At 45.2% G+C, this 133,951-nt stretch overlaps 1 protein-coding gene and 1 long non-coding RNA gene across 4 annotated transcripts; one reads left to right on the top strand and one right to left on the bottom strand.

The window, feature by feature from the left end:
* The first annotated feature begins 20,963 nt into the window (after positions 1-20,963).
* LOC143769302 (uncharacterized) lies at positions 20,964-25,715 on the top strand. The gene is made up of 3 exons (XR_013214335.1): positions 20,964-21,508; positions 25,307-25,392; positions 25,550-25,715. It is a non-coding gene; the product is annotated as an uncharacterized LOC143769302 (long non-coding RNA).
* A 1,918-nt stretch (positions 25,716-27,633) lies between these two features.
* Positions 27,634-125,067, bottom strand: LOC143767636 (uncharacterized). 3 transcript variants are annotated; one of them, XM_077256079.1, is made up of 13 exons: positions 125,010-125,067; positions 83,040-83,189; positions 82,731-82,910; positions 82,525-82,648; positions 82,349-82,446; positions 82,064-82,154; positions 69,154-69,308; positions 58,066-58,215; positions 57,757-57,936; positions 57,560-57,683; positions 57,387-57,484; positions 57,102-57,192; positions 27,634-29,495 (listed from the first exon to the last, which is right to left on the bottom strand). In XM_077256079.1, the coding sequence occupies exons 2-13, from the start codon at positions 83,115-83,117 to the stop codon at positions 28,267-28,269; spliced, it is 2,598 nt and encodes an 865-aa protein (XP_077112194.1). In that variant the 5' UTR covers positions 83,118-83,189; positions 125,010-125,067; the 3' UTR covers positions 27,634-28,266. The 3 variants fall into 3 exon arrangements, with proteins under 3 accessions (XP_077112194.1, XP_077112192.1, XP_077112193.1); XM_077256077.1 differs by lacking the exon at positions 125,010-125,067 and adding an exon at positions 124,570-124,900; XM_077256078.1 differs by lacking the exon at positions 125,010-125,067 and adding an exon at positions 103,028-103,118.
* Positions 125,068-133,951: the final 8,884 nt, after the last annotated feature.

The following is a 133,951-nucleotide window of genomic DNA, read 5'->3' as shown; positions in this document are numbered from 1 at the left end:
ATGATGCTCCATACTGTATAATGACCGCACATGATGCTCCATACTGTATATTGGCTGTACATGATGCTCCATACTGTATAATGACCGCACATGATGCTCCATACTGTATAATGACTGCACATGATGCTCCATACCGTATAATGGCCACACATGATGCTCCATACTGTATAATGGCCACACATGATGCTCCATACTATATAATGACCGCACATGATGCTCCCTACTGTATAATGACCGCACATGATGCTGCATACTGTATAATGACTGCACATGATGCTCCATACTGTATAATGGCTGCACATGATGCTCCATACTGTATACTGGCTGCACATGATGCTCCATACTGTATAATGGCCACTCATGATGCTCCATACTGTATAATGACCGCACATGATGCTCCATACTGTATAATGACCGCACATGATGCTCCATACTGTATAATGACTGCACATGATGCTCCATACTGTATAATGACCACAGTTCTCCATACTGTATAATGACATACAGGCACGCAGCTCACACACAGACATGCAGCTCACACACACAGCTCACACACACGCAGCACACACACAGCTCACACACGCACGCAGCTCACACACATGCAGCATCACACACTCACACGCAGTATCACACACACACACGCAGTATCACAAACGCAGCTCACAAACACATGCAGCTTTGACACAAATGCATCACACACGCAGCCATCACACACACACGTAGCCATCACACACACACACGCAGCCATCACACACACACGCAGCCATCACACACACACGCAGCCATCATACACACACCTAGCCATCACACACACACCCAGCCATCACACACACACACCCAGCCATCACACACACACACCCAGCCATCACACACACACGCAGCCAACACACACACACGCAGCCAACACACACACACGCAGCCAACACACACACACGCAGCCATCACACACGCAGCCATCACATACACACCAGATACCTCATACACACATGACACACATGCAGCATCTCACACACACACACATGCAGCATCTCACACACACACATGCAGCATTACACACACACATGCAGCATCACACACACACACACACACACACATGCAGCATCTCACACACACACACACACATGCAGCATCACACACACATGCAGCATCACACACACACATGCAGCATCTCACACACACACATGCAGCATCACACACACACACATGCAGCATCACACACAAACACACGCAGCATCACACACACACATGCAGCATCACACACACATGCAGCATCACACACATGCAGCATCACACACACACATGCAGCATCTCACACACACATGCAGCATCTCACACACACATGCAGCATCACACACACACGCAGCATCTCTCACACACACACACACATGCAGCATCCGACACACAAACATGCAGCATCACACACACACATGCAGCATCACACACACACGCAGCATCTCACACACATGCAGCATCACACACATGCAGCATCACACACACACATGCATCACACACACATGCAGCATCACACACACATGCAGCATCACACACACACATGCAGCATCACACACACATGCAGCATCACACACACACATGCAGCATCACACACACACACATGCAGCATCACACACACATGCAGCATCACACACACACATGCAGCATCACACACACATGCAGCATCACACACACACACACACATGCAGCATCACACACACACACATGCAGCATCACACACACACATGCAGCATCACACACACACATGCAGCATCTCACACACATGCATCACACACATGCAGCATCACACACATGCAGCATCACACACACACATGCAGCATCACAAACACACATGCAACATCACACACACATGCAGCATCACACACACACACACACACACATGCAGCATCACACACACACACACACACATGCAGCATCACACACACACATGCAGCATCACACACATGCAGCATCACACACATGCAGCATCACACACACACATGCAGCATCACACACATACATGCAGCATCACACACACATGCAGCATCACACACACACATGCAACATCACACACACACATGCAGCATCACACACACACGCAGCATCACACACACATGCAGCATCACACACACACATGCAGCATCACACACACACACACACACATGCAGCATCACACACACACATGCAGCATCACACACACACATGCAGCATCACACACATGCAGCATCACACACATGCAGCATCACACACACATGCAGCATCACACACACACACATGCAGCATCACACACATGTAGCATCACACACATGCAGCATCACACACATGCAGCATCACACACACATGCAGCATCACACACACACATGCAGCATCACACACACATGCAGCATCACACACACACACACACTCTCTCCTCTGTGGTGCAGGGGCGGCTGATCTGTCCATGTGCAGCTCTTTAGTTTCTGCTGCTCACAGCTCTGCACTGTCCCGGCACCTCCCCGTCTCTCCTTCTCTGCCGGGATACCAGATAAGAGCAGGAGACGCCGGAGCTCCGTGCACACACAGGCCGGTAAGCTGAGTCGCTGTCGCTGACCTTTCATCTTGATTGCTGGCTTGCTGCTGGCTCTCTCCCTCAGCGTGGCAGCGCCGCACAGGGGGCGGGGGGGCGGGGTTTTTCGGGAGGAGACCCAGCTTTTATTAAAAAAAAAAAAAAAAAAAAAAAACAGCCACAAACCTAAGTTACTCAGGTGCCGCCCCCTGAATTGTCCCCGCCCTAGGCACGTAGTGCAGGACAACTAATGTCCCTCCCGGGATCCCGGGGCTGACTGTCAAAATCAGGACAGTCCCGCGGGTTCCGGGACGGTTGGGAGGTATGGAATTATCACCAGTTACCGGACGTCTACTATATGGCGACATATGATTGTGCTATCAACTCCACACCAGGAGCTAAAATGCAGAAATCTCATTCATTTAACCCCTTCAAGAGTCTGGCTAAGGCTCATATACGACCATCCACTTCTCCAGTCGCTGTGGGGGGGTTTTATTAAAAGGATGGAGGGCTGCGTCTGTGCTTGGATTTTAGAGAGATTAATAAAATCATGGTGCCCAATCCCTATCCTTTACCCCTTATACCTGAGCTGTTTAACCAATTATATGGAAGCCAAGTGGTTTTACAAACTTAACACAAGAGGGGCATATAACCTTACACATGTATGTCAGGGTGATGAGTGGAAGACAGCATTCAATACACCTGAGGGTCATATTGAAAATTTGGTGATGCCTTTCGGGTTCAACAATGCTTCAGCAGTCTTTGAAAATGTCATGAATTACTTTTTTTCTCACCGATTGGTAGATTTGTGGTAATTTACCCTAATGACATATTGAGTTACTCACGTACTCTGGAGGAGCATTGTGAGCATGTCAGATAGGTTCTACATGACAACTATTTGTTAAACTGGAGAAATGTCAATTTGTGGTACAGCAGGCCCAATTTTCAGGACATTTGACTTCTGCATTGGGGTTTCAGATGGGCCCTATTAGCGTCCAAGCTGTCCTTGATTGGTTTTAACTGAGTAACCTGAAAGCGTTACAGTGATTTCTTGTAATCGAGATACTGGGGAGCAAAGAAGCGAAAAATAGGGTACAGATACAATGAAAATAGGGGAATATTACACTCACCTGATGGAGTGGCATCTTTGCAACATGTTCAATGCATAAAACAGCTGCTACAGGACACAGGTCCAAAGACTGAGCAGAATAGTTGATCCAGGTATAATGACAAAGCATGATATGTCAAGGTTCATGAAAAAGTCCGACAAACAAAGATAAATTATAGTTCGTAAAAAAAAACACACTTACATACATTATATTAAAAAGTACCTACGAATTAAATGAGGTTACCTAAAAGAATAAATAAAAATGTACCATATTTTTCGGACTATAAGACGCACCGGACCATAAGACGCATTACAAATTTTCTGAAGGAAAATAGGGAAAAAATTAATGTATCAAATGGGTGTCCATCTTACAGTCTGAATTCAACTTAAAAGGGGGGATTGGCAGCACTGGTGAAGCCAGGTCACAAGAGGTGTTCTGTGGTCCTGCAATGATCTGACTCTCATTCCAGGCTGGTGCGGCAGGTTTGGTGGTGCGGGGGCTCCGCCGACATTTTGTGAAAGCCTGGAGCACGTGCACATCTATTGCTGCAATTCGTTGGCCTCTGGGGAAATGGCCACCAGAGGCGGCGCATGCATTGAATGAGATCTTGCCACCGAGATCTCTTCAACTGAAGATCTCAATCTGCACCTGCGCCGCTTCCTGTGGCCACTTTCCCGGAGGCCACAGCATTGCAGCAATGGAAGTAAAGGGGCTTAGGGCTTTCACAAAATGTTGGTGGAGCACCCGCAGCACTGAGCACCACCGAACCTGCCGCACCAGCCTAGGATGGGAGTCAGATCATCGCTATGCAGCATCGGACCACCGAACACCCCCTCCTTCCACTCCAGGGCCAGCAGAATCACCCGACTCCTGCTGGTGCGCCACATTCCGGGTAAGAACATCCGGACTATAAGAAGCACCCCCATTTTCCCCAAACATTTTTTAAGGAAAAAAGTGCATCTTATAGTCCAAAAAATACGGTATGTGAAATGAATGAAAAAGTTCTTCCCATTATAGAAATCATTTATAAATGGTTTTATTTAGTTGTGTCAGTAGTTTCCTATACGAGATGCGAACTGGTGTTCAGTAAGTTTCTGAAGTCACACGTAAAGTGGTGTAAAGCTGTGCACCACTAGTGAACTTGATGGATCAGCATCGGACTGAAAAAATAGGATTATTGGAAAATAATCCATAGAACCAGAAGAGGAATACGTAACCCAATGGTTGATAAGTAATAAGAATGAATGTCAGCCTGGGGTGTTACATACTGAGAAATAGAAGTGCTGAGAAAACAAGAATGTGATTGAATCTTGTATGTGACGGCTGTCTATTCGAAAAACACGTGTTGTTTCCTGATTGTGGCTGTTCTGGTAACTGGAGGCATAAACCTAGTGAGCATGTATTGGGATCAAGCTACGATGGTGGAAGCTGATAGAATGTGTAGTGAATGGGAGTGAGGGAAAATGACGGAGGTGTTGTAGATGAGGTGAATAATGCGATACAAAGAGCACAGCGCCTATCCACAGCGGCAGCTGCATATCCTAGACGCGCTGTGTTATGGACCTGGTGGTTAGGAGCACCCGGAATGACCTGATGAGTAAACTAGAAATCGGGACTAGCTCTGGGGAAGTGGGAACTCTGCTGACCGCAAACCCTACTCCTATCGCACACACTAGAAATAGCCGTGGAGCGTACCTAACTCTCCCTAGATGCCTCTTCACAGCCTAAGAGCTAACTACCCCTAAAGATAGAAATAGAAGCCTTACCTTGCCTCAGAGAAATTCCCCAAAGGTAAAGGCAGCCCCCCACATATATTAACTGTGAGTTAAGAGGAAAGTCACAAACACAGGAATGAAACAGGTTTTAGCAAAAGAGGCCAGACTTCACTAAATAGTCAGAGGATAGAAAAGGGAACTATGCGGTCAGCACAAAAAACTACAAAAACCACGCAGAGTATGCAAAAGACCTCCACACCGACTCACGGTGTGGAGGTGCCACTCTGCACCCCCAGAGCTTCCAGCTAGCAAGGAAATATCATGATAGCAAGCTGGACTGAATTTAGCAGTACTAAGAAATATATTCAGGAAGCAGTAACAACAAATAAACTAGCAAGGACTTAGCTTCTGCTGGAGTAGACAGGTTCTCAGAGAAGTCCAAGAGAGATCTGAACCAATACTGAGACATTGACAGCTGGCATGAAGTAACGATCTGAGTGGAGTTAAATAGGGAAGCCAGCATAGCAATAAACAAGAGCAGCTGAGAAAACCAACCTCAGTGACCAGCAGTTCCACTCAAAGCCACCAGAGGGAGTCCAAGAGCAGAACTAACCAAAGTACCATTCATGACCACAGGAGGGAGTCCGAGAACGGAATTCACAACAGCGCTGCTCTATGCAGATTCACTCTCATCATTCAGGTATCCTATGTTATTGAAGTGTTAACTACATAAAGCGGAATGTAGAACCTTCCCTTGAATCTCTCCCTGAACCAGTTCTGATGAAGGTCCATTCACCATTCAGGGGCCGAAAACGTTCAACCTATCTGTTTTCTGGATGCCAATAAATGAACTTTCTTCTGCATAATCTTTTGAGCACCGATATCTCATTTTTGTAAGAGTGCCGTGTTTTGTTGTACTGTACGATACAAAGAGCGTCGGCTGATCACTCAGGCTACAGAACGGAGGATCCATTGGAGGAGCGCTCTGGATGCCAGAGACAACTAAAAATACTGGGGAACAAACTACACAGACAGGAATTGGTGGCAGCTGTGTAGTATATAATATAGTATATATATATATATATATGTATATATATAAAAAGAATAATTACCCGATATGATATAAACAAACTATGTGTTATTATAGTTGAAATGTATTAAAATTACTGGAGCGCCCGTAAGGGCCGTGGGGTACTTGGTACCGGGCTGCTACCTAAAGGGATGTGTCACAGTGGCAGTGACCCGGTCCGTGGCCCTGGGCATCCAAGTAAGAGGGAAAGGTGTTTAAAGAGATTGTTGAATAAAGAATAAAGTTTGTTTATGACGCTACCTGTGGTATTCAGTCAGGGATCACCGACGCTGCTTAAAGGGGTCCATTGGAAATGATGGTATTGCAGCAGGGATGATATGGCTTCCCACAGGTGAAGCTGGATCCCCAGGGCTCCCGGTGTAGTAGGGACAGGTGGTAGGTGGTATAGAAGGAACCAGAGGACACAATGTTGCAGTCTCTTTACCTTTTTACTTGTATAAGGCATCCACAGTCCAGGGTGTGGATCATAGGTGCTGGTGTGGTCCAGCCGGTTTGGAAATGATTCAGGAATCCCCCTAACCAGGTTATGTTGGAAGCCTTCCACTATGCACTGTATTGTAGTCCCTTGCTGCCTTAGGCCTCACACAAGGTCCTCACTCTCTTTCTCTGTCCCTTTGGTAGGACACTACCTGCATGGCAGGCAACTCGAGCCTTTTTACAGGGGTCTCTCAGATGACTCTGGGCTCTATGCGCTGCTGTGCCTTTGGGTGTTAATGGTGGACAGGCGACTAGCAATCTGCTGTTCGACGGTTTCTTCTGTGGGGCATAAAGCTACCCCCACTACCTCAGTCTTCTGATCACCGGTTTCTGCGCTTCAGCGTGGAGGAAGCTCAGTCGCAGATTCTCTCCAGCTCTTCACTCTCCTTTGCTTCTCTTCCCCTTTCAACCTCCTGCAGACTACTCTTTTTCTCTTTCCTCGTTCCAGGAGCTGCAGCACCAATTGTCTGCACGGCCCCAGCTTTCCTCTCTCAGACTCTCTCTTTCTGCTTCCTCTCTCCTCTGTCCCTCTGACAGACTACTCTCTCAGACTCCTCCTCCAGCCAGAAAATATAGGGAAGTTTCCCTGAATCCGGGTCTCGAGCTCCCCCTTCTGGCCTGGAGTCAGAGCAGAGTTGCATGTACTGTTTACCAGTTAAAGGGATCCTTCCTAGCTTCCAAGCATGGCATCACCCTCCCTGTGAGGAGGGCAATACCACTGTAACAGCCGGTTACCTGGGGTGTTGCACTACAGCTCTAGCAAAAACTAAGAGACCTCTGCAAAATGTTATGGTTGTCTGATTTTTCTCTTTATAGGTATATTTTTGAGTAAAATGTAAATTGTTAATTTATTCTATAAACTTCTGACAATATGTTTCCGAATTTCCAAGCAATAAATTTTGTACTTTTTTTCTGAAAAGGAGAAATGGTCAAAATTAAAAAAAAAACCAGTGCTTTCAGACCTCAAATAATGCAAAGAAAACTAGTTCATTATCATTTAGAAACAACAGTACTAATGTTTTAACTCAGGAAGAGTTCAGAAATCAATATTTTGTGGATTATCCATGATTTGTAATCACAGCTTTCATGCATCTTGGCATGCTGTACCCCAGTCTTTCACACTGCTCCTGGAGCAAAAATGTAAGCTCTTCTTTGATGGCTTGTGACTATCCATCATCCTCTTGATTACATTCCAGAGGTTTTTAATGGGCTTCAGGTTTGGAGATTGGGTTGCCCATGACAGGGTTTTGATGTGATGGTCTCTGAATTTTTGCCAGAGCGCTATATTATAAATAAGGGTGATAAAAAATATGACAATGACACATATGAATGTATTCGAAGTATGTTAAAAATATTAAAATAATTAAAATCCCCAATGAAAAGAACAATACAATTTATGCTAAATATTACAATAAACTGTTATAATAAATAATAAAATTTATGAAGTCAAAAAGGTCAGGGGCGTGGCCAAGGCATTCAGCAGGACGGATGTGTTCCATTGCAGCTCCTGCTTGTAGGCTATAATTTTTATATATTTTGACCATATAAAGTGGTTAAAGTGACATTAGAAGAGGGCCTACCGACTGCAGTACATCTCTATCCCTTGGATAGTGTCGCTGGATGAAGCAGCTTAGACCGGACCCCCAGATGCTGCGACAGAGGCCAGAACCCCAGGAGCCATTAGCTGAGCCAACCCGGATTGGCAGGCTCTGGAGAGGCTGCAGATCACCGCCTTCTCCGCATGCAATGGAAGATCCTGACCACCTGGAGAGGCGACCGGAGAGAGGAGACAGGAGGGACAAGAGAGGTGAGGGGAATTCCCAGGTGTGCAGTCTCTGAGCAGTGCAGCTGCAGCGCTAGGTTTTCTTTCCTCCCCCTCTGGTGTACGCAATGGCACCACTTACCCTGTGGCCTCGGCCAATGTACACCAGGTGACGGTGGGTTTCTGTAGAGGAGGTGTGGGTGCGGCGAGTCTGGAGGCCTCTGGGAACAGAGCACGTGGAGCAGTGGTTGGCGGCCTAAACCTGGAAGATAAGAGCCCCGGTGGCCATCTTTGGTAGTGAGAGTGGTGAATACCGAACCTAGTGGGTGGTCTCCCTGGTGGATCACAGATCCCGCACGTGGCTGCAGACCCTGGTCGCCGAGCCTGACTGGCAGAAAGAGAAGAAGGGGGTGATAGGAGAGGTCAAGTGGAACCCTGGAGTGTTGTCCCTTTGAGGAATAGCTGGTGCGTGCTGGGCCCTCTCTCCCTCCACTTCTATCAGGATACAGCTACAATCAGCCCACCCACTCTCCTCTAATATAAAGAACATTACATGGACTTTTAATTAAAGGTCTACAGAGTAAGATTGGAGACAAATAATTAACAGATCATTGAAAACTTTTTTAAGTGTTTTATAAGCCACGAACATTGTTTTTTCTTTGAACTGGAGAGACAATCTATTGCCACCTTCTTACCATTAGCTAACTCTACAGCTAACTCTACTCAAACTTTTCAAAAGTTCCTCTATAAATCATCTAAAGTGACTATGTAATTTCAAAATTCATGTACAAGTGATGATATGCTAGAGCATGCTTACAGTCAAAAATGGTGAAATCAAATAAAGAGCGTGCAAAAAACCTTACAGAACATCAAACCTCTCAAAAACAAGGAGAATTAGATAAGTTCCTCAGGAAGAAACATGCGACTCACCAAACTCCCTCTAAAAACCCTTCGGCACATTCCCTCTTCTCAACCCAGATGGAAGATTCAGATTTGAGCCATGAGGATACAGACTGTGACTCAAGGAACATTTACTTGGCACCAATCTCTAAATTCTTTCTAAACGTTTCTGGCCCAGACCATGAAACCACTACTCCAGGAAATCTCTGGTTTGCGTGCTGATCTAAAACATGTAGGCTAAAGAGTTGAGTTTTTAGATGCCTCACATGCAAATTTGGTGGAGACCTCTACCATTTTAAGAGAACAAATGATCCAACATCACCATCAGATTAATACAGCATTATTGGCCCTGGAAGATCAAGAGAATAGAAGCAATAAAAAAGAATGTCCATTTCAAGGGAATTCCAGAGACCTTTGCCCCTGAGTCCCTGGGAAAGGTTACCAAAGAAATTTTTGCTTCAATACTAGGACAAAAACGTGCAGATACTATCATCACTGAGAGAGTGCACAGAGCCCTTAGACCCCGTTCGAAACCATCGGATCCTCCCAGAGATGTCATATGCAGTTTGCTGAGTTTTGTAGATACGTAAGCGATTCTGACTGGATATAATCCCTTAAAACTTTACTTTTATTTATATTCAATATAAAACCCAGACCCAATATAAAAAGGAAATAAAGATACCAAAAATATGAGTCACCAAATTCAATAACCTATTATGGTCCTAGATATACCTACTGCTCACACCTGCCTTGCTGTGGGGGTTGGCACCCTAAGAAATGATTTTTTGGCGCCCCCACTCAACGTAGGCTATCCCTCTCTCCCCTACAATATCCCTCTCAATGCAGGTGGGAAAACAATATAGCCTTACATCTATTGAGCATCCGGCATCATGAATATCACTTCCTCCTGATGAACCGTGAGAGCGGGGAAACGTGTCGGGGAGATACCGACACGCTAAGTTACCCTGATTATGTATTAAGAGATATCTTTTTCTGGCATATATTGCTGCTGTCTGGTTATGGATTTGAGTTAATTTACTATGTACTGCTGATGGGTACAGGATCATGATAGCTGCTACCTTATTGCAATACCTTTTGACATTACAGGGTATTATATGTGCACTATGTGCGTTGTCTTGGAAACGTTGTTAGATCATATGGAGGTACCTATATAGGTCCAAATGATGGTAGATTTGTTTATTTATTTATTTGTCTGTTTTTCACCACTGCTCTTAAGCTATATTGTTTTCCCACCTGCATTGATAGGGATATTGTAGGGGAGAGAGGGATAGCCTACGTTGAGTGGGGGCGCCAAAAAATCGTTTCCTAGGGTGCCAACCCCCACAGCAAGGCAGGCGTGAGCAGTAGGTATATCTAGGACCATAATAGGTTATTGAATTTGGTGACTCATATTTTTGGTATCTTTATTTCCTTTTTATATTGGGTCTGGGTTTTATATTGAATATAAATAAAAGTAAAGTTTTAAGGGATTATATGTGCGCACACTAGAGTTTTTGATTCCTACATATTTTGTTTTTGAGTACGATTCTGACTGGAGCCAGAGAAAAAGCAGCTCTCAGCTATGGTGACTCCCCCATTCTCTTGTTCCAGGACATCTCTCCAAGTACTCTAGCTAAAAGAAGATAGATGAAGCCATTTTTATACATCCTAAGGTCCAATAAGCTCAATTATAGATGGCGTTTCCCTTCGGTCTGGGAGTATTTAAAGATGGCAAGGAAATTACCATATGAACCCCTGAAGACCTGGACAAAGCAACAAAGACCCTGAAGGTACCACCTATTGAGATACCTTCGTGGATGCCAATGGACACCGGCTGGGAAATCTCACAATTACTGAAACCGGAATAGTAGTCGACCTTGAGGAAAACAACTTCCCCGAAAGTTAGAAAATGTGGACTAAGACATCAGCCCTCTTAAACACTGAATCTTCGGGGTGAGTGTTACCGAGTCTTCCCATTCTCTGGTTTGCAGGAACCAAATTTTGATCCCCTCCCTCACCTTCCTATAATCCAACCTTGAATAAGGACAACTTCAATGGCGAAGGGTAAACCTTGGCTCATTGTTTCTTCATGAGAAATGAACTAAGAGTTGATTGTTCCTTTGTCTAATCATAAAATCAGATCATCACTCAAACTGTCTCATCTGAATAATTGGGATGCATTGCCCCTTGCCCCCCTCCCGAAGATGAGATCTCCTTTGTTTATAGTTGTTTGTTTGACTTAACTGTTCTTTTTTACAGGTGAAAAATGAGACCCCCGCATAAATCCAATTACATTCTAAATGAATGATAGGACTCTTCTGGACCTGGTCACGGTGACATCATTCAATGTTAAAGGTATAAACGCACCTAATAAACGTAATTAAATCTTCTTGACACAATTAAAAAAATAAATCACACTTAATTTTCTTGCAAGAGACCATTACAAATAAAGGACACATCGCCAGACCTCTCACATTCAATACACCCTATGTGGTTTAATAGTTCCACTAGGTCTGCCTCCAAAGGTCTAAGCATAGCAATACGAAAGGGATTTCCATTTAACCTAAAGAATAGCCTCTCAGATCCAGATGGTAAGTACACACACTGCTCAAAAAAATAAAGGGAACACTCAAACAAAAGAATATAACTCCAAGTAAATCAAACTTCTGTGAAATCAAACTGTTCACAGAATCATACAACGATAGAGTTGGAAGTGACCTCCTGGGTCATCTGGTCCAACCCCCTGCTCAAAGCAGGATTCACTAAATCATCCCAGACAGATGTCTGTCCAGCCTCTGTATGAAAACTTCCATGGAAGGAGAACTCACCACCTTTCGTGGCAGCCTGCTCCACTCATTGATCACCCTAACTGACAAAAAGTTTTTTCTAATATCTAATCTGTGTCTCCTCCCATTCAGTTTCATCCCATTGCTTCTAGTCTTTCCTTGTGCAAATGAGAATAAAGATGATCCGTCTACAATGTGACAGCTGTTGAGATATTTGTAGACAGCTATTAAGTCTCCTCTCAGTCTTCTTTTCTGCAAGCTAAACATTCCCAAATCCTGCAACCGTTCCTCATAGGACATGGTTTGCAGACCGGTCACCATTCTGGTCGCTCTTCTCTGAACTTGCTCTAGTTTGTTGATGTCTTTTTTAAAATGTGGTTCCCAAAACTGAACACAGTATTCCAGGTGAGGTCTGACCAAAGAGGAGTAGAGGACAATAATTACTTTGCGTGATCTGGACTGTATGCTTCTGTTAATACATCCCAGAATTGCATTTGCCTTTTTTGCTGCTGCATCACACTGTTGACTCATGTTCAGTTTATGGTCTATTACAGGGGTCAGGAACCTTGGCCCTCCAGCTGTGGGAGAACTACAATTCCCAGCATGCCTCAACTGCTGCAAGTTGCTAGGGCATGCTGGGAGTTGTAGTTTTATAACAGCTGGAGAGCCGAGGTTCCCCACCCCTGGTCTATTAGTATACCCAAGTCTTTTTCACACGTGCTGTTGCTTAGCCCTATGTCTCCCATTCTGTAAACGCTTTTTTCATTTTTATTGCCCAGATGTAGTACTTTGCATTTTTCCTTGTTAAAAAAAAATTCTGTTAGTTGCTGCCCACTGCTCTAGTTTACTTATATCTTTTTGAATCCTCTCTCTCTTCTCTAGTATCAGCTATCCCTCCTAGCTTTGTGTCATCAGCAAATTTAATTAATGTACCCTCAATTTCTTCATCGAAATCATTGATAAAGATGTTTAACAATACAGGACCCAGGACTGAACCCTGTGGTACCCCATTTGAGACATTCTTCCAACTGGATGTGCAACCATTTACGACCACTCTTTGGGTCCAATCACTAAGCCAGTTATGAATCCACCTAACAGTTTCCTTGTCCTTTCCATACTTAGTCATTTTTTCAATAAGGATGGTGTGAGATACTTTGTCAAATGCTTTGCTGAAGTCAAGATATTGTCACGCTGTTCTGTCTGTATCTGGTTTTTGGCTTGACAATGCATGTCTTTGCTTTAACCCTTTGCTCCTTTCCCCCTAATTGAGCTGGGATGCTGTTGGCTGTTACCTTTATGGAGCCTGCTTAGTTCCCTGCTCTGCTGCGTAGCCGTACATTGGTGGTTAGGTCTTTGCTCTGCTGTATGACCATCCCCATGTACGTCCCTGGTTGCAGCTGTGGAAGCTGTCCGCAGGTTACGTGGTCATTTGAAGCTGGTGCATGACTTTCCACGTGTGTCTGGGTGTGCAGTTGATGCCAGGTTCCATGAGCCGCAGTTCCTGCACTGATTGTGCTGTAATGGTTTCTGTTTGTGCTTAGGATGTGCATGGCCACACCTCCCCTGCTTTTATCAGGGTTAGTGTGTGTACTTGAAATGCTGTCCCCAGTGTTATGATGACCTGGTGGTTAGGAGCACTAGGAATGACCTGATGAGCAAACTAGTAATACAGGACAAGCTCTGGGAAGTGGGAGCTTTGCTGACCGCAACCCCTAAACCTATCACAACAACTAGAAATAGCCGTGGAGCGTACCTGACTCTGCCTAGACGCCTCTTCACAGCCTAAGAGCTAACTACCCCTAAGATAGAAAATAAGGCCTAACTTGCCTCAGAGAAATTCCCCAAAGAAATAGGCAGCCCCCACACGTATTGACTGTGAGTTAAGATGGAAGTCACAAACACAGGAATGAAATAGGTTTCAGCAAAGGAGGCCAGACTTAACTAAACAGACTTGAGGATAGAAAAGTTATCTTTGCGGTCAGCATAAAAAACTACCAAAAAACCACGCAGAGTGTGCAAAAGAGACCCCACACCGACTCACGGCGTGGAGGTTCCACTCTGCATCCCAGAGCTTCCAGCTTAGCCAGGCAGAATCATGAAAGCAAGCTGGACAAGAAAACAGTGGTAAACAAATAAGCTAGCAGGGACTTAGCTTTTGCTGGAGTAGACAGGTCATCTGAAAGATCCAAGAGCAAACTGAACCAGTACTAGGACATTGACAGCTGGCATCAAGTAATGATCTAAGTGGAGTTAAATAGAGCAGCAGCCTAGAACTAAATGAGGTCAGCTGAGGACAGAACCTCAGAACCAGCAGCTCCACTCACAGCCACCAGGGGGAGTCCATGGACAGAACTCGCCGAAGTACCATTCATAACCACCGGAGGGAGTTCGAGAACAGAATTCACAACACCCCAGCCAATTGCTGAGGGGTAGCTCCTATATAAAGTTCCCCTGCCCTATGGGTGGGGACTGAGCTACTCACAAAGTTCTTGAACTTTGCTATGTGTGTTTTGTGTTCCTGCACCTCGCCTGTGTATGTTTTGGTACCAAAGTCCTTGCCTTGATTCCTGTTATGTCCTGTTCTGGTGCCTGTCCTGGAGGTGGTATATCCAGGCCTGAATCCTTGATCCTGAATCCTGTCTTGTACCTGACCCTGTCTGAACTGTGCTGCATTATGTTCCTGGAATCGCTCTGCGTCTGGAGCCTTGCACCCAGTGACTTTGAGTCTCTTGTAACCGGTGTTTTTTCTGAGCATCTACTACTCTGAGCTCTGACTACCATGCGGTGCTAGCTCCTGGCAGGTCCAGCAATCCTGCGGTTCTAGCACCATCCTGCTTGGGTTCCTTCCTAGGTCCGAAGCCTGGAGCCTGATGACCACAGTCTGGAACCTGAGGACTGCTGCTTGGAGCCTGATGACTGTGGTGGTGGCTGTAGGTCGTGTTGGATGTCCGGAACTGAATGACTCCTGTCTGATGTCTGCCGGTGACTGTGTCCAGATTCACTGATGTCCCCGTGTATTCTGATGTCCAGCCTATGTCCTGATTTCCAGCCTATGTCCTGATGTCCAGCCTGTGTCCTGATGTCTTGCCTGTGTCCTAATGTCCTGCCGATGTGTGCCTCAGTGATCCATTGGTGCCTTGGGGTCCACTGGGTGGTACCCTTCTGGGAGGTGTGGAATCGGGAGCCTGGCATCGTCATGTTTGGTTTATGTACTGTGTGACTTTACTTTAGTAAACTTTACTTTCTCTATACCTGAAGTTGTGCGGTGTAATCAAGTCCTACGTGTCTCTTTCCTTGTCCACATGCTCTGCTGCCACAGAACTCCAGTCTCTGCTCTCCCCTAGTTCGGGTAGATCCGGGTCCCCCTCTGCGGTACAAAGGGTCCGTATTGTGTCCACGGGGGATGCGCGCCCCACGTGGTCAGCGTGGGGGCGCTATTGGGCTGGGCTGCATCGGTGGCTGCAGCTGACCATGACAGATATTATTATTATTTATTATAGCGACATTTATTCCATGGCGCTTTACATGTGAGGAGGGGTATACATAATAAAAACAGGTACAATAATCTTGAACAATACAAGTCGCAACTGGTACAGGAGGAGAGAGGACCCTGCCCGTGAGGGCTCACAATCTACAAGGGATGAGTGAGGATACAGTAGGTGAGGATATACTATATCTACAACATTTCCCTGATCCACCCAGTCAGTGATTCTGTCATAGAAGGAAATTAAGTTAGTCTGACATGACTTATTAGTTAAAAACCCATGCTGACTCTGGTTAATCAGTCCATTCTTATCCAGGTACTTACATACACGTTGTTTAATAATTTGTTCAAAGATCTTTCCTGGTATGGAAGTCAGACTTACCGGCCTATAGTTCCCAGGGACCACCTTCTTCCCCTTTTTAAAGATAGGAACAACATTTGCTCTTCTTCAGTCTTCTGGCACTTCTCCTGTTCTCCAAGAATTTTCAAAGATTATGGAGAGTGGTTCAAAAATTTCTTCTGCTATCTCCTTCAGTACTCTGGGGTGTAATTCATCTGGACATGGAGTCTTGAATTCATTTATGTTAGCTAAGTGTTTCCTCACTATCTTTCTGTTTATAGATATCCTAGATTCTTCTACTCCTTTAATAGGACAGTGAAGATCAGTTGATGTTACATTTCCTTTCTAAGAGAAAACAGATGCAAAATAGGAATTTAAAAGTTCGGCCTTCACAACATCCTTTCTTACCATTTCATCATTTTCATCCTGTAAAAATCCTATAGCATCTTTGACTTTTCTTTTACTCTTGACATATCCCACAAATTCTTTTTTACTGCTTTTAACATCTCTTGCAAGACTTAATTCATTGTCAGCTTTATATAATCTGATTTGTGCCCTGCAGGTTCTGCAGACAACATTATATTCTTCTTTAGATATGCCTCCCTCTTTCCATTTGATAAACATTTCTTTCTTCCTTTTTAGCATGTGTTAAAGTTCTTTGTTCATCCATCCTGTTTCCTTAAATGCTTTGTATTCTTCCCTCTTTTTGGAATTGTTAACGATTGTGCTTTGAGAATCTAATTTTTCAAGATTTCAGAACCTTCCTGGACATTTTTGTCCTTAATGATATCCAACCATTGGATCCCTCCGATTCTCTTTCGGAGGCCCTTAAAATCTGCCTTTCTGAAATCTAACCTTGACGTCTGAGTCTTCACAGGTCTTCCTCCTCTAATTATCCAAAATTCTAAAATAGCATAGTCGCTACCTCCTAGGGTCCCAGCAACTCTTAAGGTACCGTTACACTAAACGACTTACCAATGATCACGACCAGCGATACGACCTGGCCGTGATCGTTGGTAAGTCGTTGTGTGGTCGCTGGGGAGCTGTCACACAGACAGCTCTCTCCAGCGACCAACGATCAGGGGAACGACTTCGGCATCGTTGAAACTGTCTTGAACGATGCCGAAGTCCCCCTGCAGCACCCGGGTAACCAGGGTAAACATCGGGTTACTAAGTGCAGGGCCGCGCTTAGTAACCCGATATTTACCCTGGTTACCATTGTAAAAGTAAAAAAAAAAACAGTACATACTCACATTCTGATGTCTGTCACGTCCCCCGGTGTCCACAGGGTTACGCGCTGCTGCTCAGAGCTTCCTGCACTGAATGTGTCAGTGCCGGCAGTAAAGCAGAGCACAGCGGTGACGTCATTACTGTGTCTGGGAAGGTAAGCTTTCCTTCTAAAGTGACCCTGAAGTACTAATTCGTTCTGTAGTACACACCACTGCAGTTCCCTTGTGTGGAACTGAGCCCATTTTACTGTTGGTATACAGGCGGTTAGAGACCCCAACAGTGAAATCGCTTTCCTGAGTGTCATTTATGGCTTCTTTATTGACGTCAAGACTAACTGCTTGATCTTTTCCTCTTTCTCCTCTGGGAACCGACACTCTTGTGCCACCGAGTCTATTACTAGCCCTAAGAAAATCTGTACTGTTGCTACTCTGGACTTTTTTTGATTTAACTGCCATCCGAGAGTCTGTAAGGTCTCCATATCTATCCTGACTTGATCCTGACTGTGAAGAAAACTTCTCCCTACAATCAGGAAGTAGTCCAGATATGGAATTATTAGAATGTCCTTCTCTCTGAGATGGGCCGTGACCTCTGAAATCAGTTTGACTGCAAATGGGCTATTTGAGACTTTATTTCTACTGCTACTCTGAGGAATGTTCGATCCTGCTACATGGTAGTATGCGTCCTTGAAGTCTAGGACCACCATGTAACACTGTGGGAAGAGAAGTTTTGCCCGCTGATCTTACTGTCTCCATCTTGAATGAAGGAACTATCAGATAGCTGTTCAGACGTTTTAGGTTTGTGATGGTTCTCCAGGAGTCATCCGTTTTTTTGTGTTTTTTTAATCAGAAATAGGGGGGCATAAAACCCCCTCTTTGCCTCCTCCACAGGAGCCTCCTCCAGTTTGTGTTTCTTTAATAGTGATATTACTTCTTATTCCAGAGCCTGTTGTTTCTCTTGAGAGGGCTGTACTGGGGTTTGAACGTATCTTTGAGGTGGCAGACTGTGGAAATTCAATTTTAGGCCTGACCTCACAATCTGCCGAATCCAGGCGCTGGATGAAATTTCTTCCCAGGTGGGGAGGAAGTGAGAGCCTCCCTCTTACCGAAGTCACTGAGATGGCTTCTTGGTGTCCTGGAGGGTTTGCCGAAATAAAAGCCTCTCCCTCGTCTGGACCGCTTATCAGCTCTGTCTCAGTCTCTGTATGACTGGCCCCTGGATCTGCAACCCCTTTGAAAGGAGCGCCGAAAGGTTGGCTGCTTTCTTATTATCTCCTGCCTTCTCCAGCACTTCATCTAGCGCTGGCCCAAATAAGAAGTTAACTTCACAAGGCACGGAGCAGAGTTTTACCTTTGCCTGTATATCTCCTGGCCAGAATTTAAGCCACACTGTGCAACGTCCTGCATTGGCCAGAGCTGCTGACTTGGTCACCAGCCTTGCCAAGTCCGCCGAGGTTCCCGCTAAAAACATTGGTGCTGCTCTGATGGTAGGAACCGCCTCTAAGATGGTTTCTCTGGAGACTTGCTGTTCCAGCTGATATTCTAGGTTGTCTATCCAAACCTTCAAATATCTAACCACACAAGTGGCTGCAATGGCTGGCCTTAATGCCCCAGCCGAGGACTCCCAAGTGTCATGGTTGTGGACAGGGTTCCTTCCCTGTCCTTTCGCGGTTAATATGTATAGCCTCCTTTTGGTTTGGGGAGGGCTATATTTACCCGCCTTCATCTGGGGATCCTTATCAGTGATACTTCTGTCTTGGCTGTGTGTTTGACCCCCTGCTGTACTTGCATACTGTTTAGTCCATTCTCTTTCTTGTGTATGACTCGGCCTGTTTTCTCGTTCAGTGCTTTGCCTTGTGACTCAGTGCTTATTGTGTTTCGGGCTCTGACCTTCGGCTTGATACTCTAACTTTCCTCCTGTCTGCCCCATTTGTACTGCACCACTATCTTCGGCTCCCCGACCTTTTTGCTACATCTTGACAACGCTTTCGTCTCACCCTTCTGGCACTTCATCTACCTCCCGGCTTGACATCGGCACGTTCAGACAATTCTCCGGCTTCGCCGGTCACCGTCGATACTCAGCGTCTGGCCCCGCCTCCGTCCACTTCCCCGGAGGTTACGTGCTTCAGGTCCTGCGCTCCGGCAGGTAAGCTCACCGCAGAACTCCTTACTCTCTCTCTGTCCTTCTGTAACACGTGCACTGACTCCTGCTGTAAGTCTGCAGCAGGTCTCTTGACATTAAGCTGTCTTAAGATAACTGTCCGTCTTCCTATCCAACGGCTCCTTCAGGGACCCCAAGTCTTCAAACAGGAGGGAAGACTTGCTAGAGATTTTTGAGATAGCCACATCCAGCCTCGGTGCCTTATCCCAGGATGAAGAAGCTTCTTCATCAAATGGATACTTCTTTAATGAAAAAATTGTTTGCATTTTCCTTTCCGATTTCTCCCACTCCCTTTTAATGAGACTTTGTAACTGCTCATTAATGGGGAAGGCTCTTTGCTTTTTTCTCTAAACCCCCAAACATGAGTTCCTGCACAGATCTTTTGGCTTTCTCATCTACCAAACCCATTGTTGATCGGACCGCTTTTATTAGATTGTCCTTGTCTTCTACCGGGAAACTAACATCCTCCTCTGAACTACTCCCAGAGTACTGCGATTGATCTGAGTCCTCTGGCTCTGAACACGAGGAGTCCTCTTGTGATACAAAAGAGGTGCCGAATCTACCCTCCACTTACTGTCAGTGTCCGTTGGGGCTTGTAACGCACTAACTGACCTACAGACCTCCAACTGTATCAGGGTTCTTAAATTTGCTGAAAACGTGGGCGTTTCTTCCGCAATGGTTTTGTCAATACAGTCCTGACATAACTTTTTATTCCAGGAAGCCCCTAACTGGCGTCTGCATAGGGAACAGTCCTTATTCTTAAGCTTGGTCTTGCTTTTTCTAGGGACCCCCTACACTCCACCCCGCCAATGTATAGAAAACAGGGAGAGGGTAGGAAAGAGTGAAAGAAAACAGACATAAGTGTACTGTACTTCCTGGGAGATCACTCACCACTCGGACGCTTCAAATGGGTACCAGATCCAGAGGTTGGTGTTCTCAATGTCTCCTCCAGAGACTATGGACCCCTCCTTCCTAGAGCCACGGAGATCTTGAGTTTTTTTCTCCTGTGAGCACGACCGGTGACCGTCTGGCCCTGCTGCTGATGAGGCTGCATGTGCTCAGGCGAAAAGGCTTCCATGGTTGCCACTGCCCCTTTAAATACCTTAGGCTCCACCTCGTGCACAGCTGGCTCATCATTCCCTGTGCTGCTGTCTTTTTATTTTAGGACACGCACATGCTTTCCTCCGTGCGCACCTAGTCCCCTTCCCGGTGCACGGCAGGTTACTTCCGGTATGCTCTCCCAGCAGCTTCAGACCCCACCCACATGCACCCGGCATTCTCCTTCCGGTGTGAGCTGGGGACAGTTCTGGTGCGCGCTCTTCCTCTGACCACTCTGACACCCTGCAGCGCCCTCACCATATGGACCCAATAATCGAACGTAAGGAGCCAATGCCTGTCTGAACCTACCCAGGGAAGGCAGGGAATCCCTGGTCTTGGAAGCACCACTGTAGCACGTACTCCCCGGATTTGCCCAGACACCGATGTGTCTTACGGGCCACACGGCCTGACATAATGTCTACCCATGCTTCGCTCAGAGAGGGCACGGCAAGATGTGGCCTCCGTGGCTCTACCAGCACCTGGTGACAGATGCAGCAGCCAGGCTGTCAAAACACCATCTGACCCAGGCACCAATGTGTCTCACAGGCTGCGTGGCCTAACAATGTCTACCCATGCTTTGCTCAGGGAGGGCACGGCGAGACATGGCCTCCGAGGTGCTACCGGCACCTGGTGATGGATGCAGCAGCCAGGCTGCCAAAACACCATACGACCCAGGCATCCTCTTGAATCTTAAGAAGACAGTATCTTGAGGATTCCCCATCAAGGACAGGAAGCAAACTGCTGCGGAGAGAGGAGCCGCCCTTTTTATCTTGAAGATTTCCTCTCCTTGAATAGTGGATCCCTCTCTCGTGGTGCCATAATGGGTAACTGAAAAATATCATTCACATATGATGCATTTATTTCCTCAGACTTAACAAATTGCACTGCCAGGTTAGAGAAAATCCCTGTCTAGAAGAGAATACCTACTGAATGGTATGACATACCTATATCTATGACTCTGTGCTTCTTCTTATATGGATCTAAGTGTATCCTATGTTTCTTATATGATTCTGTGTTTCTTCTATTCTTCTTTTACAATGTCTCAGATACTCTATAAAACTTCTCTCCAAAACTACAAATCTCTCTTGCTTTCAAGCTTTTGACAGTACATTTTGGTTGATGCTCTGAGATATGTTCTGTATGTAATTAAGCAAGTAACATTTAGACACTTGCTGTGGTATTATCTTGTTGTATTGTATATATTCAAGACAAAAAGAGTCCTTAAATAATTAATAAGACCACATCCAAGGGACAACACTTCAATCTTTCGAAAGACTACACAACTATATTCTTTGTACACCAGGTTCACAGAGATAGGTGCCAAAGAAAAATTTGAAGTGACAACAGATCAATTTTTAAAACTATATTAGTTTTTATTCAATTAAATAAAAAAAACACATAAAAAGATATTCAGGAACACGAGATAACTGGAAAGAATGGAGATTACAAAAAGGAAATTACATCAGATATAAAATTGGCAGTTTTCTAAATACAGCAATGTTACACAGCAAAAAAACTTGAACAATATTTAAATATGATAAAGTGCATTGTGCAAAAAAATCATTGATATACATATAATATAATAAAGTGCTTTCACTAATTAACCAATTCAATATTTCAGATTGCCACTAGAGGGTAGTATTGCTCACTAGGAGTCAAGCATCGCTATATTTATATATCATTAATATATTTTACTAGATGGTAGCCCGATTCTAACGCATTGGGTATTCTAGAGTATGTATGTCGTTTATTTATGAAGATTTTAGAATAATACATTGAATACACAGGATTCGGCCGGCCGCAACCCGTCGCTGATTGTTCGCAGCCGGTCACGTAGTATATAGCACAGCCACGTAGTATATAACAGCCCACGTAGTAAATAGCACAGCCATGTAGTATACAGCACAGCCCACGGAGTATATAACAGCCCACGTAGTATATAGCACAGCCACATAGTATGTAGCACAGCCCACGGAGTGTATAACAGCCCACGCACGCAGTATATAACACAGCCCAGGTAGTGTATAACAGCCCACATAGTGTATAACACAGCCCACGTAGTATATAGCACAGCCATGTAGTATATTGCACACCCACATAGTATATAGCACAGCCACGTAGTATATTGCACAGCCCACCTAGTATATTGCACAGCCCACGTAGTATATTGCACAGTCCATGTAGTATATTGCACAGCCCACGTAGTATACAGTATTGCACAGCCCACGTAGTATATTGCACAGCCCACGTAGTATATAGCAATGTGGGCATCATATCCCTGTTAAAAAAGAGAATTAAAATAAAAAATAGTTATATACTCACCTTCCGTTGGCCCCCGGTTCCAGGCGAAGCGTTTACCGATGCTCCTCGCGTGCTCCGGTCCCAAGAGTGCATTGCGGTCTCACGAGATGACGTAGCGGTCTCGCGAGACTGCTACGTCATCATCTCGCGAGATCGCAATGTATGGAGCAGTCACCGAGGCGTCGCAAGGAGCGGGAAAGGCCTGTTTTGGATGCGGGGGCCGACGGACGGTGAGTATATAACTATTTTTTATTTTTTTTAATTATTTTTAACATTAGATCTTTTTACTATTGATGCTGCATAGGCAGCATCAATAGTAAAAAGTTGGTCACACAGTTAATAGCAGCGTTAACGGACTGTGTTACACCGCGGCATAACGCGGTCCGTTAACGCTGCCATTAACCCTGTGTGAGTGCTGACTGGAGGGGAGAATGGAGCGGGCACTGACTGCGGGGAGTAAGGTGCCCGTTGCTGATTGGTCGTGGCTGTTTTGCCACGACCAATCAGCGACTTGGGATCTCCGTGACAGACAGAAAGACGGAAGTGACCCTTAGACAATTATATAGTAGATTCTCTGCCATTAGAGCCAGTTAAATTAGTGTAAATCCCCATCTTTATTCATGTGCCAAATAAATAATCTAGCCAGATATACTTAAAGAAGATCAATCACCCGAAGGTATATAGATCCCAGTATTCAATAGCCAAAGAAAAAAAAAATAAAATGGCAGGTAAAAATGAAATAATTTAAGGAAACATCACATAAAAATAAGAACACTGCAGTTCATTATTACCTGGATGTCACAATGTTCGCTAGCTCAGCCGCTGTAAAGACCTCAACCTCCCTCCCCGACGCGCACGTTTCGCCGCCCTGCTTCTTCGGGAAGTAGGAAAAGGTGTGTGTTTAAATATAGATGCCTAGCCAGTAGGAAAATCCCTATACAGTGACGTCACCAGTTGCTAGGGAGTATTGTACAAATACCTAGCCACTAGGAAAATCCCTATACAGTGACATCATCAGTTGCTGGAAGTATTTTACAAATGCCCAGCCAATAGGAAAATCCTATTACAGTGACATCACCAGTTGCTGGGGAGTATTTTACAAATGCCCAACCAATAGGAAAATCCCTATACAGTGACATCACCAGTTGCTGGAAGATATTTTATAGCTGTAAATGGAGGAAATCACTCGATTGAAACAGTGCATATTTAATCACATCCCTATTACCCGCTCTCATGGCGCAAGTGCACAGGGCGGAAAAAAGAGTCATCGGTTGCTTAAAGAATAAGGAATCAATAATCAAAGAGAAAATGTAAATGCAGTGACGCGGCTCTTATCAGGTATAATTGCGCAGATGCAAAAAACACGTCACCCTTTACTAAGTTATTAAAGAAGGAGTGAACTTAGTCGCGCCGCTGTTACCAGGTCTCATTGCCTAAATACAAACAAGAGAAGGTGACCAGTTGTAAAAAAGACTTTGCGAATGCAAAAGTGGAAAATTTATCACATTAAAAAGAAATATAAACTCGATACCACCATGCTATCAAATTCTCATTGCACAAGTGCAATTGTTACAGATCATACCAGGGTTTTTTGGCGCAAAAATAAGAAGTGCCTTACATTGTAATAACCAAGTCTCATGGTAGTGATCCCGCGGAACACAATCATAACTCCGTACCCCCTATTGGGGCAGGAGACGATGGTGGCCACTTTATGATCCTCTAACCAATAAGGCTAATGTATGCACTTCTCCATCGTGTGCACTATCAGGCATGGATCCAAGAGGACATCCCTCAAAAGGCAATAATATACATAACCTTCTGGAGACCAATATTACCAAAGAGAAATTATAAGCATAATAAATATAGTGTCAAAAGTGACTATAAAATAACTGGTGCATTTTGATGAAAATATGTGAAAAAACTCCTGCCAGTGAATCATTATTACCAATATATAATATACATAATAAATATAGGTGTCAAAAGGTGACTATAGATAGCTTGTGCATTTTAATAAAAGTAATAAGTATATATGGGAAAAAATAACTGGAAAATAACCAGTGCATCATTATTATCCATTTATAATATACAGGCAAGGGCCTGAATTTTTTTTTTATTATACACATATACATACATACATACATATATACATACACTTCTGTTAGTTGACACACTGAACAAACGTGCATAATTAATATAGACATAGAGTGTATAAGCTTCACAATAATTCCTTCATGATCCATAGATCTTCCATCCATATTATTAGGGTAATCTTTTTATTTTATTTAAATCTTCCATAATGTTATCTGTCTTTATCTTTATAGATTCAGATAGGATTCTTCGGATAGACACCAGCCCGACCAAAGACCACAAAGCAACAACCGCCAAGACATCTCCTCATCGGCATCAGGTAAGTAAACACAAAGTAACATTTAGACCCTTGCTGTGGTATTATCTTGTTGTATTGTATATATATCTATAAACCAAGCACATGCAGATGTACCACAAATACATGCAACACCATTGTATATACTTATGTTATGTCTTATTTGTATTTAATTTTTTAGCAACGGTCGTGAAAAAAGGCCTGTTTGGTCGAAACGCGTTGACACGCAAAAGATTGCTCTTATGTCTTGAACTTTAATAAAATAAATCTTGTTTCCATTGAAAAGGAGTGTGCAATTGATATTTATTCTATATGTGCTATTATTTGGTCACTATGTGGTGGTAGTATGTGGTGTGGACAAGGTGCGGTGGTATTTGTCCCTTGTATGTAATATTATTCGGTCACTGTGGTGGTAATATGTGGCCTGGACATGGTGTGGCGGTGTTTGTTCCTTGTATGTGGTATTATAGGTCACTATGTGGTGGTAATATGGTGCCTGGTCATGGTGTGGTGGTATTTGTCCCCTGTATGTGATATTATTGGTCATTTAAAAAATTTAAAAATACAAATATACCTAAATTATATTGGATATTTTAACAAATGATTAATAGGATAGAGTAGAGTAGGGCCTGACTAAAAGAGTCTCCCTTGTCGTGGTGGGGGCTTAAAAAATCTTTTGACTGTGGACAGTTCGAGAGGTGGAGGTGGGGCAGGAGTGGAGCCTGGGCTGGGTCACAAGAGGGCCCCAAAAATTTTGCCAATATGGGGCCCCAAAATTCCTAGTGACTGCCCTGGACACTTCCTCACTGCCACCAGGAATTTGATTCCCAGATTTTGGAAACTAGATAAATCTCCTTTGTTGTTGTTGTAGAACTTAATGACATTTTCAGAATGGAACAAATGATAGGCCAAGTAATGGGAGATAAAACATACAATACTTGGGCTCACTGGATCTAACTTAGGGACTCTCCAGAATTAGACCTCTGGTTGTCGGGATCTTAACTCACTCACGATTGTATTAACAGTGCTTATGCTGTGGACAATATATTTACTGCCTGTCCTTTCTGTCTAGAACTCAGAATCATCAAATTAGATCTTCGCCCCCTCTTCCTCCATCTGATTGGGAGGTACGAGCCTGCTCGATGGAGAGTGTAGTGAAATATGTATAAGTATATATGTGTGTAGTGAATATGTATAGGTTTATATGTGTAACCAGCAGTAGTTTAACATCTGCCCTGAAACTACAGGTCTCACAAAGGTCACAACATATGTATCTTGAGAAGGCAAGTCTACTGTCTCCAATCTCGACAGGCCGTCATGTGGGAACCAGGAAGAAGGGGAAACATTTCACACCTTCTAGCTCTTTTGAAGAGAGATGTCAATTTCAGCCTGATGCTATCTATCTGTGAGAACCTTTAGGCAAAGAGTGTTCAGAGGAAAATAATATATTCATTTGGGGAGCAGCCGTGGTCCAATAAAAAACAAGCAATTATATTAACCTGAGAGGCTGGTTTATAAATTTGACCTCCAGAGTAACTCTATAAATTAGGCTTGTACGCGTACAAAGTTGTTCATAGATTGAGGGCAGCCAAGCTGATGTGATCCAGTCCATCCATTCCCCCCTCAGGGAGCAGAAAGCAGACTACAAAGTTAGCTATTTCTGTAAGTTTTATCCTGTTTATTTTTATAACTGTTTTGCATATTTGTATGTCTTTTTATAACAATATTTTTATACCTTTTTCTTTATTGTAAGCACTGTACCTTTTGGATTAAAGCATAAAACTTTAACAAGTTGAACCTTGTATGTTCTAAAGAATCCATAGCCTTAAACTGTTTGATCCCTATGATTGGCAGACAGTAGTAGTAATATTTCCGGGACTCATCGCCCGTGTGTTCGGTGAGAGGTGGCAGCATGTATGAGCAGGTGTGTGGCCTGGGTAGGTGTGTGATTTATGCTCTCATTACAGCATAGGACAGAGGTTGAATGCTGGACTGAGACAGAGTAGATAGATTAACCCTTGCAGGCGCAACCCCCAAGTCACGTGCTGAGAGCGGGTACGTGACAAATTGGTGGCAGCACGGTGGGATCTATGACAGAGATTTGAAATTCCAGTTCCCTTTCCCACATAATCCATTCCCTCACCCTGCCCTTGCTCCCCCTTCTTTCTTTCTCCCTCTTTATTCTCATTAGCTTTCTTTTTCCTATCTGGACTCTACTTTCTATCCTTTTTTTGCATAATGAAAACAGTATAGCTGTTATTATCTTTGTATAAACCTCTTCATTAATTTTATTGCCATTAGAAGTCAACATAACAAGTGGAAGTAGTGATGACTTTTGTTATTACATACAAATTTAATGAACAAGTGATACCAATAATTGCAAGATGGCGATCAAGTAACAATTTTATGTTCTCGTTTATTACAAATGATTGTATTTTTGCATGTTCTATTCAATAATAAACTTAATTTATACAAACAATAAGAGTAAGTCAGAGAGCAGCCGCAGCCCTAGCTTCCTGTTGATTTTCAATACATCCGAAGGCAGGAACAGTTAAGCAAGTGCTGATTGGTCGCAGAGCTCATGTTCTGTAACAACCTCACATGATCCCCAGGAACGTGAGTGCCAAGACCACGGTAACGGCACTGGCATTGAAAGTGTGTATGAGTATTTTTGTTTGAAATAGGCCAAACATGAGAAATGACAAGGGGTTGTCCTAGTAATGGGCAACCTCTTTAAGAAATACAAATTTTGGTTAAAACATTTCCAACATTCAGAAGATGAAAAAGGCTTCACCCATTTGTGACTTCTCTGATGTTAAAGAGTTGATTTTAGCGTAAAAAATGTCATTACATTATAAATAAGATAAAGGCTTCTCCGATATGTGAATTCTTTGGTGACTAAGAAGATGTGATTTCTTTACAAAACATTTCCCGCACTCCGAACATGAATAAAGGCTTCTTCCCCGAGTGGGTTCTCTGGTGCCTTTTTAAACCTGATTTCTGATTAAAACATTTCATACATTCTGAACATGGAAAAGGCTTCTCTCCTGTGTGAATTCTCTGGTGCTTAACCAAACCTGATTTCTCATTAAAACATTTCTCACATTCTGAACATGAAAAAGACTTCTCCCCTGTATGAGTTCTCTGGTGCTTAACCAAACCTGATTTCTCATTAAAACATTTCTCACATTCTGAACATGAAAAAGGCTTCTCCCCTGTATGAGTTCTCTGGTGCCTAACCAAACCTGATTTCGCATTAAAACATTTCCCACATTCTGAACATGAAAACATCCTCTCTCCTGTGTGGTTTCTTTCATGTATAACAAGATTCAATTTCTTGTTAAAACATTTCCCACATTCTGAACATGAAAACGGCTTTACCCCTGTGTGAGTTCTCTGGTGCTTAACTAAAGCATATTTCTCGATAAAGCATTTCTCACATTCTGAACATGAAAAAGGCTTCTCCCCTGTGTGAATTTTATGGTGCTTATTTAAATCTGATTTCTGTGTAAAACATTTTCCACATTCTGAACATGAAAAAGGCTTCTTCACTGTGTGGGTTCTCTGGTGATTAACCAAATGCGATTTATCGTGAAAATATTTCCCACATTCTGAACATGAAAAAGGCTTCTCCCCTGTGTGGGTTCTTTGGTGTATAACAAGATTCCATTTCTGGATAAAACATTTTTCACATTCTGAACATGAATATGGCTTCTCCCCTGTGTGACTTCTTTGGTGTCTAACAAGTTGTGATTTGTACTTAAAACATTTAACACACCGAGAACAAGAAAATCTTTTCTCCACTGTGTGAATTTTTGGATGTTTAAGAAAGGACTCTTCTATGGGAAAACTGTTTTCATATTCTGAACATGAAAATGGCTTCTTTGACTTCGGATTATTTCTGTTTTTAATGCTTATTTTGGGACTGTGATTTTCCTTAGTTGTCTCTAATGAATCAGAAGACAGGACCTGTTTCAAAGGATCAGATGAGAGATCTTTGCTGTGAATGGATGATGGTATATCTGTAGTAATGACATTCGCTTCAGTTGTATCCTGTGGGATCTCAAGATCATCTGATTTAAAAATTGAAGATGTCAGCTGTTCCTTTGATCTCCTGGTACAGTAATCTGCCAAGATATAAACCAATTACTATTTTTGAATAAAATATATTTGAATGTCAGTTAACATTTCTAGTTAACCTGTTGGTAAAAATGGCAAGTTACGTAAAAATATTGAATTTTTTTACCAAGACGACGACAGTTCACATTCTAATAGAAAATCTCATTGGATGAATCCGTGGATTGTGGTGTTCAAATGTTTGTTCATTCTGCCTCCCAAATTTGGAATAAAAAGCCACAAATAAGCATTATGTTGATGAACATAATACCAATAAAAACTTCTACTCATATCACAAAAAACAAGTCCCCACTCAGGTCCATCATCTGGCAGTGGAAAAACAGAGGCTTCCACATTATTAGTGGCTCAAAGGCTCTTGAAAAACAACCTGGCTACCATAAACCAATCCACCAATAACCACTCTCCCAAAGTGAAAATTCCCCCTTGTTTCTAAGCCTTTCAGTGAGCCCAAACCACATTTAGAAAAACCCACTTAAATTAATGTGTGCATTTCCTGGAGCACAATCTGGGCACTATGTATTGGGTAATAAAATGGCATATTTGCAATTTTTTTTTCTCCCACATTCACTGCGTGCCAATTTCCGGAAAGTGCATGTGGAATCACAAATGGTCACTACTCCAATAGATTAATTCTCTGTGGGTTATAATTTCTAAAATGGAGTCACTTTATGGGGATTTCTACTGCTCTGGATTTCTGAAATGTCATATTAGGGCTTCTGCAGATGGTGTGTCACATCTCTTCTGGGATCTGCTCCTACGACGTCACCAGGCGTGTCCTTATTCATATGATAGGCGGCGCTGGTAATGAAGTAGACTTGTAAACCATTGTTCTTCTCATTTCACACCACCGAACAGCAGGCAACACTATGGCCCAAGCCTGAGGGGTCTCTATGTAAGTCCAATTCCATGTAGAGGTGTTAGGCCAGGTTCACATTAGCGTTTGAGTCGGCAGAGTGGTGCTGTGGACTTTTCCTTACGCTCCTGTATGTCCCTGTATACAGGGACATGCGGATGCGGCCACATGCATCATTTTGACGTGCCCACTGAATGCAACATATTGCATTTTCTTGCGTTCGGCGGGCATGTCTAAACGACACATGCTGACGCATCCGCATACAACGCATGTCCCTGCGTACACAATGTTAAAGATAGGCATGCAGGACGCATGCGGAAGTAGGCGGAGCTTAAGCAAAGAAGTCTGCAGCGCCACGCTGCGGACTCAAATGCTAATGTGAACTTAGCTTTAATGGGTGATGAGCAAGACAATCCCTCGGCTCAGGAAAATGAAGTAGATAGTGCCAAGCCTGTTCGTGGTGGCCATTGAGCTGCCAGGTGGTCACAAACACTGCTCCCAATGTATTGTGTCTGCAAACTATTACAGTAAGATCTGGATTCAAATAGCTAAATGGCGCTCCTTCACCTCTCAACCCTGGAATGTGCCCAGACAGTAGTGCACACCCGTATATGGAGTATTGTCGGATTCAAGAGAAGTTGTAAAAAAAATTGAGAGAGATCCATTTGTTTGGTATTACCTTTTGTGAAAGTAAAAAAAAAATTGAGTTCTTCACAAAATATAAGTGACACACATCAGATTTGAATAATGGGTCCTGATTAGGAACACAAATCTGGCTGCTGTAAGTGGTTAAACCAGAGTAGAGACTATAGAAAATAACACATTTACTGAAATGATCAAACTCAACAGTCTTCGTCATTAAAAAAAAATAAAAAATCAGTAACTAGTGGAGAAACCTCTCTGGAGTAATTACAGTATGGGGCTTGGTGGTTCTTGGCAATCTAAACTATCGTATTCTGTGTGTTTTTCATGAAGAGATATTAGACAGTCAAAGATAAGAGTAGATAAATTATTAGGGCTCCCCATTTCAGGAGAGATTGTGCAATAATCTAAATTCAAAAAAGAAAAAAAATGTCCAGCTTCACCGAGTCTGTGAATAAAGAAAACTCTTTTTTTTTAACGAACTTTAAACATGGAGGATACAGACTTCAGCACGAACCATATGGGTAAGAATCTCAACGCGTTTGTGGAGACTAAGCTCCCTTAATCATGATTAATCTTGTCATAATTAAGGGAGCTTAGTCTCCAGAAACGCATTGAGATTCTTACCCATATGGTTCGTGCTGAAGTCTGTATCCTCTATGTTTAATATTTGTGAATAAAGAAAACTCTTTTTTATGGACTGGGTGAAGCTGGACATTTTTTTCTTTTTTGGACTTTATACGCCTTGTAGGGGTTCACTCGCTCAGGTGCGATGGCTGACACGCAGGAGACATGTTCCATCAAAAGTTCAAAGGTTTATTGCTCCATAAACCATACAGCAAATCAGAAAAACAAATGGCCTTTAGCTCAGGAAAGGAAAATATAAGAGTCCAGTCCTTCAGGCTCAGTCCTGGAGCCTTAACACACTGTGGGGCTTTCTCCACACACACAGACTCCTGTCTGTAGTGTCCCGCCTGAACACAGGGATCTCCATCCACACTGACGGACTCCCAAACACTCACCGCCATGTGCCAAACACACCTCCATTATGTAGCCTGAAACCACACCCAGGTACCTGTCACATGATTAGACATGTGGTTCTGACATCACCACAGGTCCTGAAATAAACATAGATAGGCATGGTTATGCCCCTTACCCAGGGGTGAAGTATATGGGTAGCCAGACCCTCCCATCTCTCATAGCTACCCGTAACCTGGACCCAAATATACCAAACAATGCCTTATTGCTTTATGTGCATTAAAGAAAACACTCCGGATTACATCACAGCAACAAGCCTTCTCTGTGATACATACCTCCCGTCGACTATTCAACCTTTAGCAATGCTACAGCCTGGACACAGTGGGTCCGTGCTCCCAAGGTTTGGTTAATGCATCATGGGTGAGCTGGTTTATATTCCTTCTTTCTAAATAATCTAAATTCCTTAGGAGTGAAAACATAATGAAATTTATGACGTGGAGTGAATTAATGAAACCAAGGCTTGAGCCATGCCAACACATCTCCTGCAGGCTTGAATAAATGTATATTACAGCCATCAGCCCAGCACAGCTTAGAGATATATCCTGGCACAGTTGTAATGTTTTTTATGTAGTATATCATAATCCTGTTTGAAGTTAGTTGGTTTAAAAAAACGGGAGGCCGGGCAAAAAGAAACTCTGTTGTTACTGTACAGAAATTCACACTTGACCTCACTGCACATTTAGACTATATGCACATGTTGCGTATTTGCTTGCTTAAATTTCTGCAAGGTTTCTGCATCTTTTGGCAGAAAAGCGCAGCTGAAAATATGAGCTTTTTTGATGCATTTTTCATGCATTTTTGTAAATCCATAGAGCGAAACACGGGTATTACTTACCTGGTAATGTGTTTTTTGTAACCCATGACGGCACCACGAGAGAGGAGAGCCGCCCTTCAAGAACAGGAAACCTTCAAGATAAAAAGGGCGTCTCCTCTCTCAGCATCAGTTGTTCTCTACAGAGCATAAGAGGAATTCCACGGATTAGTGCACACTGAAATAATACATCCATTTATACCTTTAGTTTCTATTTACCAACTCCTAAGGGAGTGCTTAATCATGATAATGCACCAAACAAAAGACGTGATCAATCAATAGGGAGGGAATATAAGGGTGCCATCATCGGTTATGAAAAAACACATTACCAGGTAAGTAATACCAGTGTTTGTCAGTTACCCATGATGGCACCAAGAGAGAATTACTGAGACTTGTAGTATTTTCTAGGGAGGGATCACAGCCTTCAGCATCCGTCTCCCGAATGTGAGGTCAGAGGAAGCAGACAGATCCAGCCTATAGTGCCTGAAGAAAGTAGAAAGAGAGGACCAAGTGGCCGCCTTACAAATTTGGTTGATGGAAGCATCTGCTCTCTCCGCCCAGGATGTCGCCATGGCTCTCATGGAATGGGCCTTCAGTGTTATGACCCCAGTGGACAGGGTCTCAGAGGAACGTGTAAGTCTGCAAGATACAAAAATCCAGCTCATAGGGCTGTGGTAACTGGGTTGACCAAATAGCTACTCCTAACGCCAACACTAGAAGTAGCCGGGGATCATGCCTACGGTGATCGCTAGATGACACGCGCCAGCCGGAGAATCTAACTACCCCTAGGAGAAGAAAACAAAGACCTCTCTTGCCTCCAGAGAAAGGGACCCCAAAGCAAGATACAAGCCCCCCACAAATAATAACGGTGAGGTAAGAGGAAATGACAAACACAGAAATGAACTAGGTTCAGCAAAGAGAGGCCAGCTTACTAATAGCAGAATATAGCAAGATAACTTATCTGGTCAACAAAAACCCTATAAAAATCCACGCTGGAGATTCAAGAACCCCCGAACCGTCTAACGGTCCGGGGGGAGAACACCAGCCCCCTAGAGCTTCCAGCAAAGGTCAGGATACAGATAGGAACAAGCTGGACAAAAATACCAAACAAAACAAAAGCAAAAAGCAAAGAAGCAGACTTAGCTTGGAAAACAGGAACCAGGATCAGAGGACAAGAGCACAACAGATTAGCTCTGATTTCAACGATGCCAGGCATTGAACTGAAGGTCCAGGGAGCTTATATAGCAACGCCCCTGAACTAACGGCCCAGGTGAGGATATAGAAAAAGACAGACGCTCCAGAGTCAAATCACTAATGACCACTAGAGGGAGCAAAAAGCAAAATCACAACAGTACCCCCCCCCCTTAGTGAGGGGTCACCGAACCCTCACCACGACCACCAGGGCGATCAGGATGAGCGGCGTGAAAGGCACGAACTAAATCGGCCGCATGAACATCAGAGGCGACCACCCAGGAATTATCTTCCTGACCATAGCCCTTCCACTTGACCAGGTACTGAAGCCTCCGCCTGGAGAGACGAGAATCCAAGATCTTCTCCACCACGTACTCCAACTCGCCCTCAACCAACACCGGAGCAGGAGGCTCAGCAGAAGGAACCACAGGCACAACGTACCGCCGCAACAAGGACCTATGAAACACGTTGTGGATAGCAAACGACACAGGAAGATCCAGGCGAAAGGATACAGGATTAAGAATTTCCAATATCTTGTAAGGACCAATAAAACGAGGTTTAAATTTGGGAGAGGAAACCTTCATAGGAACAAAGCGGGAAGAAAGCCACACCAAATCCCCAACACGTAGTCGGGGACCCACACCGCGGCGGCGGTTGGCAAAGCGCTGAGCCCTCTCCTGTGACAACTTCAAGTTGTCCACCACAAGGTTCCAGATCCGCTGCAACCTATCCACCACAGAATCCACCCCAGGGCAGTCAGAAGGTTCCACATGACCCGAAGAAAAACGAGGGTGGAAACCAGAGTTGCAGAAAAACGGCGAAACCAAGGTGGCGGAACTAGCCCGATTATTAAGGGCAAACTCAGCCAACGGCAAGAAGGTCACCCAATCGTCCTGATCAGCAGAGACAAAACACCTCAAATAAGCCTCCAAAGTCTGATTAGTTCGCTCCGTCTGTCCATTAGTCTGAGGATGGAAAGCAGACGAAAACGACAAGTCAATGCCCATCCTACTCCAAAAGGATCGCCAGAATCTGGAAACGAACTGGGATCCTCTGTCTGACACAATATTCTCAGGGATGCCGTGCAAACGAACCACGTTCTGGAAAAACACAGGAACCAGATCGGAAGAGGAAGGCAGCTTAGGCAAAGGAACCAAATGGACCATCTTGGAGAAGCGATCACATATCACCCAGATAACAGACATGCCCTGAGACACCGGAAGATCAGAAATGAAATCCATGGAGATATGTGTCCAAGGTCTCTTAGGGACAGGCAAGGGCAAGAGCAACCCGCTGGCACGAGAACAGCAAGGCTTAGCTCGAGCACAAGTCCCACAGGACTGTACAAATGACCGCACATCCCTAGACAAGGAAGGCCACCAAAAGGATCTGGCCACCAGATCTCTGGTGCCAAAAATTCCTGGGTGACCTGCCAACACCGAGGAATGAACCTCGGAAATGACTCTGCTGGTCCACTTATCAGGCACAAACAGTCTGTCAGGTGGACAAGAATCAGGCCTATCAGCCTGAAATCTCTGCAACACACGTCGCAGATCTGGAGAAATAGCTGACAAGATAATACCATCCTTAAGAATACCAACAGGTTCAGCGACTCCAGGAGCATCAGGCACAAAGCTCCTGGAAAGAGCATCGGCCTTCACATTCTTTGAACCTGGTAAATACGAGACAACAAAGTCAAAACGGGAGAAAAACAATGACCAGCGGGCCTGTCTAGGATTCAGGCGTTTAGCAGACTCGAGATACATCAGATTTTTGTGATCAGTCAAGACCACCACACGATGCTTAGCACCCTCGAGCCAATGACGCCACTCCTCAAATGCCCATTTCATGGCCAACAACTCCCGATTGCCCACATCATAATTTCGCTCCGCAGGCGAAAACTTCCTAGAGAAAAAGGCGCAAGGTCTCATAACAGAGCAACCAGTGCCTCTCTGCGACAAAACGGCCCCTGCTCCAATCTCTGAAGCATCCACCTCAACTTGAAAGGGAAGCGAGACATCAGGCTGGCACAAAACAGGCGCCGAAGTAAACCGACGTTTCAACTCCTGGAAAGCCTCCACGGCAGCAGGAGCCCAATTAACCACATCGGAGCCCTTCTTGGTCATATCCGTCAAAGGTTTCACAATGCTAGAAAAGTTAGCGATAAAACGACGGTAGAAGTTAGCGAAACCCAAGAACTTCTGAAGACTCATAACTGACGAGGGCTGAGTCCAATCAAGAATAGCTCGGACCTTGACTGGGTCCATCTCCACAGCAGAAGGGGAAAAAATGAACCCAAAAAAGGGAACCTTCTGTACACCAAAAAGACACTTTGAGCCCTTGACAAACAAAGAATTTTCACGCAAAATTTTAAAGACCATCCTGACCTGCTCCACATGCGAGTCCCAATTATCAGAAAAAAACAGAATATCATCCAGATAAACGATCAGAAATGTATCCAGATAGTTCCGGAAAATGTCATGCATAAAGGACTGAAAAACTGAAGGGGCATTAGAGAGCCCAAAAGGCATCACCAAGTACTCAAAATGACCTTCAGGCGTATTGAATGCGGTTTTCCATTCATCCCCTTGCTTAATGCGCACAAGGTTGTACGCACCACGAAGGTCTATCTTGGTAAACCACTTGGCACCTTTAATCCGGGCAAACAAGTCAGACAACAGCGGCAAAGGATACTGAAATTTGACAGTGATCTTATTTAAAAGCCGATAGTCAATACAAGGCCTCAAAGATCCGTCCTTTTTAGCCACAAAAAAGAATCCCGCACCAAGAGGGGAAGAAGACGGACGGATGTGTCCTTTCTCCAGAGACTCCTTGATATATGAACGCATAGCGGTATGTTCAGGTATCGACAGATTAAACAGTCTTCCCTTAGGAAACTTACTGCCTGGAATCAAATCTATTGCACAGTCACAGTCCCTATGAGGAGGCAATGCACTGGACCTGGACTCGCTAAAGACATCCTGATAATCAGACAAGTACTCCGGAACTTCCGAAGGCGTAGAAGAAGCAATAGACACAGGCAGGGAATCCTCATGAATACCACGACAGCCCCAACTAGACACTGACATAGCCTTCCAGTCAAGGACTGGATTATGGGTCTGTAACCATGGCAGCCCCAAAACAACCAAATCATGCATTTTATGTAGAACGAGAAAACGTATCACCTCGCGGTGTTCAGGAGTCATGCACATGGTAACCTGTGTCCAATACTGCGGCTTATTTTCTGCCAATGGCGTAGCATCAATACCCCTAAGAGGGATAGGATTTTCTAATGGTTCAAGAATAAAACCACAGCGCTTAGCAAATGAGAGATCCATAAGACTCAGGGCAGCACCTGAATCTACAAACGCCATGACAGGATAAGATGACAGTGAACAAATCAAAGTTACAGACAGAATAAACTTAGGATGCAAATTACCAACGGTGACAGGACTAACAACCTTAGATATACGTTTAGAGCATGCTGAGATAACATGTGTAGAATCACCACAGTAGTAGCACAAGCCATTCCGGCGTCTATGAATTTTCCTCTCATTTCTAGTCAGGATTCTATCACATTGCATCAAATCAGGTGTCCGTTCAGACAACACCATGAGGGAATTTGCGGTTTTTCTATCACATTGCATCACATCAGGTGTCTGTTCAGACAACAACATGAGGGAATTTGCGGTTTTGCGCTCCCGCAACCGCCGGTCAATTTGAATAGCCAGGGACATGGTATCATTCAGACCTGTGGGAATGGGAAAACCCACCATAACATTCTTAATGGCCTCAGAAAGGCCATTTCTAAAATTAGCGGCCAGTGCACACTCGTTCCAATGTGTCAGCACGGACCATTTGCGAAATTTTTGGCAATACACCTCAGCCTCGTCCTGGCCCTGAGACATAGCCAGCAAGGCTTTCTCTGCCTGAATCTCAAGATTGGGTTCCTCATAAAGTAAACCGAGCGCCAGAAAAAACGCATCAATATCAGCCAATGCCGGATCTCCTGGCGCCAACGAAAAAGCCCAATCCTGAGGGTCACCCCGTAAGAATGAAATAACAATTTTTACTTGTTGAGCAGAGTCTCCAGACGAACAAGGTTTCAGGGACAAAAATAATTTACAATTATTCCTGAAATTCCTAAACTTAAATCGGTCTCCTGAAAACAGTTCAGGAATCGGAATCTTGGGTTCAGACCTAGGATTTCTGGTAACATAATCTTGTATACCCTGCACACGAGCGGCAAGCTGGTCCACACTTGTAATCAAGGTCTGGACATTCATGTCTGCAGCAAGCTTAAGCCACTCTGAGGTAAAGGGGAAAAGAAAAAAAAAAAATGAGAGAGGGAAAAAAAAAACTCAAAATTTTCTTTCTTATAATCCCACTTCTGCAATGCATTAAACATTTAATACTGGCCTGGCATACTGTTATGACCCCAGTGGACAGGGTCTCAGAGGAACGTGTAAGTCTGCAAGATACAAAAATCCAGCTCATAGGGCTGTGGTAACTGGGTTGACCAAATAGCTACTCCTAACGCCAACACTAGAAGTAGCCGGGGATCATGCCTACGGTGATCGCTAGATGACACGCGCCAGCCGGAGAATCTAACTACCCCTAGGAGAAGAAAACAAAGACCTCTCTTGCCTCCAGAGAAAGGGACCCCAAAGCAAGATACAAGCCCCCCACAAATAATAACGGTGAGGTAAGAGGAAATGACAAACACAGAAATGAACTAGGTTCAGCAAAGAGAGGCCAGCTTACTAATAGCAGAATATAGCAAGATAACTTATCTGGTCAACAAAAACCCTATAAAAATCCACGCTGGAGATTCAAGAACCCCCGAACCGTCTAACGGTCCGGGGGGAGAACACCAGCCCCCTAGAGCTTCCAGCAAAGGTCAGGATACAGATAGGAACAAGCTGGACAAAAATACCAAACAAAACAAAAGCAAAAAGCAAAGAAGCAGACTTAGCTTGGAAAACAGGAACCAGGATCAGAGGACAAGAGCACAACAGATTAGCTCTGATTTCAACGATGCCAGGCATTGAACTGAAGGTCCAGGGAGCTTATATAGCAACGCCCCTGAACTAACGGCCCAGGTGAGGATATAGAAAAAGACAGACGCTCCAGAGTCAAATCACTAATGACCACTAGAGGGAGCAAAAAGCAAAATCACAACACTTCAGACTTTCAGGAATAGCCCTGCCTGCACTAACATAAGCTAGCTTAATGGCCTCTCTCACCGATCTAGCTATAGTTCGCTTAGACACCCTAAGGCCCTTCCTCGACCCCTGAAAAGAGACAAACCGGGCCCTCTTCTTCCTGCAGGGCTCTATTACCTCTAAATAACGTAGGAGACACCTCCTAACATCCAATCAATGAAGCCTCTCTTCCTTCTGGTTGCTTGGGTTAGGACTATTTCCTGAGCCTTATGGAACCTTGACACTACTTTGGGGAGGTAAGCTGGGTCTAACCTTAACACTATTCTATCGTCCATGACTTGAGTATACGGAGGATCTGCCGATAACGCCTGCAAGTCAAGTGAGTGCCACTAATAAGGCTGTTTTTAACGAACCTACTTTCTGAAGCCTTGTCTAATGGCTCAAAGGGACTCTCTACTAAGGCTGACAACACTAAATTTAGATCCCAAGGAGGAGGAGTAGGAGATGGGACCGAGTTTGCTCTACTACAGGCCCTGATGAACCTGGCCACCCATCTATCATTCGCCAGGTCACAATTGTATAAAGGCAGCCAAAGCTGAAACCTGCACCTTGAGGGTACTAGCTTCCAATCCCAGCTTTAGCCCCTTCTGCAGAAAGTATGCCCTAGTATGGGCACTATCGGGACCTCCCCCTCCTACACTGGCCAAGAGGATAAGAATTTATTCCAGATTCTCCCATAAATTCTAGTGGTTATTGGCTTTCTGCTAGTATGCAGTGTAGAGACTAACCCTGTCGAGAAGCCTTACCCCTCTAGAAGCAACCTTTCTAATTCCAGGCTGTTAAATGCAGCCCGGACATTTGAGGATGAAGGAAGGGTCCCTGTGTTAGAAGATCCTGGTCCTCTGGAAGGACCCACAGATTCGTCATGGACATTATCCACAGCCAGTAAAACCATGGCCTTTTTGGCCAAAATGGGGCTATTTGAATTATTCTGGCTCTGTCTTCTCTGGTTTTTCTCAAGACCGCAGGTATCAGGGATATTGGAGGGAAGGCATATGAGTCCTGGTGTCCACTCTATGCTGAAGGCAACTACTGCATACGGACTGTCTGCTGGACTTAAGGAACAGAACCTCTGGACTCTCCTGTTGCTTCTTGAAGCAAAAAGGTCTATCGTGGGCCGACCCCACATGTCCACAATCTGATTGAAAACTGATCTCTTCAGGGACCATTCTCCTTGTCTTAACTGATTGCGACTTAGGAAGTCCGCCTTCAGGTTGTCCACTCCTCGGATATGCAGGGCCAATAATGAGAGGAAATGATGCTCTGCCAGACATAAAATCCTCTCTGTTATTTGCATTAGTGGCCAAGAATGAGTGCCTCTTTGGTGATTTATGTATGTTAATGTTGCTTGATTGTCCGACAGGATTCATACATGCTGCTTTGGTAAATGTGATAGCAGCCCGTTCAGTGCCCTTTCAATAGCCAGAAGCTCCAATTCATTTGATGATAGGCCCTTTACCTTTTGGATCCAGGCATTCTGGAGCCACAGGGTGTCTAGGTGGGCTCCCTACCCCCAGGAACTGGGGTCCGTTGTTACTATTCTGGATGCCCAGCATACCCAGGGTACCCCTCTTGGGATTGATTCAATCTGTAACCACCAACTGAGTGATCGGACTTCTGTGTCTGGGAGGGTAAGCTTCCCTTCTAAATGACTCTGCAGGATTAGCTCGTTCCGTAGTACACATGACTGCAGTTCCCTTGCGTGGAACTGAGCCCACTTCACCGCTGGTATATATGCAGTTAGAGACCCTAACAGTGATATTGCTTTAATGAGGGTCATCTCTGGCTTTCTTATTGATGACAAGACTAACTGCTTGATTCTTTCCTCTTTTTCCTCTGGAAGTCCGCACTCTTGTGCCACAGAGTCTATTACTAGTCCCAGGAAAATCTGCACTGTCGCTGGTTCCAATCTGGACTTTTGTAGATTTATCTGCCACCCCAGAGTTTGTAAGGTCTCCATGACCGTCCTGACATGTTTGTGACAGTGAAGATAGCTTTTCCCCACAATCAAAAAATTGTCCAGATGCGGTATTATTAAAATGTCCTTTTCTCGAAGGTCGGCAGTGACCTCTGAAATCAATTTGGTGAATACCCGAGGGGCTATTGCTAACCCGAAGGGTAGAGCTCAGTACTGGAAATGGCTTATCTTCGATCTTATTTGCACCACTACCATGAGAAACCAGCGATCCCGTTCGCAGATAGGGACGTGGTAGTATGAGTTTTTGAGGTTGAGGACCGCCATGTAACACTGTGGGAAGAGGAGTTTCACCGCCAATCTTACGGTTTCCATTTTGAATGAAGGAACTATTAGATAGCTGGTCAGACCTTTCAGACTTATAATGGGTCTCCAAGAGCCATCTGTTTTTTTAAAATCAGAAATAGGGGGGAATCAAATCCCCTTTTTCTTTCCTCCTCAGAAACCTCCTCCAGTATGTGTTTGTCTAATAGTGATATTACTTTTTCTTCCAGGCCCCGCTGTTTCTCTTGAGAAGGCTGTAAAGGTGTCTGTATGTATCTACAAGGCGGGACACTGTGGAGTTTTAATTTTAGGCCTGACCTCACAATTTGCCCAAGCCAAGTACTGGATGAAATTCCCTCCCAGGCCAGGAGGAAGTGAGAGCCTCCATCCTATCCGGGAGAAGAAGTCAGTGGGCGGGCTTCTTGGTGTCTCTAGATGGTCTGCCAAAATCAAAGCCTTTTCCTCCTCTGGACTGCTTACAAGTCCGGTCCCGGCCTCTATATGGCTGCCCCCTGGATCTGCGACCCCTCCGCAAGGAGCGCCGAAAGGATGGAAATGGCTGATTCGGAAAACCTTTCTTCTTATCTCCTGCTTCTCCAGCACTTCATCTAGTGCTGGTCCAAATAAGAATTTTCCTTCACAAGGCAGGGAGCAGAGTTTAACTTTTGCTTGTACAGTATATCTCCCGGCCAGCATTTAAGTCACACTGCGGGATGCCCCGCATTGGTAAGAGCCGCTGACTTGGTTGCCAATCTTGCCGAATCTGCTAAGGCATCTGATAAAAACTCTACTACTGCTTTAATGGTAGGAACTGCCTATAAGGTAGCTTCTCTCGCGACTAGCTGTTCTACCTGATCTTCTAGATTGTCCAGCCAAACCTTTAAAGATCTAGCTACACAAGTGGCTGCAATAGCCAGCCTTAATGCCCCCGCTGAGGACTCCCAAGCTGTTTTAAGGAAGCTGTCCGTCTTTCTATCCAATGGTTACATCAGTGACCCCAAGTCCTTGAACGAGAGAGAAGACCTTCTTGAGACCTTCGAGATTGCTCCATGCAGTCTCGGTGCCTTATCCCAGGAAGAAGACGCCTCCTCATCAAATGGATATTTCCTCTTTAAAGAACTAAGTGTTTGCATCTTTTTGTCTGGCTTCTCCCATTCTTTTTTAATGAGACTTTGTAACTGCTCATTAATAGGGAAGGCTCTACGCTTTTTCCTCTGCAAGATGCCTAACATGAGATCCTGGGCTGATCTTTTAGCCTTCTCCTCCACTAATCCCATAATGGATTGGACAGCCTTTATTAGTTTTGTCCATAGCCTCCACTGGGAAACTACCATCTTCCTCTGAACAACTGTCAGAGTACTGTGATTGATCAGAGACCTCAGGCTCTGAACATGTCAGGTCCTCTTGTGATACCAAAGAGGGGCTGGATCTGTCTCTCCCCTTACTGTCAGAGTATGTTGGGATCCGCAATGCACTAACAGATGTGCAGACTTCCTATTATATTAGGGACCTTAAATTTGCAGAAAATGTGGGAGTTTATTCTGCAATGGTCTTGTCAATACAATCCTGTCATAGCTTTTTCTCCCAAGAAGCCACTAGATGCTGTCTACAAAGGGGACACTCCTTGTTCTTCGGTTTGGCCTTACTCTTCCTAGGGACCCCTTAAACTCCACCCCCACCAACACATGAAAAAATGGAGCGGGTAAGAGATAGGAGAGAAAGTAAGAAAAACAGACATTAGTGTACTGTACTTTCTCGGAGATCACTCACCACTCGGACGGCTCAAAACGGGTACCGGATCCGGAGGTTGAGCCGTAATGTCTCCTCCAGAGACTATGGACCCCTCCTTCTTAGAGCCACAGAGATCCGCCCGTGCACTGCCCGAGTGGCACCCACTGCTGCTACGGCGTGATTGCTTTTTTTCCTGCGAAGGCAGCCACTGTATTTCTGGCTTCTAAAAAGGGGCGGTCCCACTCGCCCTCCAGTTTGTGTTCCAGAGTATCAAGGGATACCGCCAATGAATCAGTACATGATAATAATATCTTAAACAATACTAAGTACTATTACCTCTATAGAGTGATCTCTAAAGGCACACCTTCCAAAGAATGCAAGAATAAGTAATTGTATACAGGGGGAATGTATGGGTGCTGTCGTGGACTCTGTAAAATCCTATTACCGGTAAGTAAAAACCGGTTTTCCTATTGCCACGACAGCACCCCACGAGAGACTTTCAAAGACTATTTAACTGGGAGGGACCACAGCACTAAGTACTGATCGGCCAAAGTGTAAGCTGGAATTAGCAGATAGATCAAGGCGATAGTACTTATAAAAGGTGGAAGGTGATGACCAAGTTGCCGCCTTACATATCATATCAATGGAGACATCTGCCTTCTCCGCCCAGGATGATGCCATAGCCCGAGTGGAGTGCGCTTTGATGCCCTCTGGCGGTGTCTCCCCTTTGGCGATATAAGCAAGACATATCGCATCCCTAATCCATCTAGCGATAGAACTCTTTGTGACATTCGAACCATTCCTTCGATCCTGGAAAGACACAAACAAAGCCCTACTCTGTTTCCAGCTTTGTGTCCTATTTAAATACTCTAATACTGCTCTTTTAACATCTAAAGTATGATATTTTTTCTCCTGTTCTGAAGCTGGATTTTCATAAAAGGATGGTAGGTATATCTTCTGGCTTCTTTGAAACCTAGATGCTACCTTTGGCAGGTATGCAGGATCTGGTTTTAAGACAATTTTATCCTGGAGAATTATTAGATAGGGAGGATCAACTGATAACGCTTGGATATCACTAACCCTCCTAGCAGATGTTGGTGCTAAAAGTAGAGCTGTCTTTAAGGTCAAAATTTTAATTGGAATAGAATCCAATGGTTCGAAAGGAGGTTCAGTTAACGCCTCGAGCACTAAATTTAGATCCCAAGGGGGCAATCTTGCAATATGGACCGGGTTACTATGCCGACATGCTTTGATAAACCTAGCAACCCATCTATTCCCTGCTACATCACTGTTATATAAGGCCCTAAGGCTGAAACGTGGGAATTCCAGAATGGCCGGAATTGGAACTTTATCTGCTAGGGGTTATTGATGGAATGTAAGGAATTTTTTCCAGACCCTAGAATAAATCCTTGTAGTGACCTCTTTCCGGCTTCTTAAAAAGGTAGAAATCGAAGGCAAGGAAAAACCTCTTTCCCTCAGAAGCTCCCTCTCAAGTTCCACGCCGTCAAATGAAGCGTCTCCAAATTGGGATGATGAAATGGACCTTGAGAAAGTAGCTCCGGAACCACTGGCAACACCCAAGGATCGGTCACTGACATTGCCCCGAGGAGAGAGAACCAAGGCCTCCTGGGCCAGAAGGGGGCAATTAGAATTACTCTTGCTCTCTCTTCCCCGATCTTCCTGAGAACTAGAGGAATCAAGCACATTAGGGGAAATGCATATGCTAGCGGAAAGTTCCAACGGACCCGAAGGGAATCTACTAAGCACGGTTGGTCTGTTATCTGGAGAGATGCAAACTCCCTGACCTTTCTGTTTTCTTTCGTAGCAAACAGATCTATGACTGGTAACCCCCAGAGCCTGACTATCTGTTTGAATATCTGTTTGTCTAAAGACCATCCACCCTGCCAAAGGGAATGGCGACTGAGACAGTCTGCCTCCATATTGAGCTCTCCTTTTATGTGAATTGCCGATAGGGAATGAATGTGACTCTCAGCCAAGGACAGTATCTGTGCTGTTGTGGACATCAGAGATTGTGATCTTGTCCCTCCTTGATGGTTGAGGTAGGCTACTACAGTCATATTGTCGGTCTGTACCCGTACATGCGAACTCTTCAGGTATGGTAGCAAGTGAAGGAGAGCATGTTTGACTGCCGAGAGTTCTTTTAAATTTGACGAGCTTTGGGACTCAAGACCCGACCACCGCCCTTGGGTCAGAACCTCCCCCATGTGGGCTCCCCAAACAAATGGACTGGCATCGGTTGTAACTATCCTGTCTGGTGTGATGCTCCCCTGAACTCCTCTTGACACATGAAGCAGACTGAGCCACCATTTTAGATCGTGAAGAGTGGCTGGTGATAGCCTGAGTTTCCCATTTAGAGAACCCTGAAGTTCTTTTTCTGCCTGGAGGATTTCGAACTGTAGCATACGAGTATGAGCTTGAGCCCATCTCATGGCTGGTATACACGCTGTCAGTGACCCTAGCAGGGACATTGCGTCTCTCAATTTTAAATTCAGATCCTTTCTTACAGCCGTAACTTTGCGAATAATCTTCTGCTTTTTTTCCTTTGGTAGAAAAGATGATTGATCTTCTGAATTTAGAAGAATCCCTAGAAAAATCTGACACCTGGCAGGTTCTAGTCTTGATTTTTCTAAGTTGATCATCCAACCGAGCTCCTGTAAGGACGATATTATGGCGTTTACTCGGGCCTTACATTGGCAAATCGAATTTCAGATTATCAAAAAATCATCTAAATAGGGTATCACAAGGGTATCCTTCTCCCTTACATGGGCCACTACTTCTGAAATAATTTTAGTAAATATCCTAGGTGGCATGGATAGGCCGAAGGGAATGGCCAGAAATTGAAAATGCCTAACCTGATGGTTTATCCGCACTGCCATCCTGAGGAACTGTTGGTGATCTTTGAAAACTGGCAGATGGTTGTATGCTGTTATGGACCTGGTGGTTAGGTGCACCTGGAATGACCTGATGGTTAAACTAAAAGACAGGACAAGCTCTGGGAAGTGGGAACTCTGCTGACCGCAATCCTGATCCTATAACACACACACTAGAAATAGCTGTGGAGCGTACCTAACTCTCCCTAGATGCCTCTTCACAGCCTAAGAGCCAACTACCCCTAAAGATAGGAAAATAAGCCTTACCTTGCCTCAGAGAAATTTCCCCAAAGGTATAGGCAGCCCCCCACATATATTAACCGTGAGTTAAGAGGAAAGTCACAAACACAGGGATGAATCAGGTTTCAGCAAAGGAGGCCAGACTTACTAGATAGACTGAGGATAGGAAAGGGATCTATGCGGTCAGCACAAAAAACTACAAAAAGCCACGCAGAGTGTGCAAAAAGACCCCCGCACCGACTCACGGTGCGGACGTGCCACTCTGCAACCCAGAGCTTCCAGCTAGCAAGGCAATATCATGTTAGCAAGCTGGACTAGAACTTAGCAAGCACTAAGAAACATATTCAGTACAAAATGAACAACAAATGAACTAGCAGGGACTTAGCTTTTGCTGGAGTAGACAGGTAATCAGAAAGATCAGAGAGAGATCTGAACCAGTACTAATACATTGACAGCTGGCATGGAGTAACGATCTGAGTGGAGTTAAATAGAGAAGCCAGCCTAGCCGCAAACGAGGGCAGCTGAGGAGGCAACCTCAGAACCAGCAGTTCCACTCACAGCTACCAGAGGGAGTCCACGGACAGAACTCGCCGAAGTACCATTCATGACCACAGGAGGGAGTTTGAGAACGGAATTCACAACAGTATGCATCTTTTAGATCCAGTACCGACATGTAGCACCTGGGAAACAAAAGTTTAGTTGTTGATTTAATGGATTCCATCTTAAAAGCGCGATATTGAAGAAATTTATTTAATTTACGCAAATTTATGATAGTCCTAAAGGACCCATCGGGTTTGGAAATCAAAAATAGCGGAGAATAAAATCCTGTCTTCTCCTGGTGTTTTGGAACCTCTTCAATAACCCACTTCATAAGTAACTGTTGAATCTCTACTTCTAGGGCCTGTTGTTGAGCTGGAGAAACAAGCGAAGTTAATACAAAATGATCCGGGGGAATCTTCAGAAATTCCAATCTCAACCATGACGCAACTACCCCCAATATCCATTTACTAGAAGTTATTTTAATCCATTTATTGAGGAAAAATTTCAATCTACCCCCCACTGGTAGATCTCTATCTATTGTTGAGTCTACATCTTGAAGAAGATGAGGGGTTTCCATAGTATCCACCTTTCTTCTTTTGCTCCACCGGTTCCCTATCGTGACTATATCCTTGCTGGTCCGATTGAAATCTTCTGAAAGGCGTTCCTAAAAGTGGGATTAAACACTTTAGGAAATCCCTTCTTCCTATCCTCTGCCTTTGCAAGGATATCATCCAGCACCGGGCCAAATAGGTGCTCACCCCTACATGGAATGATGCACAACTTGGCTCTAGCCTGAGCATCTCCCTTCCAGGTCTTAAGCCAAAGTGCCCGCCGGGCCGCATTTGAAAGACCAGCTGATCTTGCCACTAATTTAAAAGAGTCTATTGAAGCATCCGCCAAATAGGCTACTCCCTCTCGGATCTGGGACAAGGAATCCAACAACTTTTCTCTAGGAACTTTCGCTTAAGTTGCTCCTCCTGAGTTACCCAGACCATAACGGATCTGGCAGTACAGGTACCAGCGATCGCGGGTTTGAAGGCTCCCGAAGACGATTCCCACACTTTTTTCAGGAACATGTCCGCCTTTCAATCTGACGGATCTTTAAAGAGACCCACATCTTCCAGTGGTAACGAGGCTGATTTTTAGGTGGAAGCCACTGCTGCGTCTACCTTAGGGATCTTTATCCATTGAGATAAGAGGTCATCATCAAAGCGGTATCTTCTCTTTGCAGCGGATGATAAGAACCCTTTATCCTGCTTATCCCACTCCCGTCTGACCAGATCTTTGATTGTTTCCACCACCGGGAATGTTTTACAATTTCTTTGGCACAGTCCGGCAAACAAAATGTCCTGGGTAGACCTAGCTTCCTTATTTTCTGTAACACCCATAGTTGCCCGAACTGCTTTGACTACGGTTTCCAAATTTTCCATAGAAAAACAAAGCCTTCCCTCCTCCGAGGAGGATGGCGAGGAACTCTCTGAACATTCTCCTTCCTGTTGGGAAGGACTTGAATCAGACATCACATCCATCCTGATTTTTTCATGCCGTTTTGATTTAAGGGAACATCTTATTTCTTCTCTAATGACCTCCCTCAAATTCGATGTATGGAGAGGGGCTTCTTCTTCCAGAGTACGGCAGATACAAGCCTGACACAGTTTCTTTATATAACTGTCTGGCAATGGTTCCGTGCACAAAGCACACTGTTTATGCTTTGACTTTGTAACCTTTTTACCCTATAAACAAAGCATAGCACAAAACATAATCAGGTACTGGGCTGGAATTAAACACTCACCCACTGCTGATAAAGGAGTACCGGTCTCTGAAGAGGTGAGGTGCCATCTGACGTCGGGTTGCCAGACTCCTGCTGCCCACGTACCACGTCACTGCTTTGTGACCGACTGCTGCTTTTCCTTTGTTGCTCTGTCAGCTGCAAGTGCTCGGCGTCCCCAATCGAGGACATGTTGCCACGCACACTCTGCATTTTGTATTTGCCGCGCTCCTCCTCCCGACCTCCCCCGGAAGTAGAATAACTACTTCCGGGTCACAAGCGCCGACATCTGCTCAGAAGCGTCGCGCGTCTGCGACCCAGGGTGGCATTCCCCGGCCCCTGGGAACGCATTCACTCCAGTCAGACGAGGGGGGGTCTGCGAGCAGTACACCCCCGACGCTGCTTCCAGTGCCCCCGATTCTGCCGTTCTCTCCAGAAACCACGCAGAGGCTTGGTGGACCCGGGTGAGTTGACCTGCAGGCTCCCGCCATCTGGACAGGAACCTAAACTGGAGGGCGAGGGGGACCGCCCCATTTTAAACTGTAGGTTCCTGTCCGGATGGTGGGTGGATCCCTGTTGTGAATTCTGCTCTTGGGCTCCCGCCTGTGGTTTTGAGTGGTATAGCTGCTTCTTGGATTTAGCATTAGCAGCTGCTTCCACTGATCGTCTTTCTGGCTCGGCTATTTTAGTCTGGCCTTAGCCCTCAATCAATGCCAGTTGTCAATTGTTCCTGCTTGGAGTCACTGCTCTTTTGGATTTCCCTGACACTCTGTCCAGTTCAGCAAAGATAAGTCCTTGCTTGTCCTTTTGCAGTCCATTTGTTGTGGACTTTATTGTTCAGCACATTCTATGTTTTGCTCATTTGTCCAGCTTATCAGTATGGATCTATTTAGCCAAGCTGGAAGCTCTGGGCTGCAGATTTTGCCCTCCACACCTTTAGTCAGGTGTGGAGATTTCTGCATATCTCTGCGGTGGACTTTTTCTAGTTTTTATTACTGACCGCACAGTGTTCTTTCCTTACTATGTATATAGCTAGAAGTGGCCTCCTTTGCTAAATCTTGTTTCATACTACGTATGTCATTTCCTTCTCCTCTCACAGTCAATATTTGTGGGGAGCTATCCTATCCTTTGGGGATTTTCTCTGAGGCAAGATAGCTTTCCTGTTTCTACCTTTAGGGGTAGCTAGTTCTCCGGCTGTGACGAGGTGTCCAGGGAGTGACAGGAACATTCCACGGCTACTTCTAGTGTTGTGTTAAGATCAGGAACTGCGGTCTGTATAGTTACCACCTGCTCAGAGCTAGTCGCATGTTGCTCCTAAATTACCAGTCCATAACAGTACAACTGGCCAAAAAGGAGTTGAATGCATCTCAAAAGAAGGAAAAGAAAAAGAGTTCTGAGCCATTTTTTTTTTTCTTTAGTCTGTTTTGTCTTTTTCCTTCCTCTTAATCTCTGGGTGGATTTGGGCGTGGACATGGATGTTCAGGGTTTGTTTTCTCGTGTGGATCAGCTTGCTGCAATAGTTCAGAGTATCCAAGATTATGTTGTTCAGACTCCAGCCTTAGAGCCTAGAATTCCTACTCCAGATTTGTTTTACGGGGATAGATCTAAGTTTTTGAACTTTAAAAATAACTGCAAATTGTTTTTTGCTCTGAAACCCCGTTCCTCTGGTGACCCCACTCAGCAAGTTAAAATAGTTATTTCTCTGCTGCGTGGTGACCCTCAGGACTGGGCATTCTCCCTTGAATCAGGGGATCTGGCATTGCTTAATGTAGATGCATTTTTTCAATCGCTCGGATTATTGTATGACGAACCTAACTCTGTGGATCATGCGGAAGAAACCTTGTTGGCTCTGTGCCAGGGTCAGGAAGCGGCAGAATTATACTGCCAGAAATTTAGAAAATGGTCTGTGCTCACTAAATGGAATGAGGATGCTCTGGCAGCAATTTTCAGAAAGGGTCTTTCTGAAGCCCTTAAAGATGTTATGGTGGGGTTCCCCACGCCTGTTAGTCTGAGCGAATCTATGTCTCTAGCCATTCAGATCGATCGGCGCCTGCGTGAGCGCAAAGTGGTGCACCATATGGCAGCATCCTCTGAGCGGAGTCCTGAGCCTATGCAATGTGATAGGATTGTGACTAGAGCGGAACAGAGGGGATACAGACGTCAGAATGGGCTGTGTTTTTACTGTGGTGATTCAGCTCATACTATCTCTGATTGCCCTAAGCGTATTAAGAGGGTCGCTAGATCTGTTACCATTAGTACTGTACAGCCTAAGTTTCTCCTGTCTGTGACCCTGATTTGCTCATTGTCATCTTTCTCTGTCATGGCATTTGTGGATTCAGGCGCTGCCCTGAACTTAATGGACTTAGAATTTGCCAGGCGCTGTGGTTTTTCTTTGCAACCTTTGCAGAGCCCTATTCCTTTGAGGGGTATTGATGCTACACCGTTGGCCAAGAATAAACCTCAGTATTGGACTCAGTTGACTATGTGCATGGCTCCAGCACATCAGGAAGATTGTCGTTTTCTGGTGTTGCATAATTTACATGATGTTGTTGTACTGGGTTTTCCATGGTTACAAGTACACAATCCAGTGTTGGATTGGAAATCGATGTCTGTGACTAGTTGGGGTTGTCAAGGGGTACATAGGGACGTTCCTTTAATGTCAATTTCCTCTTCCCCCTCTTCTGATGTTCCTGAATTTTTGTCAGATTTCCAGGATGTATTCGATGAGCCCAAGTCCAGTTCCCTTCCTCCACATAGGGACTGTGATTGTGCTATTGACTTGATTCCAGGCTCTAAGTTCCCTAAGGGCCGACTTTTCAACCTGTCTGTGCCAGAACATACCGCTATGCGGAGCTATGTTAAGGAGTCCTTGGAGAAGGGGCGTATTCGGCCGTCTTCGTCACCATTGGGAGCGGGATTCTTTTTTGTTGCCAAGAAGGATGGCTCCTTGAGACCCTGTATTGATTATCGCCTTCTTAATAAGATCACGGTCAAATTCCAATAGCCTTTACCTTTGCTCTCTGATTTGTTTGCTCGGATTAAGGGGGCTAGTTGGTTTACCAAGATTGACCTTCGAGGGGCATATAATCTTGTTCGTATTAAACAGGGTGATGAATGGAAAACTGCATTTAATACGCCCGAAGGCCATTTTGAATACCTGGTGATGCCTTTTGGGCTTTCTAATGCTCCTTCTGTATTTCAGTCCTTCATGCATGACATTTTACGCAATTATCTTGATAAATTCTTGATTGTGTATTTGGATGATATTTTGATTTTTTCCAATGATTGGGAGTCTCATGTGAAGTAGGTCAGGATGGTATTCCAGATCCTTCGTGATAATGCTCTATTTGTGAAGGGGTCTAAGTGCCTATTTGGAGTTCAGAAGGTCTCTTTTTTGGGGTTTATTTTTTCTCCTTCGTCTATAGAAATGGATCCTGTTAAGGTCCAAGCCATTCATGACTGGATTCAACCCACATCTGTAAAGAGCCTTCAGAAATTTTTGGGCTTTGCTAATTTTTATCGCCGTTTCATTGCCAACTTCTCTAGTGTGGTTAAGCCCCTGACCGATTTGACGAAGAAAGGCGCTGATGTGACAAATTGGTCCTCTGAGGCTGTTGAGGCCTTTCAGGAGCTTAAGCGCCGATTTACTTCTGCCTCTGTCTTGCGTCAACCGGATGTGTCTCTTCCTTTTCAGGTTGAGGTTGACGCTTCTGAGATTGGGGCAGGGGCCGTTTTGTCACAGAGGAATTCTGATGGTTCCTTGATGAAACCATGTGCCTTCTTTTCCCGAAAGTTTTCGCCTGCGGAACGTAATTATGATGTCGGCAATCGGGAGTTGTTGGCTATGAAGTGGGCATTTGAGGAGTGGCGACATTGGCTTGAGGGGGCCAAGCACTGTATTGTGGTCTTGACCGATCATAAGAATCTGATTTACCTCGAGTCGGCCAAGCGGCTGAACCCTAGACAGGCTCGATGGTCCCTGTTTTTCTCCCGTTTCAATTTTGTGGTTTCATATCTTCCGGGATCTAAGAATGTTAAAGCGGATGCCCTCTCTAGGAGTTTTTTGCCTGATTCTCCTGGAGTTCTTGAGCCGGTTGGCATTCTTAAAGAAGGGGTGATTCTTTCTGCCATCTCCCCTGATTTACGGCGGGTGCTTCAGGAATTTCAGGCTGATAAACCTGACCGCTGTCCTGTGGGGAAGCTGTTTGTTCCTGATAGATGGACAAGTAAGGTAATTTCTGTGGTCCATTGTTCGGTGTTGGCCGGTCATCCTGGGATTTTTGGTACCAGAGATTTGGTGGCTAGGTCCTTTTGGTGGCCTTCCTTGTCGCGGGATGTGCGTTCTTTTGTGCAGTCCTGTGGGACTTGTGCCTGGGCTAAGCCTTGCTGTTCCCGCGCTAGTGGGTTGCTTTTGCCTTTGCCTGTCCCTGAGAGGCCCTGGACGCATATTTCCATGGATTTTATTTCGGATCTTCCTGTGTCCCAGAGGATGTCTGTTATCTGGGTGGTTTGTGACCGGTTCTCTAAAATGGTCCATTTGGTACCTTTGCCTAAATTGCCTTCCTCCTCTGATTTGGTTCCATTGTTTTTTCAGCATGTGGTTCGTTTGCATGGCATTCCGGAAAATATTGTGTCTGACAGAGGTTCCAAGTTTGTTTCCAGGTTTTGGTGGGCCTTTTGTGCTAGGATGGGCATTAATTTGTCTTTTTCTTTGGCGTTCCATCCTCAGACAAATGGCCAAACTGAGCGAACTAATCAAACCTTGGAAACCTATTTGAGATGCTTTGTGTCTGCTGATCAGGATGATTGGGTGGCTTTCTTGCCGTTGGCTGAGTTTGCCCTTAATAATCGGGCCAGTTCGGCTACTTTGGTTTCGCCTTTTTTTTGTAATTTTGGTTTCCATCCTCGTTTTTCTTCAGGGCAGGTTGAGCCTTCTGATTGTCCTGGTGTAGATTCTGTGATGGACAGGTTACAGCAGATTTGGACTCATGTGGTAGACAATTTGACGTTGTCTCAGGAAAAGGCTCAGCGTTTTGCTAACCGCCGTCGGTGTGTTGGTCCTCGGCTTCGTGTGGGGGATTTAGTCTGGTTATCTTCTCGTCTTGTTCCTATGAAGGTTTCTTCCCCTAAGTTCAAGCCTCGGTTTATTGGTCCTTATAAGATCTCTGAGATTATCAATCCAGTGTCTTTTCGTTTGGCCCTTCCAGCCTCTTTTGCCATCCACAATGTTTTCCATAGATCTTTGTTGCGGAGATATGTGGTGCCCGTTGTTCCCTCTGTTGATCCTCCTGCCCCGGTGTTAGTTGAGGGGGAGTTGGAATATGTGGTTGAGAAAATTTTGGATTCTCGTTTTTTGAGGCGGAGGCTTCAGTATCTTGTTAAGTGGAAGGGTTATGGCCAGGAGGATAATTCTTGGGTGGTTGCCTCCGATGTCCATGCTGCCGATTTGGTTTGTGCTTTTCACTTGGCTCGTCCTGATCGGCCTGGGGGCTCTGGTGAGGGTTCGGTGACCCCTCCTCAAGGGGGGGTACTGTTGTGAATTCTGCTCTCGGGCTCCCTCCTGTGGTTTTGAGTGGTATAGCTGCTTCTTGGATTTAGCATTAGCAGGTGCTTCCACTGATCGTCTTTCTGGCTCGGCTATTTTAGTCTGGCCTTAGCCCTCAATCAATGCCAGTTGTCAATTGTTCCTGCTTGGAGTCACTGCTCTTTTGGATTTCCCTGACACTCTGTCCAGTTCAGCAAAGATAAGTCCTTGCTTGTCCTTTTGCAGTCCATTTGTTGTGGACTTTATTGTTCAGCACATTCTATGTTTTGCTCATTTGTCCAGCTTATCAGTATGGATCTATTTAGCTAAGCTGGAAGCTCTGGGCTGCAGATTTTGCCCTCCACACCTTTAGTCAGGTGTGGAGATTTTTGTATATCTCTGCGGTGGACTTTTTCTAGTTTTTATTACTGACCGCACAGTGTTCTTTCCTTACTATGTATATAGCTAGAAGTGGCCTCCTTTGCTAAATCTTGTTTCATACTACGTATGTCATTTCCTTCTCCTCTCACAGTCAATATTTGTGGGGAGCTATCCTATCCTTTGGGGATTTTCTCTGAGGCAAGATAGCTTTCCTGTTTCTACCTTTAGGGGTAGCTAGTTCTCCGGCTGTGACGAGGTGTCCAGGGAGTGACAGGAACATTCCACGGCTACTTCTAGTGTTTTGTTAAGATCAGGAACTGCGGTCTGTATAGTTACCACCTGCTCAGAGCTAGTCGCATGTCGCTCCTAAATTACCAGTCCATAACAGATCCCCTCTCGTGGGGTGCTGTCGTGGTGATAGGAAAAGTGTCCATGGCTGCAGCCTCTCTAAATATCCTAGACATCACTGAATCAGGAAGGCTGCCACCCCTTGATTAGACCCCATGCGCAACTGGCCTATTACTCCAGGTGTGCACTAGATACCTTTCCAGTGCACCTGACTTTACACAGCCTGCTCGTTCCTAGGGGCACATGCCCACACCCACAACCCTGCACGCACTACCTGCACTTCCGGTAAACACACACAGGTCACCTCAGACCCTGCACGCATCTGGCATTCTACTTCCGGTGGGCGCTGGGCTCACTTCCGGAGCGCGCTCCCCTTCACTGGCCCTGGACGTTTTCGGGCATCTGCGGTCACCGACATCTTCTCCACCGCCAAGCACCAGAGTCCACGCTGCTGATGTAAGCATACTCTATGCCATCTTATATATGCAATAACAAGCCCGAGGTTCAGTAATGAACAGTTGTCAGCCAGGACTAAGAACTATTGTTCGAAACAAGTCTGCCCATACTACTATTCACACATGGGGGTTGTGACTTTTTTTATAATGCGTGAAGATTTCTAATGGAAAATTTTTCCTTCAATAAAAATTTCAATGAAATAATTTTTAAAAAAATGGACCTATTTGAACTGGATTTCTACTTGGATGATAAAGAAAAAAATTATAAACCAACATATAAATCACCTTTTCGCCGAAGTCCATTTAATACCGAGTGTCCCACGGCGATATCACCTGTAGAACAGTCACATTGGGAGAGGTGACCGCTATACCCGGCCGCCGGCGATACAATGCCAGGAGGTAATCGCTGTGAGAGTTCACCGGAGTTCATCAGCTGATCAGCTCTGGCGCTCTCACTTAAGGCACTACTGCTGCATGGGAAAGTTCTCACGCAGTGGTGCCGTAACGCGGGCATCAGGAATTAGGCGTTCGGTGAGTATGTATTTTGTATGTGAATATGTACAGTATGTAAATATTTAGATTTTTTTTTTACAATGGAACACAGGTACCGGATGATGAGACTATTCTCCCATCATCGGCTCATGCTCTTTCTGTTATATGTGACAGCAGACTTAGCCGGATGGGAGTAGTAGTCCCATCAGACGACGCCTAAGTACAATCACTATGGGCTGTTCGTCGCATGGTCAGACACCCGCAAACAGACGCAGACAGATGCAGACACCCGCAGACAGACACAGAAACACATTCTCCGTTCCCACACATTCTCCGCACAAATACACACACATTCTCCGCCCACACACACATACATTCTCCACCCACACACACATTCTTCCTCCTTCTAACATCGTTTCCTTTGACAATTTGCAGCGTTTTTGGCAGCAAATACATAAACCTTTTTACACGTGCATTTTTGCTGCAGATTTGACTGACTTTGCAGTGTTTTTGACTCATTGACTTCAATTGAAACGCAAAAAGAATTGACATGCTGCAGAAAATAAAATGCTGCAAATACGGACAAATATTTACTGATCATGTGCACAACACTTCAGGATTGTCATTGCATTACCTTGCATAAGTATGCCATTGCGTTTTTGGACCATTTACGCGCGTATAAAAATTCTGCGAAAACACATCGTGTGCACATAGCCTAATGTTGTCGATCATAAAAGCAAAGTTTAGCCAGAAAGACTGGACCTGGTCTTGTATGGACAATATGACCACATTCAGCAGCACAGAAGGGAAAGAAGGTAGAGTCTTCCAATAGGATAGCAGAGATCTAGGAAGCCAACAGCATCATCACCAACCCCTTTCTCTTACAGGCCCATCATAATAGTTTTCTTCAAGTGATTTTCTAACTTGTCAGCACATTCTCCGTATGATGTTATTTACCTTTGTAGTTTACAGATCTGGGCAGGTTACTGTCAGCGTCCCCTAATTTCAGGGGGTAGGTGGATTCTCCAGGCTATACGTTCTACAGAAAAGGGCTTTTAATGCCCAAAGTCATTTGAACAGTTTTGGTTTGAGGAGAATGTTGTGGTCTAGTGGCAAAATGGTGATCACACAATTGTGAAACGGCCGGACTCCACCACCGATAAAGCAGCCACAGCCGGTGACTGAGAAGAGTCTGTGACTTCTCTGCATTTAGTGGTTACTACTCACCTGGGTAGTCATATGTAGGAATCTCCTCTTTACACCACTCATCTCCCCTCACATATGTCTCTTTAGTATTAATATGGGTCACATCTTCACCCTGAAACAAATATTGTAAAAGTCACAGACTGATAGAGAAGTCACATCTATGATCAGCTCTAAGCCTGCCATCTCCACCGATCTCATAACACAAGTATGAAACATATAATACTGGTGAATAAAACATGACTGAGCAAAGACCTTCACAGCCATCTACATATAGGGGAGATCTCAGGACACCTTCTCTCCATCTACCTGATGATCCTGAGGAACATTGGGATCTTCTGGTTTACAGTGCTGTGGAAGAAGGGGACGGGGACATCTCCCTGGTGTGGTCCTCTTACTAGACAGATCTGGAAGAAACACATATTGGGATTGAACTCATTCTTTACACACATAATTATAGACAGTATGTTTAGTCCTATTACCTGGTGATGTGAGGGGCTGGTAAACCTCCATTATGACATCCTGGTACAGTTCTTTGTGTCCTTCTAAATACTCCCACTCCTCCATGGAGAAATAAATGGCGACATCCTGACATCTTATAGGAACCTGATACATACAATGATACAGTCATCCCCCGATCCCTTCATAGTTTTACTGTATAATGTCCCAGCATTCTCACCTCTCCAGGCAGCAGCTCAATTATCTTGTAGGTGAGTTCTAGGATCTTCTGGTCATTGATGCCCTCATGCATCAGGGGGTGAGGTTGAGGCCCCGTGATTGGGCTCAAGGGTCTTCCCCATCCCTCAGACACAGGGTTCTGAGAGCGCTCACTAGAGGTCTTCTTCACTACTGTGTAATCCTGGTTATGGAGAGACACATTAATAAATCTTACTACAGACATTTCCAGAGTCCTCACCTCTCCAGTTCTGTCCATCTGTTATTCCCATAGATAAGAATGATGTAATGTGACATCATCAGAATCTCTCACCTCTCCAGTAAGCCAGAAGAGGATCTCTAGGGTGAGGTGTAATATCCTCTCTGCCATCTTGTCTCTGTCCATGTCCATCTTTGATGGGTAAATCAGGAAAATTCTCTTATACAGAAGATCGTCACTGAGAGGATCTGATATTGTAGGGATCTGAATAGGAAGAAGATGAGCCCATGTATCATAGAAAATCCTGTGTAATAATACAATTACTGTAGACAATAAGGGGAAACAAATCAGGAGATAGAATGTGTAGATGTTGTATTCTCTAGTCTTGTATGGACTGGGACATAAGTTGAATTGCTAACTAAGACATCACCTGTATGCTCCCATTTACTGGCTATGTTGGCTGTAAGAATCACAAGATCGTTGGGACAGAGCAAGAAATACAGATACTGGTTAGGACCCAAACAGCAGTCGTATTTTTTACTATTTTACCGTATAAAATTTTCTTCTTTACATCCACTAGTAAAACCTATATGTTTTAGGCCACAGACAACAAGCAGTTTCTTCCTCGGAGTCGGCAGCTGAATACGTTTCTCAGACTCATCTTCCAGAACGCTAATTCTCCTCTCATTTACTGACACTGGAATCGGCATTAGCAATTGGAGCGCCCCGTCAGGGTAAGGGGGTACTCGGTACCGGGTCCAGTCTTCACAGGGGGATGTCATGGTGGCTGACCCGGTCCGTGGCCCTGGAACGTCCGTGTAAAAGGGGAAGGTCTTTAACCCCTTCCCGACCTTTGACGCATACGCTGCGTCATGAAAGTCTGTGCCTTCCCGACCTGTGACGCAGCGTATGCGTCATGGAGGGATCGCGTCCCTGCAGATCGGGTGAAGGGGTTAACTCCCATTTTACCCGATCTGCAGAGACAGGGGGAGTGGTGCTTCAGCCCAGGGGGGGTGGCTTCACCCCCCCGTGGCTACGATCGCTCTGATTGGCTGTTGAAAGTGAAACTGCCAATCAGAGCGATTTGTAATATTTCACCTAAAAAACTGGTGAAATATTACAATCCAGCCATGGCCGATGCTGCAATATCATCGGCCATGGCTGGAAATACTAAAGTCACCCCCCCCACACCCACCGATCGCCCCCCCAGCCCTCCGTTAGTCCTCCGGTCCCCTCCGTCCGCCTGCCGGCTCCCCCGTCCTCCTGTCCGCTCCCTCCTTGCTCAGATCCCCCCCCCCTGTGCTCCGATCCACCCCCCCACCACCCCTTCATACTTACCGATCCTCCCGGTGTCCGGCCGTCTCCTCGCTGGGCGCCGCCATCATGGAAAATGGCGGGCGCATGCTCAGTGCGCCCGCCGAATCTGCCAGTCGGCAGATTCCTTACAGGTACATTTTGATCGCTGTGGTAGGTTCTATCACAGCGATCAAAATAAAAAAAATAATAAATAACCCCCCCCCTTTATCACCCCCATAGGGACAATAATAAAATAAATATATATTTTTTTTTTTTTTTTCCACTAGGGTTAGGGTTAGAACTAGGGTTAGAACTAGGGTTAGAACTAGGGGTAGGGTTAGGGGTAGGGTTAGGGTTACGGGTAGGGTTATGGCATGTGCACACAGAGCGGATCGGCCGCGGATCCGCAGTGGATCGGCCGCGGATCCGCAGCGGATCGGCCGCGGATCCGCAGCGGATCGGCCGCGGATCCGCAGCGGATCGGCCGCGGATCCGCAGCGGATTGGCAGCGGATTGGCAGCGTATCCGCAGCGGATTGGCCGCGGATCGGTAGCGGATCGGCCACGGATCGGCCACGGATCGGCAGCGGATCGGCAGCGGATTGGCCGCGGATCCGCAGCGGATTGGCAGCGTATCCGCAGCGGATTGGCCGCGGATCGGTAGCGGATCGGCAGCGGATCGGCCACGGATCGGCAGCGGATCCGCAGCGGATTGGCCGCTGTGAATTCGAAGCAGTTTTCCATCAGGTTTACAGTACCATGTACACCTAAGGAAAACCAAATCCGCTGTGCCCATGGTGCGGAAAATTCCGTGCAGAAACGCTGCGTTGTATTTTCCGCAGCATGTCAATTCTTTGTGCGGATTCCGCAGCGTTTTACACCTGTTCCTCAATAGGAATCCGCAGGTGAAATCCGCACAAAAAAACACTGGAAATCTGCTGTAAATCCGCAGGTAAAACGCAGTGCCTTTTACCTGCAGATTTTTCAAAAATCGTGCGGAAAAATCTCACACGAATCCGCAACGTGGGCACATAGCCTTAGGGTTAGGGTTGGAATTAGAGTTAGGGTTGGAATTAGGGCTAGGGTTTGAAATAGGGTTAAGATTAGGCTTGTGGTTAGGGTTACGGATAGGGTTAGGAGTGTGTTGGGGTTACAGTTGTGGTTAGGGTTGGGATTAGGGTTACGGTTGGGATTAGGGTTAGGATTAGGGTTGGAATTAGGGTTACGGGTGTGTTGCGGTTAGGGTTGTGGTTAGGGGTGTGTTGGGGTTAGGGTTGTGATTAGGGTTATGGCTACAGTTGGGATTAGGATTAGGGGTGTGTTGGGGTTAGTGTTGAAGTTAGAATTGAGGGGTTTACACTGTTTAGGCACATCAGGGGTCTCCAAACGCAACATGGCGCCACCATTGATTCCAGCCAATCTTGCGTTCAAAAAGTCAAATGGTGCTCCCGCCCTTCCAAGCCCCGACGTGCGCCCAAACAGTGGTTTACCCCCACATTTGGGGTACCAGCGTACTCAGGACAAACTGGGCAACAACTGTTGGGGTCCAATTTCTCCTGTTACCCTTGCAAAAATAAAAAATTACTTGCTAAAACATAATTTTTGAGGAAAGAAAAATGATTTTTTATTTTCATGGCTCTGCGTTGTAAACTTCTGTGAAGCACTTGGGGGTTGAACGTGCTCACCACACATCTAGATAAGTTCCTTGGGGGGTCTAGTTTCCAAAATGGGGTCACTTGTGGGGGGTTTCTACTGTTTAGGCACATCAGGGGCTCTGCAAATGCAATGTGACGCCCGCAGACCATTCCATCAAAGTCTGCATTTCAAATGTCACTACTTCCCTTCCGAGCCCTGACGTGCGCCCAAACAGTGGTTTACCCCCACATATGGGGTATCAGCGTACTCACAACAAACTGGGCAACAAATATTGGGGTCCAAATTCTCCTGTTACCCTTGTGAAAATAAAAAATTGCTTGCTAAAACATCTTTTTTGAGGAAAGAAAAATGATTTTTTATTTTCACGGCTCTGCGTTGTAAACTTCTGTGAAGCACTTGGGGGTTGAACGTGCTCACCACACATCTAGATAAGTTCCTTGGGGGGTCTAGTTTCCAAAATGGGGTCACTTGTGGGGGGTTTCTACTGTTTAGGCATATCAGGGGCTCTGCAAACGTAACATGATGCCCGCAGACCATTCCATCAAAGTCTGCATTCCAAAACGTCACTACTTCCCTTCCGAGCCCCGGCATGTGCCCAAACAGTGGTTTACCCCCACATATGGGGTATCAGCGTACTCAGGAGAAACTGGACAACAACTTTTGGGGTCCAATTTCTCCTGTTACTCTTGCAAAAAATAAAAAATTCTGGGCTAAAAAAATATTTTTGAGGAAAGGAAACACATTTATTATTTTCACGGCTCTGCGTTATAAACTTCTGTGAAGCACTTGGGGGTTCAAAGTGCTCACCACACATCTAGATAAGTTCCCTTGGGGGTCTAGTTTCCAAAATGGAGTCACTTGTGGGGAGTTCCTACTGTTTAGGCACATCAGGGGCTCTGCAAACGCAACCTGATGCCCGCAGAGCATTCCATCAAAGTCTGCATTTCAAAACGTCACTACTTCCCTTCCGAACCCCGACGTGTGCCAAAACAGTGGTTTACCCCCACATATGGGGTATCAGCGTACTCAGGAGAAACTGGACAACAACTTTTGGGGTCCAATTTCTCCTGTTACTCTTGCAAAAATAAAAAAATTCTGGGCTAAAAAAATATTTTTGAGGAAAGGAAACACATTTTTTATTTTCACGGCTCTGCGTTATAAACTTCTGTGAAGCACTTGGGGGTTCAAAGTGCTCACCACACATCTAGATTAGTTCCTTGGGAGGTCTAGTTTCCAAAATGGGGTCACTTGTGCGGGAGCTCCAATGTTTAGGCACACAGGGGCTCTCCAAACGCTACATGGTGTCCGCTAATGATTGGAGCTAATTTTCCATTCAAAAAGCCAAATGGCGTGCCTTCCCTTCCGAGCCCTGCCGTGCGCCCAAACAGTGGTTTACCCCCACATATGGGGTATCTTCGTACTCAGGACAAACTGGACAACAACATTTGGGATCCAATTTCTCCTATTACCCTTGGGAAAATAAAAAATTCTGGGCTAAAAATCATTTTTGAGGAAAGAAAAATTATTTTTTTATTTTCACGGCTCTGCGTTATAAACTTCTGTGAAGCACCTGGGGGTTATAAGTGCTCACTATGCATCTAGATAAGTTCCTTGGGGGGTCTAGTTTCCAAAATGTGGTCACTTGTAGGGGAGCTCCAATGTTTAGGCACACAGGGGCTCTCCAAACGCGACATGGTGTCCGCTAACGATTGGAGCTAATTTTCCATTCAAAAAGTCAAATGGCACGCCTCCCCTTCCGAGCCTTGCCGTGCACCCAAACAGTGGTTTACCCCCACATATGAGGTATCGGCATACTCAGGAGAAATTGCCCAACAAATTTTAGGATCCATTTTATCCCGTTGCCCATGTGAAAATGAAAGAATTGAGGCTAAAAGAAATTTTGTGTGAAAAAAAAGTACTTTTTCATATTTGCGAATCAATTTGTGAAGCACCTGGGGGTTTAAAGTGCTCACTATGCCTCTAGATGAGTTCCTTGGGGGGTCTAGTTTCCAAAATGGGGTCACTTGTGGAGGAGCTCCAATGTTTAGGCACACAGGGGCTTTCCAAACGCGACATGGTGTCCGCTAACGATGGAGATAATTTTTCATTCAAAAAGTCAAATGGCGCTCCTTCCCTTCCGAGCCTTACCATGTGCCCAAACAGTGGTTTACCCCCACATGTGAGGTATTGGTGTACTCAGGAGAAATTGCCCAACAAAATTTAGGATCCATTTTATCCTGTTGCCCATGTGAAAATGAAAAAATTGAGGCTAAAATAATTTTTTTGTGAAAAAAAAGTACTTTTTCATTTTTACGGATCAATTTGTGAAGCACCTGGGGGTTTAAAGTGCTCACTATGCTTCTAGATAAGTTCCTTGGGGGGTCTAGTTTCCAAAATGGGGTCACTTGTGGGGGAGCTCCAATGTTTAGGCACACGGGGGCTCTCCAAACGTGACATGGTGTCCGCTAAAGATTGGAGCCAATTTTTCATTCAAAAAGTCAAATGGCGCTCCTTCCCTTCCGAGCCCTGCCGTTCTCCCAAACAGTGGTTTACCCCCACATATGAGGTATCAGCGTACTCAGGACAAATTGGACAACAACGTCCGTGGTCCAGTTTCTCCTTTTACCGCTGGGAAAATAAAAAAATTGTTGCTAAAAGATCATTTTTGTGACTAAAAAGTTAAATGTTCATTTTTTCACCTGAAGGGTTAATAAACTTCTTGAATGTGGTTGTGAGCACCTTGAGGGGTGCAGTTTTTAGAATGGTGTCACTTTTGGGTATTTTCAGCCATATAGAACCCTCAAACTGACTTCAAATGTGAGGTGGTCCCTAAAAAAAATGGTTTTGTAAATTTTGTTGTAAAAATGAGAAATCACTGGTCAAATTTTAACCCTTATAACTTCCTAGCAAAAAAAAAATTTGTTTCCAAAATTGTGCTGATGTAAAGTAGACATGTGGGAAATGTTATTTATTAACTATTTTGTGTCACATAACTCTCTGGTTTAACAGAATAAAAATTAAAAATGTGAAAATTGCAAAATTTTCAAAATTTTCGCCAAATTTCCGTTTTTTTTCACAAATAAACTCAGAAATTATCGACCTAAATTTACCACTAACATGAAGCCCAATATGTCACGAAAAAACAATCTCAGAACCGCAAGGATCCGTTGAAGCGTTCCTGAGTTATTACCTCATAAAGGGACACTGGTCAGAATTGCAAAAAACGGCAAGGTCATTAAGGCCAAAATAGGCTGGGTCATGAAGGGGTTAAAAGGGATAAAGTTTATGTTCGTGACGCCACCTGTGGTACTCGGTCAGGGTGACCGACGCTGCTTTAAGGGGTCTGCTGGGGTGATGTTATGGCAGCTAGATGGTATACCTTCCCACAGGTGAAGTATATCCCCAGGGCTTCCCAGTGTGTAGATGGTGAATGGTGAGTGGTGCAGAGAAGAACGAGGACACAAGGTTGCAGTCTCTTTACCTTTACTGAAGACTTCAGCATCCACAGTCCAGAGCACCAGACCACAGGGCACGCAGGGTCTGGCCGGTTTGGAGGCAAGTCCAGAGTCCCCTTGTCCAGGTTGAGAATTAAAGCTTTCCTTTGCGCTGTAGTGGTGTAGTCCCTTACTGCTAAGCTTCACATAAGGTCCTCACAGATGTTACCTCTCTCTTGCTGTGTTCCCCGGATAGGACAAAACCCGTATGACTGGTGAATTGAGCCTGTTTATAAGATCTCTTATATGACCCGGCTCTGTGGGGTGTCACCGTGCCTCCTGGGTGTGGGTGCGGACAGGTAACGTGCAATTAGATGTCCTGCCAGTCTCTGATGTAAAGCGTGGAGGTCCTCACACCCTCGGTGTTCCAGCTACCGGTGTTTCTGCGCCTCAGAAGGAGGCAGCCTGCTTGGGGCTGGTCCCCTTCTGGTATCCTCTCCTGCACACTCGCTGCAATCAATTCTGCCTTCAATGTCTCTTTCTGGGAGCTGCAGCTCTGAGGGCATGCACAGCTCCGTTGACCCTCTGTCCTCCTCAGACTACTGTCTGGAACTAACTTTCCCTACAGACTACCAGTTATCTATATATGGGGAGTCACCTAGTAAATAGGATCAGAAGCTCCCCCTGGTGGCCTGGAGTGTGAAGTGTTGCATGTTTGTGGTACCTGGATGCAGTTATCCTTCCTTGCCTCCAAACGTAGTATCACTCTTCCCTGGAGGAAAGGGACACTACTGCGACGACCAGGACCCTGGGGCGCCGCACAGTACTGCAGGAGATATTCATTACACGTGACAGGAGAAATAACTACTTCATGATGAGGACGACAACTTCATCTTCTACTATGACTCTAGAAACATATTTGGCCAGAGTCCATCACTGACTCCATCACCACCGGCCGTCTATATGAAGGTTTCGTGTCTTCCCCGCACTGTAATGTTCTAACACGTTAGATCTCATGTCTGATTCACACACAGACGTTTGAGGCTTTTATAAAAGCTTGTGATGGTGGTACTGTGTGAGCATTATACTGTGTGTGAGAACCAAGATTGAGCACCGTGCTGCATCAAGAATGGGGATAGTGAGAAATCATTATATAGTGGTTTGGGTTATAGCATATTGTGTGGGGAAACTTGAACTATCATAATGTGTTTGGAGGTTGGCGGTACTGAGAAAACATTATACTGTATGTTAAGGATGGCGAAACTGTGGGAACATTATAATATGTGTGGGGCTAAGAAAGAGACACTGCACTATCAGAGTAAGGCTGGAGACACATTAGCAATCGGTCCAATTTTGATGCAGGTGAGTCGGACGAGGGTAATGCAAGTGTCATACACCAGCCCGACCAAAGACCACAAAGCAACAACCGCCAAGACATCTCCTCATCGGCATCAGGTAAGTAAACACAAGTAACATTTAGACCCTTGCTGTGGTATTATCTTGTTGTATTGTATATAGGTCTATAAACCAATCACATGCAGATGTACCACAAATACATGCGACACCATTGTATATACTTATGTTATGTCTTATTTGTATTTAATTTTTTAGCAACTGTCATGAAAAAGGCCTGTTTGGTCGAAACACGTTGACACTCTAAGGTTGCTCTTATGTCTTGAACTTTAATAAAATAAATCTTGTTTGCATTGAAAAGGAGAGTGCAATTGATATTTATTCTATATGTGCTATTATTTGGTCACTATGTGGTGGTAATATGTGGTGTGGACATGGTGCAGTGGTATTTGTCCCTTGTATGTGATTTTATTCGGTCACTGTGGTGGTAATATGTGGTCTGGACATGGTGTGGTGGTATTTGTTCCTTGTATGTGGTATTATAGGTCACTATGTGGTGGCAATATGGTGCCTGGACATGCTGTGGTGGTATTTGTCCCCTGTATGTGATATTGGTCATTTTTTAAAAATTGAAAAATACAAATATATCTAAATTATAATGGATATTTTAACAAACGATTAATAGAATAGAGTAGGGCCTGGCCAAAAGAGTCTCCCTTGTCGTGGTGGAGGCTTAAAAAATCTTTTGACTGTGGACAGTTCGAGTGGTGGAGGTGGGGCTGGAGTGGAGCCTGGGCCGAGTCACAAGAGGGCCCGAAAAATTTTGCCAGTATGAGGCCCCGAAATTCATAGTGACTGCCCTGGACACTTCCTCACTGCCACCAGGAATTTGATTCCCAGATTTTGGAAATTAGATAAATCTCCTTTGTTGTAGAACTTAATGACATTTTCAGAATGGAACAAATGATAGGCCAAGTAATGGGAGATAAAACATACAATACTTGGGCTCCCTGGATCGTACTTAGGGACGCTGCAGAATTAGACCTCTGGTTGTCGTGATCTTAACTCACACTCACGATTGTATTAACAGTGCTTATGCTGTGGACAATATACTTACGGCCTGTCCTTTCTGTCTAGAACTCAGAATCATCAAATTAGATCTTCGCCCCCTCTTCCTCCATCTGGTTGGGAGGTACGAGCCTGCTCAATGGAGAGTGTAGTGTAATATGTATAGGTATATATGTGTGTAGTGAATATGTATAGGTTTATATGTGTATCCAGCAGTAGTTTAACATCTGCCCTGAAACTACAGGTCTCACAAAGGTCACAACATATGTGTCTTGAGAAGGCAGTCTACTGTCTCCAATCTCGACAGGGGGTCATGTGGGAACCAGGAAGAAGGGGAAACATTTCACACCTTCTAGCTCTTTTGAAGAGAGATGTCAATTTCAGCCTGATGCTATCTATCTGTGAGAACCTTTAGGCAAAGAGTGTTCAGAGGAAAATAATATATTCATTCGAAGAGAGCAGCCGTGGTCCAATCAAAAGCAAGCAATTATAATATAAACCTGAGAGACTGGTTTATAAATTTGACCTCCAGAGAAACGCTATAAATTAGGCTTGTACGCATGCAAAGTTGTTCACAGATTGAGGGCAGCCAAGATAATGTGATCCAGTCCATCCATTCCCCCACAGGGAGCAGAAAGCAGACTACAAAGTTAGCTATTTCTGTAAGTTTTATCCTGTTTATTTTTATAACTGTTTTACATATTTGTATGTCTTTTTATAACAATATTTTTATACCTTTTTCTTTATTGTAAGCACTGTACCTTTTGGATTAAAGCATAAAACTTTAACAAGTTGAACCTTGTATGTTCTAAAGAATCCATAGCCTTAAACTGTTTGATCCCTATGATTGGCAGACAGTAGTAGTAATATTTCCGGGACTCATCGCCCGTGTGTTCGTGGAGTGGTGGCAGCATGTATGAGTGGGTGTGTGGTCTGGGTAGGTTTGTGATTTATGCTCTCATTACAGCATAGGACAGAGGTTGAATGCTGGACTGAGACAGGTGAGATAGATTAACCCTTGAAGGCGCAACCCCCAAGTCACGTTCTGAGAGTGGGTACGTGACAAATTGGTGGCAGCACGGTGGGATCCGTGACAGAGAGATTTGAAATTCCCGTTCCCTTTCCCACATAATCCATTCCCTCACACTGAAGCCAGTGCTGATTGTTACAAAACATGAGCCCTGTGAACAACCTCACATGATCCCCGGGAACGTGAGTGCCAAGACTACTTTAACAGCACTGGCATAGAAAGTGTGTATGAGTAATTTTGTTTGAAATAGGTCAAACATAAGAAATGACAAGGGGTTGTCCTAGTAATGGAGAACCTCTTTAAGACATACAAATTTTGGTTAAAACATTTCCAACATTCAGAAGATGAAAAAGGCTTCACCCCTTTGTGACTTCTCTGATGGTAAAGAGTTGATTTTAGCGTAAAAAAATTCCTACATTATAAACAAGATAAAGGCTTCTCCGATACGTGAATTCTTTGGTGACTAAGAAGATATGATTTCTTTACAAAACATTTCCGGCACTCCAAACATGAATAAGGCTTCTTCCCCCGAGTGGGTTCTCTGGTGCCTTTTTAAACCTGATTTCTGATTAAAACATTTCATACATTCTGAACATGGAAAAGGCTTCTCCCCTGTGTGAGTTCTCTGGTGCTTAACCAAATCTGATTTCTCACAAAAACATTTCTCACATTCTGAACATGAAAAAGGCTTCTCTCCTGTATGAGTTCTCTGGTGCTTAACCAAACCTGATTTCTCATTAAAACATTTCCCACATTCTGAACATGAAAACGGCTTTACCCCTGTGTGAGTTCTCTGGTGCTTAACTAAAGCATATTTCTCGATAAAGCATTTCTCACATTCTGAACATGAAAAAGGCTTCTCCCCTGTGTGAATTTTATGGTGCTTATTTAAATCTGATTTCTGTGTAAAACATTTTCCACATTCTGAACATGAAAAAGGCTTCTTCACTGTGTGGGTTCTCTGGTGATTAACCAAATGCGATTTATCGTGAAAATATTTCCCACATTCTGAACATGAAAAAGGCTTCTCTCCTGTGTGGGTTCTTTGGTGTATAACAAGATTCCATTTCTGGTTAAAACATTTTTCACATTCTGAACATGAATATGGCTTCTCCCCTGTGTGACTTCGTTGGTGTCTAGCAAGATGTGATTTGTACTTAAAACATTTGACACACCGAGAACAAGAAAATCTTTTCTCCACTGTGTGAATTTTTGGATGTTTAAGAAAGGACTCTTCTATGGGAAAACTGTTTTCATATTCTGAACATGAAAATGGCTTCTTTGACTTCGGAGTATTTCTGTTTTTAATGCTTATTTTGGGACTGTGATTTTCCTTAGTTGTCGCTAATGAATCAGAAGACAGGACCGGTTTCAAAGGATCAGATGAGAGATCTTTGCTGTGAATGGATGATGGTATATCTGTAGTAATGACTTTCGCTTCAGTTGTATCCTGTGGGATCTCAAGATCATCTAATTTTAAAATTGAAGACGTCTGTTCCTTTGATCTCCTGGTACAGTAATCTGCCAAGATATAAACCAATTACTATTTTTGAATAAAATATATTTGAATGTCAGTTAACATTTCTACTTAACCTGTTGGTAAAAAATTCTATATTTTTACATAACTTGCCATTTTTACTAAGACGATGATAGTTCACATTCTAATAGAAAATCTCATTGGATGAATCAGTGTAGCATAGTGCTCAAATGTTTGTTCATTCTGCCTCCCAAATTTGAAATAAAAAGCTACAAATAAGCGTTATGTTGATGAACATAATACCAATAAAAACTTCTATTCACATCACAAAAAACAAGTCCCCATTCAGATCCATCATCTGGCAGTGGAAAAACAGAGGTTTCCACATTATTAGTGGCTCAAAGGCTCTTGAAAAGCAACCTGGCTACCATAAATCCAATCCACCAATAACCACTTTCCCAAATTGAAATTTCCCCCTTGTTTCTGAGCCTTTCAGTGAGCCCAAACCACATTTAAAAGAACCCACTTAAATTAATGTGGGCATTTCCTGGAGCACAATCTGAGCACTATGTATTGGGTAATAAAATGGCATATTTGCAATTTTTTTTCTCCCACATTCACTGCGTGCCAATTTCCGGAAAGTGTATGTGGAATCACAAATAGTCACTACTCCAATAGATTAATTCTCTGTGGGTTATAATTTCTAAAATGGAGTCACTTTATGGGTATTTCTACTGCTCTGGCTTTCTGAAATGTCATATTAGGGCTTCTGCAGATGGTGTATCACATCTCTTCTGGGATCTGCTCCTTCGACGTCACCAGGCGTGTCCTTATTCATATGACAGGCGGCGCTGGTAATGGAGTAGACGTGTAAACTATTGTTCTTCCCATTTCACAACACCAAACAGCAGGCAACACTATGGCCCAAGTCTGAGAGGTCTCTATGTAAGTCCAGATCCATGTAGAGGTGTTAGGCCGGGTTCACATAAGCGTCTGAGTCGGCAGAGTGGTGCTGTGGACTTTTCCTTATGCTCCTGTATGTCCCTGTATACAGAGACATGTGGATGTGGCCTCGTGCGTCGTTTTGACGTGCCCACTGAACGCAAGATGTTGCATTTTCTTGCGTTCGGCGGGCAAGTCAAAACGACACATGCTGACGCATCTGCATACAACGCATGTCCCTGCGTACACAATGTTAAAGATAGGCATGCAGGACGCATGCGGAAGTAGGCGGTGCTTAACCCCTACCCGACCCATGACGCCTATGTGGCGTCATGGAATGATCGCATCCCTGCAGATCGGGTGAAAGGGTTAACTCCTATTTTACCCGATCTGCAGGGAGAGGGGGAGTTGTACTTCAGCCTAGGGGGGGTGGCTTTGCCCCCACGTGGCTACGATCGCTCTGATTGGCTGTTGAAAGTGCAACAGCCAATCAGAGCAATTTGCAATATTTCACCTATGAAAATGGTGAAATATTGCAATCCAGCCATGGCCGATGCTGCAATAGCATCTGCCATGGCTGGAAATCATGTTCTGGCCCCCCCCACCGCCCCCGATCTCCTCCCCAGTCCTCCGTTCTGTCCGGTACCCCCCTCCGTCCCCCTGTTCGCTCCCCCGTGCTCCTGTCCGCTCCCCCCGTCCTCCAATCCCCCCCCCTGTGCTCCGATCCACCCCCCCACCACCCCCTCATACTTACCGAGCCTCCCGAAGTCGGTCCGTCTTCTCCCTGGGCGCCGCCATCTTCCAAGATGGCGGGCGCATGCTCAGTGCGCCCGCCGAATCTGCCGGCTGGCATATTCATTACAAGTACATTTTGATCGCTGTGGTAGGTTCTATCACAGCGATCAAAATAAAAAAAATAATAAATAAACCCCCCCCCTTTATCACCCCCATAGGTAGGGACAATAATAAAATAAAGAAAATATTTTTTTTTCTTTTTCCACTAGGGTTAGGGTTAGAACTAGGGTTAGAACTAGGGGTAGGGTTAGGGTTAGGGTTATGGCATGTGCACACAGTGCGGATTTGGCTGCGGATCCGCAGCGGATTGGCCGCGGATCCGCAGCGGATTGGCCGCGGATCTGCAGCGGATCGGCCGCGGATCCGCAGCGGATTGGCCGCTGCGAATTCGTAGCAGTTTTACATCAGGTTTACAGTACCATGTACACCTATGGAAAACCAAATCCGCTGTGCCCATGGTACGGAAAATTCCGTGCAGAAACGCTGCGTTGTATTTTCCGCAGCATGTCAATTCTTTGTGCAGATTCCGCAGCGTTTTACACCTGTTCCTCAATAGGAATCCGCAGGTGAAATCCGCACAAAAAAAACACTGGAAATCTGCTGTAAATCCGCAGGTAAAACGCAGTGCCTTTTACCTGCAGATTTTTCAAAAATCGTGCGGAAAAATCTCACACGAATCCGCAACGTGGGCACATAGCCTTAGAGTTAGGGTTGGAATTAGAGTTAGGGTTGGAATTAGGGCTAGGGTTAGAAATAGGGTTAAGATTAGGCTTGTGGTTAGGGTTACGGATAGGGTTAGGGGTGTGTTGGGGTTACAGTTGTGGTTAGGGTTGGGATTAGGGTTAGGGTTGGGATTAGGGTTAGGATTAGGATTGGAATTAGGGTTACGGGTGTGTTGGGGTTAGGGTTGTGGTTAGGGGTGTGTTGGGGTTAGGGTTGTGATTAGGGTTATGGCTACAGTTGGGATTAGGATTAGGGGTGTGTTGGGGTTAGTGTTGAAGTTAGAATTGAGGGGTTTACACTGTTTAGGCACATCAGGGGTCTCCAAACGCAACATGGCGCCACCATTGATTCCAGCCAATCTTGCGTTAAAAAAGTCAAATGGTGCTCCCTCCCTTCCAAGCCCCGACGTGCGCCCAAACAGTGGTTTACCCCCACATATGGGGTATCAGCGTACTCACAACAAACTGGGCAACAAATATTGGGGTCCAATTTCTCCTGTTACCCTTGTGAAAATAAAAAATTGCTTGCTAAAACATCTTTTCTGAGGAAAGAAAAATGATTTTTTATTTTCACGGCTCTGCATTGTAAACGTCTGTGAAGCACTTGGGGGTTGAACGTGCTCACCACACATCTAGATAAGTTCCTTGGGGGGTCTAGTTTCCAAAATGGGGTCACTTGTGGGGGGTTTCTACTGTTTAGGCATATCAGGGGCTCTGCAAACGTAACATGATGCCCGCAGACCATTCCATCAAAGTCTGCATTTCAAAACGTCACTACTTCCCTTCCGAGCCCCGGCATGTGCCCAAACAGTGGTTTACCCCCACATATGGGGTATCAGCGTACTCAGGAGAAACTGGAAAACAACTTTTGGGGTCAAATTTCTCCTGTTACCCTTGCAAAAATAAAAAATTCTGGGCTAAAAAAATATTTTTGAGGAAAGGAAACATTTATTAATTTCACGGCTCTGCGTTATAAACTTCTGTGAAGCACTTGGGGGTTCAAAGTGCTCACCACACATCTAGATAAGTTCCCTTGGGGGTCTAGTTTCCAAAATGGAGTCACTTGTGGGGAGTTCCTACTGTTTAAGCACATCAGGGGCTCTGCAAACGTAACATGATGCCCGCAGACCATTCCATCAAAGTCTGCATTTCAAAACGTCACTACTTCCCTTCCGAGCCCCGGCATGTGCCCAAACAGTGGTTTACCCTCACATATGGGGTATCAGCATACTCAGGAGAAACTGGACAACAACTTTTGGTGTCCAATTTCTCCTGTTACCCTTGGGAAAATAAAAAAATGTGGGCTAAAATATTTTTGAGAAAAGAAAAATTATTTTTTATTTTCATGGCTCTGCGTTATAAACTTCTGTGAAGCACTTGGGGGTTCAAAGTGCTCACCACACATCTAGATTAGTTCCTTCGGAGGTCTAGTTTCCAAAATGGGGTCACTTGTGCGGGAGCTCCAATGTTTAGGCACACAGGGGCTCTCCAAACGCGACATGGTGTCCGCTAATGATTGGAGCTAATTTTCCATTCAAAAAGCCAAATGGCGTGCCTTCCCTTCCGAGCCCTGCGGTGCGCCCAAACAGTGGTTTACCCCCACATATGGGGTATCATCGTACTCAGGACAAACTGGACAACAACATTTGGGGTCCAATTTCTCCTATTACCCTTGGGAAAATAAAAAATTCTGGGCTAAAAATCATTTTTGGAGGAAATAAAAATTATTTTTTATTTTCACGGCTCTGCGTTATAAACTTCTGTAAAGCACCTGGGGGTTATAAATGCTCACTATGCATCTAGGTAAGTTCCTTGGGGGGTCTAGTTTCCAAAATGGGGTCACTTGTAGGGGAGCTCCAATGTTTAGGCACACAGGGGCTCTCCAAACGCGACATGGTGTCCGCTAATGATTGGAGCTAATTTTCCATTCAAAAAGTCAAATGGCACGCCTCCCCTTCCGAGCCTTGCCGTGCACCCAAACAGTGGTTTACCCCCACATATGAGGTATCGGCGTACTCAGGAGAAATTGCCCAACAAATTTTAGGATCCATTTTATCCTGTTGCCCATGTGAAAATGAAAAAATTGAGGCTAAAATAAATTGTGTGAAAAAAAAGTACTTTTTCATTTTTACGGATCAATTTGTGAAGCACCTGAGAGTTTAAAGTGCTCACTATGCTTCTAGATAAGTTCCTTGGGGGGTCTAGTTTCCAAAGTGGGGTCACTTGTGGGGGAGCTCCAATGTTTAGGCACACAGGGGCTCTCCAAACGTGACTTGGTGTCTGCTAGCGATGGAGATAATTTTTCATTGAAAAAGTCAAATGGCGCTCCTTCCCTTCCGAGCCCTGCCGTGCGCCCAAACAGTGGTTTACCCCCACATATGAGGTATCAGCGTACTCAGAACAAATTGGACAACAACGTTCGTGGTCCAGTTTCTCCTTTTACCCTTGGGAAAATAAAAAAAAATTTCGCTAAAAGATCATTTTTGTGACTAAAAAGTTAAATGTTCATTTTTTACTTCCATGTTGCTTCTGCTGCTGTGAAACACCTGAAGGGTTAATAAACTTCTTGAATGTGGTTTTGAGCACCTTGAGGGGTGCAGTTTTTAGAATGGTGTCACTTTGGGGTATTTTCAGCCATATAGAACCCTCAAACTGACTTCAAATGTGAGGTGGTCCCTAAAAAAAATGGTTTTGTAAATTTTGTTGTAAAAATGAGAAATCACTGGTCAAATTTTAACCCTTATAACTTCCTAGCAAAAAAAAAATTTGTTTCCAAAATTGTGCTGATGTAAAGTAGACATGTGGGAAATGTTATTTATTAACTATTTTGTGTCACATAACTCTCTAGTTTAACAGAATAAAAATTCAAAATGAAAATAGCGAAATTTTCAAAATTTTTGCCAAATTTCCATTTTTTTCACAAATAAACTCAGAAATTATCGACCTAAATTTACCACTAACATGAAGCCCAATATGTCACGAAAAAACAGTCTCAGAATCGCTAGGATCCATTGAAGCGTTCCTGAGTTATTACCTCATAAAGGGACACTGGTCAGAATTGCAAAAAACGGCAAGGTCATGAAGGGGTTAAGCAGAGACAGCAGCGCCACGCTGCGGACTCAAAAGCTAATGTGAACTTAGCTTAATGGGTGATGAGCAAGACAATCCCTCGGCTAAGGATAATGCAGTAGATAGCGCCAAGCCTGTTCGTGGTGGCCATTGAGCTGCCAGGTGGTCACAAACACTGCTACCAATGTATTGTGTCTGCAAACTATTACAGTAAGATCTGGATTCAAATAGCTAAATGGTGCTCCTTCACCTCTCAACCCTGAAATGTGTCCAGACAGTAGTGCACAACCGTATATGGGGTATTGTCAACTTCAAGAGAAGTTGTAAAATAATTTGAGAGATCCATCTGTTTGGTATTACCATTTGTGAAAGTAAAAAAAAAATTGAGTTCTTCACAAAATATACATTAAGTGACACACATCAGATTTGAATAATGGGTCCTTATTAATTACACAACCTCTCTGGAGTAATTACAGTATGGGGCTTGGTGGTTCTGGCAATCTAAACTATCGTATTCTGTCTGTTTTCATGAAGAGATATTAGACAGTCAAAGATAAGAGTAGATAAATTATTAGGGCTCCCCATTTCAGGAGAGATTGAGCAATAATCTAAATTCCTTAGGAATTAAAACATAATGGAATTTATGATGTGGAGTGAATTAATGAAACCAAGGCTTGAGCCATGCCAACACATCTCCTGCAGGCTTGAATAAATATACATTACAGTTTTTAACGAAACTACTTTCTGAAGCCGTGTCTAATGGCTCAAAGGGACTCTCTACTAAGGCTCACAACACTAAATTTAGATCCCAAGGAGGAGGAGTAGGAGATGGGACCGAGTTTGCTCTACTACAGGCCCTGATGAACAATGAAGAGTTTATTCCAGATTCTCCCATAAATTCTAGTGGTTATTGGCTTTCTGCTAGTATGCAGTGTAGAGACTAACCCTGTCGAGAAGCCTTACCCCTCTAGAAGCGACCTTTCTAATTCCAGGCTGTTAAATGCAGCCCGGACATTTGAGGATGAAGGAAGGGTCCCTGTGTTAGAAGATCCTGGTCCTCTGGAAGGACCCACAGATTCGTCACGGACTTTATCCACAGTCAGTAAAACCATGGCCTCTTTGGCCAAAATGGGGCTATTTGAATTACTCTGGATCTGTCTTCTCTGGTTTTTCTCAAGACCGCAGGTATCAGGCATATTGGAGGGAAGGCATATAGGAGTCCTGGTGTCCACTCTATGCTGAAGGCAACTACTGCATACGGACTGTCTGCTCGACTTAAGGAACAGAACCTCTGGACTCTCCTGTTGCTTCTTGAAGCAAAAAGGTCTATCGTGGGCCGACCCCACATGTCCACAATCTGATTGAAAACTGATCTCTTCAGGGACCATTCTCCTTGTCTTAACTGATTGCGACTTAGGAAGTCAGCCTTCAGGTTGTCCACTCCTCGGATATGCAGGGCCAATAATGAGAGGAAATGATGCTCTGCCAGACATAAAATCCCCTCTGCTATTTGCATTAGTGGCCAAGAATGAGTACCTCCTTGGTGATTTATGTATGTTAATGTCGCTTGATTGTCCGACAGGATTCTTACATGCTGCTTTGGTAGGTGTGATAGCAGCCCGTTCTGTGCCCTTTCAGAAGCTCCCATTCATTTGATGATAGGCCCATTTCCTTTTGGGTCCAGGCATTCTGGAGCCACAGGGTGTCTAGGTGGGCTCCCTACCCCCAGGAACTGGGGTCCGTTGTTACTATTCTGGATGCCCAGCATACCCAGGGTACCCCTCTTGGGATTGATTCAATCTGTAACCACCAACTGAGTGATCGGACTACTGTGTCTGGGAGGGTAAGCTTCCCTTCTAAATGACTCTGCAGGATTAGCTCGTTCCGTAGTACACACGACTGCAGTTCCCTTGCGTGGAACTGAGCCCACTTCACCGCTGGTATATATGCAGTTAGAGACCCTAACAGTGACATTGCTTTAATGAGGGTCATCTCTGGCTTTCTTATTGATGACAAGACTGTTGTGAATTCCGCTCTTGGGCTCCCTCCGGTGGTTGTAAGTGGCACTTTTGTGAGTTCTGCTCTTGGGCTCCTTCCGGTGGATTTAAGTGGAACTGCTGCTCCTTGGATTTAGCAGTCAGCAGCTGCTTCCACTGATCGTCTATTCTGGCTCGGCTATTTATCCTGGCTCTATCCTTCAGCTAGTGCCAGTTGTCAATGGTTCCTGCTTGGATTCACATCTCTCTTGGATTTCCCTGATATTCTGACCAGTTCAGCAAAGATAAGTCCTTGCTTTGTTCTTTTGCTTTCCACTTGTTGTGGACTTAATCGTTCAGCACATTCTATGTTTTTTTTTCTAGTCCAGCTTGTCAGTATGGATTTATTCAGTTAAGCTGGAAGCTCTGGGAAGCAGATTTACCCTCCGCACCTTTAGTCAGGTGTGGAGATTTTTGTAAACTCTGTGGTGGATTTTTCTAGTTTTTAATACTGACCGCACAGCATTCTGTCCTGTTCTATTTATCTAGCTAGCTAGATTGGCCTCCTTTGCTACATCCTAGTTTCATTCTGTGTATGTCATTTCCCTCTCCACTCACAGTCAATATTTGTGGGGGGCTGTCTGTCCTTTGGGAATTTTCTCTGAGGCAAGATAGCTTTCCTGTTTCTATCTTTAGGGGTAGTTAGTCCTCCGGCTGTGACGAGGTGTCTAGGGAGTGACAGGAACATCGCACGGCTACTTCTAGTGTTGTGTTAAGCTCAGGAACTGCGGTCAGTACAGGTACCACCTCCTCCAGAGCACGTCCCATGTTGCTCCTAAACCACCAGTTCATACCACAAGACTAACTGCTTGATTCTTTTCTCTTTTTCCTCTGGAAGTCGGCACTCTTGTGCCACAGAGTCTATTACTAGTCCCAGGAAAATCTGCACTGTCGCTGGTTCCAATCTGGACTTTTGTAGATTTATCTGCCACCCCAGAGTTTGTAAGGTCTCCATGACCGTCCTGACATGTTTGTGACAGTGAAGATAGCTTTTCCCCACAATCAAAAAATTGTCCAGATGCGGTATTATTAAAATTTCCTTTTCTCGAAGGTTGACAGTGACCTCTGAAATCAATTTGGTGAATACCCGAGGGGCTATTGCTAACCCGAAGGGTAGAGCTCAGTACTGGAAATGGCTTATCTTTGATCTTATTTGCACCGCTACCATGAGGAACCTGCGATCCCATTCGCAGATAGGGACGTGGTAGTATGAGTTTTTGAGGTTGAGGACCGCCATGTAACACTGTGGGAAGAGGAGTTTCACCGCCAATCTTACGGTTTCCATTTTGAATGAAGGAACTATTAGATAGCTGTTCAGACCTTTCAGACTTATAATGGGTCTCCAAGAGCCGTCTGTTTTTTTTTTAAATCAGAAATAGGGGGGAAAAAAAATCCCCTTTTTCTTTCCTCCTCAGAAACCTCCTCCAGTATGCGTTTGTCTAATAGTGATATTACGTCTTCTTCCAGGCCCCGCTGTTTCTCTTGAGAAGGCTGTACCGGTGTCTGTATGTATCTATGAGGCGGGAAACTGTGGAATTTTAATTTTAGGCCTGACCTCACAATTTGCCCAAGCCAAGTACTGGATGAAATTCCCTCCCAGGCCAGGAGGAAGTGAGAGCCTCCATCCTATCCGGGAGAAGTCATTGGGCGGGCTTCTTGGTGTCTCTAGATGGTCTGCCAAAATCAAAGCCTTTTCCTCCTCTGGACTGCCTACAAGTCCGGTCCCGGCCTCTATATGGCTGCCCCCTGGATCTGCGACCCCTCCGCAAGGAGCGCCGAAAGGATGGAAATGGCTGATTCGGAAAACCTTTCTTCTTATCTCCTGCTTCTCCAGCACTTCATCTAGTGCTGGTCCAAATAAGAATTTTCCTTCACAAGGCAGGGAGCAGAGTTTAACTTTTGCTTGTACAGTATATCTCCCGGCCAGCATTTAAGTCACACTGCGGGATGCCCCGCATTGGTAAGAGCCGCTGACTTGGTCGCCAATCTTGCCGAATCTGCTAAGGCGTCCAATAAAAACACTACTACTGCTTTAATGGTAGGAACTGCCTATAAGGTAGCTTCTCTCGCGACTTGCTGTTCTAGCTGATCTTCTAGATTATCCAGCCAAACCTTTAAAGATCTAGCTACACAAGTGGCTGCAATGGCCAGCCTTAATGCCCCCGCTGAGGACTCCCATGCTGTTTTAAGGAAGCTGTCAGTCTTTCTATCCAATGGTTCCATCAGGGACCCCAAGTCCTCGAACGGGAGAGAAGACCTTCTTGAGACCTTCGAGATTGCTCCATGCAGTCTCGGTGCCTTATCCCAGGAAGAAGATGCCTCCTCATCAAATGGATATTTCCTCTTTAAAGAACTAAGTGTTTGCATCTTTGTGTCTGGCTTCTCCCAATCTTTTTTAATGAGACTTTGTAACTGCTCATTAATAGGGAAGGCTCTACGCTTTTTCCTCTGCAAGCCGCCAAACATGAGATCCTGGGCTGATCTTTTAGCCTTCTCCTCCACTAATCCCATAATGGATTAGACAGCCTTTATTAGTTTTGTCCATAGCCTCCACTGGGAAACTACCATCCTCCTCTGAACAACTGCCAGAGTACTGTGATTGATCAGAGACCTCTGGCTCTGAACATGTCAGGTCCTCTTGTGATGCCAAAAGGGGCTGGATCTGCCTCTCCCCTTACTGTCAGAGTTCGTTGGGATCTGCAATGCACTAACGGACGTGCAGACTTCCGACTATATTAGGGACCTTACATTTGCAGAAAATGTGGGAGTTTATTCTGCAATGGTCTTGTCAATACAATCCTGTCATAGCTTTTTCTCCCAAGAAGCCGCTAGATGCTGTCTACATAGGGGACACTCCTTGTTCTTCGGTTTGGCCTTACTCTTCCTAGGGACCCTTTATACTCCACCCACACCAACACATGAAAAAATGGAGCGGGTAGGAGATAGGAGAGAAAGTAATAAAAACAGACATTAGTGTACTGTACTTTCTCGGAGATCACTCTCCACTCGAACGGCTCAAAACGGGTACCGGATCCGAAGGTTGAGCCGCAATGTCTCCTCCAGAGACTATGGACCCCTCCATCTTAGAGCCACAGAGATCCGCCCGTGCACTGCCCGAGTGGCACCCACTGCTGCTACGGTGTGGTTGCTTTTTCTACTGTGAAGGCAACCGCTGCATTTCTGGCTCCTGATCCTGCTGCGCCTGCAGGTCTTGTGGTGAAAAAGTGTCAATGGCTTCAGCCTCTTTAAATATCCTAGGCATCACTGAATCAGGAAGGGTGCCACCCCTTGATTAGACCCCATGCGCAACTGGCCTATTACTCCAGGTGTGCGCTAGATACCTTTCCGGTGCACCTGAATGTACACAGCCTGCTCGTTCCTAGGGGCACATGCGCACACCCTCAACCCCGCACGCACTACCTCCACTTCCGGTGAGCGAGCCCAGGTCACCTCAGACCCTGCGCACATCTGGCATTCTACTTACGGTGGGCGCTGGGCTCACTTCCGGAGCGAGCTCCCCTACACAGACTCTGGACGTATTCGGGCACCTGCGGTCACCGACATCTTCTCCACCGCCAAGCACCGGAGTCCACGCTGCTGATGTCAGCATACTCTATGCCATCTTATGTATACAATAACAAGCCCGTGGTTCAGTAATGAACAGGTGTCAGCCAGGACTAAGAACTATTGTTCGAAACGCGTCTGCCCATACTACTATTCACACATGGGGGTTGTGACTTTTTTTATAATGCGTGAAGATTTCTAATGGAAAATTTTTCCTTCAATAAAAATTTCAATTAAATAATTTTTTTAAAAAATGGACCTATTTGAACTGGATTTCTACTTGGATGATATAGAAAAAAATTATAAACCAACATATAAATCACCTTTTCGCCGTAGTCCATTTAATACCGAGCGTCTCACGGTGATATCACCTGTAGAACAGTCACATCGGGAGATGTGACCGCTTTACCCGGCCATCCGGCGATACAATTACAGGAGGTAATCGCTGTGAGAGTTCACCGGAGTTCATCAGCTGATCAGCTCTGGCGCTCTCACTTAAGGCACTACTGCTGCATGGGAAAGTTCTCACGCAGTGGTGCCGTGAAACGGGCATCGGGAATTAGGCGTTCGGTGAGTATGTATTTTGTATGTGAATATGTACAGTATGTAATTATGTAAATGTTTTGATTTTTTTTTTTTTACTATGGAACACAGGTACCAGATGATGAGACTATTCTCCCATCATCGGCTCATGCTCTTTCTATTATATGTGACAGCAGACTTAGCCGGATGGGAGTAGTAGTCCCATCAGACGACGCCTAAGTACAATCACTATGGGCTGTTCGTCGCATGGGCAGACACCCACAAACAGACACAGACAGATGCAGATACCCACAGACAGACACAGACAGACATAGAAACACATTCTCCGTTCCCACACATTTGTTCCCGCAAATACATAAACCTTTTTACACATGCATTTTTGCTGCAGATTTGACTGACTCTGCAGTGTTTTTGACTCATTGACTTCAATTGAAACGCAAAAAGAATTGACATGCTGCAGAAAATATAATGCTGCAAATACGGACGGATATTTACTGATCATGTGCACAACACTTCAGGATTGTCATTGCATTACCTTGCATAAGTATGCCATTGCGTTTCTGGACCATTTACGCGCGTATAAAAATTCAGCGAAAACACATCGTGTGCACATAGCCTAATGTTGTCGATCATAAAAGCAAAGTTTAGCCAGAAAGACTGGACCTGGTCTTGTATGGACCATATGACCACATTCAGCAGCACAGAAGAGAAAGAAGGTAGAGTCATCCAATAGGATAGCAGAGATCTAGGAAGCCAACAGCATCATCACCAACCCCTTTCTCTTACAGGCCTATCATAATAGTTTTCTTCAAGTGATTTTCTAACTTGTCAGCACATTCTATGTATGATGTTATTTACCTTTGTAGTTTACAGATCTTGGCAGGTTACCGTCAGCGTCCCCTAATTTCAGTGGGTAGGTGGATTCCCCAGGCTATACGTTCTACAGAAAAGGGCTTTTAATGCTCAAAGTCATTTGAACAGTTTTGGATTGAGGAGAATGTTGTGGTCTAGAGGCAAAATGGTGATCACACAATTGTGATACGGCCGGACTACACCACCGATAAAGCAGCCACAGCCGGTGACTGAGAAGAATCTGTGACTTCTCTGCATTTAGTGGTTACTACTCACCTGGGTAGTCATATGTAGGAATCTCCTCTTTACACCGCTCATCACCCCTCACATATGTCTCTGTAGTATTAATATGGGTCAGATCTTCACCCTGAAACAAATATTGTAAAAGTCACAGACTGATGGAGAAGTCACATCTATGATCAGCTCTAATCCTGCCATCTCCAACATTCTCATTACACAAGTATAAAACATATAATACTGGTGAATAAAACCAGACTGAGCAAAGACCTTCACAGCCATCTACACATAGGGCAGATCTCAGGACACCTTCTCTCCATCTACCTGATAATCCTGAGGAACATTGGGATCTTCTGGTTTACAGTCCTGTGGAAGAAGAGGACGGGGACATCTCCCTGGTGTGGTCCTCTTACTGGATAGATCTGGAAGAAACACATATTGGGACCGAATTCATTCTTACACACATAATTATAGGCCGTATGTTTAGTCCTGTCTATTACCTGTTGATGTGAGGGGCTGGTAAACCTCCATCATGACATCCTGGTACAGTTCTTTGTGTCCTTCTAAATACTCCCACTCCTCCATTGAGAAATAAATGGCGACATCCTGACATCTTATAGGAACCTGACACATACAATGATACCGTCATCCCGCAATCCCTTCATAGCATTACTGTATAATGTCCCAGCATTCCCAGCAGTGTCACCTCTCCAGTCAGCAGCTCAATTATCTTGTAGGTGAGTTCTAGGATCTTCTTGTCATTGATGCCCTGATGCATCAGGGGGTGAGGTTGAGGCCCCGTGATTGGGCTCAAGGGTCTTCCCCATCCCTCAGACACAGGGTTCTGACAGCGCTCACTAGAGGTCTTCTTCACTACTGTGTAATCCTGGTTATGGAGAGACACATTAATAAATCTCACTACAGACATTCCTAGAGTCCTCACCTCTCCAGTTCTGTCCATCTGATATTCCCATAGATAAGAATGATGTAATGCGACGTCATCAGAATCTCTCACCTCTCCAGTAAGCCGGAAGAGGATCTCTAGGGTGAGGTGTAATATCCTCTCTGCCATCTTGTCTCTGTCCATATCCATCTTTGATGGGTAAATCAGGAAAATTCTCTTATACGGAAGATCTTCACTGAGAGGATCTGATATTGTAGGGATCTGAATTGGAAGAAGATGATCTCATGTAACATCACAGAAAATCCTGTGTAATAATACAATTACTGGAGACAATAAGGGGAAACAAATCAGGAGATAGAACGTGTAGATGTTGTATTCTCTAGTCTTGTATGGACTGGAACATAAGTTGAATTGCTGACTAAGGGTACCGTCACACAGTACCATTTTGATCGCTACGACGGTACGATTCGTGACGTTCTAGCGATATCGTTACGATATCGCAGTGTCTGACACGCAGCAGCGATCAGGGATCCTGCTGAGAATCGTACGTCGTAGCAGATCGTATGGAACTTTCTTTCGTCGCTTGATCACCCGCTGACATCGCTGGATTGTTGTGTGTGACAGCGATCCAGCGATGTGTTCGCTTGTAACCAGGGTAAACATCGGGTAACTAAGCGCAGGGCCGCGCTTAGTAACCCGATGTTTACCGTGGTTACCAGCGTAAACGTAAAAAAAACAAACAGTACATACTCACATTCCGGTGTCTGTCCCCGGCGTCTCAGCTTCTCTCCACTGTGTGAGCGTCTGCCAGCCGGAAAGCGAGCACAGCGGTGACGTCTGACGTCACCGCTCTGCTTTCCGGCTATGGCGCTTACACAGTGGAGAGAAGCAGAACGCCGGGGACAGACACCGGAATGTAAGTATGTACTGTTTGTTTTTTTTACGTTTACGCTGGTAACTAGGGTAAACATCGGGTTACTAAGCGCGGTCCTGCGCTTAGTTACCCGATGTTTGCCCTGGTTACCGGGGACTTCGGCATCGCTCCAGCGCCGTGATTGCAACGTGTGGCCGCAGTCTACGACGCTGGAGCGATATTCATACGATCGCTGCGACGTCACGGATCGTGCCGTCGTAGCGATTAAAATGGTACTGTGTGACGGTACCCTAAGACATCACCTGTATGCTCCCATTTACTGGCTATGTTATTCATTGCTTCAGCAAGTGATTGGCTGTAAGAATCACAAGATTGTTGGGACAGAGCAAGAAATACAGATACTGGTTAGGACCCAAACAGCAGTCGTATTTTTACTATTTTACAGTATAAAATTTTCTTCTTTACATCCACTAGTAAAACCTATATATTTTAGGCCACAGACAACAAGCAGTTTCTTCCTCGGAGTCAGCAGCTGAATACGTTTCTCAGACTCATCTTCCAGAACGCTAATTCTCCTCTCATTTACCGACACTTGAATCAGCATTAGCAATTGGAGCGCCCCGTCAGGGCAAGGGGGTACTCGGTACCGGGTGCGGTCTTCACAGGGGGATGTTACGGTGGCTGACCCGGTCCGTGGCCCTGGAACCTCCGTGTAAAAGGGGAAGGTCTTTAAAAGGGATAAAGTTTATGTTCGTGACGCCACCTGTGGTACTCGGTCAGGGTGACCGACGCTGCTTTAAGGGGTCTGCTGGTGTGATGTTATGGCAGCTAGATGGTATACCTTCCCACAGGTGAAGTATATCCCCAGGGCTTCCCAGTGTGTAGATGGTGAATGGTGAGTGGCGCAGAGAAGAACGAGGACACAAGGTTGCAGTCTCTTTACCTTTACTGAAGACTTCAGCATCCACAGTCCAGAGCACCAGACCACAGGGCAGGGTCCGGCCGATATGGAGGCAAGTCCAGAGTCCCCTTGTCCAGGTGGAGAATAAAAGCTTTCCTTTGCGCTGTAGTGGTGTAGTCCCTTACTGCTAAGCTTCACATAAGGTCCTCACAGATGTTATCTCCCTCTCTCTGCCCCCCGGATAGGATAGGACAAAACCCATATGACTGGTGACTTGAGCCTGTTTATAAGATCTTAGATGACCCGGCTCTGTGGGATGTCACCGTGCCTCCTGGGTGTGGGTGCGGACAGGTAACGTGCAATTAGATGTCCTGCCAGTCTCTGATGTAAATAACAATAAACTCGGCACACACCAAAGCGTAAATGCAGTGAAGGAGGGGGTTTATTAATAAGGTAAAGTACAAACAATTGTATGTACTTTACCTTATTAATAAACCCCCTCCTTCACTGCATTTACGCTTTGGTGTGTGCCGAGTTTATTGTTATATATTTCACGGCTTGGGCCCCTACTCGAGCACCACCCCTCCTTAGTAGTGCCTACGTTTATACCTTATAGTCTCTGATGTAAAGCGTGGAGGTCCTCACACCCTCGGTGTTCCAGCTACCGATGTTTCTGCGCCTCAGAAGGAGGCAGCCTGCTTGGGGCTGGTCCCCTTCTGGTATCCTCTCCTGCACACTCGCTGCAATCAATTCTGCCTTCAATGTGTCTTTCTGCGAGCTGCAGCTCTGAGGGCATGCACAGCTCCGTTGACCCTCTGTCCTCCTCAGACTACTGTCTGGAACTAACTAACTTTCCCAACAGACTACCAGTTATCTATATATGGGGAGTCACCTAGTAAATAGGATCAGAAGCTCCCCATGAAGGCCTGGAGTGTGAAGTGTTGCATGTTTGTGGTACCTGGATGCAGTTATCCTTCCTAGCCTTCCAAACGTAGTATCACTCTCCCTTGGAGGAAAGCGACACTACTGTGATGACCAGGACCCTGGGGTGCCGCACAATACTGCAGGAGATATTCATTACACGTGACAGGAGAAATAACTACTTCATGATGAGGACGACAACTTCATCTTCTACTATGACTCAAGAAACAGATTTGGCCAGAGTCCGTCACTGACTCCATCACCACTGGCCGTCTACATGAAGGTTTCCCGTCTTCCCCGCACTGTAATCTTCTATCACGTTAGATCTCATGTCTGATTCACACACAGACGTTTGAGGCTTTTATAAAAGCTTGTGATGGTGGTACTGTGTGAGCATTATACTGTGTGTGAGAACCAAGATTGAGCACCATGCTGCGTCAAGAATGGGGATAGTGAGAAATCATTATATAGTGGTTTGGGTGATCGCATATTGTGTGGGGAAACTTGAACTATCATCATGTGTTTGGAGGTTGGCGGTACTGAGAAAACATTATACTGTATGTTAAGGATGGCGAAACTGTGGGAACATTATAATGTGTGTGGGGCTTAGGGCTCCTTCCCACTTGCGAGAAACACGTCCGTGTCTCGCATGTGGGAACCAAGCTCTGGCGCCGGCACGTGGGAGCGGAGCGTGCGGATTCGTGTGTTGCTATGCGGCCGCACGCTCCGCTCCCAAGTGCCGGCGCCATAGCTTGGTTTTCACATGCGAGACATGGACGTGTTTCTCGCAAGTGGAAAGGAGCCTTAAGAAAGATACACTGCAGAGTAAGGCTGGAGACACATTAGCAATTTTAAAATCAGTCCGATTTTCATGCAGGTGAGTCGGACGAGTGTAATGCAAGTGTCATGCGAGTGTCATGCATTTTTTATGTGAGTACAATCCGATTTTTTTTTTTCTTACACCTAGCACCCGATTTACATCTGAATGCAGTGTGACTGCAATGCGAATTTAACATCAGCTTTTACATAAATCATCCAAGTAATTTGCACAATTTTCAAAGGCAATATTCTTCTAAAGATAGAACAGAATAGATATATACACACACATATATATATACACATACACACACATACATACTGTACATACACACACACGTCAGTGACACACATGTATTTATATTAGATAGATAGATAGATAGATAGATAGAAGAGATTGATTACACACAGTAAATACTGAATTTTCTGGTGTATAAGACTGATTTTATATTTTAACTGGAAAATTTGGGGGTCATCTAAGGCTATGTTCACATGCTGCGGATTTTGCTGCGCAGCGTTTCCGCAGCTGCAGGTCCGCAGCGGTTTCCCATGCGTTTACAGTACAATGTAAACCTATGGGAAACGCCATCCACAGTGCACATGCTGCGGAAAAAAACGAGCGGAAACGCAGCGGTTGCATGTCAATTCTTTGCGCGGAATCCGCAGCGGTTTTACACCTGATCCATAATAGAAAACCGCAGGTGTAAAACCGCAGTGGAATCCGCACAAAAACTGATATTTATATTTAGATGTGTTGTGAGAACTTTGAACCCCCAAGTGTTTCACTATAGTTTATAACGCAAAGCCATGAAAAAAAAAAATCATTTTTTTCCCACAAAAATGTTTTTTTAGCCCCCAAAATTTTTATTTTCCCAAGGGTAACAAGAGAAGTTGGACAACAAAAGTTGTTGCCAATTTGTCCTGAGTTCGCTGATACCCCATATGTTGGGGTAAACCCCTGTTTAGACGCACGGGAGAGCTCTGAAGGGAAGGAGCACTGTTTTAGTTTTTCAAGGCAGAATTGGCTGGAATTGAGATCGGACGCCATGTCGTGTTTGGAGAGCCCCTGATGTGCCTAAACAGTGGAAACCCCCAATTCTAACGGAAACCCTAACCCTAGCCCCAACCCTAACCCTAGCCCCAGCCCTAATGGGAAACTGGAAATAAATACATTTTTTTAATTTTATTTTGATTTACTATTTATAGCTGTTTTTTTAGCTGATTTTTATGATTGACAGCAGTCACACACTAAAATAAGCTATTTATTGCAAAAAATAGTTTTTGCGTCTCCACATCTTCAGAGCTATAATTTATCCATATTTTGGTCCACAGAGTCATTTGAGGTCTTGTTTTTTGCAGGACGAGTTGACGTTTTTATTGGTAACATTTTTGGGCAAGCGACATTTTTTGATCGCTTTTTATTCAGATTTTTGTGAGGCAGAATGACCAAAAACCAGCTATTCATGAATTTCTTTTGGGGGGGCGCTTATACCGTTCCACGTTTGGTAAAATTGATAAAGCAGTTTTATTCTTCGGGTCAGTACGATTACAGCGATACCTTATTTATATTTTTTTTATGTTTTGGCGCTTTTATACAATAAAAACTATTTTATAGAAAAAATAATTATTTTTGCATCGCTTTATTGTGAAGACTATAACTTTTTTAATTCTTTTGCTGATGCTGTATGGCGGCTCATTATTTGCGGGACAAGACGTTTTCAGCGGTACCATGGTTATTTATATCCGTCTTTTTGATCGCGTGTTATTCCACTTTTTGTTCGGCGGTATGATAATAAAGCGTTGTGTTTGCCTCTTTTTTTTACCGCGTTCACTGAAGGGGGTTCACTAGTGGGACAGTTTTATAGGTTGGGTCGTTACGGACGCGGAGATACTAAATATGTGTACTTTTATTGTTTTTTTATTTATTTAGATAAAGAAATGTATTTATGGGAACAATATTTATTTTTTCTTTATTTAGGAATTTTTTTTTTTTTTTTTATACATGTGAATATTTTTTTTTTACTTGATAACATTGCCCTGGGGGGGGATATCATGTTATAAGGTCAGATCGCTTATCTGACATTTTGCAGCGCACTGTGTCAGATCAGCGATCTGACATGCAGGGCTGCAGGCTTACCAGCGCTTGCTCTGAGCAGGCGCTGGTAAGCCACCTCCCTGCAGGACCCGGATGCAGCCCCGCGGCCAATTTGGATCGCCTTGTACCAAGGGTCTCAGGGAAGCCCGCAGGGAGCCCCCTCCCTGCACAATGCTTCCCTATACCGCCGGAACACTGCGATCATCTTTGATCGCAGTGTGCTGGGGGTTAATGTGTCGGAGGCGGTCCGTGACCGCTCCTGGCACATAGTGCCGGAGGTCAGCTGCGATAGTCAGCTGACATCCGACCGCGATCGGCTGCTATGACGTACTATCCCGTCGGTGGGCATACGGGCCCACCCCACCTCGACGGGATAGTATGTCTAATGTCAGAAAGGGGTCAAGAATATCTTTGCAGCTATATGATAGCTCAAATGTAATATTCAAATCAAACTAAGCTCCAGAGTGCAACTTCATGAATACATACATATACACAGTACAGACCAAAAGTTAGGACACACCTTCTCATTTAAAGATTTTTCTGTATTTTCATGACTATAAAAAAAATGTCTTATATTCTAGGTTCTTCAAAGAAGCCACCTTTTGCTTTGATGACTGCTTTGCACACTCTTGGCATTCTCTTGATGAGCTTCAAGGAGGTAGTCACCGGAAATGGTCTTCCAACAATCTTGAAGGAGTTCCCAGAGATGCTTAGCACTTGTTGTCCCTTTTCCCTTCACTCTGCGGTCCAGCTCACCCCAAACCTTCTCGATTGGGTTCAGGTCTGGTGACTGTGGAGGCCAGGTCATCTGGCATAGCACCCAACACTCTCCTTCTTGGTCAAATAGCCCTTACACAGCCTGGAGGTGAGTTTGAGGTCATTGTCCTGTTAAAAAATAAATGATGGTCCAACTAAATGCAAACCGGATGGAATAGCATGCCGCTGCAAGATGCTGTGGTAGCCATGCTGGTTCAGTATGCCTTCAATTTTGAATAGATCCCCAACAGTGTCACCAGCAAAGCACCCCCACACCATCACACCTCCTCCTTCATGCTTCACGGTGGGAACCAGGCATGTAGAGTCCATCCGTTCACCTTTTCTGCGTCGCACAAAGACACGGTGGTTGGAACCAAAGATCTCAAATTTGGAGTCATCAGACCAAAGCACAGATTTCCACTGGTCTAATGTCCATTCCTTGGGTTGTTTAGCCCAAACAAGTCTCTTCTGCTTGTTGACTGTCATTAACAGTGGTTTCCTAGCAGCTATTTTACTATGAAGGCCTGCTGCACAAAGTCTCCTCTTAACAGTTGTTGTAGAGATGTGTCTGCTGCTAGAACTCTGTGTGGCATTGACCTATTCTCTAATCTGAGCTGCTGTTAACCTGCGATTTCTGAGGCTGGTGACTCGGATAAACATATCATCAGAAGCAGAGGTGACTCTTGGTCTTCCTTTCCCGGGGCGGTCCTCATGTGAGCAGTTTCTTTGTAGCGCTTGATGGTTTTTGCAACTGCACTTGGGACACTTTCAAAGTTTTCACAATTTTTCGGACTGACTGACCTTCATTTCTTAAAGTAATGATGGCCACTCGTTTTTCTTTACTTAGCTGCTTTTTTCTTGCCATAATACAAATTCTAACAGTCTATTCAGTAGGACTATCAGTAGTATCCACCAGACTCCTGCTCGACACAACTGATGATCCCAACCCCATTTATAAGGCAAGAAATCCCACTTATTAAACCTGACAGGGCACACCTGTGAAGAGAAAACCATTTCCGGTGACTACCTCTTGAAGCGCGTCAAGAAAATGCCAAGAGTGTGCAAAGAAGTCATCAATGCAACAGGTGGCTACTTTGGAGAACCTAGAATATAAGACATATTTTCAGTTGTTTCACACTTTTTTGTTAACTTTATAATTCCACATGTGTTAATTCATATTTTTTATGCCTTCAGTGTGAATGTATAATTTTCATAGTCATGAAAATACAGAAAAATCTTTAAATGAGGTGTGTCCAAACTTACGGCCTGTACTGTATATATATATATTACAAAAACATTATGCTGTTGATAAACGGCAGTATGATGAATTGTCCAAAATGACTCCAAACCGTCTGTGTAGAGATACTGCTATAATAATAATAATCTTTATATAGCGCCAACATATTCAGCAGCGCTTAACGGTTTAACAGTTTGAAACACAACAGTCATAAGAAACAATGTTAACAATACAATAATAAGCAAAATAAGACGACCCTGCTCGTGAGAGCTTACAATCTTCAATGAGGTGGGGGAGATACAAAGTACAGGTGTGTATTTACAATGATGTATTTACAATGATGGTCCAGCCATCTTGAGGGGGTGGGGGCCATATGGAGATAGTGAATGGGCCACACACACACACACACAAACATAAAATTACTGATTAGGGAACGTGATAGGCTGCTCTTAACAAATGTGTTTTGAGAGAGCGCCTAAAACTATGCAAATTGTGGATGGTCTTAATATCTTGGGATAGAGCATTCCAGAGGATTGGCGCAGCACGGGAGAAGTCTTGGAGTCGGGAGTGGGATTTACGGATTAGTGCAGAGGATAGTCGAAAGTCATTTGCAGAGCACAGTGGTCGGTTAGGCCGATAGACAGAAATGAGGGAGGTGATGTAAGGGGGTGCCGCACTGTGGAGAGCTTTGAGGGTGAGAACAAGTACTTTTAATTGTATCCTGTAATGAATTGGCAGCCAGTGTAATGACTAGCGAAGAGTGGACGCGTCCGAGTACCGGTTGGCTAGATGGACGACCCTGGCTGCTGCATTAAGGATAGACTGGAGAGGGGAAAGTTGAGTAAGGGGGAGGCCAATTAATACATCAGTGCAATAATCCAGGTGGGAGTGGATCAGGGCGACAGTGAGGGTTTTTGTTGTTTCCATAGTGAGAAAAGGGCTGATTCTAGAGATGTTCTTTAGGTGTAAGCGGCAAGAGATTGTATATGGGATGTGAAGGAGAGATCGGAGTCAAACATAACACCCAGACAGCACGCCTGCTGCTGGGGTGTTATTATTATGGTGCCACCCACGGAAAGGGAGATGTCAGATTTAGGAACGATGGTAGATGGCGGGAGCAGAAGAAGTTCAGTTTCGGAGAGGTTGAGTTTCAGAAAGAGAGAGCACACATGATGTTGGAGACTTCGGACAGAAAGTCACTGGCTTTCTGTAGTACAGCGGGGGTAAGTTCAGGGGATGACGTGTATAGTTTGTGTCTTCGGCGTAACGATGGTACTGAAAGCCAAATCTGCTGATGGTCTTGTCCAATTGGGGCTGCGTAGAGAGAGAAGAGAAAGGGACTAAGGACGGGGCCCTGACGTACCCCAACAGTGAGAAGAAAAGGAGACGAAGTGGAGCCAGCAGACTTAACACTGAAGGTGTGGTCAGAAAGATAGGAAGAGATCCAGGAAAGAGCAGTATCCTTAATGACTTAATGACTAGTGACTGGAGCCTAGAGAGTAGGAGAGAGTGGTCAACAGTGTCGAAAGCTGCAGAAAGATCGAGAAGAATGAGCAGAGAGTGGTCCTTTTTTCTGTCAGAAGGTCATTGGTCACTTTGATGAGTGCAGTTTCTGTTGAATGTAGGGGGCAGGGCTTTGAGGGGTCTAGGAGGGAGTGAGTGGAGAGGTAACGGGTAAGGTGGGAGTAGACTAGGCGCTCCAAGAGTTTAGAGATGAATGGGAGGTTGGAGACCCGTCTGAAGTTATTTGTGCAGAATGGGTTGAGGGCGGGTTTCTTTAATAGTGGAGTAATGATAGTGTGTTTGAAAGAGGATGGGAAAATGTCTGAGGAGAGGATGAGATTAAAAATTGTAGTTAGGTGAGTTGTGATGACTGGAGAGAGAAACTGGAGGAGATGAGAGTGAATGGGGTCAGTAGTGCATGTAGTCGAACGAGAAAAAGAGAGGAGCTTGGAGACTTCTTCTGTGATGGGATCGAATGTGTAGAGTGAGCCAGGGGAAATGCAGGGAGGGATGGGAGTCACTACACTTGATGGCTGGGAGTGGATTTCCTGACGGATATTTTGTCTATTTTCTCTATAAAGTGGGAGGCCAGGTCATCAGAACAAATGTCTGTGATAGGGGCTTGTGCTTTGGGCTTGAGGGAGTGAAAAGTGTCAAAAAGTTTCTTGGGGTTGTTGGATAGTGAGGATATCAGGGAGCTGTAGTAGGTCTGTTTGGCGAGGTGAAGGGCAGAATTATAGGTTTTTAAGAAATTTGAAGTGGATGAAATCTTCTGGTTTGTGAGTTTTCCTCCATGCGTTCAGCACTTCTAGAGCATCGCTGGATAAGCCGAGTTTGCGATGTGAGCCAGGGCTGTTTTACTCTGTGTTTGGAGGTTCTGAAGGTGAGGGGAGCTACTTGGTGAAGGGTGCTTCTCAAGAGTGTCATTGCAGTGATGTACAGACAGATCAGGACAGGAAAAAGAGGAGATTGGGGACAGTGATGAGTGTAAGGAGTCTGAAAGTGTTTGAGGGTTAATAGCATGTAGATTTCTGACTGAATGATAGGTAGGAGAGTGCTGGGGTGGGCGAGGATTTGTGAGCATGAAGGAGAAAATGTTGTGGTCAGGAAGGGGAAGCGGTGAGTTGTTTAGGTAGGAGATTGAACAGAGCCGGACAAAGACCAGGTCAAGGGTGTTACCGTCCTTGTGTGTCTCAGAGGTTGAGAGCTGTGAGAGGCCGAGAGAAGTGGTTAGTGATAGAAGCTGGGATGCAGATGTGGAAGTGGGGCTGTTAATGAAATATTATTTCTAGAAATAGATAATGTTATGAAAACCAAACAATAAATACTTGGTTATAGAGTCACAAAAATATTTCACATTAATGATGTATATCGCATAGCAACATTTTAGAGCAAGATGAACAAATAGCCCAATGTGAACAAATACATACGAAATGAAGCGTATTCACACCACAGAACGCGAAGTGGACAAATCGCCTCAGGTGTGAACAGATACCTATGGAACATCAGAGCTAGGAGGAAATGCTTTGATGATAACTCCTTTACAGGCTCCAACTCACTGGCGCGAGACTCGGATGAGTCTCGCACGGCAATACCCGGAGCTGCACCCCGCACTCAGGAGCAGAGAGTGCGGCTGCATGTATTCCTATGCGGCCGCACGCTCTGATCTGAGTGCCGGCAGCAGCGCCTAGTATTAACATGCGAGACTCATCCGAGTCTCACGCAAGTGAGTAGGAGCCCTACACATGAAAGTTGCAATATCACAAAGAGACTTCATGCAAGGGGCTATACCAGAAAGTCTATTGATGATTCCTTTGCTAAAGTGGCTAAAATCACAAGACAGCAAACGTTAACTGCTAAAAAACAAGAGATCAATGAAATAAATAAATAATGTAGTCACATTCAGTACTCCTTTTAGTCTTCAGTACAACTGCATTAAACGCATTATTAATAAATACATTCCTATTCTTCATCAAGATGATATCTTTAAGCAGATACTGTCATAAGGATATAGGTGTATTGCAAAGAACGGAAAAATCACTGGGAGATCACTTATCACCCAGTTTGTTTCAGACTAATTCAACTACTGGTGGTACCTCGTGGTTATCTTCAAAAAGATTTTTCAAATGTGCAAATATGCAATGAAAACGCACCTAATTGATACAAAAAAATTCCCTATTTAAACTTTCATTAATTGTAATTCACAACAGGTGGTTTATTGAATTCACTGCGATATTTGCAATCATAATTATGTGGGTTGCACTAGCCGTAAACTAAAGAGGAGGATTTCAGAGCACATTCAAAATATCAACAGTAAAAATGCATCTTATTCAGGAGCTACTAAACACTTTGTGGAAATGGTGGCAATTTACATGGTTTTCGTTTTTTGGGGGATGGAGAAAGTTTTTTCTCCTATTAGAGGAGGTAATCTCCCCAAAAAATTATTCCTTCGGGAAGCCTTCTGGACACCATGACATGACTTTAGACACCAAATATCCCAAGGGTCTTCATTTTCATGAGGACACCATGTTCATTTACTAATTATGAAGGAGAGAAAAAAAAAACAACTTACTATATTTTTAGTACTAAGATTATTTCTCTGCTATTGATAGCTTTCCAACTTTTTCGTAGTGAGACCATGCTCCGTTTCTTATGTATTCATTCAGATTATAGATAATTTATCCATGGTTAATTTTTTTGAGTGTGACATTATGGACAATTTATCTAAGTCTAATTCTGTAATAAAATTTTGCTTTATTTCTGTAGGAATCCAATTACACCACAAGCAATTTGTCCATCCTGTGCTCTTTGGTGTGAACATGCTCCATTTTGTATATATTCATTCGGATTGTAGGTTGTTGTGTTCACTTCTAATTTTGTATTGCGAATGTGCTTTGTTCCATAGGTAAAATATTACTATGTGATATATATCATTAATGAGAAATATTTTTGTGAACGTATAACCAAGTATTTATTGTTTGGCTTTCAGAACATTATCCATTTCTAGAAATAAGATTTCATTATGGCAGTATCTCTACACAGGTGGTTTGGAGTCATTATGGACAATTCATCGAACTGCCGTTTATCAACAGTATAATAATATATATATATATACATACACACACACACACATACTAGATTGTGGCCCGATTCTAACGCATCGGGTATTCTAGAATATGCATGTCCCCGTAGTATATGGACAATGATGATTCCGACTGTGCCCGTCGCTGATTGGTCGAGGCAACCTTTTTGACATCGTCGCCATGGCAACCATTATGACATCTACGTTGATACTGTGCCCGTCGCTGACTGGTCGAGGCCTGGCGGCCTCGACCAATCAGAGACGCGTGATTTCCATTATGACATCATCGTCGCCATGCTATGGCCCAGGCAGCCTCGACCAATCAGCGAATGAATAAACGGGACAGACAGACAGACAGAAAAACCCTTAGACAATTATATATATAGATATATATATCTATATATATAATTGTCTAAGGGTTTTTCCGTCTGTCTGTCTGTCCTAGAAATCCCGCGTCTCTGATTGGTCGAGACCGCCAGGCCTCGACCAGTCAGCGATGGGCACAGCATGGCGACGATGATGTCATAATGGAAATCCCGCGTTTCTGATTGGTCGAGACCGCCAGGCCTCGACCAATCAGCGACGGGCACAGTATCGACGTAGATGTCATAATGGTTGCCATGGCGACGATGATGTCATAAAGGTTGCCTCGACCAATCAGCCGCCAGGCCTCGACCAATCAGCGACGGGCACAGCATGGCGACGATGATGTCATAAAGGTTGCCTCAACCAATCAGCGACGGGCACAGTCTGCCGCGAATTCGCCTCGACCAATCAGCGACGGGCACAGTATCGACGTAGATGTCTGTTGTGAATTCTGCTTTTGGGTTCCCTCCGGTGGTAGTAGGTGGTAATGCAGTTGTCCCTGGGTTGCAGTCCTGGTCAGGTGTGTCTGCTGATTGCAGTTCTGACTGGGGTATTTAGGTGTGCAGGATTCATTAGTCCTTGACAGTTGTCAATTGTTGTTGGGAGGTGTTGAACCTCTGCCTGGTTCCTCCTGCCTTTCTGCCAAATCAGCAAAGATAAGTGTCCGGTTTTTTTTTCTGTGGCACACATGCTGTGTGCTTCACAATTCAGTGCTATTCTTTGTGTTTTCTTGTCCAGCTTAGATTGTGTCAGTATTTTCTCAGTCTTGTTGGATTCTCTGGAGTGGCAGATATACATTCCATGTCTTTAGTTAGATTGTGGAACTTTTTGTATTATCTGCTGTGGATATTTTTGGAAGGGTTTTAATACTGACCGCCTAGTAATCTGTCCTATCCTTTCCTATTTAGCTAGAGTGGCCTCTTTTGCTAAATCCTGTTTTCTACCTGCGTGTGTCTTTTCTTCTCCTACTCACAGTCATTATTCGTGGGGGGCTGCCTATCCTTTGGGGGTCTGCTCTGAGGCAAGGTAGCATTCCTATTTCCATCTATAGGGGTATTTAGTCCTCCGGCTGTGTCGAGGTGTCTAGGGTTTGTTAGGCACACCCCACGGCTGCTTCTAGTTGCGGTGTTAGTTCAGGATTTGCGGTCAGTACAGGTTCCACCGACTCCAGAGAAAGTTTCATGCGGCTCCAAGGTCACCGGATCATAACAGATGTCATAATGGTTGCCATGGCGACGATGATGTCATAAAGGTTGCCTCGACCAATCAGCGACGGGCACAGTCTGCCGCGAATTCTGGAATCATCATTGTCCATATACTACGGGGACATGCATATTCTAGAATACCCGATGCATTAGAATCGGGCCACAATCTAGTATATATATATTCATGAAGTTGCACTCTGGAGCTTAGTTTGATATGAATATTACATTTTGAGCTATCGTGTATTGTGTTCATGTTAATTCTATCATGATGTCATAGGAGGCTGTGCCTCTCTCTATATAACTTCTGTTGTTGCAATACTGCTATATTCTACGTCTAAGGGCTACGGCCAAAAATGTGTAAGAATGCAACATGATTTTATCATCTGTCTGGACTAATTTTTTTTTTAAAAGAATGAAATTAAAGAAGAATTTTTTTTATTGAAATTCAGTTTGCTGATCCAATTTTTTTTTCTCCTAACTTATCCGATGGTCAAACGGAATCTGGATCCTAACTGTTGTATCAGAGGCTATCTACCACATAATACACGGTGAGGCACCATTCCCTTTCTTTTGTTTGCTTTTTCTCATATTGAATGTTTTGACTTGGGAATGCCCCGTGAATATACACTGCTCAAAAAAATAAATGGAACACTTAAACAACAGAATATAACCCCAAGTAAATCAAACTGTCCACTTAAGAAGCAACACTGATTGACAATCAATTTCATATGGTGTTGTGCAAATGGAGTAGACAACAGATGGAAATTATTGGCAATTATCAGGACACACTCAATAAAGGAGTGGTTATGCAGGTGGAGACCACAGACCACATGATAGGAGGGCAACAACCCAGCAGCAAGACCGCTACCTCAGCCTTTGTGCAAGGAGGAACAGGAGGAGCACTGCCAGAGCCCTGCAAAATGAAGACGCCCTGCTGTGCCCATGGCCCATGTGTACCTGGACTGGGGAGCAGGGAAAGGATTGAGAGAAGTGGGAGTATCAGAGGCTATTCCCACCAATGTGTTCCTAGGCACGGACCTGGGGAGGATGGTGTCCCACTATATTTCTCCAATGCAAGTAAATGATACAGACAAGGTGGAAGCAAGTGACCCACCTGAGATCCCATGCAAATAGGGAAAATGTCAAAATGCACAGGACTGTAAAAAAATGTGCCAGCTGTGACCCGGAGTCAGGCTGCAGCTCAGACTCAGCCCCAGAGATTAGAGGATGAGTCTCAGACAGAACAGCCAGAACAGGAGGCCCATACTGTGGCCCCGGAGCCTCCTCACATGGAAGACCCACCAAGGTCCCTGATAATAGACTAAAGACTCAGCTTCAGACCAGGGCCTGGCAGTCCCACTAGACCAGGGCCTGCAGACTGACAGAGCTTCCAGGAGGCCCTGCGGACAGATGTCAGTCTGGAGGAGCTCAGATGTCTTGCAGACCAACCCCCTGCTGCTTCTGACAAAGAGAGTGTACTGGGACTAGGGCAAACTGTATAAAGAGACACTCCCCACAGATACTACAGAATCTTGGGAATATGAAAGGCAGCTGATCGTCCCTTATCCATTTAGGGAACAATTATTGAGAATTGCCCATGAAATTCCTCTGGATGGACACCTTGGAATACAAAAGACTAAAGCTCGCCTGACACATAACTTCTATTGGTCCAAGATGGGGACAGATATTGCCAATTACTACCGATCATGTGTAGTTTGTCAGAGAGTTGGAAAGTCCGGGAATATACAGAAAGCTCCATTGATACCACTGCCTGTGATCACTGAGCCTTTCCAGCGAGTGGCTGTGGATATCATAGGGCCACTTGCAATATCTAGCAGCTCTGGCAAAAAAGTATATCCTCAGTGGTGGACTATGCTACACGATACCCAGAAGCTGTGGCACTGTCCTCCATCCGAGCAGAGAAAGTGGCGGATGCTTTACTGACTGTGTTCTCTCGTGTGGGTTTCCCCAGGGAAATGTTAACTGATCAGGGAACTCTGTTCATGTCCAATCTGATGGAAAACCTCTGCGAGAAAATACAAGTACAGCATGTTCTGGCCAGCGCCTATCATCCCCAAACCAACGGACTCTGAGAACGTTTTAACGGAACATTAAAGTAAATGCTCAAAATGCTGGAGACTGAAGGGAGAGACTGGGAGTGGTACCTCCCCCATCTGTTTGCCTACAGAGAGGTACCCCAGTCATCTACAGGATTCTCCCCCTTTGAACTGGTTTATGGGAGGAGGGTCAGGGGGCCACTTAATATGATTAAGGACTGTTGGGAGGATGACCCCAAAACTACGGGAGTCTCAGTGGTTGAATATGTACTGCGGCTCAGAGAGAGAATGCAAAAACTAAGCAACCTGGCCCATGAGAACATGACCCAGGCCCAAATGAATCAGAAGGTCTGGTACGACAGTAATGCCATACTGAGGGCATACGAGGAGGGGGCAGAAAGTTTGGGCGTTTGTCCCTATGTTACAGAATAATTTGCAGGCCGCATGGGAGGGACCATACACTGTACATAAGTGGCTAAATGATGTTAATTATGTAGTGACACTAGATGAGCATGCAAAGCGCCAGAAAGCATTTCATGTGAATATGCTGAAGGCTCATCATGACAGGGAGACCAGTGTCTTATCTGTCTGTAGCCTGCCTGAAGAGGGGGAGGCTGATCTGTTACTAGATGTGGAGACTGGGACTCAGTACATGGAGTCCCTGGAGTCAGCAGGTCTGAGCTGATGGGGGCGCTCAGCGAGTTCACCGAAGTCTTCACAGGGGAGCCTGGGAGGACGCACTTAGCAGCTCACCATGTGGACACTGGTACTAATCCCCCAGTATGACAGTCTGCATACCGGGTGTCAGCAGAGGTGAAGGCACACATGAGGGAACAGGTAGAGGAGATGCTGAACCTTAAGGTTAAAAATCCCAGAGTGCCTGGGCCTTGCCTGTGGTTCTTGTCCCAAAAAAGGACCGTACTACCCGGTTCTGTGTAGACTACAGGAAATTAAATGTACTGACTACATGTGAGGGCTACCCCATGCCGAGGATAGACGAGCTGTTAGAGCAGCTAGCTAAATAGCTAAAGCATTGTACCACACCATCATGGACCTAAGTAGGGGATATTGTCAGGGGAAGTGGCTTATGCCAACATTGAATAGGAAAGTTTGGCAATTGTGTGGGCTCTGCAGAAGCTGCAACCATACCTCTATGGGCGTAACTTCGCCGTGATCACAGATCATAACCTATTGAGTTGGCTCAACAGAGTAGTTGAGGACAACGGGAAATTGCTTAGCTGGAGTCTGATATTACAGCAATATGATTTCACAATTCAGCATAAGAAAGGTATCGATCATGGCAATGCTGATGGCCTATCTCACCAAGGTGAGGTGGAACCAGCTACGTGCTCAGGAGCTGACCTGTAAGTCAACCCCATGCACGTTAATAAGGAGGGAGGTGTAGTGAAATATGTATAAATATATATGTGATATGTCATATAGGAAAAAATTACCGCACACTCAAAACTGGTATGAAACAAATAGGTATATGCCAGGTTTATTCAAATGAACAAAAAGAGGTTGCCACATAGAGAAATTGTTGAAAGAAACCCAACGTTTCGACCCTCCCGGGTCTTAGTCATGGGGTTACTTTGATCCTTTGGAAAATATACATAAGAGTGGCAATGGTAGAGGGTGGGCAAATGATCCCTTTTAGAGCATATCCTGTCACTTGCTGTAGGGTCAGTAAAGGCCTGTATGTCCCGGGTGGATGAGGCTTGAAATGGGATGGCCATCACATTTAAGAAGGGCCTGTGGTGTCGTGTTCCAGGATCAGCGGCGCTGTGATGCTGTCACAAAAAATATTCCTCACAAACTGCATTGAACTACTGTACCCAATTTATTATATATTTTAGGAGTTTGAGTCGGTCCATTTTATACCGACTCCACCAAAATGGGCTCCATCTCCACAGCCCTGTGCGAAAGGACACAATTTACCTTTGTGAAACCTGCCCTGAGAAACCTGGCCTATGAATTAAGGATTGCTTCAAGCATACTGCACGTCCACAAATTAATAAAATTAGTTTTTACCCTGTTGACACAGCACACTTTTATAATCTGATGTACTCCACACACATTACACATAACACCACATTATAAGTTCATACACTAGGAAAACCAAAAGCATTATAGTCATTACTATAAAACTGACTCTAGATAAATTCCTTGAGGGGTGAAGATTCAAAATTGAGTTCACTTTTAGGAGATTTCCACTGTTTAGTAACATTAGGGGCTCTGCCAACAGGACATAACGCCCTCAGACCATTCCATTAACCCCTTAGTAACGGAGCCAAATTTTTTTATTTTTTTTTTAAATCTGACCAGTGTCACTTTATGTTATAATAACTTTGGAACACTTCAACAAATCCCAGTGATTTGGAGACTGTTTTTTCGTGACACATTATACTTTAGGATAATGATACATTTAGATTGATATGTTTTGTGTTTAGTTACAAAAAAAATAACAGAAATTTTATAAAAATGTTACAAAATTAGTCATTTCTAAACTTTGAATGATTATCCCTTTAATCCAGATAGCCATACCACTGCAAAACATTTATAAAATAACATTTTACAAATGGTGCTGATGGAAAGAAGACATGAGGGAAATGTTATTTTATTTTGTTAGCATTTTAGGAGGTTTAAAAGTAAATTTTCATTTTTTTCAAGAAAATGTACAAAATTATTATTTTTTTTTTTTTAGGGACCTATCCATGTTTGCAGTGACTTTAGGGGTCCCATATATTGGGAAACCCCCAAAGGTTATACCATTTTAAAAACAGCACCCCCTGACATACGGAAAACAGCAGTCAAGTAGTTTATTAACCCTTCAGGTGATTTTCAGGAATCAAGTGACATGACAGAAATGAAACTGTGTATTTTTATCACCTAAATGTCGCTAACTTCTGAACAGGTTGCAACAGCCGTCAGACTCTAAGGCCGCAATTTGGTCATGAATTGCCATGGCAAACATCAGGACAACACAATCATGACCTGAGGGCACCAATTGGGATAAAGAGGAAGCCCCCACATTCTGTTAACCATTTATATGATGTAGTCACTATTGACAGCAGCATCTAAGGGGTTAAACATATTTGGATGGTGCAAACACTGATCGTGGCTGATAAAATAAGTTGTCAGCTATAGTGTACAGCCGACAGCTGCTGGATTGTTACCTGTATGGGGTTGCTATTCTCTTATATCTCAAGTCAGTTAAAAGATGTATTGGCGGTCATTAAGGGGTTAAAGTCTGAATTCCAAAACATTACACCTTCCCTTCTGAGCTCCAGAAGTGCATCCAAACAGTGGTTTTCCTCCACATGTGCAATTTCTACTGACTTCAACTTTTGAGGTCCATTTTCTCCTGCTACACTTGTGAAAATAAAAAATTGGGGCCAAAAGATGATCTTTCTGGAAAAAAAAATTTGTTTTTTTATTTTCACGACTCAACGTTATAATTTTCAGTGAGGCACTTGGAAGTTCACGGTGCACTCCACATGTCTAAATAAATTCTTTGACGGGTCTAGTTTCCAAAATGGGGTCACTTGTGGGGGGGTTTCCACTGTTTAAGCACATCAGTAGCTCTGCAAACGCAACATGACACCCGCAGACCATTCCATCAAAGTCTGAATTTCAAAACATCACTAGTTTCCATCTGAGCCCTGACGTGAGCCCAATCAGAGGTTTTCCTCTACATATAGGGAATTGACGTACTCAGGAGAAATTTCACAACAACTATTGAGGTAAGTTTTCTCCTGATACCCTTGTGAAAAAAAAATCAGGGCAAAAAGATCATTTTTGTGGAAAAAATTACATTTTTTGTTTTCACGACTCTACTTTATAAACTTCTGTGAAGGACTTGGGAGGTTCAAAGTGCTCACCATACATCTAGATAAGTTCCTTGAGGGATTTAGTTCCCAAAAAGTGGTTATTTGTGGGGGGTTTCCACTGTATAGGCACATCAGGGGCTCATCAAATGCAACATGGCGTCCTCTCTCAATTCCAGACAGTTTTGCATTCAAAAAGTCAAACGGTGCTCCTTCCTTTTCAAGACCTGCCGTGTGCCTAAATAGTGGTTTTCCCCACATATGGGGTATCGGCATACTGAGGAGAAATTGCACAACAACTTTTGGGCACTTTATATCATATTGGCCCCTCAAAGTGACCTCAAATGTGAGGTGGTCACTAAAAAACTGGTTGCAAATTTTGTTGTTAAAATGAGAAACAGCTGAAAAATTTTAACCCTTATAGCTTCCTAATGAAAAAAAAGTAGGAATTAGTCCTACCGGTAATAGTGTTTCCAGGAGTCCATCATGGCAGCACCACCAGGAGGTTGTTCTTCGTATCCTTGATAGGGACAGGAACACAGAAGAGGTTAAATAGCCCCTCCCCACCTCCACCCTTCAGTGATTTTCCCCAAGTACCACACCTGGATGCAACACTATTTTATTGAACTTCCTTTCTACATGTTTACATCACATATCAGGCAGGAAACTCAAGGGAGGGTATATAAGGGGTGCTGTCATGATGGGCTCCTGGAAACACTATTACCGGTAGGACTAATACCTACTTTCAGGACATCCCTCCTGACAGCACCACCAGGAGAAATACCAAATAACTCCTATTTAAGTGGGATTACAGCTTGGAGGACTTTCCTACAAAAGGTATTTGATTTAGCCCAAGTTGTGGCTCTGCAAATCTGGTCCATAGAAGCCCCAGCACTTTCTGCCCATGAAACCGAGATTGCTCTCAGCGAGTGGCTTTGAGGCTTTCTGGTGGGGTTCTCTCTGCCAAGATATAGGCTGCACTAATAGTTGACTTAATCCATCTAGCTAGTGTAGCTTTGGATGCCTTCTTCCCTCTGTTTCTACCGGCCATCTAAATGAAGAGGTTAGTCTATTCTCCAACTGTTTGTGATTTCTAGGTAGTGGATTATTGTTCTTTTAACATCCAATGCGTGAAGAGAACGCTCCTTCTCATTGCTGTAGTTTTGGCAAAAGGTAGGTGGAACAATCTCTTGACTTCTATGGAAGTCAGAAACCACTTTAGGAAGAAAGGCGGGATCCAGTCTTAGGATGATGCAGTCTTCTTAAATCTTCAAATATGGGTATTTTATGGAGAAGGATTGAATCTCACCGATACGTCTCGCTGATGTTATTGCCACTAGGGTTTAGCAAAACGGATCGAACAATTTCAAAAGTCGCCGACTTTTTGCAAAGTCGGGTTTCGTGAAACCCGACCTGATCCCAGCGTGGGATCGGCCACGCGGTCGGCGACCTTCGCGCCAAAGTCGCGTTTCGTATGATGCTTTCAGCGCCTTTTCTCAGCCAATGAAGGTGGACGCAGAGTGTGGGCAGCCTGATGACATAGGTCTCGGTCCCCACCATCTTAGAGAAGGGCATGGCAGTGATTGGCTTGCTTTCTGCGGCGTCACAGGGGCTATAAAGGGGCGTTCCCGCCGACCGCCATCTTACTGCTGCCGATCTGAGCATAGGGAGAGGTTGCTGCCGCTTTGTCAGAAGCAGGGATAGCGTTAGGCAGGGTAAATTAACCCCCAAAACCGCTTGTGCTGTAGCGATTTCCACTGTCCAACACCACCTTTTCTTTGCAGGGACAGTGGAGGCTAGATTTTTCTTCATCAGCTCTGTAGCTTATAGGGCTGCCCTAGAAGGCTCCCTGATAGCTGCGTTGCTGTGTGTGTACGCCGCTGTGCAAACCAACTGCTTTTTTCAAAGAACAAATCCTGCTGCTCCTTCCTTTCTGCACAGCTATCTTGTTTGTTTGCCCACACTTTTTGTGTGCAGCCGTCCCTTTAATTGCTGCCTGCCATACTTTTCTGAGATTATTGTTGGGAGATAGTAATTGTATTTTTTTTTTTTTTAAATATATCTTCAAGCCACTGTCTGCCCCTGAAACTGTGTAGTGTAAAACAGTGGGCCTGTATTTTTCTGCACTGTCCCACACCTAAGAAGGGAGATTTATATTGCCAATCAGTGCATCTGCGCCAGTCCTGTCTGTGGTATCTCTGTCAGTCATTTTGTGCCACAGAAACTATACTGTAATATAGTGGGCCTCATTTATTCACTAGTCTCCCCCAAAAAATTAATTAAAATAAAGGGAGAATAATATTGCCAAATCTGTGCATCTGTGCCAGTCGTGTCTGTGGTTGCTCTGTCAGTCGTTTTGTGCCACAGAAACTATACTGTCATACATTGGGCCTGATTTATTCACTTGTCTCCCATATGAAAAAAAGAAAGGGAGAATAATATTGCCAAATCTGTGCATCTGTGCCAGTCGTGGCTGTGGTATCTCTGTCAGTCATTTTCAGCCACAGAAACTATACTGTCATACAGTGGGCCTGATTTATTCAGCACTCACCCACACATAAAAAGGTAAATTTATATTCACAACAAGGTAACATACACCTTCTACCTTGTTTTTCTGTACCATATAACGGTTGTTAGTTTGGTTACATTTTCCCAAGAATGAGGAAGGCTGGTGGAAGAGGTCGTGGAAGTGGGCGGTCATTGCCATCTGGTAATGCTGATGGTGGTGGTGCTGGTGGAGCATCGGGTGGTAGAGGGAAAATCAAAATAGCACCTAAGTCTCAAGTTGTTGAGCCAGCGTCATCGTCTGGCTACACAAGGCCTCCGCTGTTAAAGCCGGAGCAGCAGGAAAAAGTTTTGGCTTTCCTTGCTGACTCTGCCTCTAGCTCTTTCGCCTCCTCTTCGGATAGTTCAAAATTGAAAAGTAGCCATTCGTCGGTGGCTGCTCCCGGTCAGGAACAAGTTGATTCCTTGTGTCCTTCCCTCAAAACAACAGTGAAGGATGGTTCAGGTGACACAACAGTTTACTCCATGGAGCTCTTTACACATACCGTGCCTGGGTTAGAAAGGGAAATAGTTAACAGCCCACTAGAAGATGATTCGGACACGGAGTACACTGATGCACAGCCACAGCTAGATTGTCATGCTGTTCCATCGACTCACATCACTACATTGCCCTCGCAGTGTACTGAGCCAGAAACTTACCCTGATGAGACGATGGTGCCCATTCCCGAACGTTATAGCACCTTACACGGTGACACAGAGATAGCTGAACAGGAGATTGAAGAGGAGGTGATAGATGACCCAGTTGTTGACCCAGATTGGCAGCCATTGGGGGGGGGAAGAGGGTGCCGCTGGCAGTAGCTCAGAAGCAGAGGAGGAGGATCATCAGCAGCCATCTACATCACATTTGCATTCATCTGGCAGGCCCGTCTCTGGCCAAAAAAGTTTGGCAAAACCAAAACCATTTTTCGGACAGCGTGGCCATCCGGTTAAAGTAGCACAGTGTGCAATGCCTGAAAAGGTATTCAATAGTAGGAAGAGTGCAGTCTGGCAATTTTTTAACCAAAATCCGAATGATCAGTGCAAGGTGATCTGTAAGAAATGCTCCAGGATATTTAGCAGAGGTCAGAATTCAAAAGTTTAAATACAACTTGCATGCGTCGACATTTAACCACCATGCACTTGCAAGCCTGGACTAGCTGCCAAACGTCCCATAACGTTGTTGCACCCAATCACAATGAAGCTAGTCAGCAATGCTACATTCCTTCCCTCACTGTAAGCCCACCGGTTAGAACAACAACAGCAGCAAATGTGGAGGTGTCGTCGCTAGGGAAAAGCAGTTAGGGAACCACAAGTTTATTGGTAGGAAACACAGCATGTAGGCCTACATCGAGAATACCATCAAATTCACCACCCTTCTCTCAATCCGCCATGTCCACCACCACCACCGCAAGTCCCACCATATGCACCTCGCCAGTCCAGCTCACCCTCCAAGAGACTCTCATTAGGAAAAGAAAGTACTCACCCTCTCATCCGCGTACACAGGGTTTGAACTCCCACATTGCTAGACTTATATCATTAGAGATGATGCCCTACCGCTTGGTTGAAAGCGAAGCTTTCAAAGCCTTGATGGCCTACGCAGTACCACGCTATGAGCTACCCAGTCAACACTTCTTTTCGAGAAAAGCCATCCCAGCCCTCCACCAGCATGTCAAAGACCGCATTCTCCATGCACTGAGGCAATCAGTCAGTAGAAAGGTACACCTCACAACTGATGCATGGACCAGTAGGCATGGTCAGGGACGTTACGTGTCCATCACGGCACACTGGGTTAATGTGGTGGATGCAGGGTCCACAGGAGACAGCCATAGTGGGACAGTTCTGCCTGGCCCACGGTCTAGGAAACAGTTGGCAGTAGGCGTTTGACACCCCTCCTCCTCCTCCTCCTCCAGAAGCAAAACCTCGACCACAGAGCTCAGTCGCCCTACCACTCCATCCGCAGCTGCCAGTGTTGCACACGAGGTGTCCCATTATGGAACAGCTAGTGGTAAGCGTCAGCAGGCTGTGTTGGAAATGAAGTGCTTGGGCGACAACAGACACACCGCGGAAGTTCTGGCCGAGTTCTTGCAGCAAGAAACTCAGTCATGGCTGGGCAGTGTACATCTTGAGGTAGGCAAGGTAGTCAGTGATAACGGAAGGAATTTTATGGCTGCCATAGCCCTTTCAGAACTGAAACACATTTCTTGCCTGGCTCACACCTTGAACCTGGTGGTGCAGTGCTTCCTGAAAAGTTATCCGGGGTTACCCGACCTGCTCCTGAAGGTGCGAAGACTTTGCTCGCACATCCGCCGGTCACCCGTACACTCCAGCCGTATGCAGAACCATCAGCGATTGTTGAAGCTTCCCCAGCACCGCCTAATAATCGACGTTGCAACAAGGTGGAACTCCACACTGCACATGGTTCAGAGGCTGTGCGAACAGAGGCGTGCTGTCATGTATTTGTGGGAGGATACACATACACGGGCAGGCAGTTGGATGCCAGACATGGAGTTGTCTGCTGGGCAGTGGTCGAAGCTCCAAGACCTCTGTCAAGTCCTTCAGTGTTTTGAGGAATGCACACGGCTGGTCAGTGCGGATGACGCCATCATAAGTATGAGCATTCCACTAATGCGTTTGCTGATGCAAAGTTTGACGCACATTAAGGAGCAGGCTTCTGCTGCCGAGGAGGAGGGAAGCCTTGATGACAGTCAGCAATTGTCTGCTCAGGGAAGTCTCAGGGACGAGGTGGCGGACGAAGAGGAGGAGGAGGAAGATGGGGATGATTATTTATGGGAGGAGGAAGCTTCTCAGGGGGGAATAGAAAGTGTTGGTGGTGCAAGGTCAGGTACAGTTTTTTTGCGGGAGGCAAGTGATGTGGATTTGCCAGAAAGTGCTCCTCAACCCAGCACAAGCATTGATTTGACACCTGGAACATTGGCCCACATGGCTGATTATGCCTTGCGTATCCTTAAAAGGGACCCCCGCATTATCAAAATGATGACCGATGACGATTACTGGTTGGCCTGCCTCCTGGATCCACGCTATAAAGGGAAATTGCAAAATATCATGCCACATGAGAACCTTGAGCAAATATTGGCTACCAAACAAGCAACTCTTGTAGACCGTTTGGTTCAGGCATTCCCAGCACACGGTGGTGGTGAGGGTTCTCACACGAGCTGCAGGGGGCAACATGGCAGAGGTGTTAGAGGGGCACAAATCAGAAGTGGCGTTGGACAGAGCGGTTTTATGACCAGGTTGTGGAGTGATTTCGCAATGACCGCAGACACGACAGGTACTGCAGTGTTGTGAACTCTGTTTTTGGGCTCCCTCTTGTGGTCACAACTGGTACTGTGTAGTGCTGTCTTTGGGCTCCCTCTGGTGGTTCTTTGTGTCATTCTGCAGGTCTGAGGCTGATCAGCTGTCTCGTTATCTGTTAGCTGGTTTCCTATTTAGTTCACCTGGACTCTCAGTTGTTGCCTGCTGTCAATGTCTTCAGTGCTATTTTGGAGCTCTCCTGCAGTCCTTCGTTATCAGTCTCTTCAAGAGAAGCTAAGTTTTGCTTGATTCATTTTTTGACCATCTGTGGTCATATGTTTCTTGGTTTATTTTTGTTTTCTTGTCCAGCTTGCTAATATGTGATTTCCTTGCTTGCTGGTAGCTCTAGGGGGCTGAGTTTCTCCCCTCACACCGTTAGTTGGTGTGGGGGTTCTTGTATTCTCAGCGTGGATATTTTGCATAGGGTTTTTTACTGACCGCACAGTTCACTATCTGTCTTCTGCTATCTAGTATTAGCGGGCCTCGTTTGCTGAATCTGTTTTCATTTCTACGTTTGTGTTTTCCCCTTACCTCACCGTTATTATTTGTTGGGGGCTTTCTATATCTTTGGGGTGATTTCTCTTGAGGCAAGTGAGGTCTTACTTTCCCTCCAGGAGTAGATAGTTTCTCAGGCTGCGTCGAGACGTCCAGGATTTTAGGCACGTTCACCAGCTACCTTTAGTGTGTTGGTTAGGATCAGGTTTGCGGTCAGTTCAGTTACCACCTCCCTAGAGCTCGTGTCTATGTTCATAAACTTAGCTAGTCCGTTTTGAAATCCTCAGCCACTAGGATCATAACACTGCAGCATCAATTCAAAGTGACAGGAGACAACATTTGTCCAGTATGGTTACCAACTATTTTTCCTCCCTTATCGATGTTCTCCCTCACACGTCATTCCCATTTGATTACTGGGCATCCAAAATACACACCTGGCCTGAATTGGCAGAATATGCATTACAGGAGCTCGCTTGCCCAGCTGCTAGTGTGCTATCAGAAAGAGTATTCAGTGCTGCAGGTTCAATACTGTCAGAAAAAAGGACTCGTCTGGCTACACAAAATGTGGATGATCTAACCTTCATTAAAATGAACCAATCATGGATTTCTAATTATTTTGCCCCACCTTCCCCTGCTGACACCTAGCTGTCCTGTAAAAATATCTTGCTTTTGGACTCTTCTTAGTGACTGCTCCAATTTCTCCATTTGCAACTGCTGTATGTCCAGCATGGGCCATTTTTACACCTCTCTAAATGGGCTGACTCCCCCCACGGGGCCGTGGGCACCACTTGGCGCAAGCACCCGTGCGAATGCCGTTTGGCTGAACAGGTGGGTGTGCCCACTTTTGGGCGACGGCACTGGCACAGGGTCCCTTATAGTACAATGAAGTGTCTCTGGCGGTGGTGCACACCCAACGTCAGACACACCGTCGTAACATAAGGGGCCCTGGGCCAGTACTGCCGCCCACAAGAGAGTGTTCCCCCCCAGCTCAAACAGTGCTCTACCACTTGCAAAATTACCTCTCAATGCTCCACCACTGTTTAGTCTGTGCTGTTAAATCCTTCAATGGCACTGCCAATACCAATTTCTTGACATGATTGATGCTAGTTAAAATATTCATGTGCCCTGTCCTACATTTACACCAGTTAATACTTTGCGCCAACTACCACTGTCTGCAAGTCAGCAGAAGAGCCCACCCCTGTACCTAGGTATGCCACCAGTTTGTTTGTTCATTTTTTTTTTGCCAGACATTAACCTCACTTTATTATTTTGTCCTCCTGTGTCAGACACTCCTTACAATTGTCCTCCACTGAACAAAGCTAGGCCGCCTGCGTACTCCTGTAAGGCTACTTTCACACTAGCGTTAACTGCAATCCGCCACAATGCGTCGTTTTGCCAAAAAAACGCATCCTGCAAAAGTGCTTGCAGGATGCGTTTTTTCCCCATAGACTTACATTAAGCGACGTATTGCGACGGATTGACACACGTCGCAACCGTCGTGCGACGGTTGCGCCGTGTTGTGGTGGACCGTCGGGACCAAAAAACGCTACATGTAACGTTTTTTGCTCACGACGGTCCGCTTTTTCCGACCGCGCATGCGCGGCCGGAACTCCGCCCCCACCTCACAATGGGGCAGTGGATGCGCTGGAAAAATGCATCCGCTGCCCCCGTTGTGCGGTGGAGACAACACTAGCGTCGGGAACCTCGGCACGACGCACCGCGACGGGCCGAGCCCGACGCTAGTGTGAAAGTAGCCTAACCGATTTTTAACTGCATTTTGCCTATTCCTTTTTTGGCCCTACTAACTGTGTCTGCCCTCTCGGTGCAATCGTCCTCCGCTGACCACACCAATGCTGCCTGTGTACCCCTGTAGCCTAATTTAAACTGCATAGAGCCTCCTTTTTTATTTTAGGCCTAGGTAGTCTGTCTGCGGTCCCTCATTGCAATCGTTCTCGGCTGACCACGCCAATGCTGCCTGTGTACCCCTGTAGCCTAATTTAAACTGCATAGAGCCTACTTTCTATTGTTGGCCTACTACCTGTGTCTGTCTCAGCCAGTCCACTCCTTACAGTTGTCCTCCACTGAACAAAGTTATGCCGCCTGTGTACTCCTGTTACCAATTTTGAACTGCATTTAGCCTACTTATTTGTGCCTAGTAACTGTGTAAGCCTCTCCTAACAGTTGTCCTCCCACGCTGAAACAAGCTAGGCCACCTGGTTTGTCCTGCTAGCAGTTTTGAACACAGGGCCGCCATCAGGGCATTACAGGCACTACTGCAGTATGGGGCCCGGTGATGAGGAGCAAAAAAGGGGGCCCGAGCACGCTGGCAGCCCTTAGGGCCCCCCTAACATTTTATTCAGGCTGCCAGTGGGGCCCGTGAGCTGGAGGGGCCCGGGGTCAAAGCTTACATAAACCGGAGCGGTGTGTGGAGGACACAGAGGGAGGAGCGTCATTATCACAGACTGACTGGGAGAGGAAGCCAGTGCTGAGCCACAGGGGGGTGGGACTTTCCACCATCCGATCCCTGCTGAGCGCGGGCTCAGTGAGTTCAGTGTTCCACCAGGCAGTTACAGTCAGTGAGCCTGAGCAGCAGGAGCATCGCAGCCGTCATCGGGTGAGTGTCTGAGCCTGACTGCCTGTGCTGGTGAAGTGTATGGACGGTGTCTTGACAGGCTCCAGTCCACACATGCAGCAGAGGCGTCCTCTGACACGATCAGCCTTACTATCATCATAGCAGCTGGCCCACTGAGGAGGCTGCCATACTCTGACTCGTCTATCAGCTATACTGATGTAGATCCTGGTAAGGCTACGTTCACATTTGCGTTGTGCGCCGCAGCGTCGGCGCCGCAGCGCACAACGCAAACAAAAACGCAGCAAAACGCATGCACAACGCTGCGTTTTGCGCCGCATGCGTCGTTTTTTTCATTGAATTTGGACGCAGCAAAAATGCAACTTGCTGCGTCCTCTGCGCCCCGACGCGGGCGCCGCAGCGACGCATGCGGCGCAAAACGCAAGTGCGCCGCATGTCCATGCGCCCCCATGTTAAATATAGGGGCGCATGACGCATGCGGCGCCGCTGCGGCGCCCGACGCTGCGGCGCTGGCCGCAAATGTGAACGTAGCCTAAGAGCACAGCGCGGTCTGTGCTGGTCACCCCTCCCCCCTCACCTCCTGCACAGAAGCATAATAAGGCTGCTGACTTAAATCTGCCTCCTCACAGGACACAGCAGCCCCCTTCTCAAGCTTTTCCCACGGGTGACATTTACACCTCCAAACTGCTCTGATAACCTTCAGTCTTCTGAATTGAGCTCCTGTGTCCAGTCAGGGGGCAGATGGGGCACAGCAGCCTCATCCTTCTCTGCAGGGGGTCAGCAGGACACTGCTCATCAAGATTTATAGCTGACGAATAGGCTCACCTTCCATGTCATGGAAAAATAAACACACTATGTACTGTATATATACACATACACACTCACACACACACGCACGTGCACTCTAAGGCCGCTGGTATCACACTTGGGAGAAACTCGCACGAGTCTCGCATCTCTATACCCAGCACTGCCGCCGGCACTCGGAGCGTTGAGCTGCATAGAAATACATGCAGCTGCACACTCCGGTCCCGAGTGCCGGCGGCAGTGCCGGGTATTGAGATGCGAGACTCGTGCGAGTTTCTCCCAAGTGTGATCCCAGCCTAATATATATATATATATATCACAAGTACAGTATATGTAGAAATATGCAAAACTTCCACAGTATTACAGAAAAAAAGTAACTGAGGTCGGACTCCAGCCTGAGAGGCTAGTGGGTGAAGATATGCAGAGGGAATAAAGGCTCTTAGTGCTCTCTCACACGAGAGTATAACACGGTCGAATGCTTTGTGATGTTTATCGGATAACGCTCGGCATAATGTTATACTATAGGCCAGCGCAGATCTGTGATTTTTTCTACAGACCAAATTGGTCTGTGGAAAAATAATCTGCAGCGTGTGAAACATCAGGCTGCACTCAGCTGTCATCTGAGTGCAGTCCAACAGCCACTGCTCTTACTGGATGGGGCCCGATGAGCAGAGGGGGCCCTCAGCGGGCCCCAGCTGCAGGATTCTGCCGGCTCAGTAATTGCCTGTGCATCCTCAGACGCACAGGCAGTTAAAATTTGTTTCCATGCGGCAGATTACTCCCAAACGGCAACAGTTAAGTCACCAGCAGCTGACATCACTGGGCACATCGCCGGCGTATGACATCACTGTCATACGCCGGAACGAAGGTCCATGCCTCAGATGCATTATTTTTTTTTTTTAAAGCCACGGTATGGGGCATATAATAATAATAACTATTATATTTCTATAGCGCCAACATAATCCGCAGCACTTTACATTTTAGAGGAGACTTGTACAGACAAAAGACATTGCAGCATAACAGTAACCACATAGATCAACAGATACTAAGAGGAATGAGGGCCCTGCTCACAAGCTTACAATCTATTATTCACTATGGGGCTGCATTATGCCCCTATGGGGGTCAATTATACTACTATGGGGCTGCATTATACTACTATGGGGCTGCATTATATACCACTATGGGGCTGCATTGTACTACTATGGGGCTGCATTACACGACTATATATGACTATAGGATGTATTATACTATTATGGTGACTATGGGGGCAATATGGAGAGACATGAGGCAAAATGGGTGGACACGTGGGGTCCAGAATGGGAGGACACGTGGGGTCCAGAATGGGAGGACACATGGGGTCCAGAATGTGGGATTTTATTACTGTAGGGGGTAATTAAAGGATGTTATTTTTTAGGATACTGTCTTCGGTGTGTGTGAGGAGAGGTCCTGTTACTGTGCAGGGCAACACCGTCGCTTTTTTCTTCATCTGGCGCAGTATAGAGGTTGGCTAAAAATTGGGGAATGTGCACTAGATAACTGTGTTATTTTCTGCAGAGAGGAGTCCTGGCTGGAAGAAGTGATGGCGGTCTGCACTGGATGAAGAAGAAAAGCGAAGATGAAGGACTTCAACTACAGACGTCACCGATGAGTCAGTGTGTTACCTGTACACTTACACTATATACTGTGTACAGAGCTCATGTGTATAATGTCACTGGTGATCACTGTATTACCTGTACACTAACACTATATACAGAGCTCCTGTGTATAATGTCACTAGTGATCACTGTATTACCTGTACACTGACACTATATACAGAGCTCCTGTGTATAATGTCACTGGTGATCACTGTTTTACCTGTACACTGTATACAGCATTTGGGTGTATAATGTCACTTGTTATCCCTGTATTATCTGTACACTGACACAATACATTATATGCTATATACAGAGCTCCTGTGTATGTCATTGGTGATCCCTGTATTACCTGTACACTGACATTAGATACAGAGCTCCTGTACATGTCACTGGTGATCCCAGTATTACTTGTACACTGACACTATATGCTGTATACAGAGCTCCTGTGTTTAATGTCACTGGTGATCCCTGTATTACCTGTGAACTGATACTATACACTATATGCTATATACAGAGCTCCTGTGTATAATGTCACTGGTGATCACTGTATTACCAGTACAAGGACATTGTATACTACAGTACAGATCTCCTCTGTATAATGGCATTAGTATTGTTTGTTTTTTTATTAATGATCAGTATTGTAGTATTCGGTCACTATGTGGTGGTAATATGTGATCTGTTCATGGTGTGGCGGTATTTGTTCCTTGTATTTGCTATTATTCGGTCACTGTGGTAGTAATATGTGGTCTGGTCATGGTGTGGCGGTATTTGTTCCTTGTATGTGGCATTATTCGGTTACTATGTGGTGGGAAAATGTGGTCTGGTCATGGTGTGATGGTATTTGTTCCTTGTATGTGGTATTATTGGTCACCATGTGGTGGTAATATGTGATTCGGTCATGGTGCAGTGGTATTTGTCCCTTGTATGTGGCATTATTGGTCATTTTAAAATTTGAAAAATAAATAAAAATATACCTAAAATTGTATTGGATATTTGAAAAAAAAAAAAAAAAGTTTAACAAGTTACAGTGGAGTAGAGCCGGCCAAAAGAGTCTACCTTGTCATGGTGGCGGATTAAAAAATCTTTTGGCCAAAACAAAAGCTGCTGGCTATATATATGACCTGGTGATGGGAACTGTTAATGTGTGATTGGTGAGGACGTGATGCAGAAGTGGAGTTTTTCCAAGAGAGGGTGGTGGGACTGTGGAAGGTTCGAGGGGTAGAGGCGTGGCTAGGGTGGAGCCAGGGCGGAGTTTCCAGGGGCCCAAAAAATTTGGCCAGTATGGGGCCACGAAATTCCTAGTGGCTGCCCTGTTTGAACAGCATTTAGCCACCTTTTTTTTATTGTAGGCCTCTGTCTGTCTGTCTGTGTCTGTCTGCACCACACATTACACTTACAACTGTCCCCCGCTGTAAAAAGCTAGGCGGCCTGTGTACACCTCTTACCAATTTAGAACAGCATTTAGCCAACTTACTTATTTGGGCCTAGTAACTGTGTCAGACTCTCTCAACAGTTGTCCTCCACCGCTGAACCCAGCTATGCCACTTGGGTACTCCTTTTACCAATTTTGAACTGAATATAGCCTTCCTTTTTATTTTAGGCCTACTTAGTGTGTCAGAGCCACTAATTACACATGCCCTCCTCCGCTGAACCACGCTATGCCGCCTGTGTACTCCACTTACCAATTTTGAACTGCATTTTGTCTAATTACTTATTTAGGCCTACTTATTGTGTCTGTCTCCCATTACAGTTGTCCTCCACTGAATAAAGCTGAGCTTCAATCTTCAGGCTTTCGGCCTATGTTATCAGATATTAAACTGCATTTGGCCTACGTGTCTGGTTGGGCCCTACTAACGGTGTCTGCCGCTCCTGGGTTTTCTCCTGTTTGGTTTTCTTGAGCTTCAATCTTCAGGCTCTCATTAAGTAGTTGTTGTTAATATAACACTGCTGTTGGCCTACTAGTGTGGTTGGGGCCTACTAACGGTGTCTGCGCTCCTTGGTGTTCTCCACTGAACAGAGCTGATCTTCAATCTTCAGGCTCTCATTAAGTTGTTGTTTATATAAAACTGCAGTTGGCCTACTAGTTTGGTTGGGGCCTACTAACGGTGTCTGCCGCTCCCTGGTGTTGTCCTTCACTGTACAAAGCTGAGCTTCAGTCTTCAGGCTTTCAGCCTATATTATCAGATATTAAACTGCATTTGGCCAACTTGTCTGGTTGGGCCCTACTAACGGTGTCTGCCGCTCCTGGGTTTTCTGCTGTTTGGTTTTCTTGAGCTTCAATCTTCAGGCTCTCATTAAGTAGTTGTTGTTAATATAACACTGCTGTTGGCCTACTAGTGTGGTTGGGGCCTACTAACGGTGTCTGCCGCTCCCTGTTGTGGCCCTTCACTGTACAAAGCTGAGCTTCAGTCTTCATGCTTTCGGCCTATATTATCAGATATTAAACTGCAGTTGGCCTACTAGTGTGGTTGGGCCCTACTAACGGTGTCTGCCGCTCCTGGGTTTTCTCCTGTTTGGTTTTACTGAGCTTCAAGCTTCGGGCTTTCGGCCTACATTTTAAATATTAAACTGCAATTGGCCAACTCGTTTGGTTGGGCCCTAGTAACGGTGTCTGCTGCCCCTCGCTTGTCTCCTACACTGAATAAAGCTGAGCTTCAATCTTCAGGCTCTCATTAAGTTGTTTATATAACACTGCAGTTGGCCTACTAGTTTGGTTGGGCCTAGTAACGGTGTCTGCCGCACCTTGGTGTTCTCCACTGAACAGAGCTGAGCTTTAATCTTCAGGCTCTCATTAAGTTGTGGTTTATCTTACACTGCAGTTGGCCTACTAGTGTGGTTGGGGCCTACTAATGGTGTCTGCCGCTCCTTGGTGTTCTCCACTGAACAGAGCTGAGCTTCAATCTTCAGGCTCTCATTAAGTTGTTGTTTATATAACACTGCAGTTGGCCTACTATTTTGGTTGGGCCTAGTAACGGTGTCTGCCGCACCTTGGTGTTGTCCTGTGTTATTTTCCAGAGCTTCAATGTTCAGGCTTTCGGCCTATATTTGTAATATTAAACTGCATTGAGCCTACTAGTGTGGTTGGGCCCTTAAAACGGTGTCTGCCGCTCCTGGGTTTTCTCCTGTTTTGTTTTCCCGAGCTTCAATGTTCAGGCTTTCGGCCTACATTTTAAATATTAAACTGCATTTGGCCTACTACGTTGGTTGGGCCTAGTAACGGTGTCTGCCGCACCTTGGTGTTGTCCTGTGTTATTTTCCTGAGCTTCAATCTTCAGGCTTTCGGCCTATATTTGTAATATTAAACTGCATTGGGCCTACTAGTGTGGTTGGGCCCGTAAAACCGTGTCTGCCGCTCCTGGGTTTTCTACTCCACTGAACAAAGCAATGCCGCCTGGTTAGTCCTGTTACCAATTTTGAACTGCATTTAGCCCACTTTATTATTTGGGCCTATATCTGTGTTTCCTCCTCATCCTGCCCATTGCCCAGCCAGTGCTAGATGAGTCTTGTGGTACATTGACCCAGACCACTACATTCCCCTTGCATGCTACACAGCCACAATCTGACCCTGCTGAAAGTCAGGTTCCCCTTCCCGCATACTATACCACCTTACACAGGGACAAAGAGGAAGGTGCAGATGAAAGTGCAGGTTCCTTCATCAGGTGGGGGGGCATACTCGTTGGCGACGTCACTGGCACAGGGCCCCTCAGAGTACGCAAAAGTGTCGCTGCCGGTGGGAGGCGCCCCCGCCGTGCAAACACACCGCCGTACTTTGAGGGGCACTGTGCCAGTGCCAATGCCAACGAGTGGGCCCCCCCTGCTTGCTCTGGATTACAGCACTTGCAAAGTTGAAATACTTACCTCTCACTGCTCCACCGCCATGATGTACTCCACGTTTCCTGGCCCCACTAACAAAATTGAACCAGCCCTACCCCCCACAACTTTAGCCAAATGACCCCCAATTTCCAATGCCTAACTATTATTATAAAGTAAATTAAGATTGACAAGCTTCTGTAACAAGAATGAATGTTTTTACCATTACAATGGGCACTGTAGGCGCCCACTCACTCACCCCTGGCCTCCATTCACTGCCGACTATGCTTCCCCATTGACTTGCATTGGGTTTCATGTTTCGGTCGATCCCCGACTTTTGGCGATAATCGGACGATTACACTTGACTCAACTTTTGACTAAGTCGGGTTTCGCGAAGCCCGACTCGATCCTAAAAAAGTGAAAGTCGCTCAACCCTAATTGCCACTAAGAAGAGGGCTTTAAGGGTTACTGCTCTTAAGTCTGCTTGATATAGTGTTTCGTATGGTTCTTTACAAAGTTCATTCAAAACTAGGCTGAGATCCCAGGGAGGTACTGAACTGCGTATTGTTGGCCTAAGCCGTTGGGTGGCTTTAATAAATCTCATTACCCAGGGATGACTGGCTAACTGGAAGTCATAAAAAGAAACAAGAGCTGAAATTTGCACTTTTAACGTACTAGGTCTTAACCCTTTATCAAGGCCTGACTGAAGAAAGTCTAGGATTCTATGAATATCTGGGCCCTCAGAAACTGATACAGGAGTTGTACTTTGCGAACAGAACTTCTTCCATATCTTCCTGTATATTGCGGAAGTCACCGGCTTTCTGCTGTTTTGGATGGTAGAAATGACTGGCTCTGAAAGACCCTTTGACCTCAGGATCTCTTTTTCAGGATCCAAGCTGCTAATTGTAGCAGACCCGGGTTTTGATGAACTAGAGGGCCCTGAAATAAAAGGTCCGATCTTGCTGGTAGATGGACTGGCTCTTCTAGGGACATCCATTTTAGTAGGGGGAACCAGCTCCTTTTGGGCCAGTATGGTACAATTTAGATTACTGCCACTTGGCTCTCCTGGATCTTCCTCAAGACTCTCGGTATTACAGCCAATGGTGGAAAAGCATAAGCCAGATTCAGGTCCCAATTCTGGGCCAGGGCGTCTATCCCTGATGACCTGGCTCCTGGATTTAGAGAGAAGAACCTTTCTGTCTTTGTATTTTGTCTTGGGTAGTGTTGAGCATTCCGATACCGCAAGTATCGGGCGATATTTGCTGTATCGGAATTCCGATACCGAGATCCGATACTTTTGTGGTATCGGGATCGATATTAATGTGTAAAATAAAGAATAAAAAATATTGATATACTCACCCTCTGACGCGCCCTGGTTGTAACCGCCAGCCTCCGTTCATAAGAATGAGCGCTTGAAAGTCCTTAGATGGCGTCGCGGCCTGTGATTGGTCGCGGAGCGGTCACGTGACCGCAACGCGACCAATCACAGGCCGCGACGTCATCTAAGGACTTTCAAGTGCTCATTCTTATGAACGGAGGCTGGCGGTTACAAGCAGGGCGCGTCAGAGGGTGAGTATATCAATATTTTTTATTTTTATTCTTTATTTTACACATTAATATGGATCCCAGGGCCTGAAGGGGAGTTTCCTCTCCTTCAGACCCTGGGAACCATCAGGATACCTTCCGATACTTGGTGTCCCATTGACTTGTATTGGTATCGGGTATCGGTATCGGCGATATCCGATATTTTTCGGGTATCGGCCGATACTATCCGATACTTTCAAGTATCGGACGGTATCGCTCAACACTAGTCTTGGGTTAACTGAACAAAGATCTCATGGTTTAAAGGACCATTCTGTGGGACATAACTTTTGTCTGCTCAGAAAGTCGGCTACCTGATTTTCAGTACCTTTCAGGTGAATGGCTGTTATTGACTTCACTGTGAGCTCTGCCAAGGAGAAAATTGTGTCTGACAGGTCCTGCAAGTGATGATGTCTTGGACCTCCCTGATGAAGTATGAAGGCTACTGTTGTCCGTATCTTCTCAGACAATTCAACGTGTTGGTCTTTTAGGTCTTCCTGATATTTCTTTAGGGCTTTCCAGACTGCTCTGAGCTCCCTGTAATTTGAAGATCTGTTGCTTATTGACCCCAACCAAGTTCCTTGGGAGTAGCTTCCCTCCATATGGGCTCCCCAGTCTCTGAGGCTTGCATCCGTAGTGATGCCCACATATGGAGATGTTTTCCAGGGTTTTCCTCTCCCGAGGTTTGCTTCCATGGTCCACCATGACAGTGATCTTTTTGCCTCTTTGGATAAGTGCACCCTGTTGTCCAAAGATGTTTCTCTGCTGTCCCATAGTGAAAGGACTTCTTGCTACAAGGATCTTGAATGATACTGACTCCATTGAATGCTGGGAATGCATGATGTCATCAAACCCAGCACCCTCATGGTTTTCCATATGGAGGTGTGCTTTTGCCTCTGTAATATTTGAATCTCTTTTTTTATTGATTCTTGTTTGTGTTGCGGGAGGTACGAATGTTCCTGAGTTGAGTCTAGGATCACTCCGAGAAACAGTTTTTTGTTTCTGGTTTGAAATTAGATTTATTAGCCATCCTAGTTTCTCTAGAACCGACCTGGTTGTCGTTAAATGTTCCTCCAATTGTTGAGGGGAGTCTGCTATAAGCAGGATGTCGTCCAGATAAGGAACGATCAGGATTTCTTTTTCTCTCAGGAAGGCCATCACTTCTGCCATAAGTTGAGTGAAGATTCTCGGAGCAGACGAGAGGCCAAATGGCAGGCACCTGAACTGGATATGTTGTATGTGATCTCGGTTTCTTATAGCAAATCTGAGATATTGTTGATGGGAGGCGTACATGGGGACCTGGTAGTAAGCACTTTTTAGGTCTAGTGTGCTCATTACTGAGCCTTTTTGGATTAGAGTTATTACAGATTTGAGGGACATCATCTTGAACTGTTTGTATGTTACCCACTGATTTAGTGGTTTGAGGTTTATGATTGTAAGGTATTCCCCCCCTGGTTTCGTTATAGAGAACAGGCTTGAATAGTGTCCCCTGAATCTTTGAGAGTGGGGTTCCGGGATAATGGCTCTTAACTGGAGAAGGTCCTGTATATCCTTTAGAAGTCTCTGGTGAACTGTTGGAGACTGGGTCTGAGTCAGACAAAATCTCTTGGGGTTAACTGGCTGAATTCTATTCTGTACCGCTGTTATATCGTACGTAAGATCCATGAATCCTGATTGATTTCTCGCCAGCCCTGTAAAAAGTACTGGAGTCTTCCACTTACTGTTTTGGCGTCATTGTCTGTTGGATCTTGGTTTCTGGAAGGTACCTCTACCTCTACCACCTTTCGGGTAGCTCCACCTTCCACCTTTCCCCTCTATAGTCCTGTCTGGGATGGGAACGAGTCCAATGAAAGGACGGCGTGCTTTTCGGTTTCTCCTCAGGAAAGCCCTTCTTGTCTGCTGCTTTTTCAAGCAGTTCGTCCAATACTGGACCGAATACATGAAGGCTGGAGGAGGGTATTGAACAGAGTTTATTCTTTGATTGTGTATCCCATGACCTAAGCCACGGAGCGCATCTTGCTGCGTTGGATAAGGCATTGTTTCTCGCCACGAAACGGACTGATTCTGCCGAAGCATCAGCCATAAAATCCGTCGACATCTTCAACAATGGTAATGATTTTGGGATTCCTTCTCTAGAAGTTTTATTGTTAATCTGGTCTTCTAGTTTTTCTACCCATAGAGACATTGATCTGGCCACTGAGGTAGCCGCAATATTAGCCTTCATGATAGCTGATGATGCCTCCCAAGCCTTTTTGAGGAGATCTTCTGATCTTTTGTCCATAGGGTCTTTGAGACCAGACGAATCTTCAAACGGTATGGCGGTCTTCTTTGAGACCTTAGCCACTGGTATATCTACTTTTGGCACAGATTCCCATACTTTGGTTTCGTCAGGATCAATTGGGAGTCAGTGTTTAAAATCCCTTGGGACTATGAGCTTCTTTCAGACGTCCTCCCATTCTTCCAGAATCATTTCTGTTATATGGTGATTTACTAGAAACACTCTGTTCCTGCGAGCTCTAAGCCCGCCAAACATTTCCTCCTGGACCGTTAAAAGTTCTGTGGCTTCTTCCACCTTCATGGTGTTTCTGACAGCCTGCAGGAGTATGTCTGTGTTTTTGGAAGAGAACAGATACTTCTTCCTCTCTTCTGGGAGCAAAGCGGAAGAACATTCGCCTTCCGTGGAATCCGATATAGAGTAAGTTGAGACCTCTCCTTCTTCTGAGCTAAAATCCTGCTCCCACCAAGGTTTTTTTAGGACGGGGGATTCAACCGGCATCAGAGATGATACCGTTGTCTGTACCTCTTCTTTGATCACAAAGCTGTCTAAAAAAATAGGGGTCTGCTTTTCTTTAAGTAACCCCGACATGCAGCTGTCACATAGCTTTTTAGAGTGTCCTTCTGGCAGTCTGTTTGAGCATAAGGGACATCTATTAGTCTTGCGTTTAGACACTGCTGCTGGACGCTTGGGTGCTTCCTTATCCTGAAATAGACATATAAGAGGGCCCTGTAGTCTGTATTCGACTGGTCCTAGTACACCCCACTATGTAATTACTCACATGTTCTGGGGCGAGCTCGGAGGACTGGACGTCTGGACGATTAGCACCCCCCATGTTTACTAGGTAAAGTGTGCTGTCAACTGTCTGTGTCTAAATAGTCTGTCTCAGCTGGCTTCAAGACATCTGACCCATCCTCCTTCCGAGCTCAGCTGCTGCAGATTTCGGTGATTGTAGGTCCCAGCTGCACTGCACATACGTCATCTGGAACGCACGTTGACCAGCCTGGAACCATGCATTTTCGGTGCCATCATGCCCCAGGCTCTCCCTCTACTCCGGCGACGTGTCTGGGTCCAAGACACCGAAAACCACCGGTGTCACTGAATCTGCAATCTGGCTCCGCCCCCCGGAAGCACTCATTGGCGTGCTTTCTCCGGCGCTCTGGGGAGATACCGTCGGCGCCGGAAGATCGGGGAGATGCCGCCGGCCCACGTGGACCACAGGCAGGAGAATAGCCGAGGACCGCTGCAGTAGCTGCTGCCTCAGAGCCCTTATGAAGGGATGAGGCAACTGACGGGAGCACCCAGCTCTACCATCGCATGAGGGACCTCCGTCAGTATCCTGCGATCTGTAGGAGTCCCTCCATAGGGACTCCCGCGGTCCAGAGCCACCTCCAGGAGGAAAATACCGCCCTCGGGAGCCTCTGCTCCCCGACATCATATCCAGGTATTCTATCTTCTGGAGAACTCTCTCCTGCGTCTGTCCCTGATAGGGACAGGAAAAACACTGAAGGGTGGAGGTGGGGAGGGGCTATTTAACCTCTTCTGTGTTCCTGCCCCTATCAAGGATACGAAGGACAACCTCCTGGTGGTGCTGTCAGGAGCAACGTCCTGGAAAAATAGGTTTAAAAAATTGTGCTGATGTAAAGTAGACATGAGGGAAATGTTATTTATTAAGTATTTTGTGTGACGTGACTGATTTAAGGGCATAAAAGTTAAAAGTTTGAAAATATCAAAATTTTCTCCTAACTTCTAATTTTTTTTCACAAATAAACACAAGTCATGTCAAAGAAATGTTACCACTATCATGAAGTACAATATGTCACAAAAAAAACAGAATCAGTGGGATCAATTGAAGTGTCCAGAGCTATTACCTCAAAGTGACTGTGGTCAGAATTGTGAAAATTGGCCTGGTCAGGAATGTGAAAACAATATTCTGGATGAAGGGGTTACATACACCTTATAGTGCCACATGAAAGACACTAAAGGATACAACTTTATAATCCTTAGGGGGCTGACAATAATCTAAGCGCTCCCTCCTATAACAACTCTCCCTGAGCTGCTTCCTGAGGACGGTGTGCCGAGCATCGTGTCACTGGGTGTTCTATAAACCCGATAACATGATGTGGCCAGACAGTCATAGTAATACCAGTAGTCAACGTGACTATAACATTACCGCGTATGGCGGGCAATCCCCGCATGTTTATTGGCTGGGAACTCGAGCACGGCGCTCCATCACCTGCGATACTCCAGTAACAAGCTTGTCCGAGCCCCCGATGCCGGATCGAGTAGTGGAGAGCGGCTCCCTCATCACTAGTATCTACATTATTGTGCTGGAGCCAGGAGAGGAATCATCGCATTGTGGGAGAACTTCTCTGGGCTTCTGTCCTCTCATCCTGCAGGTGTCTGACTGGAAATAATGTATGCAAATTGCCTCTTCTGAGAAAAAGAGGACTTTACTCTATAGCGCCACCTATTGGAAGTAGCGATCCTACAAGTCACAATCAACCCTTTAACGAGTCGTGCAATATGACTTAGGATAAAAGCCAAATCAGTATCTCAATTCAATTCATTCAATTGAGATACTGATTTGGCTTTTATCCTAAGTCATATTGCACGACTCGTTAAAGGGTTGATTGTGACTTGTAGGATCGCTACTTCCAATAGGTGGCGCTATAGAGTAAAGTCCTCTTTTTCTCAGAAGAGGCAATTTGCATATTTAAATTCCCAGAGGAGCATTGCACGGCGAATAAGCCTCCTTACCTTGACAAGCCAGAGATGGTATGTTACTCTCCATAAGGAGAAACGTTACCCCTTGGAAATAATGTGGAACCAACTAAGCCGCATTCTGTCCACAGATGTTATGTCACTGTTCACACCACACAGAGACCCCAAAGGAGTCTCCTCCATGCTGGTTAATGTCCCCCACGCCCAGTAATGGGTAATCTCCAGCACCAACCTCCACCCGCAGAGCCGCACTCCCCATAGAGAATAATGGAGCCTCCAGCACCGACCTCCACCCGCAGAGCCGCACTCCCCATAGAGAATAATGGAGCCTCCAGCACCGACCTCCACCCGCAGAGCCGCACTCCACATAGAGAATAATGGGGCCTCCAGCACCGACCTCCACCCGCAGAGCCGCACTCCACATAGAGAATAATGGAGCCTCCAGCACCGACCTCCACCCACAGAGCCGCACTCCACATAGAGAATAATGGAGCCTCCAGCACCGACCTCCACCCGCAGAGCCGCACTCCACATAGAGAATAATGGAGCCTCCAGCACCGACCTCCACCCTCAGAGCCGCCCTCCACATAGAGAATAATGGAGCCTCCAGCACCGACCTCCACCCACAGAGCCGCACTCCACATAGAGAATAATGGAGCCTCCGGCACCTACCTCCACCCGCAGAGCCGCCCTTCACATATATGGCTGCTCCGTACGCACAGGACCTGTGATGAGGTCACAGGAGGGGAGGAGTCAGGGGTCACATGATCAGGGGCCTCAGTGTATGCAGGACTCTGCTGTGCTGGTTGTCATGGTGCTGGATGGGGGGAAGTTTATGTGTGGGGTCCGGAGGGGTTTGCAGTGTGGATGTAGCAGAGCCACATGTGTACGAGGTGTACAGAGCAGAGCTGCATGTGTACGGAGGGGAGCCACGTGTGTTTGAGGTGTGCAGAGTGGAGCCGTGTGTGTACGGGGTGTACGGAGCCGATCCGTGTAGGGCTGGCATCACACTTAGCGTAGGGAAGTACGGTCCGTTTTTTACAGGCGTAATATGCGGAAAAGCTCCTGAACGGTGATCCGTATTCAACACGAGGATGCTATTTTTTCTCCAAAAATTATCCATGTGTCATCTGTGTGGCATCCATACGGCGAGATTTTCTGGACATAGAATGGATCCATGGGCGCAAATATTCATGAAAACATATATACAGTCTATACATATATATATGTCAGTGAGACACATATATATAAATATAATACAGAGCTAGATAGCGGAAAAGCCGGTAATTCAATTGCCGGCTTTTGCTATCTCCTTATTAACCCAACAGGATATGAGACATGGTTTACATACAGTAAACCATTTCATATCCCTTTTTTTTTTGCATATTCCTCACTAATAATGTTAATAGAGTCAATAAGAAAAAATGAGAAACTGTTTCCTTCATTTCCTTGTATTCCTCATTGGTATACAATTCAAAAAAATCCACAAGTCAGTTTCACACCCTCCCGGACGACCGATTGTGTCAGGTCTGAATTCTGTCACAGAACCTCTTTCCCAATATCTTGATTGGTGTTTTAAACCGCTGCTGTCCCAAATTCCCTCTTTTGTGCGCGATTCTGGTGACTTTCTTAGGATTTTACAGTCAATTGAATGGCAACCTAATTTTTCTTTAGCTTCTATAGATATAGAGAGTCTATACACCAGAATCCTGCACAATCTTGGTATAGCAGCGGTAGAGAGAATTTTACACAATTCGAATAAATCGTCCACATTTGTTTCTTTTATATTTGAGGGGCTTGATTTTGTATTAACTCACAACGCATTTAAATTTCTGGATCAGTGTTACCTACAAGTGGTCGGTACCGCAATGGGTACGCCCCTAGGCATGCGTTTTCGCCAATTTATTCTTGGCAGCCTTTGAGGAGAAGTTTATTACTGGTATAAAGAATCCCTTCTTGAAGCAAAATTTGTGGCATATTTAAATAATACCAATGATGAAAATATGCGCTTTACCTCTAATTTTGGACGTAACAATTTGTGTTTTCTTGACATTGATATAAATATTAAAGATGATGCTATCATAACAAAAGTTCATAGAAAACCTACAGCTTCCAACTCGCTGCTACATTATGACTCTGCCCACCCGTATTATACAAAAAAAAGTTTGCCTTACAGCCAGATGTTGCGTTTAAGGAAAATAAATAATGATGAAAGTTTGTTTCAACAGCAATTGGACGATTTAAAAACGCGGTTTGAGGCAAGAGGTTATCCAAAAAATGTGCTGAATGCATCTGAACAACGCGTTAAAAAAGTTAAGCAATCCGAATTGCTGAGTAAGAAATCAGGTTACTCCTCAATGCGTTCGGGAAGTTCGCAAAAGATTTTTAACTTTTGCTTTGAACATACCTCTCTTGATCAGGCGATTTATTCGCATTGGCACGTTTTGGCTTCAGATGGCGTCTTGCACAAACGCGGTGAAATCGCTCCACGTTTCTCCTATAGACGGACGACTAATCTAACCGATATGTTAGTGAAACACCGTATTTCTCAACGCAATACAAACTGGCTGTCTACTAATACCCCAAAAGGCAATTTTCGCTGTGGGGATTGCTACTTCTGTTCTTATCATCAAACAGGTAAATCGTTACAAATTGGCTCTATATATCATCATGTAAGAGACTTGATCACATGTAAAACCAAATATGTGGTGTATATAATTTTTTGTCCATGTTCCTTCTATTATATAAGTAAGACTATAAGATCTGTCTTCATTAGATTCTGTGAACATTTTCATTCAGTTACAACGGGCAAAGGCCCTCTTAGATTCATTAAGCACATTCAGGAAAAACATGATAGTAATCCGCGCTGCCTGCGTTTTGCAGGCTTGGAAGTGGTTAAATTACCACCAAGCGGGGGTGATCATAACAAAATCCTTTTGAGGCGTGAAGCTAGGTGGATTATTAAAGCAAATGCCCAAGGTCCATTGGGACTGAATGAAAGGTTGGATTATTCATGTTTTCTGTAGAATTTTTTTTATTTTTTTTTATGTTTTTGTCTTTTGTTTTTCAGATTACTTGTCATTAGAGATGAGCCACCTCCCTAGTGTTCGGGTTCGGTTCGGTTCGTCGAACAGGGAGATGTTCGTTGAACTGTTCGACGAACACCATCGAACCCCATTGAAACCAATGGCAGGCAAACACATACAAACACATGGAAAACACATAGAAAACACCTTAAAAGGTGTCCAAAGGCTGACAAACTGCTCAGAAGACACAACAAACACATGGAAAAGTCACAACTACACATAGTCATGCGAAAAGAAAAGAGGTGGAGGAGTAAAAGGAGGAGGAGACACAGATATAGGTATGTCATGCCCTTCTAAAGTTAAGAAAGGCTGGAGTAAAAATCTAAACTCACTCTACCAACACCCAGACATCTTGACAAAAAAAAAAAAAGAAATATCTTTAGGTAGAATGGCGGAGGGTCCATTCAGAACACTTTCCTTAGAAGACGTAGTGGTACCCCCGTTGGGAGTTGTGCCAAAAAATGAACCCAATACATTCAGACTAATCCACCATTTGTCATATCCAAGGGGCAGGTCAGTAAACGACAACATCGACGCGGAACCAAGTACAGTACTATGTACTGTACTTCCTTTGACGAGGCAATCAGGTGGGTCAAGAAGTTGGGAAGGGGCACCCTAATGGCCAAAACAGACATTGATGGGGCGTTCTGGTTACTACCTGTGCCTCTGAATAGTGTCCTCCCATTGGGCTGCTTCTGTGAAGGAGCATACTACATAGATCGCTGTTTGCCCATGGGGTGCTCCATATCCTGCTCACTATTTGAGGCGTTTAGTTGCTTCCTCAAATGTGTCGTCATGGACGTTTGTAAGGCGGCACATATTATCCATTACCCCGATGACTTCTTATGCCTGGGCCCAAAAGATTTGCCACAGTGAGAAAACACGCGGTAGTCCACCTGTGAGAAGGAGAGAGCTGGAGGGAGAGTGGACACCCCTGAGCCGAGGGGTTAGATTGTGAAAGAAAGAAGGCGGTGCAGCTTGCTTCATGGGTGGGGTACTCTGCTGAGTAGCAGAAATTGCTACTAGGCCCAAAAGGATTTCCTGGGCCAAATGCCATTAAAAAATAGTAGATAGGTAAACAGGCGGTGTAGCTTGCTTCATAGGTGGGGTACTCTGCTGAGTAGCACAAAATGCTATTAGGTACAAAACGATTTCCTGGGCTAGATCAGTTAAAACTTAGTAATTAGATCAACAGGCGATGTAGCTTGCTTCATGGGTGGGGTACGCTGCTGAGTAGCACTAAATTCTACTAGGCCCAAAAGGATTTCCTGGGCTAGATGCCGTTACAAAATAGTAGTTAGGTAAACAGGCGGTGTAGCTTGCTTCATGGGTGGGGTACGCTGCTGAGTTGCACTAAATTCTACTAGGCCCAAAAGGATTTCCTGGGCTAGATGCCGTTACAAAATAGTAGTTAGGTAAACAGGCGGTGTAGCTTTCTTCATGGGTGGGGTACGCTGCTGAGTTGCACCAAATTCTACTAGGCCCAAAAGGATTTCCTGGCCTAGATGCCGTTACAAAATAGTAGTTAGGTAAACAGGCGGTGTAGCTTGCTTCATGGGTGGGGTACGCTGCTGAGTTGCACCAAATTCTACTAGGCCCAAAAGGGCTAGATGCCTGTTATGACCCCAGTGGACAGGGTCTCAGAGGAACGTGTAAGTCTGCAAGATACAAAAATCCAGCTCATAGGGCTGTGGTAACTGGGTTGACCAAATAGCTACTCCTAACGCCAACACTAGAAGTAGCCGGGGATCATGCCTACGGTGATCGCTAGATGACACGCGCCAGCCGGAGAATCTAACTACCCCTAGGAGAAGAAAACAAAGACCTCTCTTGCCTCCAGAGAAAGGGACCCCAAAGCAAGATACAAGCCCCCCACAAATAATAACGGTGAGGTAAGAGGAAATGACAAACACAGAAATGAACTAGGTTCAGCAAAGAGAGGCCAGCTTACTAATAGCAGAATATAGCAAGATAACTTATCTGGTCAACAAAAACCCTATAAAAATCCACGCTGGAGATTCAAGAACCCCCGAACCGTCTAACGGTCCGGGGGGAGAACACCAGCCCCCTAGAGCTTCCAGCAAAGGTCAGGATACAGATAGGAACAAGCTGGACAAAAATACCAAACAAAACAAAAGCAAAAAGCAAAGAAGCAGACTTAGCTTGGAAAACAGGAACCAGGATCAGAGGACAAGAGCACAACAGATTAGCTCTGATTTCAACGATGCCAGGCATTGAACTGAAGGTCCAGGGAGCTTATATAGCAACGCCCCTGAACTAACGGCCCAGGTGAGGATATAGAAAAAGACAGACGCTCCAGAGTCAAATCACTAATGACCACTAGAGGGAGCAAAAAGCAAAATCACAACAGATGCCGTTACAAAATAGTAGTTAGGTAAACAGGCGGTGTAGCTTGCTTCATGGGTGAAGTACGCTGCTGAGTAGCATCAAATTCTACTAGGCCCCAAAGGATTTCCTGGGCCAGATGCTGTTAAAAATAGTACTTAGGTAAACAGGCGGTGGGTGGCTGGGCTACTCTGCTGACTAGCAGACACTGAAGCTTTGGAGCAGACCTCTGAATCCCAGGCCATAGTATGAGTAAACAACTCTGCAGACAACCACACCCACCTGGAATTGACGATGGCAATGTCATGTAAAACTCAGCAAGGAGACTAAATCAAAGAGTCTCCATTTTTTCCAAAAATTCGGCCACAGACACCACTTAACTGGCATCAATTTCGCCAGAGTTTTTTAAAACGGTTGGTGAGGTGATTTTCAAAAATCATCAAGCTTTTAGTCTCCCCAAGATGACACAGGGGTAGAAAAGTCCTTGCGGATCCAGGATTTGTTCATCTTGATGAACGTTAGTCTGTCTACATTGTCACTGGACACCCGCGTGCGCTTATCTGTCAGCACACCACCAGCAGCGCTGAACACACGTTCAGAGAGAACGTGGGCTGCAGGGCACGACAAGATCTCCAAGGCGTGAGTGGCGAGCTCAGGCCATTTTTCAAGAGTGGAAGCCCAAAATGAGCAAGGGTCCAGTTCCACAGTCATGGCATCGATGTTAACTTGGAGATACTCTTGTTCCATCCTCTCTAGGCGTTGGCTGTGCGTCAGACTTCTTGTCTCCTGTGGCCTTGCAAAGGATTGTGTAAAAAAATCTTGAAACGATTGGAAAAAATTGCTGTTACCACCAGATACGATGTTACTGTTACGGTTTGAGTGATGACTCGATAGTCCCACGGTTGGCAAGTTAGAACTCAGAGATTCACTACGTGCACCACTGGTGTTTTGTGAAAAAGCAGATGTTAGATTCTGTAACAGTCTCTGCTGATACTCCTGCATGCGTGAATCCCTTTCTATTATTATTTCGCCAAATTTGCATTTGTACCGGGGATCTAAGAGTGTGGCAACCCAGTAGTCAGCATTACTTCGGATTCTGACAGTCCGAGGGTCATGTTGCAGGTAGTGCAGCAAGAAGGCACTCATGTACCAATGCCAGCCGCCTTGGTGCTGCCAACATTCTTGACCTTGGAGATATGATCCCTTCCGCATACGACTCCTCCTGTTCCTCCTCCTCCTCCTCTTGTTCCACCACATGACTCCGAACACTGTGTAAGGTGTGCTCCAGCATGTAAATCACCGGAATGGTCATGCTGATAATGGCATCGTCAGCACTAAACATCTTTGTTGCTATTTCAAAACTGTGCAGAAGGGTGCATAGGTCCCTGATCTGAGACCACTCCTGCAGCGTGATTTGCCCCACCTCTTGATCTCGTTGGCCCAGGTTATACGTCATAACATATTGCACCAGGGCTCGTCGGTGCTGCCACAGTCGCTGCAACATGTGCAGAGTTGAATTCCACCGTGTGGGCACATCGCATTTCAGCCGGTGGACTGGCAGGCACAACGACTTCTGTAGAGATGCAAGTCGTCGAGCTGCGGGATGCGAACGGCGGAAGTGAGCACACAGCGACCGTGCCCTCTGCAGAAGCCCATCTAGTCCGGGAAAGTGGGATAAAAATTGCTGGCCAACCAGGTTCCAAACGTGAGCCATACAAGGCATGTGTGTGACATTGCCCCGGCGAAGGGCCGCACCCAGGTTTGCAGCATTGTGGCACACGGCCTTCCTGGCTGCAGGTTGAGTGGAGACAACCATTGATGGAACTCGGTCTCCAGAGCTGACCACAACCCAGACATTTCAATGTAAACACTGCCTGATGCCGTTGAGCCCTGGTGACAGCATAGTGAGGAGGTGTGCAGGATTCCTTCTGCGCAGTTACAACGCGGGTGGCATTACCAGACAGGCTTTGGGTGCAGGTGGAGGACCAAGAGGAGGTTGAGGAGGCAGAAGCAGTGGAGGAACTTCTAGATACAGAGGATCGACGAGCAACTCGTGGGGATGGCAAGACTTGGACAGCAGCCCCTTCTCCTGATGTCGCCGTAGTTACCCAGTGCCCAGTCACCGACATGTAAAGCCCCTGTCCATGTCTACTCGTCCAAGTGTCTGTGGTGAAATGCACCCTGTCACACACAGAGTTTCTCAAGGAAGTGGTGATGTTGTGTGCGACATGCTGGTGTAGCGCAGGCACAGCTTTCATTGAGAAGTAGTGGCGACTGGGCATCTGGTACTGGGGCACTGCGAAGGACATAAGGTCTCGAAAATCCTGTGTCCACCAGGCGGAAAGGCAGCATTTCTGTAGCCAACAGCTTGCAGATGGAGAAATTCAACCTCTTAGCTTTGTCATGGCTAGGAGGAAATGGTCTTTTACTTGTCCACATCTGAGGGCTGGCTGCCGTGCTTAGACGGAGTTGAGTAGGGTGTCCCCGGCAAACTGCTGGTCTGTGAGGAAGGTGCAGGCGGAGATGTTATGTTGCCTTGATCAAAATGTGGTGTCCCCACAGTCACAGAGGTTGAAAAGGACGCGGATGCACTTGATGGGGCAGACGGTGGTTGGCCCGGCCCACTAGGCTGCATTGTAGCACAGTGAGCTTCCCACTGCAAATTATGCATCATATCCATGTGACAGTTCATGCATGAAGTACTGAAGCTAGTAATTTTTTGGCCTCTACTGAGATTTTGTTGACAAATCTTACAGACAACATGAGATGGGTCATCCTTTGCGATGTCAAAAAATGCCCAGGCTATGCAAGGCTTAGAGCCCATGCGACCTGAAGAGCCACCACGACTTCTGGTCTGAGGCACAATTGGGGTTGAGGATGCAGTTGTTGACGTGCTTCCAATACTCCGTCTCTGTCCAGGAAGGCGCACCGTTACCTCATTGTCAGACTCGTCACTAGCATCCTCCTCCACCTCCTCTGCTGACCTTATGGACTGGCGGACTGGGGGTTGACAGTAAGTGGGGTCTACAACTTCGTCATCATCATCCTGTGTGTTCTCACACCCGTCGTCCTCAGAGCCAAACTCTTCCTGCCCCGACCGAAAAGTCAAGTTTTCATTCCAATCAGGTATCTCAGTCTCATCATCATCTTCCTCATTGTCTCCACCAACAGGAGTTACTGTTTGGGAACGAGGGTCTACATTATGCTCAGAACCTTCTTCATCTGGGCCTGGACCGACTCACAAAGATTCTGGTCAGTGCAGATCATTTCCTCATCTGGATTCACAGAAGTTCTGGAGCAGACCTCTGATTCCCAGGCTATAGTACGCGTAAACAGCTCTATAGACTCAACCATGTGTGCTACCCCATGCTCAGATGGGCAGCTGGAGACTTGGGAGCTGTGAGGAAGCAAGTGCGATTGGGGTGACAACTCTGAGGACTGGAGTAGTTGTGACGTTGAAGTTGACATGGAGGAGAGCCCACTTGAACGAGCACTTGATATCCGTTCAAGCACCTGCTGTTTTTGTGCCTCATCTGGAATTTTTGGCGATGCTTGTAGCGATGGTCGTAAGAAAGGGATCATATCAGATTGTCCACGAAAAGAAGTAGACATCTTACTTTGGCTGGAAGATGGTCTTTCTTCTGCAGATGTTACTGTTGCTTTACCACCTACCCCACGGACACAACCTTTTTTTCCCTTTCCAACACACCTATTCCCCTTTCCACCAGCAGCAGGCCTTTTGCCACTCATTTTAGTGCTTAATTGGCAACTCTGTATCTGAAGTTGTTGGCACAACAACCGATGGATGAAAACTGAGCAGAACTGAGTGGCCAAACTGTGGTACTAGGCCCAAAACTATCAACTGGATTAGATGCAGTGAAAATAGAGATATACAGGCGGTATAGTTTGTTTCACAGGCAGGCTACTCTGCAGCAAATTTTAGGCCACGCCTCTGACCACACCCATTCATAACTAGCCACACCCATATCCACGTCCCAACCACACCCATTTAGCACTGCTGATCACACTGTTTCATAAAGAATAATTATAAACAAAAAAATATGGCCACACAGTGCTCCATACTGTATAATGACCGCACATGATGCTCCATACTGTATAATGACCGCACATGATGCTCCATACTGTATAATGGCCACACATGATGCTCCATACTGTATAATG

This window comes from Ranitomeya variabilis, chromosome 4 (genome assembly GCF_051348905.1).
Source record: "Ranitomeya variabilis isolate aRanVar5 chromosome 4, aRanVar5.hap1, whole genome shotgun sequence".
Taxonomy (NCBI): Eukaryota; Metazoa; Chordata; class Amphibia; order Anura; family Dendrobatidae; genus Ranitomeya; species Ranitomeya variabilis.
Note: the sequence above shows the minus strand (reverse complement) of the source record. Positions and strands in the feature narration are given on the sequence as shown.

Bases quoted from the DNA above. Each gene is read 5' to 3' on its own strand.
- LOC143767636 (XM_077256077.1), bottom strand. From the start codon at position 124,761: ATGTGGAGTGCGGCTCTGCGGGTGGAGGTCGGTGCTGGAGGCCCCATT. The intron at 69,309-82,063 runs GTGAGTAGTAAC...ATATCTTGGCAG, and splicing joins TCCTACATATGACTACCCAG to ATTACTGTACCAGGAGATCA. The intron at 57,937-58,065 runs GTGAGAGATTCT...CTCCATAACCAG, and splicing joins TCTTCTGGCTTACTGGAGAG to GATTACACAGTAGTGAAGAA.